This window comes from Eulemur rufifrons, chromosome 1, assembly GCF_041146395.1.
Source record: "Eulemur rufifrons isolate Redbay chromosome 1, OSU_ERuf_1, whole genome shotgun sequence".
In the NCBI taxonomy this organism is placed as follows: domain Eukaryota; kingdom Metazoa; phylum Chordata; class Mammalia; order Primates; family Lemuridae; genus Eulemur; species Eulemur rufifrons.
The window spans coordinates 6,238,751-6,380,004 of record NC_090983.1 but is presented as its reverse complement, the minus strand read 5'-3'; the positions used below and the strand labels follow the sequence as shown (position 1 = coordinate 6,380,004).

Below are 141,254 nucleotides of genomic sequence, written 5' to 3'. Positions count from 1 at the left end.
TCCACTCTTCCATCCCCTCCCCCCAGCCACAGTCAGGCTGCCTAACTGGCTGGCCCCTTGCCAAGCCATTCTCCACTCTGCTGCCCACAAGATCTGAGCCTCAGTGTTCCCCTCTATAAAGTGGGGTTAATTCCTGTCTCATAGAGTGGAGGATTAAGTGAAATAATGTGGCCCGAGCACTCAGCTTGGTGCCTGATACGTGATAAGCTCTCTAAACGCTATTTAATTCTTCCAAAGCTTTTTCTCTATTTAACTCAGCTCTTTCATTCTGCTTAAGATGCTTCAATGTCTTCCTAGAGATTCTCTAGGGTCAGGGACTATAAGACCCTTTCTGGTATCAGCCTGTGTCCCCATTCGCTGGCTGTTCACCTGAGATGGAAGCCTTGGCAGCTCTAGAAGCATTCTCTCGGCTCTGGGCTTCACATACGTTGATCTTTTTTGCCCAGAGAGCAGCCCTCCCCTTCCCCTGTCGCCTGGCTATGCTGTCTGTCCTTCAGGTCTCCACTTAGGTAGAGCCTCTCTGAAAGGAGGAGGCTTCTTTCTCTCCGTCCCTCCCCACGCCCCTCCCTGCCTTCCTTTGCCCTGGCATTTGCCCCAGGGCTGCACTTGCCAGTTCACCTGGGGGGCTCCCAGCCAAAGAGCAGGGCCCTCAGGGCCAGTGGGGCGTCCTGTTTGGTTTTTATCTCCAATGCCCCACAGAGCTGCCAGGGCCTCCATAACTGTGAATGAAAGACGCATTTGCCTTATTTATGGAGCTCAAAGTCTAGCAGAGGGGACAGGCTCCTACAGAAGCAGCCACAACACAGTGTGGCCCACGCAGGGTAGGGTCGCAGGCCATGTGCTCCCGGGGCACCCAAGGCCAGGCTTTGTCGGGCAGAGGAGGGCTGGGGGCCCTGTGGTGTCCCCTGAAGTGTGGACAGGATTTCTCCAGGTAGAGATGCAGCAGACGGCCTTCCCTATACAGAAACACTCGGGACAAGGCACACATCTGTGGTGTGTGGGGAACGAGGACAGAGCCCAGGGGAGGAGCAGGGCTCTCAGGGTGGCTTGGCACCAGGAGGTAAATGGCCCTGTTGGCCACGTGCAAGGGACTGGATTTTATTCCACAGGGAGCGAGTGAGCAGCCGCTGAGCAGCAGAGTAGCAATGCAAGCGTTAGGGTTCCTGCAAAACACCCTCCAAATAGGTGGTTGATGAGAGTTTTTAAAAGAAGCTATTTACTCAGGTATGACAGGCATGGAAGAGCTCACAAGAAAGAGCTCAACACGCCACAGCAGGGCCAGTAGCAGCTGGGCGCTGATACCTCCCTGGGCCTAAGGCATGAGGACTCGAGCAGGTACCGGAACCCAGAGGCTGGCAGGGCCACTTGCCAGGAACAGTGACCCCAGGTAGACAGCTGTGCCAGCCCCAAGCCAGTGGGGGACAAACACCCGCTTACCTTTTTCCCTCCCACCAACATCTGGCCCACCTTGCCCAGAAGCCAGAGACGAGGGCATCCACGAGGGTGACTCACCTGCGTCAGCACCCAGGGTGCAGTGTGGATCTGCAGGGCAAAGCCAAGACTCCCAGGGTGTTTAGGAGGCTGGTGCCCACTGCAAGCAAGGGGCACGTAGGACTGTGTCTGGTCAGCCCCTTCTCTCAGATGCCTCCTCCCACACTCGCCCAGGCCACCGAGGCCTCCATCAAGCACTTGGCGCTGGGTTTATGAGGTTTCCCATGGAATCTCTCTGCGAACCAGGGTTCTGGTGGCATTGCCTGAAATCATTTCAACATCAATCATGTGAATAACCTAGAAGGCACAGGGACCCACTTTGGGACACCCGATTTGGGGTGGAAGGGTAAAGTATAGGGGATGATTTAACGCCAACAGAAATGATTTGGGCTGTTCATGGAATTACAAATGTGCGTTAGAAGCAGGGGTGGCCAGGGTGTGTGCCCTTGTTCACCGGCGCACTCAGCAGTCACTGAGTGAACTCCTTTGTGCGCAGACACGGGAGTGGATACTGTGCTGGCTTAAAGATGCTTGGAAGACTCTGACTTCTTACCATTTACCGTGGGTTAACGTGATGAGCTGTGGGACCCAACGTGTGCTCTCCCACAAAGCGGGTGAGGAGACCTTTGCTGCCCAGGACTCGGATGCAGAATGAGGGCCCAGACCATGGTCATCCCCTCCCCAGCCAGCTCCCCCCACCTTCCTCAGAGTGGGGGTTCAGGGGTACCTGTGCAGAAACTCACCTGGTAAGATTTCAAGGACTTCTCCAGAACTCCCACCTCTTTGCTCAGTCCAGAAATTCTTTTAACAAGGAGAGGAAACCTTTTATTCCACAGCGAGAAACAAAAGATTTAACATGAAAGTGAATGATAGTAGCCTCATTTGCATAGTTATAACTTTCAACTAAAGTGTTATCAGTTAATTTAACAAGTTTCCTGGTTGATATCAGACCTAGGCTCGATGGGGAAAGGTGGAGAGAGCAGGGAGCCCCTGACCATCCAAAGAGGTGGGAAGAATTCCGCAGAGCAGATATGTGAGGACTGAGGATAGAACACACCTTGCCTGAAATCCCTCGTCTCTGCCCGCAGCCCAGCCGGGAGAGAAGGGGGCGACGGACACGCTGCAGAGCCTCCTCTTTTCAAGACTAATGACAAAGTTTGTTTTTTGCTAGTTTTTAACACGGACACCTCAGCTTAGTGTTCTCTGACCATTTAGAACCCACACCTTTTCTTCCCACAGGTGACCATCTACCTGGGGAAGAGAGACTATGTAGACCACGTCAGCCAAGTAGAGCCTGTGGGTAAGTTGTTTGGAGTAAAATTTTAATGCTGGTTTTCCTTTAAGTCATCAGACAACTGCTAGTTTTGTGTTTTTAAAAATCGGTCTTGCTAACCATCTAATTAAAGAAACATAAATTAAAACATCAGTGAGGTGCCACTGGCTGATTGGAAACAGTTTTAGAGTGTGAAGAGACAAAGGACTCTTCTAGAATATATGATGAATGCTCAAAACTTAACAGTAAAAAAAAAGTAAAATCCAATGAGCAAATGGGCAAAAGACACGAAAGACATTTCACCTAAGAAGATACAGGGGTGACAAATAAGCACATGACAAAATGTTCACATCATTAGCCACGAGGGCAATGCAGATTAAAGCCACAATGAGATATCATAATTTACGATCAAAATGGCTAAAATAAAAGTGACAATAGCAAATGCTGATGAGGATGCAGAGAAACTGGACCATTCACACATTGCTGGTGGGATGTAACATGGTGCAGCTACTCTGAAAACCAGTGCAGCAGCTTCTTACAAAACGAACCATACACTCCCCATATGACCCAATGATTGCATTCCTGGGCATCATCTCAGAGAAATGCAAACTTATGTCCTCACAAAGACCTAGACGCGATTGTTCATAGCAGCTTTATTTGTATGATAATAGCTCCACACTGGAAAGAACCAAAGTGTCCTTCAAAACGCGCCATGTCAGCTTCCTAGTTTTGATATTGTCCTATAATTAAGTCAGATGTAACCACTGGAAGAAAGTAGATGAAGGATACTGTACTATCTTTGCAACTTCTTCTGCATCTATAATTATTTCAAAACAAAAACTTTTTTTTAAAAAGTAGAAAAACTGGCAGTTTCAGGCAGCGAAGATGAAAATGTTTTTTGGCAAAACCCTTTTTTGGAAGGGTATTTGGCAGCATGTTATCAAAAAGCCAAATCCAATTCTATAGTTTGCTTTTTCAAAGTCATGGAGAGACATAAAGTTTATGGCTAAGGTTGCTCATCACAGTGTCATTATGATGGGAAAACTGGAAACAACCCCTAACAGCAGCAGGTCGGTTAAGTACTGGATGGCGCATCCATTCGGTGGACTGATATGTAGCTAGCAAAGTGATTAGCATGTATTCTATATACGTGCATGTGTACATATGTGTGTGAACATGACCAGATGATTGCAATGTACAGTTGTTTGAGGAAAGCAGTTAACTGAACAGTATGTATGATAGGATCTTTTTTTTATAGTAAAAATACTCATATAATTAAATGCGTAATTGTGGAAAAAAATTCTGCACCAGTATCTTGACAATGGATATTTTTGGGTAGTGGAAATCTGAATGACTTTGTTCTGTCTTAGCCTAACTTCTCTTTCTAATTTTCCTGTAATGAACATGGATTATAGGTGCAATTAAAAAACATACATAGTTTTTAAAGTGGCATCTGGTTTCTTTGATCTCCTCTACCCTCACTGTTCTCTCCCTCTTTTGCTTTAGATGGTGTCATACTGGTTGATCCCGAGCTCCTGAAGGGAAAGAAAGGTGAGCCGGTGCTCCTTTCCTCCATGGAGGGCTGGGCGGGTCTCCGGGCTGGCGCTGGGAAGGGGCGTTCTGTGGAGGGATGGGTGGGAGGGCAGCCCTTGGCACATGCAGTCGGCGCCAGGCCTGCTTATCCCTGCTCCCCTGCCTGATGCCCGGGACAAGGGTCCTGGTCATGCCAGAGCTGGCAGGACTCAGCGAAGCCATTGTCCAGGGCAGCAGATAAATGGATGGTGGACGGAGCCCAGGTCTGTCGCTGCATGTGCTTGCCCCTGCAATCTGCGCTAGGGGCAGACTCAGGGCTCCTTGGTGGCTTTATCCAAAAAGCAGGAAATCACGCCTGCTGGGAGGCAGGGGGAGTAAAACCCAGAATTTATTTCTATGCCTCCTTCCGTGGTTCTGAACCGCAGTGTCACGGTGCCCTTGAAGATCTCTGGCAATTGTGATGTGTGTGGCAAGTAACTTGTTACTAATCACAGTTGCGTAAACTAAATTAGAACAGATTCAAGCTATCCTTATGATAATGTCACTGACTCAGTTCCATTCTAAATATGCCTTTTTGAGTGGTTGCTACTGGCAACCACAGGGACTTGTTCCAAGCCCTAGATGTGCCCACTGGAATATGTCAGCTGTGGGGCTCTCAGCATCGAGGGGGCATGGCCAAAATGGGGTCCCAAGATGTCCCCTGTGTCATCTCCACCTTCCTCCTGGGTGCCCTGCTTCTGTCTGGCACCAGGAGGAGCGGTTGGAGTCCTAAAAGCCCATGCCCTCGGCCGGAGAAGGCTGCCTGCTTTCAGGGCAGGCCACTCCTGGTGAGGCAGGTGTGAGGCTGGCCGTCTCTGGGCACCTGGAATGAGGGGTGGGCGAGTGGTCAGTGGTTCTTCTGAGTTGGTGGCAAGGGGCAGTTACCCTTGGGGCTGACACAGACAAAATCCTCAACCAACAGCTAGCAAGCACTCAGGGGTGCCACTTCTGATGTGCTTTATATTCGAGAAATATGTGCTTTGTATCTTTTTCAAAAACTGTGCAGTGAGCTTTTTACAGTTCTTTGGTCCACTGGGGGCACACTTGCAGTCTGTTTAATGAAACGAACCTTCAGAAGTGGCGGTTTGGAGAGTGCTCCGTGAGCGTGGGAGCAACGTGAACACAAGGCGGAACTAGTCTGCGCCCAGCAGTTTCCTCTGCCTCTCGCCCCTGCCCTCCATCCCGACAGCCTGTCCCCCGGGACCGGCAGCCGTGCTGTCTCAGAGCCTCCTGAGGTCACTGAGCTGGTGGATGAAGGGACGGAGGGCAGGATGGGGACAAGGGAGTCAGGTGGACGGGGATTCACGTTCTCTGCTGCAGATTTCCACCATTTTGGCAAAATGATGCGGTTGGGACAAAGATGCTTTCAAACCCTCTCACATACCCGGTAGAGTAATTAACAGTCACCCTCGGGCAGGTGCCAATTCTGTAAAAATGCATGGACCAGCTGCATAGTATGGCTCCCTCAAGCCCCATTGCGTCCAGATGCTAACAGCTGGAACCCCGCTGCCCACGCCGCCTGCTGGTGGACACCAGGCCAAGGGCACATCTGACACCGTCTTTGTCTTCTTCCCAGTGTATGTCTCTCTGACCTGCGCCTTCCGCTATGGCCAGGAGGACATCGACGTGATGGGCCTGAGCTTCCGCAGGGACCTCTACTTCTCTCGGGTCCAGGTGTACCCTCCCGCGGGGGCCGCGAGCACCACCACGAAACTGCAGGAGAGCCTGCGGAAGAAGCTGGGGGGCAACACGTACCCCTTTCTGCTCACGGTGGGTGACTCCTGGCCCTATGTCCTGCACCCACTGCACCCTACAGTGTGAATAGGGGCACAGGGAAGGGGCCAGAGGAAGGAGCTCACTTCTGTGGGCCTGTAAATTGCACCCTTGAAAGAAATTCTAGATTGCACGGTCTGTGATTGTCTTTTTTTAAGTCCTTCAAAATAGCCTCTCGGCCTTTGAAGGCACTGTTTCAACCCACCGTTTGGATATGTCCCTTCGTCCGACCACCTAATTACATGAGCACGTGTTCTCCTTCGCTTGCTCTGCCATAAAAAGAAAGGGCACAGAAGTGCCCCTTGGTTGGCCCTGGGAAGTTCTAAGCAGGAAAGTGTTCCCTACAGGACAGGAGATCTTCATGAAAAGACGTCATCTTTAGCCTTGCCCACGGTTTGGGGAGGTCTCAGGACCTCTCTGGAGGGCCGTGTCTCGCCCAGTGAAACCTGGTGACCGTGGTGCCGGTGCACAGGCTCTCTGAAGTTTTGGGGTGAGCTGGATGTGGGGAAGCTACTGCCACCCTCTTTACCGGCATATTTATTTGCCTTAAGAGCATATACTCCTCCAAAGCTCTATGGTTCAGCTTTAAAAAGGAAGAAAATTCTGACACGTGCTACAACATGGATGAAGCTTGAGCACATTATGCTCAGCAAAGGAGCCAGTCACGAAAGGACAAATACAGTGCGATTCCACTCACGGGGGTGCCTGGAGTGGTCAGTTCACACAGACAGCAGAACAGAGGTTCCCAGGGGCTGGGCAGGGGCACTGGGGAGTTGGGGTTCAACCGGTACGGAGCGTCAGTTTGGGATGATGCAAAAGTTCTGGAGATGGATGGGGGTGATTACTGCAGAACACTGTGAATGTCTAGCACAGGACGCCAATGAACTGTATATTTGAAATAGTTTAAATGGTAAATTAAGTGGTAAATGGCATTCTATTTGACTACATTTTTTTTTTCAAAATTGCATTTTATGATTTAAAAAGTGATATGGTCCTGGGTGCTCCCATGCACCTGTGCTGGGAGTTTGAAGCACCATAACCTTTTGGGGACAGCATGTCAACATGTATTGAAAACCTTAAAAAGTGTGATTTCTCTTCCTCCCATATAGCTTATGGAATTAATTGGCTGAAACAGTGCTGAGGTATAGAAAGAAGGATATTTATTGCGATATTGTCTATGAGGGCAAAACGTAAAGACTGTTTGAGTAGCCAGTAAAGGGGATTGGCCACGTAGGGTGTGTGTTTCGGGAGCCCTGACAGTGATGGTGCAGAACTGTATTTCACGACGTGGAAAAACGCTCTCGGTGCTTTCTGCGTAGGGTCAGGGTTAAGGAAGCGAGTAAACCAGACTAAGGGTGTGTTCATCACTCGGTTCTATTTCTGTAGAACATATACACACATGTGTACATCCTTATTTGTGCGTCTGTGCACACGGAGAACACTGTGGGAAGGTCATGTTAGCAACGCTACTCTGGGTGTCGGCAGCTTGGGTGAATATGTTTTTTCTTTTTTCTTGCTTAACATCTTCATTTTCCAATTTCTGTGTGAGGATCCTATATTACCTGTGGAATAACCCCTCTGAGAGAATGATTTTTTTGTTTCTTTCCACAGTTTCCTGACTACTTGCCCTGTTCAGTGATGCTGCAGCCAGCTCCGCAAGACATGGGGAAGGTTAGTTCAAGAAGAAATGCCATGGATTTGTTCATTGCTTCGATAGACTTTTAAAAACAGACGTTGCAGGGACTTGGGGTTTTGCCTGTGTGAAGTGGGAGCCGTCGGTGGGCTCTGAACGACAGGTCCTGACTTAGGGTTCCAGAGGGCCACTGCGACTGCTGTGCTGAGGATGGGGTTGGGGCTGGAGCTGGCCAGGCTCGTGCTATGGAGGGGCTGGTGTGTGAGGGAGGGGTGGCGGGACGGACCAGGGACCCCAGGCATGGAAGGCGGGTTGTGAGGACGGGAGCAGAGTGAGAGGCGCTGGAACCCAAGGACTTCAGGCCTTGAGGCCCAAGTCACCTGCATCTGGGATTCACAAGGGAGGGGGATAAAAGGATAAGATGTGAGGCAGAGAGTGGGTTGCGGGGACTGGGGGTGGGGGTGGGTAGCAACGGATGACAAGGGTTATAGCAGTGCTTTTCAGTGTGGGGGTCCTGACCCTTCAGTGGTCTGTGAAATCAATGCAGTGGATCAGAAATGGCATTTTAAAAATGGGATGGAATGGACCAGAATAGAGTAGGATGAAATGGAATGGAATGGGAGACCTCAGAGTGCTTCACACATAGCAAAGCTAAATATGGTGTCACGAGAGTTGTTTCACGCTCGCGTGTCTGTTCCGTGGGCCACATCGGAAATCTTACTTCTGAAACATTTGAAAGCCGCTGGCCCAGGAAAACGGGGTGTGGGCAGCCGAGATGGGGGAAGCTGAGGCCCCTGAGGAAGAGGGGAAAATGCAGTCAGCTTTGGCAGGACTTACAGTGCTCTTAAAGAGAGGCCTGAAATTCAGATTTTTTAGCACATTTTCTTGATTTTTACAACACTATACAGGCCAAACAAAGCACCACCTGTTTCCTCTGTTCTAGGAGAGGAGAGGGTAGGAAAGGGGTACGCCGTGGGCCCGGGGGCCCTGGGAGCAGCGTCCCAGTGCTTGGGGACCTGGTGCTCTGCGGCCGAGGAGCGCCTTGAGCTGGGGCTTGAAGGATACACAGGACTTTGCCAGATTAATACTCAATGTAGAGAGAGAGAGAGAGAGAGAGAGAGAGAGAGAAGCGTCTCAGGAAGGAGGAACACCATGCCAGGGCCGATTCATCAGCTAGTGTGGCCCATGAAGGGGCAGCAGTAAGGCTGGGGACAGTGGGTGAACGGAGCAGAGCTGGCGTGGGGAACCGTGCATATTTATTCTCAACCCAGAGCTTAGGATTGCTGTGATTCCACAGTTGCAGAACCAATAAATCTGTGGCTTAGATGCCCCTGTGGACACAGCTGGGTTTATGTACTTGGCTGCCAACTCCACTTCCCCTCCAGGCATTTGGTGCGGGGCAGGTGGGCCCCCCACTCACGTGAATGTGCAGAGATGAGCGAGGCTCTGGAGGGCTTATGTGGCAGGCCCAGGGAGTCACATGCTGGGGCTGAGAGCGGGAGGTCACTGACAGATGTGTTTGTTTGGCTCCTGCAATGCTTCAAAGTTTTTTTATTTAATTTAAAAATCAGGTGACTTCACCCCAAATATCATGTCTAGTTTCTTTTTGAAATTCTAAGAACTGCCAGCATCAGGTGCTGTTGCTGCCTGTCCACACTCGGCTGCAGCTGAACAGCCAGTGACCACTGAGGTCAGGTGCAGACATCCCTGCAGGGCCCTGTGCTGGCCCTGGAAACACCTGTGCCTCTGGCCCCTGCTGTCGGCAGCAGGAAGCCAGGACCATACATGTGGAGTCATGCTGGAGGACAACGGAGTCTGGGAGGTGGGGACCAGCCAGGATGCAGGTCACCCTCCATGGCTCCTGGCACACTAGGAGGCTGACTCCCCTTGCTTGGGGGGCTCTGGGTCCATGGCACACTCCTGATGCCAATGTCATTATTTTGTTATTAGTATACTTCTTTTTTTTTCTTTTTGAGACAGAGTCTTGCTCTGTCCCCCAGCTAGAGTGCCATGGCGTCAGCATCACTCACAGCAACCTCAAACTCCTGGGCTCAAGGGATCCTCCTGTCTCAGCCACCCAGGTAGCTGGGCCCATAGGTGCGCACCACCACGCCTGGCTAATTTTTCTATTTTAAGTAGAGCTGGGGTCTCACTCTTGCTGAGTCTGGTCTCAAGCTCTTGAGCTCAAGCAATCCTTCCGCCTCGGCCTCCCAGAGTGCTAGGATTGCAGGCGGGAGCCACCGCGCCCGGCCTAGTACTCTTCTAAATGTAGGCTTCGTGGTGCAGCCTTGAATAGGATATGGCTAAGACAAGGAGAGGTTGTGCCCTGCATGAGCTGTGACCCTCTGTCCCCGTGCCCAGGAAGCGGGGTGCCGACTGCTTGTCTGCTCTCTGTCTCCAACAGTGCTGTGGGGTGGACTTTGAGGTCAAAGCGTTCGCCACAGACTGCGCCGATGGCGAAGAGGACAAAATCTCAAAGAGGTGAGAGAGTGTTGTCGTGGGAGTGGGCGAGGCTGCAGGGCGTGGGGGGAGGTGAGAAGGTGCCCCACTCTGTCACTGTGTGGCGGGACTCTTCCCACAGAGCCAGCGTGGCCGGTGAGGGTGCCACTCCAGGTCAGGGCAGTTAGGGAGTGCCGGCCCACCGACAGGGATAGGGAGTTCGCAACCTCAAGGACTCATGCAAGTCCCTAAAAGCTTCCAGCCTTCCCTTTCTTTAGTTTTCTTCTTTTAAAATATTTTTATTGTGGTAAAATATATAAAACATGAAGTTGATAATTTTATCCACTCTCAAGGTACGATTCAGTGGCGTGAACACATTGACTGCCGTGTGAGTTGTATTTAACTCACGCTAGTTCTGAGCACCCGCAGCGGCCAGGTGCTCATCCGGGTTATCCGGGACTTTCTCTGCAGGAGCTCCGTGCGGTTACTGATCCGGAAAGTGCAACACGCTCCGCCGGAAATGGGCCCCCAGCCCCGAGCTGAGGCGTCCTGGCAGTTCTTCATGTCTGACAAGCCCCTGCACCTCACAGTCTCCCTCAGCAAGGAGGTAACACACCCCCCGTTGCCACGCCCCGGGGGGGAGCAGGCCCGGTGCCCCCTCTTCACCAGCCCCAGCCCCTAACTGTGTGGGGGCGTCGCAAGTAACCTTGTTTCTAGGATAACTGAAAAAACAACGTTTTTCATAATTCGGAGCTAGTCACCGTGACCCTTGGAATAGGGTCAGATCGTCTTGCGTTCCACCCCGGAGCCGTCCTGACGGACGGGGACAGGACAGGCGTGTTTTCCACATAACCGCCACCGCTGCCCCTGCCCTCCCTCCGCCCCGTGGGCCTCGCTGGCTAGTGCAGCATCGCTGGGTGTGGCGTCCCAGGAAACTTAAGTTTCACAGAAGCCACAAGGGCCATGTCATCTATTAGAGGTGTCACGGTGGGAGGCTGTCTCTGGTCCCTCTGGTCACCAGCAGTCAGTCGTGTATACACTGTGTGTGCATCTGTGTGTGGGTGGGTGTGCCCATGCGCAAGGGTGTGCCCACCTGGGGCTAGACTGCACACGTCATGCTGGAGGATTGCTTTCCTTTCACTCGCCCTGTCCCTCATGACCCCGTGACTCCACGGAAGAGCCCCCGGCTTCCCCCAGTGCGACGCTCGGAACTCTGTTGTCCTCCCCTGCCTCCCACAGACTGGGCGGAACGTGCTCTGGACCCTTCCCTGGAGGGCTGGCCGTCACTCCCTCTTCCTTAGGAGTATAGGAATTCAGACACCTTTACTCTAGCTAAGGGGGTGGAGATGGCTCGAGAAAGCCCTGAGAGTAAAGGTGCCACCACACTCTGTCCTCCTTTTCTGACTTGTCTGCCGGCTTTTCCAGATCTATTTCCATGGGGAGCCCATCCCTGTGACCGTGACTGTGACCAATAACACGGAGAAGACAGTGAAGAGGATTAAAGCACTAGGTTGGTAGGACCTTCTTCTCAAAACTAGAGTGCAGAGTCTTCTAGCATTTCTCAGCTCCACCGTACTTCCTAAGGGGCACTTCTCTGGCCCAATAAGGCCCTTCTGGGTCCCTGGAACCGCCTGTGTGTCTCTGTTGTGATAGGCAGCAGGGCGGCAGAGGCAGGAAAACCTGAAAGGGCATCTCATTCAACTCGATGCCCGCTTAGGGCTGGCCTTTCTTTGTCTTGGGACAATATCCCCGACAGGTGACCTTCTTGCCCTTCATGGTCATGCCCTCCCGGAGGGCCCCTCTGTGCCAGATGGTTTCTTAGAGAGCAGAAGGGAAGATGCTCATTAAATAAGACAGAAGCTGTTGGAAGGGGCTGGGTTTGGGGAAAGGGAGCAGAGGGTGAGTTCTGGGACGCTGGCAGATAGTGTGGCTGTGAAGGACACCAGGGGTATAGCATGGGCTCCGAGGAGAGGAGGCGTCTCCCGGAAGCTGCGGTCTCAAGAGACTGAGTCACGGGTGGGAGATGACACAGAGCCAGTTACGGGTGACCAGAAATGGGCTGAGGACAGAACTTGGAAACTGCAGCCTTGAAGCCGTGGGCCAAGGGCCAAACCTGGGAAGTAGACTAAAACGGTCATCGGAGAGGCGAGGGCGGCGTACCTCTGGAAGGCCAGCAGGGACCAGGGACGTGCGTCGAGGGACCTGGGGCTGATCACCCGACTCCTGTCTTCCCTTTGCAGTGGAACAAGTGGCCAATGTGGTTCTCTACTCAAGCGACTATTACGTCAAGCCGGTGGCCACGGAGGAAACACAGTGAGTAGCTGGTTGGGCTTCTACTTCCTGGGCCGCCCGGCCTTCTTTGTCAAGTTCCTCTTTTGTTCATGGCTGAAGAGGGAACTAGAATGCTCGGCGAGCCCGCCAGCCTTCCACTTCCTTCCCCATTCTCCCTTCAAGGGCTGCAAAGTGAGTTAGCATCTTACCCTGTGTTCGCCTTACACCTCTGTTACCCATCTCACGGGCGGGGGGGGGGAGGGGTGGGGGTGGTTCTGAGGCTCAGGCCAAGCTAAAGAATGACAGAGAGGAGGAAGTACCGTCGGAAATGTCACCATGGGAACAGCAAGGCCTTTCTATTTGTCCTGGGAATGAGTAGTTAGGAGTGGGTACTGTTTCTGTCCCCCGCCAGAGAGTCAAATGAACTATCCACCCGGGCTAGGATTCCCCATCATTTGACCTTCTTAATTTGAAAATCTTGTACCAGTAACAGCTAGATTAGAATGATGTATCTATTCTTTCTTAGCCCGTTGCTGGGAATGACTTTTCTCCCTTTATTAGAATCAAAACCAAATAAGAATCCTGCAATGGCTCCTCCATGCTGGCATGAGAGGCCTGCCCACCTTTGCTCTGTGCCAGGCAGTCAGATAGATTTATTTGCTACGCGGGCTTGGCGGTGGGTAGGAGAGGCACCCTGAGAAGAGAGCTCTCACAGGTCTTTCTGCTTTGCCTAGCTGGCATGTTCTAAGCACCGTTGTATGTAACAAATATTACCAGGGTTAGAGGAAGGTTGGGGTTGGTGGTGAGGAAAGACAAACTGATTCACTAAGATACTATTACATAATATTAAAAATGCAACTTTAAGAAAAACTGTTACTATTTACTCAAAACAGATTCAGCTTTAAGTTGCAATACAGGTCCGCAGGGGAGGAAAGCAGGAAAGAACTGCCACTCATTAACCGCCTCCTTTTCTGCCAGGCCTGGGCTCTGTCCTACCTTTTAGGGTCATCCCTGTGCACCCTGGTGCCCTGGAGGTCTTGGCCCTGGCTCGCCTTTCGGCATATGCTCAACAGCAACAGGGGTAAATGATCCTGGCTGAATTTTCCTGTAATATATAGCCCACTATCTGGGCCTGTTTTAAACTCTTGGGTGCATTTTGGGCCAAATGATTCCCAGGAAACTGGAAATCTTTCCAGGGTCCCCCTCAAGGGGAGGGTAGGCTGGAAGCTGGGCCAGATCATGCTAGCAGGTCTCAGGCTAGCGGCCACCCAGAAGGCTGCAGAGCATGAGCCATCGTCCCGGAACCCTGTGGCTCCTGGGGCTCTGGTGGGCAGGCCTCCTTGGAAACAGGTCAGACCTGACTCCCAAGCCACTTCCCACCACCCAGTCCCAGATCCTGAGCGCTCTGGGAAGTGGCCCCAGGGCCTTGGCACAGTCCTCTGGCAAGCTCTGCGGTAGGAACGGCTCTCGTCAGAACCCAGCCCAGGGCCCCCTTCCTATTCCGGTCACCTTTGTGATGCAATTTCTGCCTTTGTCAATGCTACTGCCCAATTAAGCTTATAAAGAGAGGTTCCACCCTGACCCAGATGGGAGGACGTGGGCCACCCTGGGCTCAAGCAAAATTCTGTAAAGAGCTGCCCGTATACACTAGAGGCAGGTTAAGCAGCAGCTGCTGTAGACTCCCCAGGGAAATCAAATAGGGCAGTCCTTCCAGAAGGAGGCAGTTCAGACTTTCAACTCTCTTGGAACAGGCGCAGGAAACAGTCCTGATGCCAGCTGCTGGGCAGGGTTTTCAGGCCACACCCTGCCTTCTTCTGGTGGCTATAGGGTAGAGGGCATGTTGCTGGCACACAAGGGCTCTGCCGTGAGAGAGTGTGCAGCAATGTGACCATGGGCACACTTCCCGTCTGCAAAACAGGGATCTTGAGAGCACCTCCTTGGTATGGGGCTGAGAGAAGATAAGGTGAGAGGCTGCGGGGACAGGCCTGAGACCAGGCCTGGCACAGGGTGTGCACGCAAGTGGCAGAGCCAACCTCCCAGCCTCAGAGGCTGCACCGTGACCCCAGTGATGCCACCAGGCCCTGGAGAAATGCTCGCTGCTGTGTCCCCAGCTCAATCTCAGACCCACCCTTTGGCATGGGGTCCCTGCCATCTGTCAGCTGTTGGGAAACCCACCGCCCGACTGATAATCAAGAAGATCCGGTAGAGAAGGGCACGTGCTGTTTTGAACCCAGGCCGGTCCTGTGTGGGGTTCACAGATGGAGGGCCCGCGTCGCCCTTCTCCTCCACCCACCGCGCAGTCACGCTCGGTCCCCCAGTAGCGACAGTGTTCGGCAGCAAGAGCCTCTCCAGCCTGGCGTGTTGCGGACAGCAGCCACAGTGCTCCGCAGCCCGCTGCGTTGTTCACAGAGTCTCAGGAGGAGATTGACTCTTGTGCCAGTTGGTCTCATTTACCGCCATAGAACGTTCTAGAAATTCAGCAATTCAGAGCAGGCCAAGATGCTTGAGGAAACGCCCTACTGTTGCTGCCAGCCCACTCTGGGATTTCAGTAACACTGTTCTGCTCCTCATGAGGCAAGTTCACAGGCACCTGAACTGATCCTAGTGAGTCAATAGAAACTTTGATCCTGGAAGATGCTAAATGGCAAATAGGGTCTGGTGGGGTTGACGGTAGCTTTTATGGTTATAAATCTCTTCTCTGTTTTTCTTCCTCCAGAGAGAAAGTGCCACCAAACAGCACTTTGACCAAGACGCTGACGCTGGTGCCCTTGCTGTCCAACAATCGAGAAAGGAGAGGCATCGCCCTGGACGGGAAGATCAAGCACGAGGACACGAACCTTGCCTCCAGCACCATGTGAGTTCTCGAGGCTCAGGACAAGAGCCGAGACCTATGGGTGCTCCCCTTCTCCTTGTGCCCCCGGGGCTCACAGGCGTGCACATGCAGCGTGATGGCCTGCTGTTTGTGGTGCGGAGCGCAGACTTAGGGTTCCAAACAGGGATCCCACTCCCACCCTGGTACGAGGTGGGATTTACACCTGTGGGCTCTGGAGACGGCCCTGTGCTAACCCCAGCTCCGCTGTCTGCCCTCTGTGTGACCCTGGCTCAATGACTTGAGCTCTCTGAGAACCTCAGTTCTCTCGTCTGTGAAGTGGGGGTGATAAGAGTCCAATCTCATAGAGTGGCTATTAGGATGAAGAGACAGTCCATGTAAAATGTGCTGCTTGTCACACAGTCTGTGCTCCAGAAATGTCAGCTACTACTTTCCTAAGCATCAGAGCCAGTGTAGTACAAACTGGGCAATGCAATTGGCCAAATTCATCCCTTTATTCATTTCCATCAGGAGAGGTGGAGAATGAGAGGTCCTGATGGCTGCAGCTGTTGATTGAATATAATGCAAATGAGCACTGAGCTGCCGAGGGTGACTCAAAGAAGCGCTGGCCAATTCAGGCAGCAGATCTAGCGAGGACTGTGCAGGGAGGCTCCAAAGGCAGATCCGCTGCTGCTCCGGGCTGCCTTTCAGGCCTCTGCTCTGGGGAGCATGTCTGGTGGTGAACCCTGAGTGTCTGGGTAGGAGACCCAAGCTCAAGGCCCATTCACTGCCACCTCCCCGAGTGATGTGCTGGGGGCTCCCTCTGTGGCCCCAGGAGACCACCTCTGAGGTGATGCCAGTGGGCAAGTGGCTGGCCTGTTTGGCCCCACGCCCCCGACACTCACATTCTCTGAGACCAGCAGGGTGGACAGCAAACATTTGGCATAAAGCAGATAGGAGTCAAAGAATAAACGTATTTTGTCCTCTTTAACACATTAACTGCCATGTGAGTTGTATTTGACTCACGCTAGTTTTGAGTCCGGGGCCTTGTGAAGCATGTGTAACTCACGTCTCTCCACCTTGGGAGCCACGTGAACTATTTTTCAAGTTGCGTATCACTCACGCACAGAAAACAAAATACAAAATAACAAGTTTTTCATTAAATTAGAAAGGATTGTTTTGTTTTTGAACTTTTTATTCTATTTTCCTAATGAAACACTGTGGCCCCAAGGAAAAATTTTTTTCTAGCAGGACAGTCAATGTGTTAAAGGTGCTCTAGGGCCCAGTGAGCCGAGGGAGTTCTTTGTGGAGCACGTGTCCAAGGTGCCTCCTGTCAGAGGCACAGCACCTGCCTGGCCTCAGCTCCCTTCCCAGAGCTGTCAGCACAGCCTGCAGCCTGCAGGGTTCTCCAGCATGTCTCCATCATCACTCACGGCGTCTTAGCGACGTGTTCACGATATTCTCTCCATACCTTAGTTCCTGCTATTAGCACCCTGCAATACTCCTGCCTTCCGTGTTGGATCCCATGCGATAATAGCCTGTGATGAAATGCCCCGCACGGTGCCTGTTGGCCAGTAGCAATTCAGTCCATATTAGTGGAGTCTGAAATCAAGTTTTTGTCGAGGAAGGTCACCTTACACCGTCCTTGTGGCACACCTGAGGGTCTCATGCACCCTGTTCATTCACTTACACATTGACCGAGCTCTCCCTGGGTGCCAGGCCTGACGCTGGGTGCTGGGGACAGAGAGCTGTCAGGTATGGCCAAGAACAATCAGGATTCCCTGTGCTGAGGGCTGTAACAGAGGGTCCACATGCACAGAGCAGGGAGACCCAGTGCTGCCTGCAGGTGTCCAGGAAGGCTTTGCAAAGGGGGGAGTACTTTAACTTGAGGTCCTGGGGGGCAGGAACAAAGGAGGGCGTTCTGGGGCAGGTTTGTGTTTGGCAAGGCTGGTGCACGGGGGGGGCGGGGGGCACTGGGGCACCGCCAAGGACAAGGGGCAGAGGCTCCCTACTAAGAAGGCATGAACCTGGAAGATGTCTCAGGAGGAGGAGCCTGGCGTGTGGGAGATAAGTTGCTGAGATAACCCAGGTGGGCAGAGCCTGCAGGAGGACAGGTGCCTTCCAGGGATGGCAGTTTGTGTGGGTGGGGGAGAGAGGAGCCAAGAAGGATGAAGTTTCTAGTATCAGTGGAGGCTGAGCACGAGGGAGGGGAAGCATGCTCTGTCCTCTGTGAACTTCTTGGGGGAAGACACCGGAGTTCCTCCAATGCCCCAGACAGGTAAAGTTCTAGGACTTTGGCAGCTTGGTTGAGTTCACCAATTCACCAATTCCTGGAGAAGACGCCGCCATGCCTGTGTGCCGGGATGGGAGGTTAAAGGCTTACTTTGCTGCTCTCCTGCATCCTTCTCCTTTTCCCTTCTCTCTGGGCAGCATTAAGGAGGGCATAGACCGGACCGTCTTGGGGATCCTGGTGTCTTACCAGATCAAGGTGAAGCTCACGGTGTCAGGGTGAGTGTCCCAGAGCTGAAGCTCGGTCTGCTCTGTCTTGGTCGTTCCTTTCCTGAGTGATTGGGAGGCAGAAAGCAAGGGAAAGCCGCAGCTTCTACTGATTACCAAGTAGAGTTTGGGAGAGATTTTATTTGTCTAGTTTCACAGTTTTGTTCAATATAATGTCACATGGAAAAAGGTAGAAAAGCAGACTATGAAACATGTGCGCTACTAGTACCACTCTGCAAAAACAGGTGTGCGTATGCCCAGGTGGTAGAAGTTGACAGGCAAGAATGAAGATGAGTTGAATGTTATATTGTGCTTCAGAAAAAAACCGCTGTAAAATGAACTCTCAGTAAATCTTCATTTATTTGCATCTTAGGAGGCAAACATCCATAAAGGGAAGACCTTCCCTTCCCTTCCCAAACGTGTAATCACAGGATTTGGGAGTCTCCTTTTCAAACAAGAGCGCAAATATCTGAGTTCTAAGGAAACAGATTTCCATTTTCCTGTGAAGCCAATTTCTTTCATTTCTTTAACCTCATAAAAAGAGAAAAACTTTAATCCCAGCACTTTGGGAAGCTAAAATGGAAGGATCGCTTGAGGCCAGGAGTTTGAGACAAGACTGGGCAACATTGCAAGACCCCATCTCTAAAAAAAAAAAAAACACACACAAGATTAGCTAGGTATAGTGGCATGTGCCTATAGTCCTAGCTATATAGGAGGCTGAGGCAGGATTGCTTGAACCCGGGAGTTTGAGGTTCCTAGTGAGCTATGATCTCATCACTCCACGCTAGCCTGGGTGATAGAGCAAGACCCTGTCTCTGAAAAAAAAAAAAAAAAACAAAAAACCACAAACAAAAAAGGAAAAACTTGAATTCTCATTTTCCTTTCAAATACCATTGCCAAAGGCTCTGGCCTTTTACCTTAATGAGCCTTGGGTAGTTCAGCCATCAAAGGAGAGTCTATTCATATGTTCCATATTTCCAAGTAGATAAATAATTCCCCAAATTTTGGTTGGGGGCAACAAAGTAGAACACAGGTCTATTCTGCGTATTTTTTAGCACAGTGTTTGTATTTGTTATATTTTTCAAAGTGGATAGTGCTTTTTTTTTTCTTTTCTCTAAGAGGATCTAAAAACAGGGTAGAGTTTATTTTAGCAGTCAAGAAAAGTGACTAGCAGGTGTCTCACAATGCCCTCTGTGGCTTATTCTTGAATGTTATGGCTTGAACCTAAGTAAGTCCTCATTTTAACTAATCCTGAGAAAGAGATGAACTCACAGGTGAGAGGAGGAGTGAAGTTGAGCGTTAAAGGATGCAAAGATCCTGGAAGCTGTGAGTTAGGGAGCAGGGGCCGTGAGAACTGGGCTGTGTCCTGCCTCTGAATAACGGGAAATGAAGTCACGTTCCCACTGTGGACAGTCACCATAGCCATTTGTTTTGTGTTTTCTAGCTTTCTGGGCGAGCTCACCTCCAGGTAAGCCTCTTCACCTCCCTTCTCTGCTTGCTTCTCGGAGTATCAAAGACAACAAACCTGGGGATCCCAAATAGTAACCTGCGAAAGCTGGTTTCTTGCAGTCCTGCTCAGAGGTGTTAGAAAATGATGCCCACTGCCTTTAGAAGCATCCCCAAAACCCTGGCTAATGGGCGTGAGGCTCAGATGTTTCTTTGAGACCACAGCTAGGCCTACACCTGGGCAAGGACACACACATACACACACACCCAGAAAACGGGCACACTGCATATGGCCATTGTGTGCGTGTGTGTGTGTGGGGGGGTAAAATACACATAATATAAATTTTGCCATTTTAACCATTTTAAAGTGAGCGATTCAGTGGCATTAAGTATGTTTACAATGTTATGCAACCATCAACGCTACCTAGTTCCAGAACTTGGATAGTTCCTATCACCTGAAAAGGAAACCTTGTACCCATTAAGTAGTCACTTCCGTTTCCCTTCCCCCCAGCCCCCCGCAACCACCAATCTGCCCTCTGTCTCTATACATTTGCCTATTCTGGATATTGCACATGCGAGGAATCATGCAACATAAAATGTGGCCTTTTGTGATTCCTTTTTATCACTTAGCGTAAGGTTCATCCATGTTGTAGCATGTACTGGTACTACATTCCTTTTTATGGCTGAGTAATATTCCATTGCATGGAATATACCACATTTTGTTTGTCCATTCATCTGTTGGAGGACATTTGGGTTGTTTCCACCTTTTGGTTATTGTGACTAGTGATGGCTACCTTTTAAATCATACACAAAGAAGCAACAAGTTAAGAAAGGTTTGAGACAGGCATTGACCCTGCGTGATCCTTCACCCCAGCTCTCCTCACTTCCTTCCCTCCCCTGGAGCCCCGGTTTCACCTTCTCTCCCAGACCCTGAGGAGGGTGGCTTCACTGTAAACAGAGGTGGTGGGGCCCGAGGTAAGCCCTGGGGAGAAGGCCCCGGGCCTGGGCGAAGTGAGGAGCAACCCTGGCTTTTTCACTTTCCCTTCCCACCTTCCCACTTGTCCCTTCTCTGCCTTTCTCTCCCACTTTCCTTCCTTGACTTCTTTCCCTCCTTCTTTTTGTGTAGATCTAAGTCACCCCAAAGCCCTTTGGCTTTTGGGATTCGGTGGTTCCTGCTCATCTCTGTTCTGTTCTGTAGCAAGGGGGTGTGCCCAGCCCACAATGCACCAGCTTCACAGAGACTTCAACATATTAAAAATGGGGTACCTTGTGCCAAAGAATATTTTTAGAAACTATCCTTTCTCCAGGATTTCACCTCTTCTTCACCCACAATATCACGTCACTGCAACCAATAACCACGAGTAAGAGGAACCTAAACATACTAGCTGCCTCAGCCATGCGTACCTGAGGTTTCTAGACCACATTCCAGGGAAGACATATAAAATTCCTACTTGATCGCTTCCTGATTTCTGTTTTGTTTTGTTTTGATTTATTTATTTTTTTCCCCTTGGTCAATTTGCATTGTTTTGTTTTCAATCCCATTGAATTAATCGTCTTTCAGCTTGGGCTTGGGGATCTTTCAAGAATCTCGGTAGCCACAGCTCTTTGCTGTGTGATTTACAACTGTGTGCGCGCATGTGTGTTCTCACTCATCAGCGTCCTTCTCTTCCTCCAGTGAAGTGGCCACTGAGGTTCCCTTCCGCCTCATGCACCCCCAGCCTGAGGACGCAGGTCAGTCGTGCCCTTCCTTGGCCTTCTCCAGCTCTGCGCTACTTGCAGATTTATGGATTTTAGTCTTTCTTGACCCCGCCTCTGAGCATGGGCGTGGTCAGGTGCGATTCCTCACCTGCTCCGTCCTGAGCTCGCCCTGCTCTAGGTGGGGTGTGGAGGATGGAGGTTCCTTGCCTTGGAGGGGGACAATCTGGTGAGGTTTTACCAGGAATGATTTAAAAGTAGATGCTCTGCTGTCAATTTAGATTTAAAGTTGATTTAGGTAAAAAATAAATTTGAGAGCCTGAGTTTTTTGTACAACGAAAGCCCTTTTGTTTCATTTGGGAGCATTAACAGGCATTTAGAAGATGATAAATATTTTGACAGAGGCGGTTGTGATGAGAATACAGAAAATACGAGAAAAGAGGGTCAGGCTTGGTTCCTGACACCTCAGCTCATTGGAACTGTAAATCCACTGGCTCTTGTGTGGATGTTAAGGCACTAGTACAGCTCTGTGCACAAACTGAAACCACGGGACTGTACACTGTGAAGAGGGGAACTGTGTGGTATGTGAGTTTGATCTCCATAAAGCTCTTTCTGAAAAGGTAAATGAAGCAGCAAAAATAATATAGTTGCAATCTCAGAAACTCTGAGAAAAAATTCTCCACTGTGTGTTAAGGTAGTCGAGTTAACAGGAAAGAAAAATGGACCTGTCTGAATGAGAACTCTCCATAGCTATAGTAGCAAGGAATATTTTAAGTAAAAGTGGTATAAACAAGCAGGGTTTATTTTTCTCATACTTTATAAATGGCTTTTCTATGTTGGTAATGAAATGCCATTTAAACATTAGAGTGAGCCCTCGTATTCATTTTAGGTTTCCTCTCAAAAATATTTTGCCTGAAAGTGTCCTTTCCAAATATTTTGGATTTAAACCCTCAGTGCACTTTGCCAAAACCTTCCCTTGGAGAAAACTACAGTCTAGCCATACAGTTTTCATTCATTTATGCTTATATCATTAGAAGACTATTTTTTAACTGTGTGAGATTAAGATGCCTTGTGGTTCCTTTCAAGGACACTAAAAAAGTGGTCACCTGAGGAGATGCCATAGTTTTTGTTGGGTTGTTTTCTGGAGCTTTGAACAGACTTTGTGACTTAATTTGGGAGAAATGGAGTTATTCTTCCTCCATGGACATTTTCATATTCCAATCATTATGGCCCTGACATTGAACTTATCACAATGTCAGGACAAAACAATGATCTTTTGTACAATGAGTCAAAAACCACATTTTCTTTGTCCATTCATCTGTTGGTGGACATTTGGGTCCCTTTACAGGGAGCAAGGATTAAGCCAAATCACCCCATGGTCACAAAACTCTGATTTCTAGAGATCCATGAGTCACCAAATCTCACATCTTATATCTTCTCTGCCTAGTTCCTAGATTCTAAACAGAGAAACCCTGAGCTGTAGTTAAGTCCTCCCGAGCCTGAGGCCAAGTAATTTGTAGTTAATAAGTGCTGTGGAAAGGCTAGCAAGTTTTTGTCTTCCCCTGTCAGGAGCATCTGTACCAAGTCCTGTCAGTTTGATTCTTCCCGTCCTCTACCTCAAGGCAATGGACCCAGTTGGTGTAATCTGATCCCTTAGCACTGTGGGCTGCAGGTTGTTTCTTGCCCAGGGGGTGTTTGGATGAGCCAGCCTCTCTAGGTCCCCTGAGCCTAGTGACCCTCCTAGACACTTCCCTCACAGTGCTGGGGATGAGACACAAAAGCCCTGGCTCACCATCCAGCCAGGATGTGCTCCCCAAAGCGGCCACGGTTCTTTACACCAGTGCTTTACTAGGGTGGCAGAAAGCTACGAGGGAACAAAAACCACTCAAACCAATAGCAGTTAATCTGGGGACACAAAACATATGCAAACAACCCAACAAAAAGAGATCAAGTGTTAACAGAAGTTGAAAACAGAGAGTAGGGGGTGGCCCTCAACCTTCAGCACACATTTCAACCCTGGGGTGCTGGTGAACTGTCAAGTCCCAGGTCTACCCCTCCGGAGCCCAGCAGGGGGTAGGTGCCTGGACCGGGCACCCTAAGGGCACCGGGCGTCTGAAGGACACTAGGAGAAGCAACATTGGGGGGAGTGAGGATGATCAGGCAAATAAATGTCCTAGGGGTGAGATTGCGGGGGTTTCCTTTGAGGCGAGGAGGTTTGTGGACATCGAAAGGGAAGCAGCGGTTAAAGATGCAGGGAGAAAGGGAGGGGGATCGGCAAGAAGCAGGAAGCACATGCGGGTATCATGAATTACATGTGCTAGGCTGGATTATCCCGCAAACTATAAAGTCACCTATGTAAGGTAGGAATTTTCCAGATACAAGTATGAGACAGAATTTATGCTAACAGATCTCTCTCTCTCTCTCCCCCCCTGCCCCCGACCCCTCCTTGCTGTGGGCTTCCAGCTAAGGAAAGGTAAGCCACTGGAACGCTGCCCTGGCTTTCCCTGTGGCCTGGGACCTCCCTCTCTGGCCGGAATCCCCCTTTGAGTCTTTGTGCCCGTGCTGTGGCTCAGGGCAGCCCAGGCGGCACAGCCCGTGCCTCCCTCTCTCCCGTAAGGCCCACACAGCGCGCTGGGTCTGCCCGCTGGCTCTGTGTCCCTCACGTGCTCTCGTTTGTGCTTGTTAATGGGATCTTAGGCGAAAGCCACGAGGAAACGGCATGCTCTCGTGTTCCATCATAGGCAAAACCTCGATCTGTTCCTTTGCTGCAACAAGATCAAGGATCTTGTTTCAGCTTCAGCTTCAAAGAGCGCGCAGTGATCAAAATGTTGTCTGTTTTATTTTAGTTTCCAGGACGAAAATTTAGTTTTTGAGGAGTTTGCTCGCCAAAATCTGAAAGATGCAGGAGACCCCGAGGAAGGGAAGAAAGACAAGGATGATGCCAATGATGAGTGAAGATGTTGGCTCAGGACGCGTGAAAGTGGCCTGTAGTTACCAGTGCCACAAGCAAAGCCCCGCAGTGGGCCCTGCAGAGTTATGCTAAATACGAAATAACCGTCTTCTTCCCAGAAATAAAGCTTGTCCCTTCTCCCCTGTCACGAGTCAGGCTGACTTGTTGGGGAGGCCAAGCTGATGCCACTGACACAGAAGCTGCCACTTTCAGGGTCTCTGGAGTTGGGGGTGGCGGGCAACATCTACAGGGGACACCAGCCTTCCACGGAAGGGCTCAGCGCTTGCCCATCAGGGTGAGAAGGTGACCAGAAATCAATGTGCTGACCCGGCGGGGCCTCGGGGCACCCAGGTGCTTTCCCAGGGGTCCTGGTCTGAGCTGTTTCTCTGGAAACACATAGGGGCGCATGTGTTTCTAATTACCTGACCAGTCCTAGCTCCAGGGACCCTAAAGAGCCTCCTGAGATAAACAGGGCAGAGAATGAGTGGGCAAAAATACTCTTTGTTCCCGATTCAACTTTTGGTTCCAAGTCCCTGTATCTTGGAAGCAACAAAATCAGATTTGGTTCACTAAGTGGGGAAAAAGGAAGGAAGTGGAAGAACCCTGGAGCAGTGAGAGAACTGAAGGAAGACCTGGAGCTGCCACACCTGGGGTGGGCAGAGAAGCTCCAGGGATCTCAGCCTGGGAGCTCAGGGACCTGCTCTCTGGGGCCACCATGCACAGGGCTCAGCGCCAAGCCCTCCCCACGCCTGCATCTCCAGGTCCCCGTCTGCAGCTCCTGGGAAGGAGAATCCGACAGGCCCAGCTTCAGCCAGGTGAATCACTACCCCATGGCCAGTAATGGTGGAACCCAGCCTGGGAAAAGGGGTTCACCATGGGCCAAACGGGCTTCTTGGTTGGAGCGTGCCTCACTTGAGACTGGGCAGGGATGAAGTTGGGGGGAGGATGCTTGGTGTCAGGGAGGCAGGTGGAGCTGCAGGTGGAGGAGGGATAATGGAGGTGATACCAGTGCCCTGTCCTTGATGAGGTCCCTTCCTGGCCTGCGGTACCCACCAGCCTGGGGCCTGCTGCTGCTGGCACGGAGACTGAACAGTGCTTGCGGTGGCCGTGGAGGGGCTTGGGATGCGTAGGCTCTGGTCCACGCTTTTGCGGGCAGCGGAAAATGGCTTTGGTGATTTCTCCACCATTCGACCCACCCACAGAAGGCAGCGGGTTGATTGGGCAGGGGTTTTGTTTGGGGTGTACTCTTGGATCAGGTTTCTGGGACTGAACACAGGAGCAGAGGGCTGGCCAGGGCATGGGTTCCTTGCACATGAAGGCTCCCAACATCTAGGGTTTTTCAGCAGGATTCCAGGCTGGTTTGGAGCCTGGGGACTGTGATTTAGATGAGGAGGTTCCACTTGGGAACCTTGGATGGGATCCCACATAGACAAAGCAAGGTGTGGACCTGTGTGTTGACTCTGAGGCATCCTGGTATTGGCAGGGATGAGGATTCGTTGCCATCACCACCATCATCATCCAGGTAGAAGATTCGTCCTTTAGCCTGTGGGTTAACAGGGTCAGACAAAGTCTGTCATTCTTTTTTCTCCTGTGCTAAGGGAACAGCCTGTTACCCTTCCAGCCTACACCCTTCTCTCACAGGGCACCCGGGCAAAGGGACGGCCAAGGTGGCATGTTCCACTGGGGATTTCCCGTCATGCTGAGCCCTTTTTCTGCCCTCTGCCACGGCACACCGCCTGCTGTGGCTAGCTCCTGCTGCAGCTCTTGGGCGAGCCAGAGCCTGGGATTCCACCCTGTAGTGCCTGGTGAGAGGACTGGCCTGTTGGTTCCGCATTGCTTGACCCTTTGGAACTGCATGGGTGGGAGAGCCACAGGGAAGGGCTGGAGGACCAATCCCTGGAGACCGGAGGTCAGAACGGCCCTTGCCCTCCAGGTTATTTCGGCATCCAAACATCCTGATACAGACCTCTAGGTGCCAGCTAGTTTGTGGCCCGCAGCTGGCCACTGTGGGGAGGCAGGGGGGGCAGGAAGCGAGCAGCCCACTGTCCCGAGTGGGATGTGGAACCTCAGCTCAGCTCTGCCTGCACATTTGTAGCATTGTCTCTCCTGGCGTGCAGACCCTCGGTGTCAGGAGACAGGAGACAGGAAGTCTGTGTGCAGGTTGAATGTGTGGCCCAGAGTTTGAGGGGGAGGTGCAGGGCAAGAAATAGGGTACAAAGGAGTTGAAGGTGCTGCACAGAGAAAGTGGTGGCTGAAAACTTGGGGCAACATTCTCCAACCAGCAACCAGAGGACTGGAGAAGTAGGAATCCCTGCCATTTATTGAGCACATATGACATCTAATCATTCCACCAACACCTGGGAGTCAGTCCTGTTATTCCCATTTGTTAGATGAGGAAATTGCAGTTCAGAAAGCTTATGTCCTTTATTCAAGGTCACACAGCTAGTGACAGTCAAGACTTGAATGCTGGTTTCCCTGAGTCTATAAACAGACCGTTGCCCACTGTATGGTGCTGAATGGGAGTAGGAGAATTTGGAGGGTCCGAGGGGAGAGGTCAGCATTTATAATTCAACTATGTCTGCCCTTAAGTTCTTTTTATTTAGTTGAAATTTTTGAGATAACTGCACATTCACATGCATTTGTAAGGAATAATACAAAGAGATCTCCTGTGCCCTTTACCCAATTTCCCCCAACGGTAACATCTTGTAAAACGATAGTACAATATCACAACCAGGGTATTGACCTTGGGTACAGTCCACCCATCTGATTCAGATCTCCCCAATTTTACTTATACTCGTGTGCATATTTAGTTCTGTAAAATTTTATCACGTGTAGTCAACTGCTTTTTAGGGTGTCTACTCTTTTAACATTTTCCTACTCCTTTAACATTTTTTTTATTGCTTTACTCCCAGTTTAATTTCACAGGCATGAACAGTTCAATTAATTGATCCTTGGGGAGTGGGCAAGGTGGGGGTGGGAGTTGGCATGTTTGGAAATGTGTGGGGCAGTTTTTGGTTGTCACGATGCCCAGGCACCGGGGACGCTATATGTCCCATGCAGTGAAGAAATGTCCCGCTCCAAATGCCAGTCATAACCCTAGTTCAGGGTAAAACAGGATTATTCCCATGTTTTCCAGTCCCACTTATATATTCCCACGTGAAGCAGTTCTTCTTGACAGGAGTTGCGCCCCTTCACTGACATGTCAGTGAAGGATTAGCTTGGATGTGAAGTGTGCTATTACTGCCACCTTGATACGCCCTCAAGGTGGGGTGAACTCAGGGAGCAGCATTGTCATTAGAGATGATTCACAGCGTGACTCATTCAATAAAGAGGCGCCGGAGGGAATGTGCTCTTCCAGGCCAGCCGCTCTGGGGGAGTTGCTCTCCCGAGTGACAGCATTGTGCATTCATGGGGGAACAAAAAGGCTTCTTCACTCCTCAAAGAAAATTTATGCCAGAGTTATGTTTCTCTGCTTTAACAATATAATATAACTCTTAGCAACCCTGATACTCTTTTTTGAAGTGTACTTTTTATTTCGAATAGTTTTAGATTTACAGAAAAGTTGCCAAGATAGTACAGAGAGGCCCCCAACACCCAGATTCCTCTGTTATTCACGGCGCACATTCGCTTCGTGAATCAATACTGACACATTATTACTGAACCAAAGCCCATACATACTTTATTCAGATTTCCTCAGTTTCTACCTAACGTCTGTTTTCTGTTCCGGGATCCCATGTAGGGTCCCACGTGACGTTTAGTCATCACATCTCCTGGGCTCCTCCTGGCTCTGATGATCTCTGATACTTTCTTGGGATTGCAGATGTCCTCCTCTCTAGCCATGGCTTCTGCCTCCCACCTATCACTTGTACTCACGTTCTTGTCCTTGCCTTTTTGCCTCTAAAATGATGAACCCAGATGTCCCCTGAGCTTCTAGCAGGTGTAGGCAACAGTACACCAGGCACCTCAAACTCAGTTTATTGAAAAGCAGACTCCTCTTCTTCATTTCTAGCTCTGCTCTTGCTTGGGGACGCCATCATCCTCCAGAAAGCCCGATATCTGGGAGGCACCCCGACTTCCCCCACTCCCTGATCTCTTGACGAGGAGCCGCTGGTCCCTTTTCTTCCCTCTCCTGCTGTGTCTCCCACCTGTCACCTCTGTCTCCATGACCACCACCTTGGTTCTGGCCCAAATCAGCACTGCCTGGCTTGGTACTATCATTTTTAATGGCCTCCCTGTTTCTAGTCTTTTCTCCTCTGGATCCTACTCTGTCCAGATCCGTGAGCTGGTGAGTGTGGCGCAGAGGCTGCTCTGGGTCCCGCTGCCACTGCTCATTCCCCGCCTCCCAAGCCCACCCTGCCATCGGCTCACCAAATCCCTTTTCACCCCCTCAGCTCACCTAGTAGCTCCTCCTTTTTGTATTTTCCTGGAAAACTCCCTTCTTTTCATTCCAACCCCAAATCCTGCTCAGATTACCCTGCTTCCTTCTCTCTTCCCATGCATACCCCCTTCCCCCCTCGCCCCTTGTAGACCCCTAGCTTCTTACATTTATGAATCACACTATATTGTAATTAATTGATACAAAAGACCAAACTCTGAGGGGAGGCAGGACACCCTTTGCACCTGTATTAGTTTCTTAGAGCTAACAAAGTCCTACGGACAGTGGCTTAAACAGACATTCATTGCCTCACAGTTCTGCAGGCTGGCAGTCTGAGCCCATGGTGTCGGCAGGGCAGGGATGGTTCCTACTGAGGCCTCTTCTTGGCTATAGATGGCTGTGTCCTCACGTGGGCTTCCCTCTGTGTGTGTCTCTGTCCCAATCTCTTCTACTTATAAGGACACCAGTCCTATTGGATTAGGTACCAGCCCCCCATGACTTCACTTTAACTTAATTACCTTTTTGAAGACCCTAACTCCAAACACAGCCCCATTCTGAGGTACTGGGGGTTAGGACTTGAGCATATGAGTTATGGGAGGACACATCAGCCCATGGCAGTGCCCTTCTCTCCTCTTTCCTACTATGAGCTCCTCCTGGGCGGGCTAGCCCCGCAGCATGGACTGGGGAATCTATGGTCTGAGTTCAAATCCTGCCTCACTGCCATACCTCGGGAGAGGTGTCAGAACCTCAAGTTTCAGGGCCCTCATCTCTAGGATGAGGCCATCATGCTGGCTCAGTGGGACTTGTATGAGGAGTAGTATCGCAGCCCAAGTGTCTGGCATGTGCCCAGTGCTTGGTACTCGGAGCTGTCACTCTCCTTGTGTGTTGCAGACCTTTCTGCGTGATGGTAGTGTTCTATATTTGTGCTGTTAAGTGTGGTAGCTGCTAAGCCACATGCAGCTACTGAGCACTTGAAATGTGGCTCATGTAACTGAGGAACTGAAAACTTAATGAATTGAAATCTAAATTTAAATCGCCACATGTGGCTAGTGGCCACAGCAGGGCCCATGCACCCTGGTCAAGCTAGGGGCCTTTGGCTTGTCCCAGACTGCTCCTGCATTAGGCCCAGGCCTCCTCTGTCCTGGCTGTGGGGCTATTCCCCTGGCCACATCCCCATGCCATATGCTACTCTGTGGCCCTGGGGGGTGCTCGGTTTGTCTTGCCTCTGGGAAGCATTGCCCAGTGCAGCGGGGGCCAGAGCAAACTCACTGGCAGGCTGCCTCTAGTGCCAGCCCTCAGAAGGGCTTGGGCAGCCCTCTCCTGCTTTGTCCCTTATGGCAGGGCAGAGAGGTGGACAGCATTTCCTCCTTCTTTACCTGGATGTCTCCACAGGTGCCCAAAACTCAACTGATCTCATCTCCAAGTGCACCTCCCCCTCTTCTACCCAGCGGAGGGCTGGACCCCCATCCACTATGGAGCAGGCCCCATGGAAGACACGGGGCTCATCCAGGTCACCTCCGCCTCCCTCCAGCCTCCGGTCATTCCTCTCTGGCGTCTCAGTCCACATCCTCCATGTCTCTGTCTCTCAGCCCTTCCCAGGGATCCAGGCGCCCACCTGCCCAATTACTTCGGAGCCTGGATCACAGGCCCCAGCTTTGTGACCCAGTCCTGCCCAGGTTTACACCCCTCAAGGGCTTCCTGCCGCTCTCAGGCCGGCCTAAAGCATAAAGGCCAGCCCCTTACCTGGTTCACAAAGCCCTGTTTGACCTGCCCACCCCCCAGGCTCCAATCTTACTGCCACTTTCCTCCCTGTAATCGCCAGCTTCCCTTTCTTCTTTCCGGACACTTGTTCTCTCTCGCCTCCTGGCCTCTGCACAAATCGGGTCCTACCTAGAACATGGTCCTCTCTCTGGGGATAGCTGCTGCGCTCCTTTTCCATCTCTCGTCCTATACCTTTTTCTCCAGGAAGCCCTCCTAGATGGAATCCTGCATCCCTGTCTGGCCTCCAGAGGCCGTCCAGGCACTTTCTTCTTTCTTTCCCTCACTCCCGCACGCGCCCACCCACTCCCCATACTGGAGATGCTGGCGACACCACGCTGGGCTAGGCGGACTCTGTCCTGGGCCTCCTGGAGGTCACTTAATTCTGATGGGGAAGATTAAAGATTAAAAACAACATAGAAACAAAAAATCACAAGTTATGTCCCAAGAAGAAAACAAACCGAACCCCAGTCCGGGTAGGGGTGGGGATGCCCCCCCCCCCTCACGGATACCTCAAGTGGGGCGGGGAGGGGCTCCGGGAGGCGCCGTCTGCGGCTGCGCGCACGGCCGACAGGGGGCGCGGCGGGGGACAAGCAGGAGGCCGCTCCGCCCCGCCCCCGGCCCCGCCCCCGGCCTCGCCTCGCCCGGCCCGCCCCCGCCCCGCCCCCGGCCTCGCCCCGCCCCGCCCCGCCCCCGCCCGCGGTGCGCGCGCTGGCCCGGCAGCATGGCGGCGGCGGCGGGCGCTCCTCCGCCGGGTCCGCCGCAGCCGCCTCCGCCGCCGCCGCCCGAAGAGTCGTCCGACAGTGAGCCCGAGGCGGAGCCCGGCTCCCCGCAGAAACTCATCCGCAAGGTGTCCACGTCGGGCCAGATCCGTCAGAAGGTGAGCCCGCGGCGCGGCGGCCCGGTCGCGCGCCCCTCACGCCGCGGCAGCCCCGGCCAAGGCCCGTGGCCCTGCCCGAGTGGCCGCCCAGGCCCGGGGTCCCGCAGGCGCCGCTGCCGGCCGAGCGCACTCCGCCGCGGTAACGGGCCGGCGCCCCGGGCCGAGCGCGACGCCCCCGGGCGGACGGCAGGCGGGCGGCTGGGCCGGGCGGGGGGCGCGCAGGTGGGCGCCGCTGGGGCCGCTCCACGGGGGCCGCGCGCTGGGGCGAGGGGCGCGCGCCGCGGTGGGCCTCGAGGAAGCCCCGCGCGGTGCTGCAGGGACCGGGAAGAAGGGGAGGCCTAGAGGCGGGAGGCTGCGCTGGTCCCACCGAGCGGATCAGAGTTGGGGCTCCCGGCTGCGTCCCGCAGGCTGCGCGCGCTCCCCGAGCCCCCGGTTCTGCACATTTCTGAGGGGGACTCGTCAGGTTATTTGCCGCCGGGTGCTCTGAAGACTTACCTGTGCGGCCCTCAGAAGTCAGTTCGGACCCAGGCTTCATCCTTCTCCCCCTTCGTCCCCAAAGGGAAGGGATGCGCATTCAGTGACCGTCTCTCCCCCTCTCCTGGGCCAGAGGGGACTGCGCACCCGCTTGGCACCCAGCTCTCCATGGAGAACTCCAGACGCTAAATATTAGATGCAGAAAGACGCATGTCCTTTTTGCAGGATGACAGTTGCACCTTTTTTCCCCCATTGTGGTTACTGTTGAAAAGTGCTTATGGGTTTTGCTACAGGTGAGCCCTCCCCGTTAGAACACGGCTTCCTTAGGCAGGTGGCCGGCCAGGTGGCTGAGAGCAGATTGTGTCCGTGGGGCAGCCCCACCAGCTGGCACGGATGTTCTCCTCCTGCTGCAGTGCGCTTTTCCTCCAGGGCTGGTCAGTTTCAGTTGGTCCCTTCGCCATGAAGGCCCTTTCTTGCTTTCTCTTCTGTCAGCTTTTGATACCAGTGATGGGAAACCTTAGGTCCTAATATGTTCAAACAGGTTTGTTGTAATGTGCTGCAGTTACTCAGCCAATAGGTGTTGAACACCTCCTTTGTTCCAGGTATAACAGTAATAATGATAGCTATAACAGGTAACGTTCCTTCAATACTTACTATGAGTCAGGCACTTCTCTTGGGTTGCCCTACTGCCCTTGGCATGGGTTAGCTCATTCAGTACTGGTGATAACCCAGGGAGTTGGGTGTTAGATCTATCATCGCTGTCTCATGGAATTGGAAATTGAAATAGGTTATATGACTTGCCCAGGCTGTCACAGGTAGTAGTAAATGTGGGTCTAGATTGGAACCATGGGGTCAGGATTCTAAGGTGGAAGACAATTTCTCCTCTTAGGGTTTCTCAGTCTAGTGGGAAGATGGAACCTGTGCGGGTGACATTACAACATAGTAAGTGCTGTGGAAGCTCAGTGGACAGAGAACTGCCCTGGGGGAGGCAAGGATGAAGAAGTTCCCTTTAAGGTGGGATTTTGAGGGATAGAGAGTCTGCCAGGCTAAGTGGGGGAAGGAATGGCATTCCACCTGTTTGAATGTTGAGTTTAAAGCTTTAGGCAGACCTGGGAATGGTCAGAAGTTGAGCCAGAAAGTGAATCAGGTTGAGTGGAATTAGAGGCTGGAAAGGTAGGTCGGGGCTGGATTTTGAAGGGATAGCCCGTTTGAAGTGTTGGCTTTTGGGTCTAGGGCAAGAGGGAACCACAGAGGATTGATAAAGCATGGGAGTGATGGATCTGATGTGCTTTTGGGAAGGTCTCCAAGGAGCTCTAAATGGTGCTGATAGGAGTTGCTCTCTCCTGTTGCTCAAGCAAGGTACTGCCCAGTGTTGGGTAGATCATGTGATTTCCAAGTGTGATTAAGATCAAAATTGTGTTGAGAGAGATTTGATTCCTCTGAGATTCCAGTGTAGTCCACATTTTGTTCTTTAGAAGGTGTTTTGCTTTCTTTTCTTCTTTTTTCTCCTAAAACGATAGCTGCTGTACCAGCTGTTCTGGTTGAGGAGGAGTGATGGGTAGAGTGTTAAAAATACACCCCGAGGACTTGAGTTTCTGAATACAGTCACATCTGCTGTACAGATAGCTTAGGCTGATTTTCTTTTGGGTTGCTAGAGATTGTCAGAATGTGGGAAATGTGAGGTTTAAAGTGTATGCAGTAGATTCCCCCCCCCCTTTTTTTTTTTTTTTAGCAGATAAGCCATTCACAAAATTTTTCTGGTATATGTGGTACATGATAGAAATATCCAAAATGATAAGGGATATCATTCTGGGTCCAAAAAGAAAACAGAACCCATTTTAAATATTTAAAACGGAGGGAAATGTAACATAGGGCAGTGATTGCACAGGAGATGGGAGAACTGAAAATGCAAGCTGTAGGCAGTGAGGCAAGATGGAGATGCAATAACAGGCAGGAAACCACTGCCACCCCTAAGCTGGAGGGACAGAAGTAGGAGAGGGCATTTCAAACTCCAGGGACAGCCATCACCCACCAAAAAGTGGAACCACAGTCTAGTGGGGCTGGCGTCTAGAGAGGGCATAGCTGCTGTAGCAGACATACTGTTCCCCTCCTGCCAGGGAACCCTGGCCTGCAGGGGTCACCCCCTTCACAATTTGGAATAGAGCAGAAGAAGAAAGAATGGATCTGAGTACAAGCTGGCCCAGGACCAGAGCTATATGTATGTCAAATATTAAAAATATTATTCTTTTGCAAGCTACGGCTGTCTTAATGAAGGAAAAAAAGGGGTGGAGTATTTTATGACAGTGCTTCTCAAACTTTAATGTGCAGACACATCCCCTGGGGACCCATTAAAAGGCTGATTGTGGTTGAGTAGGTCTGAGATAGGGCCTTAGGATGTGCATTTTCTTACATGCCCCCAGGAGATTCTGCTGCTTCTCCATGAACCACACTTTGAGAAACAAGACCTTATGACATACATGTAAAGAAAAAGAAAAGCCTTACCAAACTCCAAATAAATCTTTTGGTTGTAAGGCTTTTAAAGAACTTTCCCCCAAGTCTTTCGCATGCTGAAAATTTGATGTGTGTAGATTGGGGATGGCCATTTATTAGTTTAGCATTTCATGCATGTCTGATATTTTCATATGTTTGAATTCATTAGAGTTGAAACTATCTCCAGCAAACACATTACTTCATTTGTATTTCTTTGTCATAGTGCACAATAATGACTCTACAGGACTACGTAACTATAATGGAAAAAAAGAAAATGGAGCTTACTACACTGACCAGTAAATTCACTAGCACATTATAAGGTATTTTGAAATTTGAGTAAAGGACAGTGTATTTTTGTGAAGCTATTCGTTAAGATAAAGTTTAATTTATTTAAAAGTTTCTAAAAAGTTAACATTTTGGGGGATATGTGCATGAAAATGTTTGTATTCCTGATTTTGAATTAAAACAAAGTATTTTTTTCATTGTGAAATGAAGACTAGTAGAAATTAGTAAGAGGTTTTTTTTTTTTTTCTTTTTTTCTGTTTTTGGAGACAGAGTCTCACTGTGTTTCCCTGGCTAGAGTGCCATGGTGTCAGCCTCGCTCACAGCAACCTCAAACTCCTGGGCTCAAGAGATCCTCCAGCCTCAGCCTCCCAAGTAGCCACATCCAGCTAATTTTTTCTATTTTTAGTAGAGATGGGGTCTCACTGTTGCTGAGGCTGGTCTTGAATTCCTGAGCTCAAGTGATCCTCCCTCCATTTCCTCCCAGAGTGCTAGGATTACAGGCGTGAACCACCACGCCTGGCCTAGGTAAAAGGTTCAAGTTGTAAAAAGCTTAAATGTGGTAGCTTTATGAGATATAATTCACATACCATACAATTCACTTAGTTAAAGTGTATAGTTCAGTGGTTTTATTATATTCACAATTGTGCAACATCACCACAGTTATAGAACATTTTCATCACCCCATTTGCTCCCAACTCTTTCAACCCTATTTAACCACTAGTCTACTTTCCACATCTATGTATTTGCTGATTCAGGTCATTTTATATAAATGGGATCATACAGTATGTGGTCTTTTGTATCTGGCTTCTTTCACTTAGCCTAGGATTTTCAAGGTTCATCCATGTTGTAGTATGTATTGGTACTTCCTTTTTATTGCTAGATGATATTCCACTGTATTGATATGCTGCATTTTATTTATCTGTGTATCAGTTGATGAACATTTGGATTATTTCTACTTTTTGGCTATTCTGGATAATGCTGCTATAAACATTCATGTACATGTTTTTGTGTGGACATGTGTTTCATTTATCTTGGATTTATACCTAGGAGTGGAATTGCTGGGCCGTGTGGTAACACTGTGTTTATCTCTTTAAGGAACTGTTGGACTGTTTGCCAGAGCTGCACCATTTTACATTCTCTGCAGTAGTGTATGAAGAGGGTTCCAATTTCTCCACATCCTTGCCAGTGTTTGTTATTGTCTTTTAATCAAATATATAATCAACAGCCATCCTAGTAGATGTGAAATAATGTAAAGGGTTTTTAATGCTAGTATATTATAGATTTTGGAGCCTAGACTTTGGTCTTAGATGAAGTTGTTTCAGACCCTGTTCTCCTACTTATGAAGCACGTAATCATGGATAGGTTTTTAAACCTCTTCTGAGACTTGGTTTCCTCATCTGTAAACAGGGAAAATATTAGTTCATGGGTCAGTTGTAGTGACAATAAATGTTAGCTGTGTGTTCCTGAGCCTCAGTTTCCATATCTGCAAAATAGAAATGATAATAATAGTTCTCATATCCGTAAAATAGTAATGATGGTGATAATTCATAGAGTTAAATAGGATCTATGTAGAACACCCAACATAGTATATAGGAAGCAGTCACTAGATGGTTACTTTTAATCATTTTTGTCTTCTAATTGTTTACTTTTTGTATCCGAAATAGTATTCATTACCCTGACCCCATCTTCCTCCAGCTGAAACCAGTCTGGGTGAGTCTCCATCTCTGGCATTCAGAGGAGCAAATAAAAACAAATCTGGCTGAAAATTAGCAACAAACACCTTTTAAAGAAATTGTTAATTTATTGAATACTAGTGGGAATACCATGGGCTAGGTATTATTTTTCATATTTCCCTAATTCAGTTTAACTCAGTAAGTATTTGAGATCTTAACATTGTTCAGTGTTGTGCTAGGGGTACCTTATTGAACAACAACAACAACAACAACAACAGAAGAGACTCCCAGAGATAGTAGTATAGAAGACAAGACATTAATAAAATAATCACCCAGTTATTGTAGAGTTGTGATGGGGATGGGTGCTAATCAGGAGAGGGCCAGAGTGCTTTGAGAGGACATCATAGGTCCTGATGTCAGGGAGGTGTGGGAAGGGCTTCTTGAGGAAGTGACTATTGGCCAAGGTCTGAAAGATGAGTAGGAAAGAGTGACTTCTGCTTCTGAGTAATTCTGGGAGCCATTCTGCCAAGCACGATCTGCTAAGGTGATGTTGAATTATGGGACTAGGATATGGGTAGGATGAAGGTCTGTGGAAATCAGTGTGGCATTTGGGGCTGCTTTTGACTGTGGAATCAGTAGTGGGGTCTGTAGTGGGTTTTGTGTTCCTCCAAAATCCAGTCTACCTGGAACTTTGTAATATGTGTGACCTAATTAAGAAATAGGGCTTTTGCAGATATATTTAAAGACCTTGAGATGAAGTCATCCTGAATTTAGGATGAATTCTAAATCTAATGTCTGGTGTCTTTATAAGAGAAACAGGAGGGAGATTTGGACAGAGAGAGACACATAGAGAAAAAGGTCATGTGAAAACAGAGCCAGAGCTTGGAGTTATGGGGAAGAAATGCCTGGGGCCACAAGAAGCTGGAAGAAGTAGTGAATGGAATCTCCCCTAGAGCCTTCAGAGGGAGCATGGCCCTGCTGACCCCTTGATTTCAGACTTCTAGCCTCCAGAACTGAGACAATAAATTTTTGTTGTTTTAAGCCATGAAGTTCATGGTACTTGGTTGGGGCAGCTCTAGGAAACTAGTACAGGGCCATCTACTGGAAGCTGAGAGGCTGAGAGCTCTGTGAGAGTTAGAGAATGCTTTGGGTGGGCTGAGGTATCAAGTTCTGCCAAATGACAGCAATCCTGGGTAACGCCTTGTCTCTCCCCGCCACCCAATTTGGGTTGAGATCCCAAAAAGTCACTTCCAAGGAATGGGGATGAGCTAGAAGTAAGACTTTGGAAGGACTTCAACCCTGTTTCAGATCATCTCAGTTCTCCGAAATTAGATTAAAATAATCCCAGAGTACTATCATCTTCAGGTTCCCAATGGAAGCAAACTTTAATCCTCTCTAGAGGGAGATAGTATCATCTGAGGCCTCCAATTACTTTCACAAGCCAGTTTTTAAATTCAGGGTTACACATACAAGTAAAAAATAGACACACACGGAGGCATGTAAGTTAAAACCAAAAGAAACAACAGACTGTAAAGACAGATCATCAGCAGGTCCTCTAAATATCAGACACAGACTTGAAAACAACTGTGTTTACTGTGTTCAAGGAGATAAAAGACCAGATTGAGAATTTTGGCAGAGAGCTAGAAACTATAAAAAAAACCAAATGAAAATTCTTTTTTGAAACCGAATCTTGCTCAGTTGCCCAGGTTAGAGTGCAGTAGCCTCATCATAGCTCACTACAACCTCAAACTCCTGGGCTCAAGTGATTCTTCTGCCTCAGGCTCTTGAGCGGCTGGGACTACAGGTGCACGCCATGACACCTGGCTAATTATTCTATTTTTTGTAGAGACAGGGTCTCATCTTCCTCAGGATGGTCTTGAACTCCTGAACTCAAGCAATCCTCCTGCCTTGGCCTCCCAGAGTGCTAGGATTACAGGCGTGAGCCTCTATGCCTGGCCCCAAATGAAAATGCTGAAACTGAAAAATGTAATAATCAAAATTAAGTAACCAGAGGAAGGGTAGATTAGAGACACGTTGAAAAAAATTTAGTGACCCAGAGGATAGCTCAAAAGAAAATGCACATAAGGAAGTCTAGAGACATAAAAAAGTGGAAAAATTTGGAGGGGGTAGGAGACAGATACAGTAAGATACTTGTGTTTAATTGTCACAGGAGAGAAGAGGGACAATTGAGTAGACAAAATATTTAAAAAAAATAATACCTGAGAATTTCCCACAACTAAAAAAAGGTATACCACCCACAGATTCGATAGCCCCGTGAACACAAACACTTCATAATACAGTCATATACTGAGTAACTACATTTCGGTCAGTGGCCCACCACCTGTATGATGGAGGTCCCATAAGATTATAAGGAAGCTGAAAAATTCCTATCGCCTAGTGATGTCATAGCTGCCTTAGTGCAACACATTACTCACAGCTTTGTGGTGATGCTGATGTAAACAAACCTACTGCACTGCTAGTTGTGAAAAGTCTAGCACTTACGGTTTTGTACAGTATATAATACTTGATAATGATAATATTAACAAACTGTGTTACTGATTTATGTATTTACTATACTTCATATTGTTATTTTAGAGTATATTCCATCTACTTACAAAAAAAAAAAAGAGTTAATGGTAAAACAGCCTCAGGCAGGTCCTTCAGGAAGTATTCCAGAAGAAGGCGTTGTTACCACAGGTGATGATAGATCTATGATTGTTATTGCCCCTGAAGATCTTCTAGTGGGACAATATGTGGAGGTGGAAGACAGTGATATTGATGATCCTCTGTAGGCCTAGGCTAATGTGTGTGTTTGTGTCTTAGTTTTTAACAGAAAAGTTTAAAAGTAAAAAAAAAAAAAAATTTTTTTTCTAAGTAGAAAAAAGCTTATAGAGTAAGAATATAAAGAAAAAATACTTTTGTACTGCTGTACAATGTGTTTGTGTTTTAAGCTAAGTGTTATTGTAAAACAGTCAAAAAGCCAGAATAAATAAAATAGTTTGTAAAGCAAAAAGGTTATAGTAAGCTAAGGTTAATTTATTATTATTATTTTCTGTACTTTAATGGATGCAAAGTTTAATTTATTATTGAAGAAAGAAAAAGTATTTTTAAAAAATAAATTTTATAAATTTAGAGTAGCCTAAGTGTACAGTGTTTATATAGTCTACAGTAGCATATGGTAATGTCCTAGGCCTTCGCATTCACTAGCCACTCACTCCCTGACTCACCCAGGGCAACTTCCAGTCCTGCAAGCTCCAGTTATGGTAAGTGCTCTATATAGGTATATCATTTTTAATCTTTTATACTGTATTTTTATTGTAGTTTTTTATGTTTGGTTATGTCTAGATACACAGATACTTACCATTGAGTTACAATTGCTTACAGTATTCAGTATAGTGATATGCTGTATAATGTGTAGCGTAGGAGCGTATACCATATAGCCTAGATGTATAGAGGCCATACCACATAGATTTGTGTAAGTACACTCTATGTTGTTCACACAATGACGAAATCACCTAATGACATATTTATCAGAACATATCCCTTCTCATTAAGCAACCCATGACTGTAAAACTGTTGAAAATCATAAATGAAGAGAGTCCTAAAAATAGCCAGATACAGATTATTACCCTCAAAGGAGCAATCATTAGATTGACTACTGTGTTCTTAACAGAAAGAATAAAAACCAGAGATCAATTGAAATTTAATTGCTCAAAGAAACTGAGTGCTAACGGAGAATTCTTTGTGCAGCAAAAAGATCCTTCAGAAATAAAGTTTAGGCCGGGCGCGGTGGCTCACCCCAGTAATCCTAGCACTCTGGGAGGCCGAGGCGAGTGGATCGCTCAAGGTCAGGAGTTCGAGACCAGCCTGAGCAAGAGCGAGACCCCCGTCTCTACTAAAAATAGAAAGAAATTATCTGGCCAACTAAAATATATATAGAAAAAATTAGTCGGGCATGGTGGCACATGCTTGTAGTTCCAGCTACTCGGGAGGCTGAGGCGGTAGGATCGCTTAAGCCCAGGAGTTTGAGGTTGCTGTGAGCTAGGCTGACGCCACAGCACTCACTCTAGCCTGGGCAACAGAGCGAGACTCTGTCTCAATTTTAAAAAATATCACACACACACACACACAAAAAAAAAGAAATAAAGTTTAAATAAAAGACACTTTCAAACAGATGAAAACTATGTTTTTTTTTTTTGTTGTTTTTTTTTTTTGCCAGCAGACCCACACTAAAGGGAACATAAGGGTTTTTTGTGTGTGTATTTGTTTTGGCTAAAGTAAAATGATCTCAGGTGAAAGGCTGGAGTTGCAGGAAGGAATGAAGAGCAACAGAAAGAGTATCTGTGTTGAGGAGACCAAACGATTATTGACTGTAAAAGTTAATTATGTCTTTGGGTTTAAAATATATAGAATTAGAACATATGACAACAATGTTATGTAAGTCAGAAAGGAGGCAAATGGAATACTATAGTCCATTTAAGTCACGGATATGTTTTGTAGTCTGTGTGGTGGCCACTAAAATTGTGATAGACTACATGTTATTTAAATTAAAAGAAGAGAAAAATAGAAATTCTAAATCTGAAAGAAAGCAAGAGAGGAGAGAAAACATTGAACAAGTGGGGACAAATAGAAAGCAAACAGTAAGTCAGTAGACTTTAAATGCCAGTACATCATTTTTTTTTCTCTTTGAGGCAGAGTCTCACTCTGTCGCCCTGGGTAGAGTACATTGGTGTCATCGTAGCTCACTGCAATATTGAACTCCTGGGCTCAGGTGATCCTCCTTCTTCAGCCTCCCAAGTAGCTGGGACTACAGGTGCATGCCACCATGCCTGGCTAATTTTTCTATTTTTGGTAGGGACAAGGTCTCGCTCTTGCTTAGACTGGTCTGGAATTCCTGAGCTCGAGCGATCCTCCCGCCTCGGCCTCCCAGAGTGCCAGGATTACAGGCCTGAGCCACTGTGCCCGGCTCTAATACATCATTTATCACATTAAATGTAAGTGGACTTAAATGCTTCAATTAAAAGACAAAGATTGTGAGGTGGGATCCAAAAGCAAAACCTGACTAGGCTATTTGAAGGGACACATTAAAAACATAAGGGTATAAAAAGATTGAAAGTGAAAGAATGGGAAAAAATACTGTGCAAACACTAACCAAAAGGAAGTTGGCTTATCTATTTTAATATCAGGTAAAGTAGGCTGTGAGGCCAAAATTATTATTAGAGATAAAGATATACTAATAAATAATAAAAGGTTCATTTCAGATGCAATAATTTAAAATTTGTGAGTACCTAATAACATAACTTCAAAATATATAAAAGAAAAATAAATACAACTGTAATGGAAATAAATCCATAATCATAGTGTAATATTTTAACATACCTATCTCACATGCTGTTATAACAAGTGGACAAAAACATTTGCAAAAATGTAGGCGACTTGAACAATATGACTAGTAAACTTTCTGTAATAGACATGTGTAGAACATTGTACCTAACAATTGCAGAATCTAAGTTCTGTTCAAATGCACAGGCACATTTGTCACAGTTCACTATTTGCTGGCCACAAGGCAAATCTCAACAACTTTCAGAGAATTGAAATTATACAGAGTATGTTCTTTAACAACAATGGAATGGAGCCAGAGATCAATAAAAAGGGAATACCAATGTATTTGGAAATTTAGAAGTCTATTTCTAAATAACTTACTAGGCAAAGAAAGCTTGAAAATATTTTGAGTTGAATGATAGCCAATGGGATACAGCTGAAGTCATATTTAGAGAGAAATTTGTAGTTTTAAATGCATATATTAGAAAAGAAGACAAGCTAAAAATTGATGAAAATTAGGTAGAAGAATAGCAACACATTAAACTCAGAGAAAATAGAGGAAGTATTTTTTTAAAGGATTGATAACAGAAAGGAGGAGGAGGTCCCTGATCGAAGAGGTTTGCAAAGGCCTTGTGGCAAGAGGAAGTCCATGGTTAGAGCTGACAAGAGCCAGGAGCCCTCCGTTGTGACCTGAGGCTGGAGAGCTGGGTTGGAGGCTGTGTTAGGAAGCTATGTCTCCCCGCCCCAGTGTAGTGGGGTACTGTTGCTTTAAGATTTTAGGAAGGAGCATGGCATAATTGGATCTGGGTTGAAAGAGGCTCTGGCTGTGTTGCGGTTGCCTGAGTGGATGCTGGCTGACCCAGTGCGGTGAGAGATGATGGTAGCCTGGGCCAGGGCTATGGCGGTGATGATGGAGAGAATTAGTGGGATTTGAGAGATACTTGGGGGGGGGGGTTGACACTGTGAGAACTTGGGGATGGTTTGGTGTGGGTGTTGGGCAGGAGGAAGTTTGTGGTTCTTACGAAGAGCTGGATGGTGGAGCGCTTCTCTGAGATAAGGAGCCGTGGGACCCAGCAGCTTTGGGCATTTTGCTCTTTCTTAGCTCTGCCATGTGCTCTCCTGGATCCTGTTATTTCCAACTACCCCAGTTTCACTGAAGAGCGAAACAGACTCAGCAGTTAGGTGACTTGCCAGTGTGTCGTGAGGCCACCTAAGTCTCACTGATTCAGATCCTGCCTCTCCCCCTAACCCGACCCAGCTGCCAAACCGTGCTGTGGCAGCAGTGGGGGTGGTTCATCTGAGCCTGAGAGAGAGGGTAGTCTGCAGTGGATTGGGGCCTCCATTAGCTTTTAGGAAGTGGGCAGTGCCAGAGGACCAGTCAGAGAAGGAAGGACTGGCAAGGGAGGAGAGGGATAGAGGAGGGGCTGTAGAGGAGTCCCAGGAAGAAGATGAGTCACTGTGATTTCGGCACCCAGAGGTAGACCGGTGTGACGGTTTACCCCTAAATATCTCAGCATGCATATCCTAAAAGTAAGGATATTTTCCTATATAACATATAACCATACCAATATTACACCTAAAAAATAAATTATAATTTCTTAACATCTAATATCCAGACCATTTTTATTAATAGATTTCTCCAATTGAACCAAAAATGTTTTTTATGGCTCCTTTGGGAACAAGGAGCAGATCAGATTTTATGCGTGGTGTTTGGTAGTTGTATTTCTTTCTTTTTTTTGGAGACAGAGTCTTGCTCTGTTGCCCAGGTTAGAGTGCCCTGGCATCAGCCTAGCTCACAGCAACCTCAAATTCCTGGGCTAAAGCAACTCTTCAGCCTCAGCCTCCCGAGTAGCTGGGATTACAGGCATGCGCCACCATGCCTGGCTATTTTTTTTCCATATATATTTTTAGTTGTCCAGCTAATTTCTTTTACTTTTAGTAGAGACGGGGTCTGGCTCTTGCCCAGGCTGGTCCCGAACTCCTGACCTTGAGCGATCCTCCCACCTCGGCCTCCCAGAGTGCTAGGATTACAGGCATGAGCCACCGCGCCTGGCCCTGGTAGTTGTATTTCTTTAGCTTCTTAACAGAACAGCTCCCTCCACTGACCTCTCTTCTTGCTGTCCGTTCCCCATACCCCTCTGAGGTCAACTTTTTGAAGAAACAAGAGCAGTTGTCTTGTAAAATGTCTCTTTTTGGATTTGTCTTATTGTTTCCTCAGGTTTCTTTTACATTGTTCTTTTATCCTCTGTATTTCCTATGAACTGGAAGTGAGAGGTCTCAAAGACTTGATTAGGTCTAGGCTGATGTTTGGGGCACAGGTTGACGTTTGGGGCACATCTCCTAGATATGGGATGCTCTGTGCCGCATCCCATGGGGTGTGTCCTGTTGGGTTGTCCCCCTCTGCTGTGTCATTGTGTGGTTTCATTGGAGATGTGGATTCCGTCTTTGCGATCAGGAAGTAATTTGTGAGGTGATTCCTGGGCACTGTGCAAATATCCTTTTCAGCAACAACCTTTTACCAAGTGGTTTCCAGCATTCATACCTAATACAGTACTTGCCTGAATCAATTTTATTATGACAGTTTGCAAAATGGAGACCCCCCCCCCCAATTCTGTCCTTTATTCCACATTTATTTGTTGCTATTCTGTAAAGATATTTCCCCACTTCAACTGAGGAAGGACCACAATTCCTCTTAAAAAGGCAGGGTACTTGCTGGATTCTTTTCATTCAGTTACCAATTTCAAAGTAAGGATTTGGTATAATAGTCATCCCCAATGGAGGCGAATGTTTCTTATACTCTCTCTCTCTCAGTATCACTATGGATTAATGGCTATTTTTATTCCGTGTTTTACAGTCAGTTACAATCATTCTTTTCGATGCTCAGATTATACACATTTTCCCAAGAGAGCCTCTTCATCCTGGTGCTTTGGTCTTTGAGGGCTTGCTTGCTGTGTTGTGATCTGTCTTTTCATCTTCTGGACAGAGCCCCAGAACCCCAGAGGGGACAGTGTGCTTCCTGTGGCTAAGTTGACTGTCCCCTGGCATGCAGTGCTGCCCATCTCCGCTCTGTGCCCAGGAGAGGAGTGCCCAGTGGGTTCAAGACATCAGGCTGGCAGGTCTTTGCTTTCCTTTTTTGGACTGGATTAGGTTTGGGGTTGTATCAGCCTCTCAGAATGAGTTGGGTAGCTTTCTGTTAGGAAAGCTTTTGTCTCTGCTGCCTCTCATGTTGTATCTCCCTCTATTTTGTTTTTCTTTTGGGTGGTTCTTAATATTTGTAGGTTCAATAATCTGTCCCCTCACCACTGTGTCCATGAGCTTTTCTCTCAGTGTTTTCTCCTCTCCACTTTATCCTGCAGCATGCTGTTAGCCTCTCGGTTTTGTCTTCTGCCACCAGTGGCGTTTTCGGCAGTGTGTATTTTTCCCTTTCGCCCCTTCCAGTTGGATTTTAATTCTGCCATGGTGTGATTATTTCTGCTTCCTCCTTGAATCTTGGACTGTATTTTAGCTGGTTGTCTTAATTTCATCCTTTTCTCATTTTGGTGCTCCCTGTCTTTAACAAGTTTTTTAATTTTAATTTTTTAATAGAGGCCATGTCTTTCTGCATCTTGCTAACACAAATCACATATTTTCTAAAGTGGCCTTCCATTTTCTGTAATAATGCATTTCAGATTTATGCATGTACTTTATGGCATTTTTTTCCTTCAGCCTCCCAAACCCCCTTTTTGCTTTGATTTATTGTTCCCTGAATGGTGCTTGCCAGTCTGTGGGTTTGAATTGCCATTAGCTCTGTGCCTGGCTGCTGGAAGAAATGCCGAGTGCCATCTGGGGCTGGCTGCAGGGGAGTCGGCCACAGGCCAAGGCTGTGTCTCCTCTGTGCTGGGCAGGCTCTCCCCTCCCTCTGTCTGATTCCTGTGAAGTAGGTGGGCAGTGGCCCCGTTTTCTGGGTCCTTCTGTGCAGACTGTGTGTTCCTGAGTAGTAGGTGCTTCGAGATCACCTGCCGTCCACTTCTGCTGGCTCTGCTCGTCCGTGTCGGAGGGTGAAGGTGTCTGGGTTGTGGCAGTGATGGGGAGGTGTTCCCCGCCTCCAGGATGGGCTTGACTCTCATCTTCTGATGAAGGTGCTTTGTCCTCGTGGAGAGATGGAAGAGGGCCACTCTCTCTCCTTTTCTTTTAAACGTACCATATTAAATATTTTGAAGTGTACAGTTCAGTAGCATTAAGTACATTAACAGTGGTGTGCCAGTATCACCACTGTCTAGTTTCAGAATGTTTTTATTCCCCGTGTCAAAATCCCTTTCCCATTATGCTGTCACTCCTCATTTCCCCTTCCTCCCAGCCCCTGGCAGCCACTGACCTGCTTTCCATCTCTATGGATTTGCCTATTTTGGATATTTCATATAAATGGAGCCATACTATAGGTGGCCTTTTGTGTCTGGCATCTCTCACTGAGCATGTTTTCAAGGCTTATCCATATTGTACCTGTTTCAGGACTTCACTCTTTTTTATGGCTGAATAATATTCCATTGTATGGATATACCACATTTTGTCCATTTATCTGTTCATGGACATGTGGGTTGCTGCTGCGAACATTCATGTACAAATTACTATTTGAATACTGTTTTCAATTCTTTTGGGTATATACCTCTGAGTGGAGTTGCTGGGAAATTCTTTGTTTACCTTATTGAGGAACTGCTAAACTTTTCCACAGTGGCTGTGCCATTTCATTTTTCATTCCGACCAGCAATGTATGAGGGTACCAGTTTTTCCACACTTGCCAACACTTGTTACTTTCCATTTTTTTTTTTTATTATGGCCATCCTAGAGGGTATGAAGTGATATCTCATTGTGGCATTGATTTGCATTTCCTCAGTGACTAACGGTGTTGAGCATCTTTTTATATGCTTGTTGGTCATTTGTATATATTTTGTGGAGAAATGTCTATTCAAATCCTTTGTCCATTTTTAAATCGGGTAGTCTTTTTGTTGTCGAATTATAAAGAGTTCTTTATGTATTCTGGAATACTTGATCCTTATCAGATACATGATTTGTAAATATTTTCTCCCACTCTGTGAGTTGTCTTTTTACTCTCTTGATAGTGTCCTTTGAGGCACAAAAGTTTTTAATTTTGATGAAATCCAGTTTATCTTTTTTTTCTTTTGTTGCTTGTGCTTTTTGTATTATATTTAAGAAACCATTGACATATTCAATATCAAGATTTATGCCTATGTTCTTCCAAGAGTTTTATAGTTTTAGCTCTTATATTTGGCCTTTGATCCATTTTGAGTTACTTTTTGTCTGTAGTGTGAGGTAGAGTTCCAACTTTATTTTTTCCTGTGTGGTTAATGCAGTTGTCTCAGCACCATTTGTTGCAGAGGGCAGCTGGAATCTGCCTCTTAAGCTAAATAGATTGCCGTGTAGTTTAAAAACCAGCTAACGAACTTTTCAGGAGTGGTTGGTAATCCTCGACCATTTTGGATTGGTCTCAGTGGAGTTCATAAAATCCTGTGGATGGTTATGAGACATATTATACATGTAAAAGATTTAAAAGGAAATATCTGCATTTCAGAATTTTTGCTGCTACAGGACTCTTTTACATTTCACATTTGAGGGTATGGACTTTATTTCAGTTCTTTCTAGTTTGGTAAAGTTTGAAATAACAGTAATATCAGAAATCTAGTCCCCTTTCACAGTCTCTGTATTTGAACTCTTTGATAAAAATAGACTAGTACTCAGAAGCTGCACAAAATGGAAGTCTGGAGTTCTCTATCTTTTTTCTGTCTGTGTGGTGGCTGAAAGTTTTCAGGTACTTTTAAGAGGCATGTAAAACCCAGGTTTGCCAAGACTGTGAGGTAAGAGTCTCATTAAGTGTATTTTTGTCATTAGTCGAAATTGTCTAAGTGTATTTTTATATCTAGCATTTTGTGTAAGCTGGAATTTTGCTGCTTATAGAAACCCCTTGGTAGTTAATGCAGTTTCCCAGCCCTCTGGCAGCACAAATGGGTATAACCATTTGGGAAAGTGATTTGCTGAGTCTGAATAACCCCAAGAAATTGCACAGTCTTGATCCAGAATTCCACCATGGGACCCTATCCTGAGGAAATAATCTCAAATATGAAAGAAAGCATCATAGGCAACCTGTTCACTGCACCATTAAGTATAAAAGTTGCAAACAACCTCAGTGTCCAAGTCTAGGTTAGAAAAAAAAACCTGCCCAAACACTCCAGTGTAATGACTCAGTAGTTAATGATAATAGCTGGTAATAACAGGTGTTGAGTGCTGGTCCTGTGCTGTCCTCTGTGCATGTATCGTCTCACTTCACCTTCACAGCTGCGTTGAGGCTGCACCCGGGGACACAGCTGGAAAGTGGCGGAGCGTGGAAAGTGGCGGAGCATGCTGCCTGCGCAGTGTGCTGCCCTCAATGCCTGAAGCAGCCAGCCAGCCAAGTAATTGAGGAAGGCAGTAACAGGGACATCACTTTGTGATGCTGGAGAAATAAAGAGGCAAAACTGTGTTTACAGAGTGCATGTCAACTGTGTGTCAAACACCGTGCATAGGAAATAAGGTGGAGGACATTTGCCAAATGGTGTTAGGGATTGTGTTGGGTGGTGAAATTTATATTATTTTTATTTTTACATCTACTTTCCTGTAATTTCTAAAATGAGCGTATGTTATTTTATATGAAAGAAAACAAAAACAAAAGCATAACGTGTTCTCCTTCAATGGAAGATTCCTGATGGTAAGAGCGGTGTGTCTTGACATCAGATGATTCTGGATGATTAAATGCTCCAGTAGTAGGAAATGGAGAAATGCGTCCTCAGCTTCTTCTCTGGAATGTTCTGAAATACGGCTGAAACAGAACTGTTAGATCAAAACAGATTGAATATAAGAGTCAAGTATGCAAAATGGTGTGACTTAGAAAAACATAGGATTTAATTTCATAATCTCCTAATAAATGTGTAAATTATATGGAACAATTTAGTTATGTTCCCCTTTGTTTAAACTTTTAACTCTTACGTTGAAAATAAATCAAAACTAAGCGGAGAGTTCAAGGTCTTGATATAAATAGGATATGTTTTAGCCTGACATTCAAACTATTTGATGCATGCAGCATTGTCAGTTTCTTAGCTGTGCTCATAATGATGTCTGCATCCTTAAGCATTTGAATACATGAAATAGAAATCACGTCGAGAGAAATAACATACACAGTAAAAGCGCATCTAGGCACAGTATATTGTTTGGAAAAGCAGGTTGTTAAATAATTTGTGCATTCTATAACCCCACTTTTCTGTTTTATTTACACACTTGAAAACAGACTGGAAGGATTTTATCTCAGAAAATGAATAGTAGGTGTTAACAGTGGCTGAGCTCTGGGTGTTCTTAAGGAAATAAAAAGTAACCTCTGACAAACAAATCAGCCGAAAGCTGGGCTGTTTCACACAGGACTTTATTTCCACCTAATGTCAGAAAGCCTGGGAGGGAGCGGCTGGGTTGAACGTGTGCCCTGGGGAAGAGGGATTTGAGTAACGGTGGTGGTACTGCTGCACTTGTGCGCCACGGTGTCGCAGGTGTTTTCCGCTCCCTCTGGGGGCTTCTGGGGTGGGATGGACAGGCCAGGAAACTGGCAGACGGCTTCCAGCCCAGGCAGCGCCAGCTTCAGGCCTCTAGTGTGTTTCACTGACTTAAGGAGTTTCCAGAGCGCCCTATCCACGCCCCCTCCCATGACACTTTAACACAATTTAGGGAAATTTCCAAACAGACGCAGAAGTAGAGAGAGGAGTTGAATTAATCACATCAGCGTTGTGTCTTACTTGTTTCATCTGTCTCCACTCCCCCACCCCCCTGCCGGCCTTTTATTGGAGCATTTAAAGCAAATTCTTACGGTACTTTTTACCATGCAAAGTATCCCTCTACTGGAGCGCAGTTTCCTTAAGGGTCAAGGGTTGCACCCCTTTCATCACCGTGTTCCCGACAGTGCTTGGCGTGTAAGCGTTCAGTAAATATTTGTTGAAACATAGAGTAGAGTGATTTCATTCCACAGCTTGACAGGGAGATGCATTTTATTCCATAGGATTCATAGAAGTCGAGTTAGTCTTTCCTACCTTAATTGACCTACAAATAGTGTGTGTATATGCGGGATGTCGCTCTTGCTGCTCTTGGTTAAGATTAGTGGACTTGGTGTGTAGCGGAGGTGGGTCTGTGCCTAAACTCACCCCCAGAAAAAGTAGTATGATTAGTTATGGCCATAGTTTCGTCTGAACTTGTAAAAACAAAAATAATGAAAAGTAAATCTTCCCCCAATTTTTATGTTTGTTATTGAAGCATGGAGAGAGTTGAAATCAGACAGCCCTGGGTTTGAATCTCCCATCTGTCCCTTCTCTGTCGATGTCCATGTCCTCTTTGGACCTCAGTTTCTTCATAAATAAAACAAAGTAGTAACTAGTCACAGGCGGTTTTTAAATATGATTTTAAATAAGTTCCTGGCACATAGTAGGCATTTCACAAGTACTGATTCTGTCCATCTTCTCCTGGCCCCTGTTTCTATGAAATGGGAGTGTTTACTGTCCCTTCCTTAGGAGGGTGGTTGTGTGGGTTGAATGGGATGATCTGTGAAGAGTGCTCACACGTGGGCCTGGAGCAAGGTCAGAGCTCAGGGAGAGCTCCGAGGGCTCCTAAGTGCTGATGCTGCGGAGGCTGCCCCTACCGTGGGAGCCCTTTTATAAATCCTGTGTGTTTCCAGGGGCCTGGCTTCCTTTCCTGTCTCATTTGCCCTGTTCCCTTGCTTTCCCTAGAGGTGACTGTTTAATCATTTTATGATTATTTTATCCTTATCCTTTCATCATTTCTTTTTGAAAATTTAAAATGACGTATATTTTTAAATTTGTTCTCTCTCCACACACACACACATACATACACACTAATGTCCTCCTTTTTACACAAAGGTAGCATGCTCTATGCATGTTCTGTACCTTTCTTTTTTTACTTACTGTAACCTGGAGACCATTCCTTATTTATAAAGATATCTTCCTCATTCTTTGTATGGTTGCTTAGTATTCCAATTTTGGAATGTATCCTAGTTTATTCAACCACTTGCCTGTTGGTGGACATTTGGGTTACTTTCATTCTTTTGCTATAATAATTGTAGCAAATAGCCTTGTACAAACTTTGTATTTTGCCAGGGTATCTTTTGGGATACCTTCCTAGGAGTGGGCTTGCTGGATCAAAGGGCAAGCGCAAGAATAATCTCGCAGGATTTTGCCAACTGCTGAGCTCAGGCCGTCCCATTTTGCTGCCAGCGTGGTTGAGAGTGCCTGTCTCCCACAGCCTTGCCAACACAGTGTGTTGCCTCTTTGTTTTTTTTTTTTTCTGTCAGTCTGATGGTGAGAATAGTGTTTAGTTTTGTTTTTCCTCTTATTTTTAGCTAGGTTGAGCATCTTTTCATGTGTTTGAAGGTCATTTGTATTTCTTTTTCTGTGAAATGTTTGTTCATATTTTCACCCCTTTTTCTACCATGGTGTTAGTCTGTTCTCAATTTTTAGAAGTCCTGTATAGATTAGGGATATGCCTCCTTTATGGTATTTTGTAAAACTTCCCAAGGTATTGGGTAATTAAGATAAATGCTACCATCTGAATACTACCACGAAGCCTCGGCGTTCTTGGTCTGGTGAGGGAGACAGCCTTGTAATGGAGGGTCATGCACTTACAAAGCGGACGTCAGCTAGTTCCGCCTGGGGAGCGTGGACTTTCCAGAGGTGATGGGTGGCATTTGACTTTGGACTTGACGGGTAGAAGAGGAGCAGAGGCTTTCCGGGCAGAAGAAAGAGTGTATTCAAAGTATGGTGATGTAAAGGAGTCAGTTGTGTTTGGGTCAAGTGGCTGTGGGCTGAGGTGGAAGGGCCCTGGGAGGGGTGGGAAGAGTCCTGTGGGCCATGTGGAGCCTTTCTGAAAGACAGGGAGAGCAAGGAGAGGTTTGTGGGGGCCCCAGGCTCTCAGGCCTGATGCTTCTTCCAGTCCCCTGGGGAGCTTTAAACACTGGGGCTCCCTGGGCCCTCCCCACCAATCCTGGTTTCACTGGTGGGATGGGGTCCACGATCGGTGTTTCTCAAAGCTTGCCAGGTAATTCTAGTGGCAGTCGAAGTTGAGAGAGAGAACCGTGGCAGCAGGCTGCAGCAAGGATGGTTGAGGACACCCTTGGTGTGCTTAGGAACCACCTGGGCTCTTGGCAGAAATTCACATTCTTAGGCTTCAGGAGATTGGGAGTGGAACAGTAACTTGCTTTTTATTTATTCATCTATCTTAACTTTTATTTCTTCAGTAATCTGCATTTTTAACAAGCATTCCAGGGGTTCTGATGTAGGTGGTCTGGGTCACACTTTGAGAGACACTGAGGCACAGAGAGACAAGAGACAGAATAACATAAGCCTGAGGTGGGGATGTGAACTAAGGGGCTCACAGAGGGGCAGAATCTGGAGATATTTTGACAATGATCAATGATACTGGGTAGCCAATTAGCAATGGGAAGTGGTGGAGGGGTGTTGAGTGCACCTGATGGTTCTTTCAGCTTTTTGGTGATGCTGTTAAGATTAACTAAAGAGGAAATACAGGGTGATCGGAGCGAGTCAGAGTAAGGGGTAAATGAAGAGAGTGATTTGAGGTGAGGTGCATTTCCAGTGTGGAGACTTGGACCTCAGGGACAGCAGCATTCAGTACTATTAGAGTAGATGATGACACCAAAAGAGCAGCCACCCTGTCATTTGGCATTTGGCTGCTGATGTCATCTGGACCTGCATTTGCTACTTCATGGCCTCAATATGGCTGCTGCAGCACTAGATGTTGCATCTGTGTTCAAAGCAAAAAAGGAGAAAAGGAGAAGTTGAGGCCACATGTGTTCCCATATACCAGCACAGCAACTCACCCATATCCCTGCCAACAGGACCATCTCTTTAGGTCTCTTTGACCAGGACTGAGGAAGTGGAGATCAGCACTGTGATGAAAGGCCACCCTGGGCACCACCACCCTATTCAGAATCTAGGTCCTGTTCGCATCAAGGGGAGGAAATCAGTGTGTGTGAGGTGTTAACAGTGTCTGCCATGCTGCAGTAAGAGAACAGTGCCCCTGAATGGCGGGAAAGTGAGTATGAACTCCAAATGAACTCCAAATGAAGGGAAGATCTAGGAGCAGCTGTGTTAGGGATTTGAGCATTTCACTTTGGGGTCACTTTTTGGCTTCTTTTCTGGTTTGCTCCTTCACGTTAGTGGGGACAAGAGTGAGGCCTGTCTCCTCCTTTCAGTGGAACCTTTCATGACATGGGGCTTTGGGACGTGGTCACTTTTAATCTTGGTGGCAGTGCATTGGAGGAGGAAAATCAGGGTGGTGGCAAAGGAGGTATGGGATTCTCTAGATTGGTAAAAGGATGACTGTCCTATTCCCATGAGTTGGTGTTTCGGGGCCTTTAGGAAATCTCTGTTGGGTTGCTTTCTGCCAGCACCAGATGTGGGGCTTAGTTCTGCAGCGCGGAGAGGGACACCCCAGCAGGGCAGCAGGTGCCTCGCTTGCCTTCCTGCTGGTTGTTGGTGCCGTTGGTATGTTGATATGGAGAAAGCTCCTTTGTGGCCCCAGATGTATACACTTGGCACATTCTGACAGGATTGTTAAGATTAGGTGACAGGTAGGTGGGTTGTGGTAAGCTGAAGGTAGTTCTGAATCAGGATGAATTGGTAGGTCATGCTTTGAATAGGTGAGGGAGTGTACCTTTGCCTAATTGGTTTAAATCAGTTATCAGCAGACGTTTATGCTAAAGTTTCATTTTGCCAGCAAGTGTTATTGGCCTGGCTCTCTAGGTCTTAGGTTTGAATCCTTGGTCTGCCATTTACAAGCTGGGTGGCCTTCAGTAAGTTATTTAATTCCTCTGCTTCTCGGTTTCCTAATCTATAACATGAGAATATTACTACCTCCTTCCAAAGTTGGTGCGAGGATTAAAAGGTAAAAATGGCTCGTATGTGGTTAGCAGATATGGTATGTATATTAGGTAAGCATTTAAATAACCTGTATGGCTTTGAATATATTATATGCCCCTTATGTTTTGTGAACAGATTATTTTCTGTTTGTTTTCTGTTTATGAATTATAAGTATTCATCAACTGTAAACTGTAGAAGCAGCTTTCAGATGGGAATAGGGAGGCCAGAGATTCCTTTGTGATCTGTCATTATCTATTTAACCTTGGAAAAATGACTCAGTCTCTCTGTTGACCAGTTTTCTTATTTGTTAATTGGAATATTAGTATCTGTCTCATAGACCACAAGTGTTCTATTAAGAAGGCAAATAAATATTGAAATGCTCACAAAAATTTAAAGGGATATACATATTGATAGTAATAAGTTTTACTAGCTTCTTCCCACTGAAGCATTTTAATAATCCTTTTGTGTATTAATTTCTTAGGCTAATATTCCCACTGGTTTTTGGACTTTGTGAATTTGGATGGTGTTGCCTGACATAGGTTTAGGTAAATTTGTTGAAGGAGTAAAAAGATTTAAGGACATACAGATGGCTGAAGTGAACATTTGGCTAATTTTCACTCCTTTCTCCTTTTATTTTATTTTTATCACCCCTACCCTCAACCAATTTCCCAGCTATGTGTCCACAGCCCCTGTCCTGGTCCCCTTGGGCAGGGTGGTGGCTCGCTGAGAGCAGCCTCTGGAGATGCATTTCTGGAGTGGCTTCCTTGATTCTCTTCGTTAGTTGGCTACCTGGCGGCTCTTACTCACTTGCTGCTTTTACCAAGGTAAATGTGGAAATTCTCACACTTAAATGCACAAGACACTAGTAGCCTGAGAGTCTACTTCTATCTTTTATTGATTAACTTTACTTGTCCCTTTACCATTTTACATACAAAATAATGCATGCAGTATTCACATAAGTTGTGAAGCACAGGCATGAACTGTGTATGTGTGGCTGCGTCCACGCATCGGGGTGCCAGGCTGTTGCCCGTGGGCTCTCTCCTGCCACATCCCCCAAGGTTAAGCATCCTTTCAAGTTTAGTCACCATTCTACTTAACTCTCCTGGCAAATGCTGGTTCATACTTTCTGCTGACTTTCTTTTTGATGGCTTTCTTTTTTTTTTCCTTTTTTATCATTGTGCAGGAGTTTTTGTATCTTCTGGTTAGTGACTCTCTGGCTGTCAGCAGTAGTGCTCGTAGTTCTCCCAGACCGAGGCTTTTTTTTTGTTTTTTGTTTTTTTCTATTTGAGGTATCTCTGATGAGCAGAAGTTCTCAATTGTAATGTAGTTGAGTTTAGCAGTCATATCTTATGTTTAGTATTTGTTTCTAATCATATTTAAGAAACCCTTCCCAATTCTGAAGTCATAAAGAAGTTCTCTACATTGTCTGTGGGAAACTTTACAGTTTTGTCTCTCTCTGCATTATATCCGAATCCACCTAGAGTCCCTGCGTGAGGGAGGGAGCCAGTTGCATTTTCCCTCTTGGGTCCCCAGTTGTGTTGGCCCCATCTTCTCCCTGGTCTGGTCCCCCCAGTGCCACCTCTGTTACACGTCAAACTTCCAAATCTCCAAGATCTGTTTCCGGCCTATCTTTGATCTCCAGATTCCACTTCTAGAGGTTTGCTCTAAGGAATAATTGAGGACACAGGCAGATGTCTAGTTACAGGAATATTTGTTGAGGTGTTGTTGATAGTACTGAGTGGGAATCATTCTAAATGTCCCAGCAGTGGGAAGCAGTTGAATGATGCAGGGCACATTGGTACAGTGAAATACTCTGTAGCTGTCAAAAACCATGTTTACTAATATGGACATATGTTGACAATATATCATGACAAAAAATAGCAAGTTAAAGTCCGATATGTACAGTATGATTCCATGTTTATAAAAAGTTAAAAAACATGCAAGTTAAAAAAACCCTATAATCGTTGCTTCCTCCTGTCCATGTCACAGTGTGATTTGATCTGGCTTTGGCTTCTGTCAGGCCACCAAATCTGCTGTGGCAGGGCCTTCGGGGACCTCCTGTGGCCAACTCCTCTGGTCTCTTACCAGGTCTCATTTGTGACATTGCCGCTGTGTCCCACATCGCTGCTGTGGGCTTCTCAAGGTCTTCTTGTCTCATCTGGGATTCTGCCACTCTTCTCGTTCTCCTTTCTGGCCTCCCCTCCTCCTTTCTGCCCCTGAGGTGGGTGTCCCTGGGTCCTGCTTCTCTGGGCCTCCTTGCACCCCCCCGCACCCCGCCTTCTCCAGTGGCCCTCAGCTAGGCGTCTCCTGTGTTACACCTTGTCACACTGCAGACTCACAGGGCTGGTTGTCACACTGAACACCCCTGACGCGGTCAAGGCCCGCAGGTTCTACATGTCCCAAATGAACCCCCCTTCCCCCACCCCCAGGGTTTCTGTCCTGTCTCCTCTTCTTCACCCCCATCAATCACCACATCTTTTTCCTGAACATCTCTCAAACCTGTGTCCATATCTCTTTTCCCCCAGACTCTTGTGTTACTTGCTCCCCCCTTACAAAAGTTTCTAGAGTGTTCCACCTGCCTCCAATTTGCACCCCCTTCCCCTTTCCTCTACACTGTGGCCACAGTCATCTTTCTAAAGTATTTCTGAGCCACCACTCCTGATTTGGGCCCCCTGTGACCTACATGATAATGGCCAGGCAGTGATCTGGGGTGTTCCCCCATCTTCCTGCCTTGACCGGGCTCTGTCTTTGGCCCTGAGGGGCAGCTTATGGGCCTCTGAGGGCACCCCTCCTCTCCTGCCTGTTCAGTCTCCTGAGACTGCGGTCCCCAACTCCTAGACCACGGACCAGTACGACTCCGTGGCTTGTTAGGAGCTGTGCTGTACAGGCTCTGTCCCCCTCGCCCCGCCATCTGTGGAAAAATTGTCTTCCATGAAATCGGTCCCTGGTACCAAAAAGGTTGGGGACTGCTGTCCTAAGAGCTGCCATGTGCAGCCTCCCTCTCGGGGCATGGTGACTCCCCTGTCCCCTGTGTCCCAGAGCATGCCTTGGGTGCTTGTCCATCCTCCTCTGATCTGAGCTCCTTTCTGTGTAGCCCTCAGAGGTCAGCATAGTGTCTGGCACCTGGTGACATGGCTGCATGTTTGAGGAAGGAAAGGGGTCCCCACTGACTTACCAGAGGGCAGCCTCACCCTGTGACTGGCCCCTTTCAGGCAGGGAATGCCTGGTGGGTGGGTGTTTGACCGGGCAGGGCTCAAGGAGCCTGTTTTGGACTTTCTCCACCCCCTGGTTTGAAGCCACTTTTCAGGGGCATTTCCAGAGCTGTCTTACTCTTAAGCAGAGACCACTGGGGACTTGTCCTTCCCCATAGCAGGTGCATGTAGTGGTCTCCAGCCTGTGGGCTGGGCTTGTGTTTGTCCTGTCGGTGGGTGGCATGGCATTCAGGGCCATGGGTAGGCTCAGGCTTACTGCTTTTTGCTGGGCTTCCTTGCTGAGTCCAGCATCAGGATTTGTTTCCTGCCTGTGTTTGTTTGTTGGCAGGCGAGCATTCACTTTTCCACTTGCTGCTCTTTGACTGGCTGCTGAACGTTTTCTCAGTGCCTGGGTGTGTTGCAAATTTGTTTCTGATCTTAATAAGAGTCCCCTAGATGGCTTGAATGACTGTTAGCCCTTTTGTTTGTGCACGGAACCCGACAGAGTGACTCAAAGCCCTGCATGCCCCGAGCAAGCTGTGCTGGGTCTGGATCTCCGACTCCTGGTTCTGCTCTGTGGGGTAAGGAGGGGCCTTGCCAGCCGAGCAGCGTTTCCTGTGGGTGCCTTTCACAGGCTGCCAAATGCAAAACACACAGATTATTTAGGGGTGTCATTTTCTTGACCACTTTTAGTTCATTGCTTTTGACAGAGTGTTTAAAAATATTCTGAAGCATATCTATAGTATCTACGGGCAGCGAATCAGGAGAAAAATGCAGTTTCTGAGAAAGCTTCAAAGAAATAATGGTCTTTATCTTTTCCCCAGCCTTTTCCGCTGAAACCCACCAGAGTCTTTTTCTGAGCACTCTTGTTCTATAAATAGAGCAGCAGCTCTCCTTGGGCAGCCCAAGATCGCAGCCTCTCATCCGCCTTCTGAAAGATGTGTGTGTGTGTGGTGTGTGTGTGGTGTAGTGGGCTGTGTTTTAATTTTGCTTTTTCTTTTATGTATGAGATGGGCAGCAGGAGATGCAAGAAAAAATACTCTAGCATCTGTCCTTTAAAGATAACTTATAACTTTTCTGGATTTTGGCTGCTTGGTTTTGTTGTCTTTTTTAAAATTTGCATTTAGGAAAGACGTGGAAGTGATGACCTCCCCTGCAGAGGTAAGGAAGATGAGTGGGGGGCGAGGAGAGGTGTCTTCACAGAGTGAGTCCTTTGAGGTCAGCATAGAAGGGGTCTCATGGTGTTTGTTTCAGGCTTTTGTGACTGGCAGTGTTCTGTACAGATGTATTTGAAATGAGTGTCATCCATGTGTACTGGGGTCTGAAAAGGATGTTTGGAAACAAACCCGTCACCAGTCCGTCCACGCTGCAGACTGGTTTATATTCTAGCTACCAGGCTTAGAGGGTGGGTCTTTCTCTCTATCCGGTATCATCCTTGTTCTGTTCACAGAGGACCCAGCTGCCAATGACTATACAGCTTGGGGATCTCTACTGTGAGTGAAGATGCTCCTGGGGTGGGGGTGCGGAGGCCACTTCTGGCAAGCAAGCCTCACTGGAATACTTGATCATTGGATAATATGTTCCTCTCTTCTTTCTTCCTACTACTCTTTAATTACTCGGGAGAGAGGGAAGGTGCCTTCCTCAGAAGTTCAAGGTGAAGGTATAAGCCGCAGAATGAATAAGTAGATTTTTTTAGCAGTTTTTCCCTGGGTTGATCCTGTAGAGTTGAAAAATGCTGCTGTTTATACCATGGCTGTTTGTGCCATAAGGCCAGCACTGAAAGCACAGAGTCCATCCTGATTGGCACGTGGTGGTGGCATGTGCAGCCAGCCCACTTTGCCCAGGAGTGGCACCATGAGGATGCCCTGTGGTGGCATAAGGGGGGGAGACTCTGGGGTGCTGTGTGCTGGCCTGCACTGTGCTGCCCAGGTGTGGTTCCTGGTGCCCGTCCACGTGTGTGTTTGTGGTATGTGGAGCTGGGGCCTTTCTGCAGCCTTTGTCTCTGTTCTCCTCCCTCCGCTGTCATGAACAGGCTGATGGAGGGTCCTGACAGCGCAGTCAGTGTTCTGTTCTTGCATTCTGACACGTTAGGGTGCCATGAGGTTTCTGTGTCTTGTTCTTGGCTGGTTTTATCTTGGGTAGTTTCAAGTGGCCACAGTTGTACTTCATGCTTATACTGTTTTAAAAAAATTAGTAAGCCTGCAAAGCTATATGAGATTAGGTAATTAAACAAAAGTTTCTCTGAACCAATATGTGTGTCCTTGAACAGAATGTTTATAAATTCTCCCTCCATTTGCATGCTGAGACTCCTTGTGGAATGGCCCTTTTTGTTAGGTCGGGTATAAGCAAGTGTGCAAATGCTGAGAGCCAGCTTCTTGTTTTCATGTGTGCTATTTGTTCATTTTGACCATGTTAGTGGCTCTGAGCAGTTCAGAACATCTCATGCCCAAGTAGATCCTTGAGCATTTGACTTCTGCGTGGTGGGGGGCTCACCATCCCATTAGGAGTCTGGCCCATGGGGACCAAGGGGAGGGGACAGCTCCCGGAGAAGCCACGTCTCCTCTGCTCTTGGCTTTGATTGAGCCAAGGCACTATGTCCACTTCTGGATTTTCTGAAGAGGACACCTCCTGTTGTGGGGTAGACCCATCAGATCTCGGGATGAGAGGAGTTTCAGTGCCGGTGGTCGAGGCGCTTCCTTCTCCCAGTGCACACAGATGCACCTGCCTGGCCTGTGAGTGGCGGAGCAGGCTGCGGAGGGCATAGGACTGAAACCATGCTGAACCCCAGAACCCCAGAGCAACTGACGTGGACAGTTTTGGCAGCAGGATCCTGAGAAATGGCAGGAAGCCAGAGAACATGGAGACGGGGCCAAGAATAGCTGAAAAATACCAAATGCTAAAGTTGGAGAATGTGCCGGCATCTCAGTCCTCCTCCCGGCTGTCGATTACTGCTGTGATCCTGCCAGCCTCAATGTCCCCGTCTGCTCATGTGCTGGGTATGTCCAGGGCACACCCTGGGCCTCTGACACTCCTGCCCCACACAGGCACCACCCTCCCTAAAGAACTGGTGCACCCCTCCCCCGGTAGCACGCTCAGCCTGTGCATAGGTCAAGGTCTGGCCAGAGTGTGAGAAATGTTTCTCTGTGGAGACGTGAGTGTGCATCAGCTGCAACAGGGTGCATTTCAGCTGCAGGAGCAGAAGGGCACCTTGCAAATGCAAGTTCATGACTATGTTTCTGTACTTTCAGACCATCATCAAAGAGGGGATGCTGACCAAACAGAACAATTCATTCCAACGATCAAAAAGGAGATACTTTAAGCTTCGAGGACGGACGCTGTACTATGCCAAAACTGCAAAGGTGAGGCCCTGTGCAGGGAAGCACACAAGAAAGTGTCCCTGGAGCTGCAGGGGGTTGCTTGAGAAGAACTTTGATTCTCAGATTTGTGATTTTTAGCTAGATTTATAATGCTCTAGGCAGTCAGGTTTTATTTGTCTCAAAGCATATTTTATTTCTTATAAAAATTAATTTTTATTCATTTTCCTTTAAAGTCATCACCAATGGGGAAACGAAAAAAGGGTCACAGAAATAACCACAGTTGGATCTCTTTCTTTCAGAAATATGGGGGATCATGGGCAATGTATATAGCCTGATCTTTTGTACCCCCATAATGAGCTGAAAAACAAACAAAAAAAAGAAAAGAAATATGGGGGGCCGGGCGCGGTGGCTCACGCCTGTAATCCTAGCACTCTGGGAGGCCGAGGTGGGCGGATCGTTTGAGCTCAGGAGTTCGAGACCAGCCTGAGCAAGAGCGAGACCCCATCTCTACCAAAAATAGAAAGAAATTATATGGACAGCTAAAAATATATATAGAAAAAATTAGCCGGGCATGGTGGCGCATGCCTGTAGTCCCAGCTACTCGGGAGGCTGAGACAGGAGGATCGCTTGAGCTCAGGAGTTTGAGGTTGCTGTGAGCTAGGCTGACGCCACGGCACTCACTCTAGCCTGGGCAACAGAGTGAGACTCTGTCTCAAAAAAAAAAAAAAAAAAAGAAATATGGGGGATCACAGGCTTATAAATCTCTTATTATGGACTAAAAATTTTTTTGAAGTATATTGGGCTTCTTGGTATGTGAACATAAATGTGAAATTCTTTACTTCTAGGCTTTCTAGCAATTAGCCTTCTTTCTGTGTACTCTGGTGTAGGTAAGATTTAAAGCTAGAATCACCAGGCAGATGCTATTGGAGGAGGAGCCAGTGAAAGTTATAAGTTACTGCCTGTATAAATGAATATGGTGTTAGACATTTGAAACACTAGTGTGTTGGCTGGTGTTCTGAATACCTATATTTTTGTATCAGCATTGGTGCCATTACTGATATTTTGATATTAAAACTATGGAATCTGAATCATGTACATTTTGAGATATATGCCTAGAAAGTTATTCCATTAAAATTTGAAATCCAACAAAGCAGCTTGTTTAGAAAGGGTTCTGACCACATCTCGCACTTAAAGAAAACCCCTTACTATTATTTTAGTTCTGTTGGGAGGGGATGAGGAGGTTACTTAAAAGTTTGAGTCTCTTTTCTTAGTATTTCCTTCAGGGCTTCAGCATAGAGTCATCTTAGAATAGAGGGATTGGCATGGTAAACAGGACGTGTGGGATTGGGAAGAGAGGCGGGCAGTGGGAGGAGGTCCCCAGGCCTAGTTCCCAGCTGAGCTTTGGGGCCTGTCTGTCTCTGCAAGACTAAGACTAGATTCCTTCTGCTCTGCTCTCTTGTTTACTTTCATGGCCAGATCCCTTCTATTTGGGCCTGTCTTCTCCCAGTATAATTTATTTCAGCCAGGACTTTTCCCCCTAAATGTGCTAGCTGGAGGAACTAAAGCTGGAAGGACAGAGAATCCTCAGTCCAGACTCTCTCAGGTGGAACACTCTGTGAGGACATATTTCACATTTAAAAGTGAGTGCTGGTATTAATGGTAGTGTTTTGGTGTTACAAAAATATAAATACAGAAATACCAGCATTAGATTTTCTTTCCCCCTCCACTAATGCTATCTCTAATGAACTCCCTAGATTAAAAAAAAATCCTGGCACTATACCTGTGAACCTGATGCTCTTGGTTAGAAAGAAGAAGGTGGGTGGATTAATTTGGTTTGGCTTATTGATAAGATGCTAGAGTTTCAAGGTGTTAAGTGCCTGTGGGTGCTTGGTGGGGGCCAGGGGAGTGGCGGGTGGCGCTGGCCGATGCTTAGGGACGTGCCTGTCCTGGCGTGCCTTACTCCCTGTGTTTATCTCTCTCCAGTCAATCATATTTGATGAGGTGGATCTGACAGATGCCAGTGTGGCTGAATCCAGCACCAAAAACGTCAACAATAGTTTTACGGTAAGATTCTTAAGTCACACCTTTCTTGATTCTTTACCATGCTTGGCTTTCTTTTTTGATTTGAACGAATACGAGCAAACAGTTCAAGCTTTTTATCCTTTTCTTTCTGATTGGAATGATTCCTGATATATTTTGAATTTAACGCAGAAAATAATACTGTACTTGGAGAATAACTGAGAATTTGGTACATGTAAGCACAAAAGAACAAGAGGGCCAAATGAATTTTTTAATGTGTTATGGTTTACATCTTAACAGTTCTGTACAGAACTTTGTTTTTTTGTGATTATTCTAGAAAATTTGGAAAATGTAGAAAAGTATGTTAAAGAAATTAGCAACCATAAGTCAACCACCTGAAAACATAGAATATTAATATTTTGGTTCATTTCTTTTATTTTTTTTCTTTTATATATATTTATATATATATATTTTTTGAGACAGAGTCTCGCTTTGTTGCCCAGGCTAGAGTGCGTGCCATGGCATCAGCCTAGCTCATAGCAACCTCAAACTCCTGGGCTCAAGCAATCCTTCTGCCTCAGCCTCCAGAGTAGCTGGAATTATAGGCATGTGCCACCACGCCCAGCTAATTTTTTTTTCCTATATATTTTTAGTTGTTCAGCTAATTTCTTTCTATTTTTAGTAGAGATGGGGGTCTCACTCTTGCTCAGGTTGGTCTCAAACTCCTGAGCTCAAATGATCCACCCACCTCGGCCTCACAGAGTGCTATGATCATAGGCGTGAGCCACCGCGCCTGGCCCATAACTTTTTAAAAAAATAATTTACTGATGGGCTTATTCTTATTTTCATTTTTTTATATATACACAGAATATATATAGATAAATGAAAACATGAGGGACTCTGAATTTAGCTCTGAGTGCCTTTCTGTTCACATTCCAAAAGTTGTTTTTTCTCCAATAGGAAAAATGTATTATAGACAAATTACTTTTCTGATTATCCATGTTATTGAAGAAAATTTTAAAGTATATAAATATAAGTAAGGAATTTTAAACCATCCATATTTCTGTTACCCAGAGATACCCAGTAATATACAGACTGAGTATCCCTTATTCAAAATGCTTGGGACCAGACATGTTTTGGATTCCAGATATTTTTGGATTTTGAAATATTTATATTATACTTACCAGTTGAGCATCTCTAATCTAAAAATACAAAATCTGAAATACTGCATTTCCTTTGAACATCATGTCAGCACTCAGAAAGTTTTAGATTTTGGAGCATTTCAGATTTTGGATTTTTGAATTAGGGATGCTCAACCTGTATTTTGGTTAATATTCTCATCAAATATTTTTAATAAAAATTTTTAATCTTCACTTAATGGGCTATTCCTAATAATATCCTTCAAAATTTTGTTTATTAATGTTGCATAATTTTCTGTCATAGGAATGTATATATTTAATTAGTCTTTATTATTGAACATTCCATTTTTTCCTCTCATAATATTTTGATGCACACTTATACACAGATTCTTTTGTGCCTTTCTGATTATTTCCACAGTATAAAGTCTGAGAATGGAAGTCCATTTGAGGCAACAAGTATGAACTTTTAAAAGGCTTTTGAAAAATAAGTGACGTACTGACACATGCTACAACATGGATGAGCCTTGAAAACATTATGCTAAATGAAAGAAGCCAGACACAAAAGGCCACATATTCTTTGATTTCACGTATATGAAATGTTCAGAATAGGCAAATCTATAGATTCAGAAAGTAGATTAATAGTTGCAGTGGGCTCTGGGGAAAGGAGGAGCGATGGCTAATTGGCATGGGATTTCTTTTTGGGGTAACAAAATGTTCTAAAATCAGAGAGTGGTAATCTTTGCACAGCTCTGTAAATATGCTAAAAAATGACTGAATTATACACTTTAAAAGGTGAATTATTTGTGAATTATATTTCAATACAAAAATATGGAAAAAATAGTATGGCACTATGGTTCTGGTACTATGTGAATTACTACATGAGCTTTGTCAGCCTGGTCTGAAAATGAACCTGGATCTATATATTATCTCTATGGGGAAATGTGTGCAGAGTGCCAAATAATTAACTTCCAGATGTAGAACCTGCCCTGCACTGGGGGAACCTCTGGAATACCTCTCCGACTGGGACTCGTTCGTGTGGTGTAGGCTTGGATGATTCCCAGCCCGCAGGCAGAGGCACTGATTCCTCCAGATTTATTTTAAATTTTCTTATTGCTCTAAAAGCCGGCTTTTTATCTGAAGACGTGCTGAAAGGACAAGGGCAAGATTAAAACTGAGGTTCCCCAGAAACATTCTAGGACAGAAAGCCTCATCCCATGAACAGTCAGTGATGATGTATGAAGCGTGGTGTAACGGCAGCATTTGAGTCAGCTGACAGGTGCCCCGTCCCCCGCAGTTATGCCCCGATAAAGAGTCAGTAAACTCTGGGTACTGGGGCTGCAGTTGATGCCGGAATTTTCTTTGTTTAAAATTCGTTCTTTACGATCTTTCGCATTTCTACCTTCTGTGCTGCTCACTGTCTGAACGCAGAACCTATCACTTACCAATATGGTGGGCTGCAGGAATCTGTGCACAGATCTCTCTTCAATTGGCTGTGTCCTCCTGGAAGGCAGGGCCCAGCCTTGGACTTTGCTTCCTCATTCCCAGAGCCTAGCTCAGATGTGCTCAGGGAGTAAGTGCAGAGTGAATGAGTGTTTTTGCCCTGGAGTATCTCACTTGGCTTTCTAGCTATTCCAGTAGTAATTTCTAGATTCCACAGCTTCTACTAAAATTGCATGCCTGATGCAGACAACCAGTTGGTGAAAACTGCTGTATGATCATGAATCAACCAACAGATGAGAGCCTTTTGTAGCTGGGCTGACATGAATAAATTAGCTCCACATTAGAAAAGACAACTAACTCCCACCCCCAAATAGACCAAGAACTGTCCCATAAAGAGGCGAAGATCATACTTCCAAGGGAGATGGGAGGAGATATTTAGGGGAGAGGGTTTTTAGACAGGTATGCTGGAAGAAATGGTACAAGTGAGATTTAAAAGACTGGAGAGGGGTCTATCTGCTGGTGTTCCTATTTGTTAAGAACAAAGTGAAGCTGCAATAAAACTAAAGACACAGATACGGGTTTTGGATTCTCAATGGGTGCAGCCCTGCAGTGGGAACTTTGGGAGAGGGGAGTAGAGGAAACAGTGTCCTCTGCATTCTTGCCTTCATGTGGGGCCACCCCCTCACAAGGCCAGACACAACAGCATGGAGAGAAAAAATGGCATTTGCCAGCTTCTTGTCCCAGCCTCTGCAGTAACACATGATGTTGTATGCTTTTGGTGATGAAATGTGTCAATAACAATATTAACCTATGAAAACAAAAAGTCTTTGGTATTTTATTGCCAAATTGCTGTTAGAACTTACAGTAGTTTATGTTCCCAACAAGACTTTCTGAAAATATATTTCTCTATCCCCTTAGAAACACCATGTGTTAAAATTTTAGAACATCTTTGCTATTTTGATAAAGTGGTAATTTGTTTAAATTTCTTTGTTTATCAAAGTGAGGTTGAACACTTTTCACAGTTCATTGGCCATTTGTATTTCTCTCTTTGTATATATACCAAATATATAAATAAAATAATGTGGCTTTGCATGTGCTTTCAGATCATCAACTTTGTGTTTTTAGGGCTTAAAATTATCTATCTAAATATGCCCTTATTGGCCACCATAGTTTTAGTGGTTTTTTTTTTTTTTTTAACTAGATTTCATACACTGAAGTGGGCTAAAGTTATCAGCTAAAAATGCTTCTCATTTTTCATTCATATATCTTTTCTTTCTACTATTTACCATATTTTAAAATTATTTTTAGCCTTATGACAAAATTTACAAATTTGTCGTGATGGTATATTTTTACTACCATAACTTATCAAAGGACTTCGTCAGAGAAACATTTCTACTTTACTGAAACTTTATATATTTTAAATAAACTTTTTATTGAACTATAACTTTCATATCAAAAAATACACAAATACAAGTGCAGGGCTTCGTGTATAACCACCACCTGGATCAAGTGGTGGAACATCCAGGCCCACCTTTGACCTCTCCCAGCTGCCTCTCTCCAGATGTAGCCACTCTCCTGACTTCTGATACTGCAGATTAGTTCTGACTCTTTTAGGTCTTAAGTAAATGGACACATATATTCTTTTGTGTTTGCTTCTGATCTGTGCATTTCCTAAGTTCCCAGCATTTGGGGATTTTTTTTCTAGTTATATTGCTGTTATTAATTTCTAGCTTAATTCCACTTTGTTCAGAGAACAATGATTATAATACAGCCATTGAATATTTTCAGTATATTTATTTTAAAGTCTTTGAAAACTCAAAAATTTGATTCTTCTATGTATCTTTTTCTATTGTCTGTTTTTTCTATTGTCTGTTTTTCTCTTGGCTTTTGTTCCTTTGGTCTTTCTTCTTGTTATGCTTGGTAGTTTTGGTTGACAGACATTGTCTATTAAAAGTTGTCAAGATAATTTTATGCTCAGGATGATGATGCATTCCTTCAGGGAAGATTTACTTTTGCTACTGGTAGGCAGACAGGGTAACAGGAAGTCCTCTAACATCCAGTCTGAGATAGAGCTAATTTGAAGGTAGCTTTTACTTTTTCTCGTTGGTTGGTCTGTTTTCACTATCTCTCCTTTTATGGTATGTTCCTTTGGGGTCTCAGCTGTAAATTTGAGGAATTTACTCTCTTTTGGGCTCTGAATTTCAATTTTTGTCCACTAGTTCTATGATACTACCACAAGCTGTGTTCAGCTTTTTAGCCTCTTTGGTTTCCACTTTTGAATCAGTAATTGTCACTAGATTAAATTTTTTTGTGTCTTGTTTTCAAGCATCTGACATTTAAGATTGCTCATTATAAAATGTGTGCAACATGTTAGATACCATTTACTTGAAAGATAATGTATTTACCATAGGGAATACCAGTAAATTTTTTTATCTGTTGTAACTTATGAAATTTATTGCTCAGGCCTTCTTATTGTCTTATTTTTTACCTACTTGGTCTTACAGAGGCTGATAATGAAGAATTAATCTCTTTCAGGCCAATTATATTTGACACTTTATTCATGTATTTCTAAAAATTTTCACCTCTTCCATTCTGAAGCCCTGTTAAGTATGTGTTTAGAAAAATAATTTCATCGTTTTTGAGTAATCATTTATTAATAAAGTAACATCTTTTTCACACTGAATAGTTTTTGTGATTAACTCTGATATTAATATTGCCAAATCTTCTTCACTTTGTTCGTTAATTGATTTACTTACTGCTTCACTTTGTTCCAAACTAACTTTTACACTTAGTTTTACTTGTTATTTTAGGTTTATTTCTCACGAACAGTATCTTGTTAGAATCTGTTTTATTTCAGTTGGAAGCACTTTGCCTTGATTTTGGACTTCAGCCATTTTCTGCTGTTAGGATTTTTGTGCATCTGATTCCTGTGTTTTGTGGCTGTATTGTGTTTTGTTGGTGCCTCTCTTCTGTGTTGCCTCTTTATGGGCAGTGTATGCACTCTTTACTTTTATATTTTAGAATGATTTGAAATGAAAACTTTTTTTTAATGTTTACAGTTCACAGATTTTCCTATGCTAGATCTGCTTGTAGACAACCCAGATGGTGATGTCCTTTTTTTGGTGAAGCTTTGTGCCTTACAAAGTATTTAGTCACAGAGAGCATGCAACTCAGTGCTTTTGTTTCATGAACTATTCAGTTGTTTGTATCAAACTAATGAAAATGAGAAAGGAGTGAAGAACATGGAAGAAAATGTAAAATGTTCTGTTTTTCATGAAGGAATCAAGATATGGTATTTTTGTTAGATACCTTTAAGAACATCTTGTTTTCCAGTGTTGGTGTTACAGGAAGGCAACCTCAATGTTGTTGCCATCTAGGAAGGCGTTCGTGATTGAAATCTTGTAAGAGCCCCTTTTTCTCTTCTGTGATATTGGTTTTTTGCTTACTAGTTTGGTGTATAGTGAATCTGCCTTCTTCCAGACTCTGGTTTGGGTTTTCCAACCTTGAAAGAACTCTTTTTTCTTTTCTTTTCTCTCTTTTTTTTTTTTTTTTTGAGACAGAGTCTCACTCTGTTGCCCGGGCTAGAGTGCCGTGGTATCAGCCTAGCTCACAACAACCTCAAGCTCCTGGGCTCAAGCAATCCTCCTACCTCAGCCTCCCGAGTAGCTGGGACTACAGGCATGTGCTACCATGCCCGGCTAATTTTTTCTATATATATTTTTAGTTGTCCATATAATTTCTTTCTACTTTTAGTAGAGACAGGGTCTCGCTCTTGCTCAGGCTGGTCTCGAACTCCTGAGCTCAAATGATCCACCCACCTTAGCCTCCCAGAGTGCTAGGATTACAGGCGTGAGCCACCGCGCCCGGCCTCTTTTCTCTTATACTTAAAAAAACTATGGTTCACGTGTGTTGTCTTGTTCATTGGGAACTTTGCTTGTTTATTCATTCATTGGTTTGGCAAGCATTTTTTGAGGGTCTGTCCCGAGCCATGCACCGTGGTTTAAGTGCTCTATTTTAATGGTGAGCAGAAATGGAGAGGACCTCCTCTGCATCATTATCTAGTGGGGGATCAGATAAGCATGCACATGGAGGCTTAATATGCAGTAACAAACAAAACCTTCCATGCGCAGAAACCTTGGCACCAGTGGCATAGATGAAGGTGTCAAGGTTTCGTCTCAGGCTGAGACAAGTGCCAGGGAAAAACCACTCCATGGTGCCCACAATGAGGAAGACTCCACCTGGTCTTGGGGAGGGGCTGGGGCAGTCTTCCCTGAGGAAGTGAGGTTTCAGCTGAGAGTGAAGAGTGATTAGCGGTAAATCTCTGAAGGGAGCCTGCGCCTGGGTGTGTGCGCGCATGTCTGTGAGTGTCTCTGTTTTGTGTGTCTTTTGCAAGTAGGCACTTTGAAATGGGGGCAGGTGGTGAGACTAGGTGTGCAAAGGCCTTATGACGGGGACACAGCACAGAGTGTGTGAAGATGTGAAGGAAGGGTCAGTGTGGCTAAAGGAGGCCAGAGGGAGAGTGACCCCGAGGGGCCTAGGGCAAAGGCTTGGGACTTAGTCCTTAGAACCTGGGATGCCACTGAGTGGTTTTATTTGGTGAAATTCTCAGATTTGCAGATGTTGGAAAGTTTTACTCTGGCTGCAGTGTGGATTGTTGGGACTTGGGGTTTGCCTTAGAGGCGTAGAGGGTGTTGTGGTGTCTGGGGGGCAGTGGGCAGGGCCAGGGGCTCAGGTCAGCTGGGTGGCATAGATGAAGGTGTCAAGGTTTCTGCGTGTGGAGCAGCAGCTGGTTAAGTGAGCTGAGGGGTCCAGAAGAGGCCCCGGGACGTGGGGTCAGGGTGGGGGGGTGTCTTCATCTTCCATGTCTGTTGTGTTCTTTGCCTATTTTAGTTGGTTGAATTTCTTCCTCTTGTTCTAATTTATCAAAGTTTTGATTTTGTTTGTTATTGCATTAACCCTTCCTCCTTTCTGGCATACTTTGTTCAGTTTATTCTTATTTGGTAGGTAAAATACTTTTAAAAATGTTTTCTGTTTCACAAAGTCATTCTTCCCCAGGGAAAGATTTTCCTTTGAGCACCTCCATTTTCTCATGGGTTTTCACGTGTTTTCATTGACTTAGGATTTCCCCCCTGACTTACTAACTTCTGAGTGCTTTAGTGATTTCAGTTGTTTTCTTTAAGTCCTATGCTGTCTTTTTATAATCTTCCCTTAGCAGCTGAGGGCTGTGGAGCAGGCCAGGAGTTGTAAGGTCATTAGGTTTAGTGCTTTTATTTACTTATTTCTCCAAGTCGGTGTTTTTCGTCATTTTTAACTTAAGTCCTATTTTGATAGAGATTCAATGACTTTTCATCACCTCCTTTAATGTTATTTGAAGTTTAAGGGCCGGGCGCGGTGGCTCACGCCTGTAATCCTAGCACTCTGGGAGGCCGAGGCGGGTGGATTGCTCAAGGTCAAGAGTTCGAGACCAGCCTGAGCGAGACCCCGTCTCTACTAAAAATAGAAAGACATTATATGGACAACTAAAAATCCATATAGAAAAAATTAGCCGGGCATAGTGGCACATGCCTGTAGTCCCAGCTACTCGGGAGGCTGAGGCAGTAGGATCGCTTAAGCCGAGGAGTCTGAGGTTGCTGTGAGCTAAGCTGACGGCACGGCACTCACTCTAGCCTGGGCAACAAAGTGAGACTCTGTCTCAACAAAAAAAAAAAAAAAAAAAAAAGAAGTTTAAAAATGCAGTGAAAAGGAATAAAAGCAATGGGCCATAGCACGGCTTTATTTTCACACTCCCTCATCCCTCCCTTAGAGCCACCCCTGCCGAGTCCATTTGGTCTTGTTTATTTGATTATAATGTTACAGTATATGTAGTGAGAGCAAGGATTTTTGTCTGTTTTGTGCACTGCTTTATGTCAAGCCCAGCACACAGTAGGTGCCCATACTTTATTGAAAAGAAGAGTGGTTTGGTCACCACCAGCTCCAGAATGATTTGGGTCCTGCTCCTCTGTGATTCTGCTGAGCAGAACCTGAGACCAGACACTGGACGCAGCTACAAGATCTCATCTTGCTTCATGCAGCCTATAGTTCCGGGGCAGCAGACGTGAGCCGTGTAGCAGCAAGGGCAGGGCTGGGAAGGACCTAACACGGGTGCCATGTGGGCGGGTCTGTGTGTGGGGGGGTGAGATTCCATGGCCTGAGGCAAGGAGGAGTGTGGCCAGGTGGCTATGGGGTGGGAGGGGTGCTTCCTGCTGGAGGGACGGGGCACAGGAGGTGGGTAGAGCGGGCAGCCTTAGAGGTGAAGTGTTTTCCAGGCCAGGGGAATTTGGTCTTTTTTGTTGAATGTTTGGGAAGCCATCAGGATTTTTAAAGCTGGGTGGTAGAATTGGATTTTTTTGTTGTAAGAGTTTGGCTGATGCCGGAGATGAGATCTGCAGGAAGGAGGCGGCCCGGTGGATGTGAGGAGATGGGATGGGGCCTTTGCTATGCCTAGATGGGCTTGTGGAGGTGAGAGAAAGGGCCAGACAGGAGCGGCACTGACCTCAGGCAGGGTCCACGTGCCTCTTTGTTATTGGTACCTGGCTTTGTTTTAGGTAACTCCGGGAATTAAATAACAGTATTGAGGAAAAATGGGATATTGCTGTGATACTTCCTAGAAAGCAGCTCTGTAAACAGCAGCACCGTCATAGCGCCCAGCCAGGACTTGGCGGCTCCATCCCTTTTCCTTCACTAGGAGTGTCTTGGTATGGCAACCCTTCTGGCTTTAGAAATGTCCCCTCAGAGACTGACTTCATGGTGGCCAGTGTCAGAGTCTCTGTCCCTTTTGAAGGGGACAGAATCAATACTGAATTCAAGTTAGTGAAGATCTCTTAGACTAAGCAGGTCAAAAGGACTCGTCACTTGAGGTGGACATGGGTGCTCCTGATGGACAGATGTCCTTCACAGGACAGTGGACAGCGGGCGAGAGCTGAGCCTTGGCCCCTGTCCCTTGGAGGGCAGGGAGCCCAGAGCACGCTGCCATTTCTGGGAGAGCATGGGAATGCCTGGTGGAAGGCCCTCTCCGTGGGGACCCAGCACCTGCCTCCTGGCCCTTGACACCTGACCCTTGACACCTGGTGCTGCCCTGCCCCTGTGCTTCCCTGGCCACCTGGTGTCATGCCCTCTCCTATTTCAGGGGGTGCCACTTACCAGCTGCCTCTCCTCTTATGGCTCTCTGTCCCTGAGAGGCCCTCCCTGCTCCTCCGCTTCGGGCGGCATGCACGTCGAGTCTGTGCTCAGGCCCTGGCTTTGCCAAGCACACACGTGAGTCCCTTGGCAGGCAGTGGGCTGGGTGCTCCAGCTCCCTCGGTGGGTGTGGCTCTAGCCCCTCCTTGCAGGCAGTCACCTGCATAGCCGGAGGGCAAGGCCTGAAGCCGCTCTTCCCTCAGAGCCAGAACTCAGAAAAGCCCAGATGGGCCAAGAGACCCGAGGAAAGGATGGTATTTCTAAATTGTTCCGGTTGTTATGTTTGGGGCCTTGTGATGCAACATATTCAATTGCGTTTTACTTCATTCATAGAGAAACTTATGTGCTATGTGGTATTTCCAAATAGTAGGCTTCCCAGAGGGGTCAGGGCCTCTGTCTTTGAATGTCCAGGGTCTGTATTTTCTCCACCAGATGTAAGACCCTAGACTGCAGGACTAGGCTCTATTTCTTTTTTTTAATCTCTGAAAGTACAGGGCCTTGTGGGGTAACATAAATCTTAAAGGCAAGGACTTAGAAGCCAGGGTGTGAATCTCAGCTCAGACTCTTGCTAGCTGATGACCTTGGGCAAGTCACAGAATGACTCTGAGCCTCAGTTTCCTCATCTGAGAAATGGAGCTAATAATAGTACCTGCCTTGTGGGGTTGTGAGCATTAAATGAATTAATACAATGTAGGCATGATATAAGTGTTTGCTATTATTAACATTGTGATTATAGGCACTCACTGATTATTCAACAAATGAATTGAAAGCAATAAATTTATTATGTCAGTTGGTACTTGGAAATTTTTCTCTAGTTTGATATACTTAATGTTTCACACTTTATCTGTTCACCGAATAATAACTTCTAATGGAACAAAATCACTGCGAATCACTCCAGAGTTCCCCAGACCTGCAGCAGTCTGGCTGTATTATTGTTATCCCTGGAGTCATGGCAGTAACTGCAGTGGAGTTGAACCTTAAAGAGGAAAGACAAGTTTTACTGGAATATACCTGAAATATAAAGCCATTAAAAAGAGTCATATTCTGCCCATTTTTATTTTTTATTTATTTATTTATTTATTTATTTTTTTGAGACAGAGTCTCACTTTGTTGCCCAGGCTAGAGTGAGTGCCGTGGCGTCAGCCTAGCTCACAGCAACCTCAAACTCCTGAGCTCAAGGGATCCTCCTGTCTCAGCCTCCCGAGTAGTTGGGACTACAGGCATGCACCACCATGCCCGGCTAATTTTTTTTTTTTTTGTTATATATATTTTTAGCTGTCCATATGATTTCTTTCTATTTTTAGTAGAGATGGGGTCTCGCTCTTGCTCAGGCTGGTCTCGAACTCCTGAGCTCAAACGATCCGCCCACCTCGGCCTCCCAGAGTGCTAGGATTACAGGCGTGAGCCACCGCGCCCGGCCTTCTGCCCATTTTTAAAAGCACTGTCAACCATTGAGGGCCCTTCCTTACCTAATAAGGTGTAGGGGTCTGGTCCCCACGTGCCCTCCTAGCCTGGCCTCACCCTGAACAGACCTGCTCCAGCCAGGCCTGCTCGTCCTTAGTGAGTGCCCTGTGCACAGGCACCTGCTGGCCCTGGTCTCTGGAGGCCCCTCTTCCCAGATTCCCCCCGTAGACCCTGTTCATTCCTCACATGAGTAGGAAAACCACCTCCTAAGTGAAATCTTCCTGTTCACACTGTGGTCAGGAAGCTGCCGTCCGCTCCTTCAGGGCAGTGGGTCCCAAACTTGACTGAACCTGAGCACCCTTTGGAACCTAAAAAAAAAAATTCCTGGCACAATACCCAGAGATTCTGATGCTGATTTACAAGTGGGTGATTTCTCAAAGCTTTCCAAGATTTGGGGTACAACCATATATTGGACCTACTTTCAAGGATACATTGTACCATTCATGTGATACTAAATTAGCATAGGCTCTTTAGTAATGTGTGCACTCGGCCACACCTTGAGCTCCAGGCCTGGGATTCTCTATGCAGCTTAGGATCCCCAGTGCCCTGCCCTTCCAGGTGACTGTGTGTGTACAAACTGGAAGAAGTAGGTTCTGTTGCTCCTTTTTTGTTCAACACAGTGGAGAGGATGTTGAATTGTCTCTTCCTTGGAAGTCCTGCTGAAGAGACACTCGCTGTTGTGGACTTGGCCATGGGCCAGGGCTCCCTTTGTGTTTCTGTTACCTACCTCACATTTGTGGGCAGCCTTGGGATGGGGCCAGCCCTTTTGCTCTGCATGTGTGCTTTTAGCAAGTTTGACAGCTTGAAAATGTCTTGTTTACCCTGGAGAATACAGGAATCGTTTGACAATAAATTGTGAGGCATTACTCTGGCAACCTGATTTCTGAAATTAAACTGAAATCAATTGGAAAGGCTGGGTGCTATAGGAAAGCTTGTTTTTCCTTCTTTCAACAATCCTGTATTGTGGCAAACTCTATACTGGGTGCTTGAGGGTGTACGGGGTGGGTAAGTGTGTTCCCAGCTCTGGGAGGCTTCTCATGACGTATAAACAAGTAATTATAGTGCTCTGTGCTGTGCAAAATACATCCAGAGTGGTGAGAAAGAAGCATCTCAGTCAGCCGTGGGAGTAGAAGCTTCTGTGAGGAGGGGCTTGAGGGGCGGGTCCCTCCTGCAGAGAGAAGGTTGGGCAAGAGTCAGGGACTTGGATACGTCCATGGGGCAGGTGCTCAGGAGCATCTGCTCACACGGCAGACCAGCGGTACCTGCCTCCCACGTACCAGGCTCGGTGTGGGGGTCAGTTTATTCACTTATTCCTTAAAGTGTTTAAATTATAAGAATGATTTTAAAGGAAATTTAAAATGGGGGGAAAATGCTCACACAGTAGCTCAGCAGCTGTTTTCTTTTTTCATGTTTCCCTTCAGACTTTTTCATACGCAAACATTAAATTTGATATGTGTTATGCACGCCTATTAGTATATGTATAATTTTGTATTTTGGCTTTATTTACTATTTTATTATAAGTTTTCCCATAATCGTGAGTCTCTATAATGATCATTTTTACAGTGGCGGATATTTCATTGTGTGTGTCATAGTTGATCTGTTAAACTTTATTTACTCCTGCAGTATAGGAACTGAGAATGTTTCATTTTTTTCCTGTTGAAGCTATTGCTAGAATAAACATCTTAGATCACAGGAGGGATGTTGGGCGAAATGAGTTTGGTCTCCCTTGCAGAGAAGCATCCATGCTGAGTCCGATTTGTTCAGGAGAATGTGCAGTTTGCCCTTAGCGAGCTGCCTTTGCTTGGTCTTGGGTCCTTTTCTGTTATCTGCCCTGAAGGTTTGTAAGATAAAACTTCCTTCCAATTTAGGTGATTCTGGTTTGGTTCTGGTTTACAGCTTCAGTTTTGGGCATAAGTACTTCTGTGTTTCAGCTTCTGTCTACTTTACATCATTTCAGATGAATCATAATTGGAACTTCAAGGTTTCCCAACCCCCAGAATCTCTGATTAGCATGTCATGTACCTTTGAAAAGGAATAGAAGACAACAGGCTGGGTTTGATGAAGGGAAGTGGACAGAGGAGGGTGCTGACTTCTGTGACTATGACTGAGCTCTTGGGGACATCTGCTGTCCTGGCAGCACGGCCGAGATGAGGCTTGGTAGAGGGCAGCCTCAGGGGTGGAGGGTGGCAGAAGAGGCATTGAGAACACACTTGGGTGAGGGATGAGGGGCTGGTTGGAGGGAATGGAAAGAGCTTAAAAAGAGGACAGAAAGTGAGAAGAGTACTTGTTGGTGTCACGTAAGAACAGAATGAAGAAAAGGACAGGCCCTTGGTTTATTTTTAAATTTCAGGAAAATGGACTGGCTGACTGGCCAAATAATGGGTACTGAAAAGAGTGCTTTCATAAAAATTTAAAAGAACAGAAAAAAATTAAAATTTAAAAGTCAACTTAAAAAATGTTTTCAATGTAAGTTGAATGAAAATTATATTTAGGACATACATGTTATTATAGTCTGAATGGGTCCCCCAAAGTTCACGTGTTGGGAACTTAATCCCCAGTGTAACAGTGTTGACATTTGAGAGGTGGAACCTTTAAGAGATGCTGAGGTCATGGGGGCTCTGCCCTAGTGACTGGATTCATGCTGTTATCTTGGGAGTGGGTTCCTGATAAAGGGATGAGTTTGCCTTCCCCCCACCCACCCTTGTTCTCGCTCTCATTCTCACCCTCTGTTGTCCTTCTGCCATGGGATGCTCCAGCATGAAGGTCCTCACCAGATGCAGCACCATGCTCTTGGACTCCCCAGCCTCGAGAACTGTGAGCCAACTAAATTTCTGTTCTTTATAAATTACCTAGTCTGTGCTATTCTGTTATAGTAGCACAAAACAGACTATGATGCATGTGTAGAGAGCTGTTTCTGCATAATACCACATATAATACTGCATGTATAAAAAGGCAGTTTATATTTAATTCATAGTATTTTTTGTTGGCAGAAAATCGTAAAGGTGGTATATATTAGAATTAAGTTTGGCTGTGTGTTAGATTCCTGTGGCTTCCTTAAAAATTATCACATAGCTTGAAACAACAGAAGGATATTCTCTCACACTTCTGGAGGCCAGAAATCTGAAATCAAGGAAGGTGTTGGCAGGACTGTGCTACCTCCTGAGGTTTTAGGAGCGATTCTGTGATTTGCTTCTTTCAGTTTCTGGTGGCTCTAGGTGTTCTTTGGCTTGTGGCCACATCACTCCCTTATCTGTCTCTGTCTTCACACTGCATTTTCCTCATCCTGTGTCTTGTCTTCTCTTTTATGTAAGGACACTTGTCATTGGGTTTAGGGCCCACTCAGATAATCTAGGACGATCTCTTCTCAAGATCCTTAACTTAATTACATCTGCAAGAACTATTTTTCCAAATAAGTTCATAGTCACAGGTTCTGGGATTAGAACATGAACATAGCTTTTTGGAGGCCATCACTCAGTGCCCTACAGCTGCTTATAAGAAAAAACACCAAAATAAGAATGGAGTGAACATGTAAGGTTTTATTCATCCACACAAAGGAAAGTGGTCCTTGGTCAGTATGGTCACCTGAGCCCTTCTTGAATGTGATTCACCTGGTCCAAGAGGGCTGCCAAAGTGCTAGTCACCACTGTGTCTCCTTTTGGGAGAGGGGCGGACAGAGGAGAGAATAACGTGAGTCTCCTGACAGGAGTTCATGATCTGTATTCTTGTCCCCCTCAAATGAGTCTGTGGGTATGACTATATTTTATTAGAATTGGTTTCCATTGCAGTCGTGTTTTATTTTTGGTACTTTATAGACATTCTGAGAAGGAGTTTGTAGGCCTCACCAGACTACCAAAAGGGGTCCACGGCACAGAACAGATGAGGAACTCTCGGGTGGCTTCCCCAGAGTATGACGTGGCTCTTCTCATATCCCATAGGCCAACACCTAATCCTGTGGTCACGCCTCATAGCCATTGGGATCGAGATCTCCAGGCTTTGCTATTTGTGTCAGCCTAATGATTGCGTTAAAATAACTGTGTCAGAACAACCATGCTATGCAAAGGGAGGAGTGATTTTTCCTGTGTGTATTTATAATTTCCTTTTCCCCAAGAAATATTGTTGAAATAGTTTATGGTATCCAGAAGTTTTACAAGGTATGCTGTAAAGAAGATCTTCCTTGTTAGCTGCGTGACTAGGGCAAGCTACTTCATCTTTCTAAGACTTTCTTTTTCTTACCTATGAAATGGGAATACTACTAGAGTCCATCTCATAGGCCACTGGGTTGGCACAGAAGTACACTCTGATGTTTCCTAGTTTCTGTCTCCATCACTACTCATCACTACTAGTAGGAAAGTAATAGGGTTTAACTTGCTAATACATAGCAGTTGTTCTGATTTGTAGGAATTTCAAAGGATTTCAAGTGAGGCCACCTTTATAGATATATTAAAAATAGCATCTGTAGCTGAAGAGTAGCTACATATCAGGAAAGAGTTATTATCCTTAAGAGTTATCTGGCAATTCAATAAAAACAGGAAAAATAAAATTTGAAGGAAAACCAAGTATAGTTAAACATATAAGATACCTTTGTTTAATAGCTAGCTAAATAAAAAGGAAATTATGTGATGGGTCCAAGTAACATCTTTAGGTGTTTTAAATATTATCTATTTGGCATTCGTATCTGTTGAATGAACGAACGTTCCCTAGTAGGCCTGCCTAAGGTGAAACTGTGCTTGAGTTTCTCAGCCATTTCCAGCAGACGTCAGCCTGGGGGGTGGTTAGGGCTGTTCCTTGGGTGAGAAACCATGACCTTTATCCAAATTTCAACATGAGTTTTCCTTCTCAGTTTGTTCAAATCTCAGACATTTCCTTGGCAAAACCCCTAAGTCAGTCATTTTGGCTCAGAGAGAGGAAAAACTATATAATTGGCGAATTTACCTGCACAAAAGACTCTTCCCAATTCCTGTGACTGCTGGCCAAGGTCTGGGATGGGCAGAGTTATATTTGTGGGTCCCCTAAGTTCTCTTGAGTGCCAGGTGTCTTCGCCTGTTGGGAAGCCCCGTCTTGGTCAGCAGTTCCTGCTTCCTGGGCTCACTGCTGCGGCAAGCCTGTCTCCTTCCTGCTCCAGGGCAGGGTTCCAGGAGAAGCTGACCGCGTGTCCCGGCTCTGCCGACTCTTGGCGGTGGGATCTCGGGTACCTTCTTAACCACCTGTTGCTTCATCCTCCCATCCTAAAACTAGGGCAGCACTACCCAGCGTGGCGGTGGTGGGAGTATTTAGGCACCTGGCACAGAGTAGGTGCTCAGTGAATGATACACTGTGATTGTTAAAATGTGCCTTGGACAGCAAATCAGGCCTGGGGAAGCAGGTGCAGAGGAGAGTCAGTCCAGTGAATTCCATACTTTATAATCTACGTTGTGTTCTCAAGTCAAGAAGCAGGAGGAAGCAGGCATTGAGCCACATTGGTGGCTGTTTACCAAGTGAAGGTAGCACCTGCTTCTGTGACACAGCTGGTCTGAAAGGCCAGGTTACCCCACGTGAGGGCTTAGGGTTCGATTTTTACAGTCCCTCCAGGCAGACATACGGAGAGAAGACACTGTCCTCTTTGGGCAGCCTGGCTGTTGAGCGATGGAACCAATTGTGATGTCTGTTCAGTATGTTTAAAATCTGCTGCTGACTCGGGAAGGGGGGGGTGGGGAAGGGAGGGATATATACCTACATGATGAGTGCAATGCGCACGACCTGGGGAACAGACACGCCTGGAGCTCTGACTTAGGGGGAAAGGCGGTATAGGAGCAACGTATGTAACCTGCAATTCTGTATCCCCCATAACAAGATGAAATAAAAAAAAAAAATAAATAAAATCTGGGGTGGGAGAAACATCATTACTTGTCTGGGCTGTGTGTTTAAATTATCAGTAGGGGTTGCATCTGTGAAATCTAAGCCATCTTCACAATATTATTATGTGTGTATGTGTGAAAATATGTGTGTATGTTTGCATGTTAATTGTTAACACTTATACCTGTTAATTGTTATTAACAAGTGCAGTGTACTTGCTAATTGTCTTTATTTACAAATTACAGAAAAAACAAAAAATGGACAATTGAGAGACTGTCATTGGACTGTAGTACTTTTTTAAGGGAAAAAGACGTGGTAGGAAGGTACATGGATTTGATTGAATTTTTTCTTAGGATGCCTAGGAAATTAATAATTTTAGCTGTCCTTTACCCAGTATTCTTTGGTAAATGTGCCAGGAGTGGGATCAAGGCAAGTCCTATCTGTTTGGTGTTTTCCCTTGAAAGTTATGAAAATGGTATCATTCTCTAGGAAATTATGTTAAAAAAAAAATCTCATGTTCCTGTCCCAGAATAACCTGGTATTTCAGAGTACATAGAGTGGTTGGAGCTCTATTTCCTTGAAACAACTTGTTATCAAATTAAGATAATTCCCTGCTCTGTGGTTGGGAGCCTGCTGTTTATTGATTCAATCATTCCTGTTCCTCTGCAACTGAATAACCTGGTTTGAAACGTTAAACTCAAAAGTGAAACATGTGACCCCTCTCCCCCACCACATTTTTAAGACAGGAGGGGGGCTGTAGGAGCGGTTGTCACTAGACCTGTGCAGGAGGGGTGGCCCTCCAGACTTGGCCTGCTGTAGACTGTGCCCTGTGTGGCGCCGCCCAGGGCTGTGGCCAGGTGCACTTCCATCCCTGTTGGACTTTGTATGAGAGAAGTTTTCTCTGTAACCTGATTGTTCACTGGACGCAAACTCTCTAGAGGCTGGATCAGGATAGTTAGACGTTTGGAATAGTTAGGAGTAGGAGTGGCCGTACCCCATCCTTTTTCTTCTTCTTTAACAAAAGAGGGGGTGAATGTACATTGACCATGGAGGCGGGAACATTGGGGTTTGTCCTGTGCCTGACATTGACCAGGCGCTGGCACTACTTCCTCATCTGTAAATCAAGGGCGCGGGTGCAGCTCATTCACCAGGGCTGTTGCCAGCACCACTCTGCCTTCCAAAAGACGTATCTAATCGCACCAAGGAATAGATTGGGTATTTGTTGTTCTTAAAGCCCTAAGTGCTGGTTTTTCCAGTGCCAATTCATGCAGCCTGTTAATTATTTTTAGCACCCACTTTGACTTGGATATGTTTCCTGGCTTGGATGACAGGCTCTCTGGGCACCCCAGTCATTCAGGGAAAAGTTCATACTGTTCTTTAATGAATATTCTGGTGCACTAAAATATGTTGATATGAAAATTGTTTTTACAGCTTAATTGAGGCATAATTGATGTACAATAAACTGCGATATTTAAGGTACACAGTTTGATGGGTTTTCTCTCGCTCTCTTTTCTCTCTCTCTCACACACATATGTACCTTGAAACTGTCACCACAGTCAGGATAACATTTCCGTCACCCAGAAAATTCCCTATAATCCATCTCTCTATGCCCCTTCCCAGGCAAGCATGGATCTGTTTTCTGTCATTGTAGATCAGTTTGCGTTTTTTAAAGAATACTATAGAAATTGAATAATGCAGTATGTACTTTCCTTTTATGTCTGACATCTTTGACTCAGCATAAGGGTTTTGGAATTTATCATGTTGGGTGTGTCAGTAATTTATTCCTTTTTATTACTGAGTACTATTCCATTGTATGGATAATCCACAGTTTATTCTGTTGTGTTGGCATTTGGGTAATTTTTAGTTTAGCTGTGAACATTTGCATATAAGTCTTTATGTGGACACGTGTTTTCATTTCTCTTGGGTAAATACCTAGTAGCAGAATTGCTGGGTTGTATAGTAAGTGTCTTTGACTTTTTAAGAGACTTCTAAACTGTTTTCCAAAGTGGTGGTACCATTTTACATTTCCATCAGCAGTGTATGAGAGTTTCAGTTGCTCCACACCCTCACCAACACTTGGCATGTCAGTCTTTTAAATTTTAGATGATCTAATAGATATATATAGAGGTATATCATTATGGATTTAATTTCCATTTCCCCAGTGACGAATAATACCAGCATCTTTTCATGTGCTTATTGGCCATTTGATATCTTCTTTTGTGAAGTGTATGCTAGAATCATTTGTCCACTTTTGTATTGGTGTTTTTTTATCTTATTGAGTTGTAAGTTTCTGTATATATTCTGCATATAGTCCTTTGTCTGATATATGTGTTGTGATTTTTTTCCATCTGTGGTTTGCCTTTTCCTTAATGACATCTTTAGAATAAGAGAAGTCTCTCTTTTTGGTGAAATTGAATTTATCAATTTTTAAAAATGGTTTATTCTTCCTGCATTCTATCCAAAAAAAAATTCTTGTCTACCTCAGCTTGCAAAGATTTTCTTCTGGAAATTTTGTAGTTTTAGATGTTATAGTTAGAATTATGATTGATGTTCATTTTTTCCCATAGGTTGTTCAGGTTTTCCAGGAGCATTTATTGAAGATACATTCCTTTCCCCATTTAATTACCTTTTGTCACTTTTGTCAAAAGTCAATTGACCTTTTTTTTTTTTTTTTTTAAATATTTTTTATTCTTTTTTTTTTTTTGGAGACAGAGTCTCGCTCTGTTGCCTGGAGTAGAGTGCCGTGGCATCAGCCTCACTCACAGCAACCTGATACTCCTGGCCTCAAGCAATCCTACTGCCTCAGCCTCCCGAGTAGCTGGGACTACAGGCATGTGCCACCATGCCCGGCTAATTTTTTCTATATATATTTTTAGTTGTCCATATAATTTCTTTCTATATTTTAGTAGAGATGGGGTCTCACTCTTGCTTAGGCTGGTCTTGAACTCCTGACTTCAAGCGATCCTCCGACCTCAGCCTCTCAGAGTGCTAGGATTACAGGCGTGAGCTACCATGCCTGGCCTCAATTGACCTTTTATTTGTGAGTTTCTTTTCAGACTTTCTTTCTATTTTGTTTCATTGGACTGTATGTCTACCCTTACCCTAATACTATACTTTCTTGATTATTGTCATTTTAAAGTGAGTGTTGAAATCAGATAGGGTAAGTCACCTAACTTTTTTCCCCTGCCCTTGGTGAACAAAAGATCATCTAACTTTGTTCATTATTATTAATAACATTGCTGTGGTTATTCTAAGCTCTTAGCATTTTCATAGAAATTTTAAAATTAATTTGTCAATTTCTATAAGTAAGACCTACTGGAATCTTGATTGAGATTACATTGAATCTATAAATCAATTTGGAGAGAATTGATATCTTCTTAACATTTGAGTCTTCCAGTACATGAACATGATGTCTCTATTTAGGTCTTTTAAAATTTCTCTCAGCAATGTTTTGTAGTTTTCAGTGTAGATGTCTTTAATGTCTTTTATTAGATTCATTTCTACATAGTTTATGTTTTTGTTTTTATTAGCTAAATGGAATTAAAAAAATTTCCAATTGTTTGCTGCTAATATATAAGAATACAGTGGATTTTGTGACTTTGTATAACAATACATAGTTCTAATAGTTGTTTTGTAGATTCCCTAGAAAATTCTGTATAAACAGTCACATATCATCTGCAAGTTAGGAACAGCTTTCTTTCTTCCGTTTTGACTCAAACGGCTTTTATTTCTTTTTCTTGCCTTATTGCAAAGGCTAGGACTGCCAGAATGATGTTGACTAAAAGTAGTGAAATCAGGAATCCTTTTACTTTTTCCAGTCTTACCAGGAAACAGTTGAGGTTTTCATCAAGTATGATGTTAGCTGTAGACATTTTGCAGATATCCTGTATCAGTTTGAGGATGTTATTGTTTGTTGAGAGTTTTTTTTAATCATGAATGGGTGTTGAATTTTGTCAAACACCTTTCTGCATCTGTTGAAGTGGTCATATGGTTTTTCTTCTTTATTTTGTTAGAAGGGCAAATTAAGTTGGTTGATTTTCATATTGATTGATTGAGACAGAATCTTGCTCTGTTGCCCAGGATAGAGTGCCATGGTGTCAGCCTAGCTCACAGCAACCTCAAACTCCCAGGCTCAAGCCATCCTCCTGCCTCAGCCTCCTAAGTAACTGGAACTACAGCATGCACCACCATGCCCAGCTAATTTTTTTTCTATTTTTAGTTGCTTGGCTAATTTCTTTCTATTTTTAGTAGAGACGGAGTCTCTTGCTCAGGCTGGTCTCAAACTCCTGACCTCAAGTGATCCTCCCACCTTGGCCTCCCAGGGTGCTAGGATTACAGGCATGAGTCACCAAGCCCGGCCTGATTTTCAGATTTAAACCAACCTTGCATTTCTGGGATAAAGCCAATTTATTCATGATGTTATCCTTTTATTTATTGTCGGATTCAATTTGCTTTTATTTTGTTAAGGATTTTATATCTATATGCCTGAGGGATATTGATCTGTCATTTATTGCCCTTCCTCCCTCCTTCATTCTTTCAAACTTCCTCTTTGACTTTCTTTTCATCTTTGTCAGGTTTTGGTAGTTGGGTTAAGCTGGCTTCATAAAACACACAAACTAACATCATAAAAAAGGGTCAGTATTCCCCCTCTGTTTTCTGATTAAGTTTGGTTTTCTTTTTTTTCCCCCTTTTCTTTTTCTTTCATTTTCTTTTTTTCTGTCTTTTTTCTTCTAGAATTTACCAGTGAAACTATGTATGTATGGAGTCATTTTGGGTGCAGTAGGAAGGTTTTTGATAACGCCTTTTGATATGTTTGATAATGAATTCAGCTTTTTAATTGGATATAGTCTGTTCAGATTTTTTGTTTCTTGTGTCTACATTGACATTTTATGCGTCCTCTTTCATTTCCCTCGGACTTGTGTCTGTTGGAGGGAGAAGTGGAAACTTTGTGAGAGAAGAGACGTCCTGGGACTTGTTGAACTTTTTCCAGCCCAGCGCCCCAGAGCCATGCCTGGCACTGAGTAGCCATTCAGTAAATACTTGTTGGGTTAATTGCTTTATTTTTGCTGTATCTCTGTTCCTCGGCATCTCTGGGAAGCTGTTCTGTCTCCTCCATCCACATGAAACTGTGTCATAGCCATGCCATGACAAAGAGAGATGGCTCCTGAGTCAGACCAGCTGGCCTTGGCCGCCCCGCATGCCATGCCCTCCCATGGTGGCCGTTCAAATTCCTGGTGAGACACAGACCATCTGAGTCAGGGCTTGCCAATGAAAAAGATATTTTTCACCTTTTTCTGTTTTGGTCTTTTAAAATGTTGGCATTACTTCTTTTCATTTTTGCAATATACTTGAAATACAAGAGGAATAAGGGAAGCCTTTGTGAGCTTGGTCAGAGGAAAGGGATAAACCATTTCTGAACATCCAACTAAAATTAGGAAGGGGGTGGTTGTAGATGAGGGAGGATAATTCCAGCAGGCACTTGGTCTTGTACATGATTACCTGCCTGACTGGGAATGTGGTCTGAGATGCCCTTTCCTCTGAGGTGGATAGATTACAAATGACAGCCCCTGGACCAAATACATGAATCAGTGAGGGAGTTAAAGCAAACAGGGTAAATTGGACTAGACATTTCTCTTTGAGGATATGACTGCTGTAACTACAGACTGTATTTAGGTTCGTACTGTCTAGAAGGGTCTGTGCCCACTTATCCTTTTTATCTTAAGGGGGCTGGGTCTTTGGGCACCTGTAACACTACAGAGGTTGGCTTGAGAATCAGGGGCTCCCTCGTCAGAGCTGGGAACTTAGAACAACAGCTCTGCCTCTCATGGTCCTGTCCCCTTCCTGGACACAGTGTCATGTTAATCAGAGTACCAGGTTCACTTACAGAACACACAGCTCCTTTAGACCATGAGAGTCACCAGGCAGGCACTCTGTCCCCCACGGACCTTGATGTGCCCTGGATGAGATGACTTGGCCAACTGTCTCCTGGCCCCAGCTCTCTCTTGTATGAGCAGTATGGCCTTGATGGTCCTCTCTGGGCATCCATTTCCCAGTGTGTGAAGTGAGGTTATGGCAGATGGACATGGCATGTGCCACGAGTCTGTGAACTCACCTTCAGATGTGTCCTGAGCAGGACCATGTGACACCTGTGACACTTTGAAATGTCTCACATATCATGGTCCTTGCCTTGTCTCTGCAGTTCTGTAGCTTTGCTTTACTGTGATAAAATTTGGAACCTTCATGTTGTGGTATATTTTTTTCAAGAAATGCAGTAGTAATGTGTTTGGAGACATTTTCCTTAGAACTAGGTTTTGGGGAGAAGAGATGACTGTGCCTTCCATCTTGCTTGATGGATTGGCTTGGGGGGATAAGGCCATCTCACTAGAGTGAGCAGCTGACCATTTTTTTGTACACTGACCTGGAACTGATTCGTCACCCGGGTTCCCTGCCTGAGGGAGTTGGTAAGGGCTGAAAGGACCCACACTTTGGATTCTGCCCCTGGTGGCCTAGTTCTTTGCCAGGGGCAAGACTTGGCAAAGTCTTGGGAGCACCCTCACACAGGTAGCAGCTTGACCTCAGTGGGAGACATGGTTGCTTTCCCAGACAGCTGAGCTCTCAGACTAAAGCACAGTAAAATTGGAGAACATGGGAATCCTCAGCTCACAGAATAAACTCTGTTTTAGTTTCCCGTGCAAAATAGGGATAAGGGTATGCTAGAGAAGTTATGTTGAAATATGTATTATTGTAGTATTTTTTAATTTTGTAAGGTTTTTCATTCTAGAGTACTTAGTGTGAGCATACACACAGTTTTGAGATGTGACACTTTGGGTAACAACAGGAAGTGTTCAATTCTGTATTTATTGAGCATGTGCTAACCACATGCCACATTCCCAGGGATTTATCTGGGAACAGAACAGAGACCCTTTAGTTGTAGATCCAGAAGCAGAGAAAAAGAGACAAGGCCCACATTCCTTCTTTAATGCAGTAAGTTGTATTTAACTTCCCCAAATCAAATTCTCTCTTTACTCTTCCCAAGACATACATGCCTAATAACTTACATAAGAGGTTAGCAGCAGACTTTTTCTACAAAGGGCTAGATGTTTTAGGCTTTGCAGGTTATGGGATCCCTGTGGAAACTGCCTAACTCCGTTGTTGTAGCCTGGCCATTTGTAGCAGCTGTGGACAGCATGTAAATGAGCAAGTGTGACTGTGTTCCAATAAAACTTTATTTAAAAAACAGGTGGCAGGCCATAGTTTGCTCACCTTGGATTTGATTTGCAGTGTTGTTATTTCAGCTCTATTAAATCAGACCCCCTTGGTGCTGCTGCCTATTTGAGTTTAGAGTTTTCAATGCTTATCTCATGAATTAAATCCATTTATTTATTCTTGGCACCTGGAGGATAAAGAAGACTCCATTTCTGTGCCTTGGTTTTCTTCTCTGTGTGACAATGAGGATGGTGTCTCAACTTAGATTAGGTTTGGGATGGTTAAAAGAAAGCCCAAGTAACAGGGGCTTAAATAAGGTAGAGATTTATTTTTCTCTCATAGAAAAGACCAGAGGCCAACAGTCTCAGGCTGGTGTGGCAGCCCCTGCTGGGCAGAGACCCAGGCACCTGCTGTCTTTCTGCTCAGCTGTCGTTAGAAAGAGGTTCCTCTTTGAAGGTCACCTTGCGGATACAGGCACCAGCGGCATGGCTTCTGGCTGAGTCATCCCCCTTACAGAGCTTCCTGGAAGCCCCTCCCTGGTGATGCTGGCTCCTTGGCTCCTTGCCTCCTTTGCTGTCCGAAGCTGCAGGGCTGGTGGGTGACAGCCTTTTAGCTAGGCCTGGCTGGAGGCCGTTGGGATGGCAGGGTCAGTTGGTGAAAGGTCATTTGGCATGTAGGCAATGGGGGGCAATTATCTTAGGTGTTGATTTTTGCAGGGAAAAAAAGCAGCATAGATAAATTTACAAATACCTTTTACTGTAGACAATTTGGAAAATACAGAAAATCAGAAGGAAAAGAAAAGAAAATTCCTCAGTCCCACCACCTGAGATGTGGACGTCCAGTGTTCCAGGCTATGTGTGTCCTGCCTTTTAAGTCTTTTTTTTTAAACACAATAATATAAATACACCCCATTTTCCCCTTAATTTTTTTTTTGTGGTGGAATACACATAACATTAATACCGTCTTAACCATTTTTAAGAATACGGTCTAACTATGCCGTTTTATAAGTTCTTTGTAAGCCTTGTTTTCACCTCCTTGTGTGGCTTTTTGTTTATTTTCTGCTTGGTAGCTATTCCATGGTTTACTTAACCACTGGAAGTGTTGAACATGAAAACAGCCTTGAATCAGTTCATAAAGGTGTGGACGAGACTTTGTCCTGAGGGCCGACACCTGGCCCGAATCAGCAGATGCAGTGTTCTTACCTTGGCCTCTTTGCTCTGGGAGATTTTATTGCTGTGTCAGGTTGACCTTTAGTGATCAGAAAAGTGGACGATGAGCTTTCAGGCTGCAGGGATTGCTTGTGAGCCTTTTTTTCTTCTCTGATACTTGCTGACTGTAACATTATTGTATGTGTATTATATTTGGGTATGTGCAGATTTACCATCAAATAATCCCAGAGAAAAATGGATAAATTATAATAGTGTGGTGGCTGTCATTATTAAGATGCCACAGCATTCCGATTACTCACCCTCTATCCATCCTTTTAAGACCCACTCCCAAGGAACTTTGGTTTAGATTTCGTTACCACTGAGACTCCTAGGTGTTTGAGCTAATCACTCCAAGCTCCTTTTCCCCTCTGTGCAATAGCCGAGGCATGCAGGTACACTCCTTTCTGTTGTGTTGTGTTTCTCTAATGAGAAGTATACTGGCCCAGAGGCCGAAAGTTGAGGTCACCAGCTGCGGGACACAGCCAGCCCAGGAGGAGCACAGCCCTGGACACAAGGCCTTTGGCCTCACTTCTCCCTCCTCCCTGATGCTGTGTGCATTGTGGCCACAAGCTCTGCCTTGGAATTCCTTATTGCATCTTAGCTCTTTGTGCATTTTGCCTCTTATTTCCATAATTCACCTGCAGCAACTCCCATCCATCAACTCCTTCACTTTTTTAAAAGATGAAATTCTGGCCGAGTGCAGTGTCTCACACCTGTAATCCTAGCACTCTGGGAGGCCGAAGTGGGAGGACTGCTTGAGCTCAGGAGTTCGAGACCAGCCTGAGCAAGAGTGAGACCCCATCTCTACTAAAGATAGAAAAATTAGCTGGGAGTCCTGTCTCATGCTTGTAGTCCCAGCTACTTGGGAGGCTGAGGCAGGAGGATTGCTTGAGCCCAGGAGCGTGAGGTTGCAGTCAGCTATGATGACGCCACTGCACTCTTCTTACCTGGGGTGACAGAGTGAGACTGTCTCAAAAAAAAAAAAAAAAGTTCTATATTTACTGCATTATTTCCTTATATAGTTCTTTAAATTGCCCTAATTTTTTTTTAAAATTAGGATTGCTGTTTCATTGCTGCTTGGTTACACATGTGCATAGGTTGTGAGTGTCCTGATTCAGCTTCCTTTTCCCATGAGACTTATCTTTATTGTGCACTTTTGCTGAATGTGAGGGTTTTGGGAACTCAAAAGTTATGTTATAGCAAGAACACCTGTAATGTTTTACTGTTCTAAGATTTTTTAATTCCCTTTTTAATACAAATAACATGCTCATTATAGATAATTAAGTATGGATGACCCAAACGAAAACCACTCAAAAGTCTTATCACTGAGATTCTAGATATAAACATTATTATATAGACCTGTGATTCTCAAACATGGGGAGGGATAAGAGGGTGGGGGGAGTGAGATTCAACTAAATAGAACATTTGGGGACACAGTGTGTTGTCACAATTGCGGGGGTGTGGGTGGCGTGCACGCTACTGGCATCTGGTGCATAGAGTCCAGGGATGCTGCTCAGTTCCTTAAATGCCACCTGTAGTGTGTGCGGACAGCCTCCACAAAAAAGAATTACCTAGCCTCAAATGTCAATGGCACTGAGGTTGAGAAACCCTCATATAGACAAACAATTTTCAGCCTTTTGCTTTGAATATCAGTGAATGTACTTCAGTTTTACAGTTGGCTCAATTATACGTACAGGTTTATGACCTGCTTTTTCTGTTACCTCCTGAACATCTTTCTGTGTTCATAAACGTGCATTCTCATCACTCTTTTTTTTTTTTTTTTAATTTAGTCACACAGGAAATGCCCTAGACTCATCATCACTCTTTTAAAAATTGCCACATGGCATTCTTCCATACAAGCATGCCATAACTTACTTTGCCAGTCCCCTCTGTTTGGAGGCCTAGGTTATTTCTGGTGTTTTGCTGTTAGAAGCGTGTTGTTTTTGCGTTGCCTTCTGCATGCTGGTTTACAATTACCAGCCCACTGTTGGGAAAATGCACACTTGGGTACCACCTCTAAACTTGAGGTGCCTTTCATGGGTAACAATATTCCCTTCTTCCCAGAGGCTCTCACACCCCACCAGCCCACCCCCAGCTCAAGGCAGTCACAAATCTCTCAAGTTTACCTGCAGTTGAACACATCGCAAAGCTTAATGAAACACTATCGAAATATTGAATAGATAAGTAACACTGAATATTGCTGTCATGTTTCATTTTTAGGTATAACTTTCCATTTTTTGCTTCATTTTACTTTTTTTTGTTCCTTTAAAAAAAAAATCTGTCTTATAGATTACGTGTGATTTTAGCTGTCGCCAGCTTGGCTTTGCTCTATGCCAGGGCTTCCTGAGTCCCTGGGGAGGCGGGCGCTTTGCTGTGACTGTGCTGTGGGCGGCACCTGTCAGCTGTGAAGGTGGGGACCCCATCCTTGCCCCCAGAACTGCCCTGAGACTGGGGTTGAAGAGCCACCCAGGAGAGGAGGAGGTGCATGGCAGCCGTCGGGTACAGGGCACAGGTAGCGCAGCGTGCAGTCGTTGGGCGTCGGGGTGTTGGCACAGTGCGTGCAGAGGTCTGGACCTGGACACTGGGTTCTTTCCGCACAGGGCTCCAGGAGCTTGTTTGTGTGGTGGGGTCTATTTTTGTGTTTCGTGTGGTGCTCCGTGAGGAAGTCCGCTGTCTACGCACATCCCAGCTGCTTTGAATGTCTCAGGGGGCTTCCAGGTAGGGAGTTGTGCATGGGGAATCCAGGGTTCGGGGATGTGGAACAGCAGGATGTGAGTAACAGGAAGTGACAGCAATTACTGAGGGCGCCAGATGCTTATTCTCGGCCACCTTTCCAAGCGCCACAGAGCAGGAGCTATATTTAGCAGAGTGTTTCCGACCTCCTAATCCTGCCCCGACACTGTCCCTTTGCTTCTCTTTCGGTCGGTGGCTGAATTGTGTGGTGCTGATTTGTTACTCTGGCGTCTCTGATCTCCTTCGTGACCCACAGGTTCCCGTCAACCGATTTTAAAACTCATTTTTTGTTTCTGCTGGGTCACTTCAATTCTGATACATGTGGAGCACTTGGAGAATGTTCTGAGACAGGGGAGGGAAGCAGGTAAGAGATCCAGGTGATGGTGTGCGATCAGACCACGGGAGGCTATCTGGGTAATGAGTTAAAGTTAAGGGTTTAAAATGAAGTAAATGGAAGGACTTGTGTGTTGTTGGGAAACGCTCCGTAGGGTTGATTCTTGGACTGTGTGTCTCAGAAGTGAAAGGCTGGGGGTTTTAAAGCTATAGGCCCACATGCTAGACACATTCTCTGGTCCTCACCTGGCCAGACAGAAACACTGCAGGTGGGAGAAGCTTCTCTGTGGTACAAGCACTACAGAGCCTGCAAGTCGGGTCTACTCAGATTTGTGCTGCTTTGGGTGTGGGTGATAGTGTCTGTCCACCCCACTTGGATGGTGCAGGACACGTGTCTCTATGCTTTCAGGAAGTTTCTAGAGTGTGATGTCAGTTTGCGGTAGCAGCTGTCCTACCGATTCATGGAGGGGGGTGTGTTGGGAGAGAGAAGGTGTTTTTGTTGGTCTCCTCCAAAAGCCTCCTTGTGTGAGGTCCTGCCAGTACCTCCCGCTTCGTCCCTCGTAAAGTGCCAACCTTGTGTTCATGCACTCAACCGGCTATTTAGGATTCAGGAATCCATTCTAGGATGAGAAATTTGAGAGGCAAATTGAGAACCGTTGTGTCTGCCATGCAGTGTACGGCGTCAGCAGTGGCCTGGCCGGGGGTGTAAAAGCTCTGGGAGCACCAAGTTAGAGATGGTGAATGAATGAATTCCAAGCTCAGGCTCACGGAGACCTCCCCCCACCCCAGTTTTATCAGCAGAATCCATCTACCAGTGTGATTTCCGGCTAATCCATTGCCTTCTGTATGGCTAAACTGTAAATACAAGGCACAGTCATATTGTGTGTCTTTAGTTCTGGCTTGAGTATTTTAGCATATTTTTGTGCCAAAACATTAAAACATTCTAAAGGCAACACAATGAACAACTAGGTACACTTTCCAGCCTGGAGAAATAAACATTACAGATATAATGGAGGCCTTTTGAATTTTCTTTCCTATCCTAGTCCCCTCCAGCCCTCCCTCCCTGGGGGTTGCCACCATTCTGGGTTTGCGTGTTTTTATACTTTCTCTACACATATATGTAGGCATAAACCATACTGGTATTGTTTAACCAATTTTAAAATGTTGAACAAGTAGTGTACTGTACATCTCTTGGAGCATTGTGTTTCTGAGACTTACTCATGTGGATACATCTGTCTTTAGTTAAATGGTTCAAGGTTTAAAATGACTGGTTCCTGATTCCTGGAGTTAAATCAGAGTTGCTGGAGACTGGGATATGAACCTCAGAGCTGCTTACAAGTATAGGCTGAGCTGAGGTCCACGGTGCTGGTTTTCATGGCTTATTCAGTGCTCCAGTGTGTGCGGTGTCCCACTGTTGACTTAAGTTTTCCCAGATCTCACCATTGTAAACAACCCACACAGACATTCTTACCCTTGTCTTCCCGAGCACACGGGTAAGAGTTTCTCCTAGGATGTGTTTCTAAGGGTAGATTGCCAGGTGTGTGGGTCTTTAGCTTGAACAGATAGCATCAAATTGCTTCCAAAACTGTGTATTTTTAAACTACCACCAGCAGTGGTAATTTATGAGTAATCTCACTGTTTTAGTGTCTTTACCTTTTTTTAAATATACCAAACTGATAGGAAGATGAAGACCTCGTGGATGAGATAAGACATTGGACGCGGCTAAGATCTAATAGACACGTCATCCTTAGCATGGCCAGAGGAGAACTAACAGTCCCCACCTGCAAAGCCCGCTTCACCTCAGCAACTGCTGGAGGGTCACTGTTGACTCCTCTCTGTCTCAGCCCATCCTGCCTACACACCCAGAGCCCAGCCACTCTCCTTGACTTCATCTCTTGATAGGTTACTGAGGAGCTCCCCAAAGGCTTCCTGACTTCCAGCTTGCCCCTACTGTCAGTTTATACCAACGCAACCGGAGCGATGCTTTTTAGACTCAAGTTGGCCGTCAGCCTTTTACACAAAGGCTGCCCCAGTTCCCCATTTCACATGGAGTAAAAGCCAAAGTTCTTAAGGACACCTGTGTGATCTCGGTGTCCCCATTCGTGACACCAGCCCCAGCCTTGCACCTGCTTCAGCTCTGCCCTTCTACCTCCTCCCTCACCTCTTCCCTGTCTCTGCCTCCTTCCTCGCCTTACCGCCCTCACTCTACCTTCTCCCTGTCTCTGCCTCCTTCCTCGCCTTACCGCCTTCACTCTACCTTCTCCCTGTCTCTGCCTCCTTCCTCACTGCCCTGTCCTATTGCAGAGCCCCTGACCCCCACACCTTCCTTTTCTGGTCTCCTTTTCCCCCTGGCCCTCAGCACCAGCCACCACTGTCCATACATGTCATTCACTTTCACCTCTTTATATTAAAGTGTTTGTTTATTGCCCGCATTCAAATGTAACCTCTATGGGAGTAGGGATCTTATCTGTTTGTTCAAATGAAAGACTACCCGAGTTTATTTCTAAGGAAGAAAGGAAGAATTTGGAGCTCGAAGATGAGGGATGAGTGTAGAGTGGAGGTGATGTTGGGTGCGTGGGGTTTCTGACTTGGGAAATTGGGTGAATGGTGGCTCTGGGGGCATTCGGTGGCAGAAGGGCCCTGAATTTCCCTGGGTGTGTGTAGTGGGACCCCCAAGGGGCTTGTCTGGCAGGGCCATGGGGTTGCTAGGGCTAGGGAGGCAGCACCTTTCTGGGCTCTGGTCTTGGTGGTGTCTCTGGGTTTATCCATCTGGAGCACACTCTGGGGTCAACGTAGTGGCCCACCCCTCCCAGGAAGTGCGTTTCTGTTTGAGGCAGGAGCGTGGGGTTCCGACATCCTCGGTTCATGGCTGAGCTCTGCCGGTTACATAGCTTCAGCTGTTCCTCAAGCACTGTTGTGTTTAGAAACCAATCCTGCCACTTCCTGGGCTCTGTCTTATACCCCAGCCACATGTTGCAACCTGATAGCAAAATGAGCAGCTCAGCCAGAGAGCACAGTTCATGGCACTACCGTGTGTGTTTTGACTCAGATACCCACTGACATAGGCAGGGCAGCCCCAGTTTCTACCCAGCCGCTGGGATGTAGAGCACTGGATTGGTTTTTTCTTGAGAATGTGTGCTGAAGGTGTATCTGCATAATATTTTCCTGGTGGCGAGTCAGATGTTTTCACGCCTTGTACTACCTACAAATATAGGACTTTAACAAGATAAGATTACACTTTTACCTCATGCTGACCACATACGCCCTTGTCCTTAAGAAACACAGTATTGTTCTGGAGTTAGTCCTTGGTTTTCCCAGTTTAAACTTAAATATTGTTGATCTTGGTTACTTACGTTTAATTAAACTTTTTATCTTGAGATCCTTTGTAACGTTTATCCCATTTCCTGCCATAGTAACCTCTTGCACAAATCTGGTACAATATCACACCCAGGATATTGACATTGTTACAGTCCAGAACACTCCATCTCCACAGGGACCCCTCCTGGTGCCCTTTTATAGCTACACACACTTCCCTCCATAACCTCTGGCAGCCACTAGTCTGTTCTCCATTTCTATAATTTTGTCATTTCAAGAATGGTATATAAATTGAATCATACAGTATGTAACCTTTGGGATTGGTGTCATTCCCTGAGATTCATCCAGGTGGCGTGTGTCAGTAGTTGTTCCTTTTCATCACTGTAGTACTCCATGGTATGGGTGTACCACAGTGTGTCTGACCATTTATCCATTGAAGGGCATCTGAGTTGTTTCCAGTTTTTGGTGATTAAGAATAAAGGTGCTATAAACATTCATGGAGAAGTTTTGTGTGAACATAAATCTTCATTTCTCTGGGATAAATGCTGAAGAGTGCTGGTCTGTGGTAGTTGCATGTTTTTTTTAGAAACTGACAAGCTGTTTTGCAGAGTGGTAGTGCCGTTTTAGATTCTAACCAGCAGTGTGATCCAGTTTCTCTACATCCTCTCCGGCATTTGGTGTTATCACTAATTTTTATTTTAGCCATCCTAATAGGCATGTAGTTCTCTCTTATCATGGTTTCAATGTATGTTTCTCTAGTGACTAATGATGGTGAATTTCTTTCCATGTGCTTATCTGCCACCTATATATCCTTTGACACTCTGGGGGCTGGGGACTCATTACTGCTGGCAGGGAGAAAAGTCCCAGCTCTCTTCTTGGCCTTCTCTGGACACCCTCTGGCAGGCGGGTACTGGGGTGCCTTGCTGCAACCTGTCGAGGTGGGGTTGGGTCACAGCTGCTTCTGTGGTGTTAGCTGGTTATTGACTACTATTGTTGATTTCTGTTTTGTCTGGCTGTCCCCTTTCCTGGTCCCTTGGCTGGAAAGGGAAGGCTTTCGTTGGGGCTTTTTTTCTCCCCTTAAATCCATTGGTGTTTCCAGCTGCCATCTTCTTTAGCTCCAGGTCTAGACTATACAAGGCAAAAAGAAAACCCAGAGAACTCGCCACCGTGTCATCCCTAGTTAAGACCCTAGTCAGTCTGCTGCCTTCTCTCACCTTTCGGAGTCTTCTCATGTTTGTTTTCTGATGTCCAGGGAGTTTTGTTGGACTCAGTAGAGGAGTAATCCATGTAATCTGAATTTGAGTCCATGAAATCTGAAGAGTGAGGACCTCTCCCTCCAGGCTGAATGTTTTGCTCTTGCCCATCCTGTGTTTGCTTGTGGCCTTTAGACCATCTTGGGCTCGGGGCCTTACATTTACTACTTTCAGGGCTATTTGGTTTGTCCTGTGGTTCCTGTGTGACACAGTTTGCAGGATCTTGATGTTTTTGTCATTTAAAGTGTCATTTACAAATGAGATGCACAAGCAAATCCGTGGTTAGAAATGGTTGGACGAGATGTGGCTGTTGGACGAGGCATGGCAGTGACTCAGCCTGATGGTGAACCAGATGACAAACTGCCTTTGTCGTCATCTTTCAGATCTTATTTCTCCACCTTCTATTTTGAACTTTTGGGGAACCTGGTTGGAAGCGGGGTGGCCGCCTGTAAGATGACTAAATGAGGTGTTGATTTTGTCCTTGTTATGATCCTCCATGCCAATCACCCTACTGAAAAGGACATGAAATGCGCCAGATGCACTGCTTGTTCTGAATGCACCCAGGAGAGCTCCTGGTGAGTGCCAATTCCTCCCGCCTCTGCCCGCTGTCCCTGGCCAGGGGAGCTGTGCAGTCCAGCCCACAGTCCAGGTGAGAAGCAGCTGCTGGGCAGAGGTCTGGGTCCCGGCCCGGAGTCAGCCTGCCTGCTGTCCTGGCCACACTTCCCCATTTGCTGTGGGACCTCGAGCACGCACCTGGCCAGTTCTGTTTCCTCTCCTGATACCTCTTCATCAGGTTGTGGAGAAGCAGAATTGAGCGGATACCTTTCAGACATCAGGCAGGTTGCCCCAATGTTCTGAGTGCCCTCTCTGTGTTAGCCGAAGCTGTCCTTGTTGTATCAGCTACTGTGTGTGTAAATCAGAGTCCACCTTCTTCTCCATCTAAGAAATCACCTCTTTATGTCTCCACCACGTCATCTTTTTCACTGTGATTTCTTGAAGATCATTGCCCATAATTTATTGACCCCCTTGGCTAATTCTTCCCAAGACATTGGAAGACATTATGTCTCTGGCTTGGGTGTCTTGAACTCATTTGGAAGAGCTAGACATTTTCTTATCTCTCTTGGAAGATTGTGTACTTGTGTGAAAAGATGGAAGCAAATGTTTTTATTTCAAATGGAAATTTTCACTTTTTTTGTCCTTAGCATTTATTATAAACTTAAGACTTTATACTTTTTAAACAGATAATTTTTGAATAGGTAATACATTCACGTGGTATCAAGATCATAAGAAAAAAGGTATAGGCCGGGCGCAGTGGCTCACGCCTGTAATCCTAGCACTCTGGGAGGCCGAGGCAGGTGGATTGTTTGAGCTCAGTTCGAGACCAGCCTGAGCAAGAGCGAGACCTCATCTCTACTAAAAATAGAAAGAAATTATCTGGCCAACTAAAATATATATATAGAAAAAAAAAAATTAGCTGGGCATGGTGGCACTTAGACCCAGCTACTATAGTCCTGTAGTCCTGTAGCTACTGTAGTCCCAGCTACTCGGGAGGCTGAGGCAGTAGGATCGTTTAAGCCCAGGAGTTTGAGGTTGCTGTGAGCTAGGCTGACGCCACGGAACTCACTCTAGCCCGGGCAACAAAGCGAGACTCTGTCTCAAAAAAAAGTATAAAGTGTTTCCCAGCCACTCAGAGGTCCCCTTAGTAGAGGTAACTGATATTACTTTTTCCTCTACACTACACTCTTGCCGCAGTTGTCTAAGACATACTATAACAGTATGTCTTAGAGGTTGTTCCTTTTAAGTACATGAAGAGTAGCTTCAGTCTTTTTAATGGCTGTGTGGTATTTCATTATATGAATGTACCATAATTACTGTACTGGTCTCCTGCTAGCCTTATATTGATCAGTGTTTGGGTGGTTTCCAGTCTTTTGTCTTTACAGTGAATGCTGCCATAGATTACCTTGTATATACAGTATGTGATTTCTCATGAGGATATAAGAGAGGATACATTTATAGAAGCACTATTGTCATAAGGACAGGTGTATGTTTTAAAGTTTGATGGATTTTACCAAATATTCCCTATAGAGGTTGTTTTAATTTATGCTCCAATGTATGGGAGTCAGTAGACCATGTTATTAAACTTTTGATCTTTGTGAATCTGGTAGGTAAAAAAAAGGCATCTCATGATCTTAACTGGCATTTATCTTGTTAGTAAGACTGAGCATTTTTTCATTTATTTAAGATCCATTTCTAACACTATTTTAACACAGCTCTGCTAGTCTTCCATTTTCATTCATATACTTCCATCTTCCTTTGTCTATCTCTTGTACATTTAGTTTTCCACCAGATTTTTTCAGAGTCTGGGTGGCTGTGCAGTTTTCTTTTGAGTTATATGGTTAGTTTTATATTTCTGAGAAATTCCAAGTTTTGTATCCTTTTTACTGAGGTACAGCATACGGATGAGAAGTACGCTTGTTACAAGCATACGGCTCGATGAATGTTCCAGATCAAGGGGAGAACAGTAGCAGTCCCCAGAAGCCTTCCTGTGTGCTCTTCCCCTCAAAGCAGCTGCTAGGAGTAGCTAGCTTCTGACACCATAGATTAGTTTTGCTTGTTTTTTTTCTAAACTTTATATAAAGGAAATAAGGAAATTATGTAGTATATGTTCTTTTGTGTTAGGCTTCTTTCTTTCAGTATTGTAAGATCTATTGCACGATTGCATGTAGCAGTAGCTGGTTCCTTTTCATTGCTCTGTGTTTTTCCATTATGTTAATATACTATGTTGTATTTATTTCCTCTGCCAATGCTGGGTATTTGAGTTGTGTCCAGTGTGGGCCTATTTACAGCAGTGATGCTGTGAGCATTCTTGTGTGTGTCCTGAAGAGGAAGAGGTGTGTTCGCCTTTCTGTTGGGCTCATGGGTGAGATTGCTGAGCTACAGGGTATGTATAAGTTGAGCTGTTTTCCAGAGTGGTTGCATCAAGTTGCACCCTTACCAGCACTCGATAGCGTCTGTTTTGGTTCAGCCTTTATGAAAGACTTATCACACGGCGGTTTTAATTTCCACTTCCCTGGTGACTGATGAAGTCAAGCACCTGGTCATGTGTTTTGTTGGCCATTTGTGAAATAGCTGTTCAAGTCTTTTGTCCGTTTTTCTGTTAGTTGATGTGCTTTTTTTCTTACTAATTTTTAAGTTCTTTTATCTTCAGGAGAATTCCAGCAAGCATCTAAGAATTCAAATCCATCTATAGCTGTTTTGTCCTGCCTCAGGATTCTGTGAGAAACACATCCACCATTCATTTTCTCTACCTTTCCTCTATGATATCCTTTCTGTTTCTCTCTCTAGTCTTTCTAACTAAAAGGTCTAGGGTGTACTTTCTCTCTCTGGTTTGTGGGTTTCCATGCAGCCACCTGTCTTCTTGCTCTCTGATGTAACTCTTCTCCTTCCCTTGGTACCACATCATGAATCCTCGCCTGCGGAATATTTTCGATGTCATTGGTTTGTCCTAGTGAGCTCACTTTATTGCTCTGCTTTTAATTTGCATTTATCTTTTAAGTTGATTTAGTTATGTGAGCCATTTTTCCCTTATAAATTTGCTTGAAAAATGTGAGCATCTTCTGGTATCCAGTCTTTTCTGTGTGAAGGCTGGATTTTGTAGATGGCCCCAGCTTTTTGTACCATTCCTCAGTTGCCAGTAGTTGTGATATTGGCCACAGTCCAAATACAGGGACACTCCTGTATTCCTTAGAGTGTGTCCCTTGCATCCTCCTCCTTCCTGCCCTGGGGGACAGGGTGAGCAGCCAGGAAGACGTAGCCTGCTTCCGCACCAGGGTCCTTCCTGCCCACACCGTCTCCCACATCCAGGGATTGAACAGGCAGTGCTATCCAGAATCAGCCTCCTGAAGAGGCCCACCCTCACCCCTGCCAGGTGTCGGGCTGGGCTGGTGCCAGGGGAACAGGAGGAAAAGGCAGGGCTCCTGCCTGAAAGGAGCCCGTTGGCTTGTGCTGGGGGCTGTGAAGGCTGTCTGGGAGCTTGCCAGGAGGGGCGTTCCAAGGAGATGGAGACCCAGCACCAGCGTGAGGCATGACCAGTCACATGTATGCAGGTTGGGCCAGCACAGAGAGGCCGGGTCTGGCCACGACTGCTCTGTGGGCAGCCGAGAAACATGGATTCTGACGCAGAGGTGGCAGGGCCTGACTGGAGAGAAGCAGGGATTGATTTTTGTTTGGTGGGACTCTTCTGTGATGATGCTCGTGATTTGGAAGGGTGGACCGTTGACTCCAGCATGGTCTCAAGGAGGGCGATGTCCACATGGGAATCTCATCTCTTGACTATATCAAATGATGGTACCTGAAGCTGAGGGCTTTGAGCCTGAGGTAGCACTGAGCATGGCTTGTGTGTGACATGCTGTCCCAGGACTTTATGAGGTTGTGATGACCTAACCTCACAACGCCAGGATGTGGCGTTGCCATTAACAGCCCGTTTTCAGATGGGGTAATGGAGGCACAGGGTAGGCTCTCCAAGTCACATAGCTAGCAAGGGCTTCAAACCCAGGGGCCTGACCACTGTGCCAGGTCCTGTGCACATTTGATTCCTTTCAGTCCCACCCCAGCCCTGCCAGGTGTCTTTTGCCATCCCCTTTCCAGAACAGAAAGAGTCTGTCCACATTTCCCAACCAAGCGACGGCTGGGTGGGACTCAGATCTGTGTCTGTCTCAGGCGTCTTCATAACAGAACAGGCACAAGTAAGAATTAAAAAACAAAAAACAAAAACAGCTCAGGTTCTTAGACATTTATCTGTTGCTCAGTGTTTATTCCCTGTAAGCAATCACATAGATTAAGGAAATGATGCCATTTATCATTTGTTTCGTTGACTTTAAGCCTAACGGTTTTGCCTGCAATTGGCTGCCCAGTCGTGCCTGGCACCCACTCTGCTTATCCAGTAAACCTCTCCTTTCCGTGCATGGAAGGTGTGGCCCAAATGGCAGCTGAGTTCTAGAATGACCCGGGCACCCCGTCATGTTCAGGCCATCATAGGAGTAGTTGACATAAAACCTAAAGTGGAATCAGACATAAAAAGTCTTGTTGTTTTCTGTAAATATCCTAATTGCATGACTCCTTATATAATCCCTGAATTATGCAAAGTAATACCTTCCTTTTGCTGTGTTTATTCTGACAAAAATGTGCAAGTACTAAAACTCACCCCCGAGTGAACAGTCAGGGGGTGCTGCTCTGCTGCTCAGACTTGATAGACAGACGATGGTGACACACGTGACGGATGCACCTGCTTGGCCAACCGCTCCTGGCTCTCCGTGGCCTCCCCAGGCCCCGTCCTGAGCACTGCCAGCTCTGCCCACAGGCCCTGCCCTTGTTGTCTTCTCAGCCGGGTCAGCATTGCAGGTGGTTGACTGGCTGGCTGTTTCTTCCCAGTGTAAGTTATGTGAGAGCGAGCACCTGGTCCGCCATGGTCTGGAAGAGACACTCAGCAGGTTTGCCGAGCCCACGGGCATTGCTTGGTGGGAGAGGGCAGTTCATGTGGTCGAAGCAAGAAAGAGAGCAGAGTGGTCCCTCCAGTCCCTGCTGTGCTCCCTGCCCCGCCCCCCAACCCAGTTCTATTTATACCCCTGTGTGATGAAACTTAATCACGGGGGAAAGAATCTCTCTGTGAAATACTTTCTCTGTTTTCTGAGCCAGAAACATGATCATCTAATAATTTAAATTGGGTGTTCCTTAATTGGGTCTTCTGAATGTAAATTAAAGCTATAAGATGGGCAGAAACCCAAAAGTTAAATAGCATGCTTTACTGATGAATCCACAAGGAAGGAGGCATTTTCCTAACACTGCTGGTGAGAATGCAAAATGGTACAGCCCCTGTGGAAGAGAATTTGGCAATAGCAAAACTACACATGCATTTACTGTTTGTCAGGGCATAAGAATTGATCCCAAAGATACATTGGTAAAAATAGGAAAAGCTCTATGTGAAGACAGTTCACTGTGCACCATGTGGAATAGCAAAGGATTTTAAACAGCACAGAATTCCCATGAATAAGGCACTGGTTGACTAGACTATGGTACTTGTATCAGAGGGAGTAGGACAGAGTAAGTAGCTTTGTATCTCTGTGTTGCTAGGGAGTGATGCCCAGGGTGTATAATGAAATGAAAACTCAAAGGTGGAGAGAGAACAGTGTCTGTGCCAGTTTAAAAAGGGGAGAATATGAATATATACATGTTTTCATATATCTTAGAATGGAAGGATAAGCCATTACTTTTTTTTCCTAGAGCTACCTATGGGAGCCAGGATGGAGGGGAGAGATGTCAGAGCTAGACTTCTGACTCTACTTTGTTTTGTAGATTTGACTTTGGAAAAGTGTAGATCTTTTACCTCATTATAAAACAAAATGAAGTGAAAGTTTATGACTTGTAAACATTTTAATAATTGTCAGATTTTTCTTTAAAAATTTTGTACCCTGTTCACCTCCTGTCAGTACTTTAGGAGAAAACTTTTCTCCCACGACTTTGCCAACATTGGATTATCTTTTAAAACTTTGCCAGTCTCATGGGTGAAAAGTACATTGCCATTTTTATTTGCGTTCTCTGATGACTGATTAAGCAGCTTTTTGTTTATTAGCCATTTTGTATTTCTTTGGTGAAATGCAAGTTCATAGCCTTTTTTATATCAGGAAGATTTTTTTCTACTGATTTATAAACTCTATATATTGTGGCTATCATTTTCATTTGTTGATTATTAACAGGTTCATGGCCCCATCTCCAGTTAAGTTGTTCAGGCCCTGACTATGGTAGCTGGTTGTTTTTTTTTTCTGTTGTCTTATATTGATGTTTTCTACAAGAACATTTATGTGCGACACATGCTTATGTTATTCTAGAATTAACTGTGGACCAGACCTCACTGAAGTGTGCAGGTGCATGTGGGCTCTCTGAAGCAACACAGCTGTTTTCCTCTGTTTGCTTCCCCGCTTCTCCTTTTTGTTTTAAATTTCCTAGGGCTTAGTACCATGTCTAAGTAGTGAGTAGTTATAAATGTCCACTTAAGTTGATTGCCAATAAACAAATCTCATTGTCATTTTGGTTTGAGATTGTTCTTGATTTTTATTGATCGAGAGCAACTGTTTTTCTGTTCTGTCCAATGTGAATACTTGAATGAAACAGTAGTTTTTCATTACATGCACACACATACACGCATATATTTTGGAGGTGGATTTTTAACAAGTGTTTATAGCTGTTAGCATTTGCCCTTTGTTCACGGATATATTGAACATGTTTCTTTCTGTAGGTCATCACTCCATGTAGGAAGCTCATTTTGTGTGCTGATAACAGAAAAGAAATGGAAGATTGGATTGCAGCTCTAAAGACTGTCCAGAACAGGGAGCATTTTGAGGTTAAAGAAGAAAAACATCCTTCTGCAAATGCTTGTTGCCCCTGTGGCCCCTACCCTAATGTCCTACCTTCTGATACCTCCCATGTGCAGACCAGCAGTCCTGGAACTCACGTTCTCAGCATGTTTCAAGTATAAAATCAAGGCTGCTGCTCGTCCTTTCTGCAGACCTTCCCACCATGACCCTGTCCTTTGTAAACCTTCCTCCTCCCCTGTCTTGGGTACTTTGTTTAATCCTGTCTAAATTGCCACACTTAAGAATTTCAAAGGGACATCTTATCTTTGCCATCTTTATTCCTTTCTTCCAGCCCACCCAGTACAGCATGGACCACTTCTCAGGGACACACAATTGGTATGCCTGTTCCCACGCGAGGCCAACCTACTGCAATGTGTGCCGGGAGGCTCTGTCTGGGGTCACGTCCCATGGGCTGTCCTGTGAAGGTGCGGATGATGTGTTTGTCATTCTGTTGGGAAAGGTGGCCTGAGGTTTTACTTGATAAAGCTTTGGAAATCCAAACACAGTCAGCATAAATAAGCCGTGGCCTCCCGGTCAGTCGAGGATAAAGTGATTTCTGAGACTCCATTGTTTATTTTACCTACTGAGGAGTCTTTGTTAAATCATTTTTTTTTTTTTGCTAGTTCTAATTTATACACCAGTCAAGATCAATAATCAAATTTGGCAGATAATTTCCAAATCCTCCCTTCACTTACTGCCAGGTGGTCAAGTCAATAGTGAAAGATGAAAAGTCCAACCAAGTCACTGAGTCATCCGGGCCATATAATCTTCTACTCTAAGCCTTATGAGCTTTAGTGCATAATTTTCAAATTCATATTGCAGATATACATGAAGATTTCTAAGTGTTTTCAACCTGTCTCTTTTTTTTCCTTTTTTAAATTTTTTATTTTTTTGATACATAATAATTGTACATGTTAATGGAGTATGTCATATTTTGATACAAGCATATAACATACAATGATCAAGTCAGGGTAATTGGGACAAGATTCACCTGAAACATTTATCATTGCTTTATGTTGGGAGCATTTGAAAACTTCTAGCACCACAGCCCTTCTTTTTACTTTGAGCACTATGAAAAATGACTATAGTGCTCAGAGTAAAACGAAGGGCTGTGGAGGTAAGGAGAAACAAAGAGGAAGTGTAGCAAATACAGAAGGAAAGACGTTTTTAAAGTACTGGTTGGCCCAAAGTAGTGATATTCCCCTATCTGGGTAAACTGGGTCGTGGTTATATGGATGAAAAGTGTCTTACAGACATAGAGGTCAGGGCCACATGTTTGAGCGAGGGAGTCTGATGTGGGGCAAGGCCAGTGGTCTAGAGCAGGGATTCCAAGCTATGGTTTTTGGCCAAACTCTGCCTTCTGCCTGTTTTTATACAGCTCTCAAGCTTAAGACTGGCTTTTACATTTTAAAATGGTTGGAAAAAAAAGAATAATATTTTGTGACATGTGGAAATTCCATGATATTAAAATCTCACTGTCCATGAAAAAGTGCTGCCTTTGGCTGCTTTCATGCTACACGGACAGCAGAGTTAAGTAGTTGTGACGGAGGCTGCACGTGGCTTGCAAAACCCAAAATATTCGCTCCCTGGCTCATTTCAGAAGTTTGCTGACTCTTGGCCATCCCTGATGTCTGGTCTCAGTTCTGCCTCTCGTGCCACTGCCATTAGCCTCCAAGCAGGTCACAGTAGTTCAGTTACAAAATGGGGAGTGGTGTTGTTTGCTTTCCTGACTTTTCTAGGCCTGGACAGTTCTTGTGGCCCTGTCTGCTCAGCATGGGAAGCTCTTGTCACAGATGAAGCTTGCAGGCTCTTATGTTCCTTCTCTTTCAGTGTGCAAATTTAAGGCTCACAAGCGATGTGCTGTGCGTGCCACCAACAACTGCAAGTGGACCACGCTGGCCTCTATCGGGAAGGACATCATCGAGGACACAGATGGGGTATGTCAGAGAGCCCCGCCCTCCCCTGCCATTTCATTCAGGATGGTCACCCTGGGATCAGGTGTCACATGGACAGTATGTGGGGGCCCTGTGTAGTTGGTGTGCCTCTGGCAGGCGTGTGGTGGGATGGCACTTCATAGGCCCTGCCCTGTTCTCCCCTCACTGGCCGGCAAGAAAGGAGCTTGTTGGGAAGAATGCCTAGTCTGAGTTCACAAAGGGCATTTCTGCCCCTGGGCTCCCAGCTGGCCTTGGGACCAGAGCTCTGGGAACGTCCCCAACGTGTCTCTGCTTGGTTGCAGATTGCCATGCCCCACCAGTGGCTGGAAGGAAACCTGCCTGTGAGCGCCAAGTGCACGGTGTGTGACAAGACCTGTGGCAGCGTGCTGCGGCTGCAGGACTGGCGCTGCCTCTGGTGCAAGGCCATGGTGCGTGCGGGCCCTGTGCCCAGGCTGGGGGTGATGGGTCTGCTCCCCACAGGCCCTCAGGGCCTTGCACCCCCGTGTCTTGTGCTGGGGCTTCACCTTCTTCTGAATCCTGGTACATTCACCCCGGAGGCCCCTCCAGCTCTGAGAGTCTAGGTGTTGGACTGTCTGGTGACTTGACCTTCTCTTTTCTGTCTGGTCATTCTCATTATTGACTGGTTGTTATGCGTGTGTGTTCCTTTCTTTTGAGTTTAGTACTGTGTTGTAGACACATGCAAATGTCTGTTTTCATGACACATCACATCTTTGTCATATGGCACCATATCCAGGCGGTGCAGGGGTCATTTGGGACAGGTTAGCTGACGATCTCTGTGGTATGGGAGCAGGAAAGCAGGAGAGGCTTTTCTGAGAGGTTCACTCTTGGGTGACGTTTACAGCAGCTACAGCAACGTGTGAGAGGGAGGAAAAGCAATGGTGTCGCCTGTGAGGCTCCTCTGAGGTTCTGGGTGTGGTCACTACCCTGTTGGGTGAGACGTGCTGCAAGGGAGAGGCGTGGGAAGTCTCCGTGCGCTCACTACTGGGTCTGGCATTGGCAAGCGCTGCTGCAGCTACCTGATTAGAATGCCTGGCCTCTAGGAGGAAGCCTGGCACGTAAAGCCATCTTGCCCCAAGGGCCCTTAATCCCATCCTGAAAGTTAACGTTAGCCGTGCCTGAAGGGGCCAGGGGTCAGGCCAGGACTGTAGCTCACATAGTGTGAGCCACGACTGGCTCCCACCCGGTGTTTCTGTGTCATGCCTTCTCAAGCGCAAAGCCAGGACGTGGGTGTCCTGCTGGGAGCAGGTCAGCCCCACTGAGGCTGGCTTATCAGCTGCAGCGCAGGGGGATTTCTGGTGTGTGTGAAGGTGACCCTGGTGGCACGTGGATTCTTGTTTCAGGTGCACACGTCGTGTAAGGAATCCTTGCTGACCAAGTGCCCGCTGGGCCTGTGCAAAGTGTCGGTCATCCCACCCACAGCGCTCAACAGCATCGACTCTGATGGTGGGTACCAAGCGCCGTCCTTCTCACCTGCACCCGCGCACCTCCTCAGTGCGTTCTCTCCTCTCCAGCTCCAGAGTTGGTTAGCTTGGTGAGGTGTGGTCAGCACGAGGTCAGGCACTGCTGTGGGGTGGGTAGCTGCGCAGAGGTGGTAAACGCTGCCCTGACTTTAGGGCACTGACATTAGATGCACTTGAGACCTGAAGCTGGTCCTTTGCTTGGAGGTGAAGACCCTGGGCTGTCTGTTGGCTGTTGGGTGGACAGAGTCTAAGGCTTCTCTGTCTTCCATGAGACAGAGCAGCTGGGCCCGTCTCTATCTGGCAGATGCTGCATGCTGGCTTGTAGCCACTCTCACCACCACTGGGACACATGTCACATGTTGACAAGAACCAGTGGAGGAGTAGGAGTGCTGGGGTCTGTGGCTGAGGAGAATCGGCTCTACCAGACTAGGGGCCAGAGGAGACAGCAGCAAGGTGGAACTTGGACTCCTTGTGGAGATGGCTCACTTCCTCGCATGTGGGGAATGGCCCTGTGGACCTGTGTTCACTTATCTCTCACTGACTTGTGGGGTGGGCACGTGTCAGGTGTGTGTCCCTTGGGGCATCTGTGGTTGCTTATTCTATCAGCAGTGCCCCCAGCATCTTCTGTGGCTTATAGATTTTCCTCTGTCCTGTTCATTCTTGCATCCAGGGTTCTGGAAGGCCAGCTGTCCTCCATCTTGCACAAGCCCACTGTTGGTCTTTGTCAATTCAAAGAGTGGGGACAACCAGGGTGTGAAGTTCCTCAGAAGATTCAAACAGCTGCTGAACCCGGCCCAGGTCTTTGACCTCATGAATGGAGGACCACACCTCGGGTAGGAAGCTTATAAAATATATCTTTCTTGGAGTTTTAAAAATTTTATAGATCATGTGCACTTATTTAAAAATTTGTGTCTTTGCTGTTTTTTTCATAAGAAATAAGGCCAGGTACAGTGGTTCATGCCTGTATAATCCCTGCACTTTGAGAGGCCAAGGCAGGAGGATCACTTGAGGCCAGGAGTTCGAGACCAGTCTGAGCAACAGAGACCTTATCTCTACAAAAAACAGAAAAATTAGCCGAGCGTGTTGGCTCATGCCTGTAGTCTCAGCAACTTGGGAGGCTGAGGCAGGAGGATAGCTTCAGCCCAGGAGTTTGAGGTTGCCGTGAGCTATGATGATGCCACTGCATTCTAGCCTAGGCCATAGAGTGAGACTCTGTCTCTAAATAAATAAAAGGAAGGAAGGCAGGTATGTTGGTTGAGCCACCTCCTCCCCAATTTGCACTCACAGAGGTACCCACTCTTAGTTAATAGAAGTGCATGTCCGTCAACTTTCTACACACACACACACACACACACACACGCATGCACCTTTTAAACCAAGCAGGATCCTACTTTACCTGCTGTTAGGCAGGTGCTTTCCACATGTATCAGCACACAACATTGTGGGTGTGTTTTCATGTCAGTATCTGCAGATCTGCCTCATTCTTTTTAATGGCTGGTCAGTACTGAGGAAGAAGCTTTTTCTTCCAGCGAGGCCAAAGGGGGGAGTGTGTTTACATCAGGACGTGAGAGGCCACTTGGGTGCCTGTGCCGCGAGGCAGGAGACGTACACGGGCCTAGGCGCTCAGGGCAGAGGGATTATGCTGTTCACGTGCTCTCTGGAGAGCTGGCATGGGTTCTGTCTAGCTTCGTGCTTCTCTAGGTTTGTAGAAAACATTTGCTTCTGTGAATTTTGCCATTTGAATGAATTCCTTCTTCCTTTGGAAGCACCAGTTCCAAGCAGGAGCTCTAAGAGACTCACTGGCACTTCAGGGAGATTGCCCAGGTTGTGGGGACAGTGCTCGAAGAACCTGTTGCTGAGTGTGTGTGTTCCTGGGAGGAATCTAGGGAGGGGTTGCGTGTGGAGCCAGGTGCCGTCGTGATGTGACCCTGGGCCAGCTCTCTGCCTGTCCTCAGCTGACATGCCTGGGGCTGCGGGAGGAACACGCTGCTCCTCGCTGGTCCTCTGGTGTCTTCTAAGTTGATTTCCCCCTCACAGCAAAGCGCTATTGGAGAACAAATGGTAGCACTTGAGCCTGTTTCCTCAAAGGCAGCATGCCCAAACTTTCTGCAGATGGACTTCTGACCTGCATGACACAGCGCCACATTCACCAGTAGGTTGATAAATAATTTTAGTTAGAAAGTGGGGAAGTGGAGTTGCCATACATCCCTTGTCACGACACACCGAGCAGGGTCAGCTTGTTATGAAACATGGTACCAGGGGTGTTGGATAAATGCCTTGAAATGGCTTTGGGCAGGGCAGACTACATAGCAGAACTTGAGAATAATGCTAATTTGGGTATGTGTGCATACCTCTACGATTCGTGGTTGGAATTAAACATGAGATGAGACAACTTAGGGAGCCCTCAGAGACATAAGGGTGTTGATCTATTATAGTCACTTCCTGTATCTGGGGAGTAGCTTGTCCCACACGGTTCATCACAGGGCCTAGAGCTGCCGCTTTGTCATTGAGATTGCCAGCCTTGACCTTTCACCTCTCCTCTCAAGAGCAGGGACGCACCAAGGCTGGGTTCTGTGCAGACCTGACCTGGCGCTGCGTCCCATGCCTGCCTGTCTGCTGAGCGCTTGCTCTGGTCAGGTGCTGAGCTCGAGGCAGGTGTACAGGCCGGTCAGGTCGGGGCATGGACACATGTGGGCTGTCAGGAGTGTGTGGCAGGGTGGTCTGTCATCCAGTGGGTGATGTAGAACTTCTGTGGGAACCCAGAGAGGGGTCTTATAAATCAAACTGGGGGTCTGTTAGTCTCCCCGTGGAGCTAGCATTTGAGGAGCGCCGGTGTCCCGATGGCTGCAAGGGAGGTCGGGAGCCTTCCAGGCAGAGGGTGCTGCCCGTGCAGATGCACAGCAGGAGACAGCGCCGTGGGCCGCTGGGCCAGGGAGTGGCGGGCACTGGGCAGAAAGAGGCAGCTGTGGGTCAGGGAGGGCTGCAGGCGCTGGCCGAGAGGTTTGACCCTTTCCTGACGTGAAGGGCAACCTCATAAAGTGAGAAAGATCTCACTGGGAGCACAGGTGGGAGGTGTCTAGGAATAGTGACAGGTGGATTGGGAGGCTCCTGTGACTCCACGAAAGCGTGGTGGGGGCCCGAGCCAGCTGTGGTGTGTGGGAGTAGAGGAGAGGGTGCTAGGAGGGGCCAGACTGAGAGGAGGCAGGTCAGGCCTACAGACTGTGTTGGTGGTGGCACTGCCATTCTTAGAGGAGGGACATGCCCTATTGGAGGCGCTGTAGGACTCCACAGTGGTGTGTTCTGGTGGACAGGTGTAAGTGTCAGCCTTCAGGAGCAGCCTGGGGGTCAATTTAGGATCATTAGCACCTTTGTGGTTCTTGAAGCCAAAACATGGATGGGGCCATGCAGGAAGAGGGTGAGGAGTGAGTGGCCACAGCAGTGGGGCTCGAGTGGGGCTGCTGTGGAGGAGGGGAAGGGTGGCAGGAGACCTGAGGAGCCAGGAGGGGAGCAGGCATGGGTCGCCCAGGCTGTACGTGCTGCAGAGGGGACAAGGCATCTGTCAGCCTGGGGCTCCAGAGTAACCAGAGCAAGTTCCCGGTAGGACCTGACTACAGGCCTGGGGACAAGTGGGTGCTGGGGCTGCGGGCGCAGGGCGGTCCGGAGGGCATGGTGGGAAGGTTGGCAGAAGCTGTATGTGAATGGGGCAGGTGAGGGACAGTGACGTAGGCTGGGCTTGTGTGTCTGTGGCTGGGGCTGCAGAAGCTGTGCCCCCGAACCCGGCAGGAGCTGGCATCTGAGCAGGGTGAAGCGTTGGCGCACCCTTGAGTCTGCGGTGTCTGCTCAGGATCCAGTGGCTCGTCTTTCACCATCATCTCGGGCTCGTATGGGCTGGGGCCCTGGTTGGAGGGGCTCTGTGGGCCCCAGAGCCTCTGTTGTCCACCTCAACAAAGCAGGCCTGAGCCCAGGGGCGGTGTAGGACGGTGTCACATGTCAGAGCCTTGGTACACCTGCCTTCCACCTCTGGCGCAGGCCAGCCGTGAGGAGCACACATACAGCTGGCCCAGACCGACAAGCCCGTCGTGTGTCCTGTAGCATGCATGTCGTTCCACCGACTTTCTCTTTTCTCTGCAGCTTACGGTTATTCCAGAAATTTGACACATTCCGGATTCTGGTTTGTGGCGGTGATGGCAGTGTTGGCTGGGTCCTTTCTGAAATTGACAGCCTCAACCTTCATAAACAGGTACCTGGACGTGAGGAAGCCCAGCCCAGGGGAGAGGGTGCCAAGGTGGAGAGGACATGCAGTCTCAGCTCCTTTTCATCTCGGGGCACCTGTTCCCAGACAGGGGCCAGCACAGGTTGTGTGGATTGTGGCCAGGGAAGAGGGGAGCGTGGAGGCCCAGGGGCTCTGGCCGTGATGCGTGAATGGGAAGTGCACAGGCAGAAGTAGGGGAGCTACAGAAAGAGGAGCCCTCGAGGAACCTAGGTGGGGAGCAGGTCTGAGGGCGCTGTTGCCCCTCCTGTCCCGCTGTTGGCTCTTTATTGGGTGCTGACTTAGGGCTTGATGCATCTTGCTTGTGAGGAGGGGTCAGAAATATACTTTTCTCAAGTCAGAGTTATGGGTCACTAAACTTAGTTTTTTGTATTAAAATAAAAATAGACTTTCCTGATTTTGTATAAAAAGGTGGTCCTACGTTCATTGAATTTTCACTCCCAGCCACTGCTCTCCCCACATGATTAGCCACAGCTGACATTTCGCTGACTCTCAGATGTCTGTTACGATACATGCGTGTGATGCGTAGTGCAGCTGAATTTACATGGGCCATGTTGCCCACGCTCTGCTGTTGCTGCATTTTAAAAATCACTAGTATGTGGACACCTCGTGCTCTGCATCTGCAGGTAGGGATGTGGGTGGTCGTTCTCCACTGACGGCGCTGGGCGCCCTGGGCTGGCGCCCCTCCCCCAGGGTGGGCGCTTGGACGGCTTCGCAGAGACAACTGTGGCAAAACCAGGCTTACGCTTCCCAGTTACTTCCTCTTCTGAAGCGCACCCAGATTTACCTGTTGAGGTGCGTCGCCGCACTGCCCCCCGCCCTGGTCAGGGCTGCGCCAGTTTACGTTCCTGGTGCCCTGTGGCCTGTCCTTTCCCACACACTGCCCATGTGTCACGTCTTCAGTTTTTGCCCAGCTAAGTAGACAATAAAATAAATGTCTTATTTTGATTTCTTCCATTACTAGTGAAGTCGAACATCTCAGTTGATAATGATGTTTTAAATGAATTGCCTATTGATTTTTTTTTTTTTTTTTTTGCCTCATTCTCTCTTGGGAATACACTTTTCTTTTTTATTTATTTATTTATTTATTTTTTATTTCATCTTATTATTATGGGGGATACAGAATTTCAGGTTACATACATTGTCCATGTACCGCCTGTCCCCCCAAGTCAAAGCTCCAGGCGTGTCCGTTCCCCAGCACTTCACTTTTTTAAAAAGGTGATGTCTAAGGATTATTGTTACTTGAACTCCTTATCTGTCATTGCAGATATTTTTTTTCCTGGTTTGTCATTTGTCTTCAATTTCCCTGGTTTTTTGTTTTTTTTTTTTTGTCTTCAAGATTTTTGTCATATTGAGAGACCCATTCACCAACATTATGAAGATTTTTGTATTTTTTTAATACTGTTTATTATGGTCCATTAAAAAAAAAATTCCAATCTTCTGTGTGACTTGAATGTATTTTCCAGTGGTTTTGCATTCTCTCCCCAGCCCTGCCCACTTTTTGGTGTTTACCGGGGTGGTGGTGGCCGTGGGCGGCTGCTCAGGAAAGAGAAATAGCGCCGCCTGGTGGTGGGTTGGAGCAGTCCACGCGGGTCCAGTTTCAAGTTTTGTTGAATTCGTGGATCATTCACAAGTTCACTATGGCTAGTTAGGAAAACAGTGAAACCTTGTGGTTCATTTTCACCCGTGAACGTCATCTCTTTTGATTTTTCTGTGGCACTTGATGCTCCAGCCACTCCCTCTGTGGGACCCCAGCCCCCTTGGTGTTTCTTCTCTTCCTGGCTGTCCCTTCTCTGTAGGGGCTTCTCCCGCCTCGCCTTCCCTTTAAAGGCTGTGTCCTCAGAGCCTTGCCGGGCCTCTCCTCCTTCACGTTCCTCCTCAGGGGACAGCTCAGCAACTCACAGGGTTTTTGCTGCCATCTGTGTCCTGGGGGCCCCAGTTTACAGCTGAGCCCTGGGCTCTCTGGCTGTCTCAGGGTGCAGTGAGCTTCCAATACCAGCTGTCACTCAGCCTCAGCCTCATCCTTTGCTTGGAGTCTGGGGACATTGCCATGCAGATGTCCGAGCCAGAAATCCGACAGTGGTTCTTGATTTCATCTTCTTCCCCCATCATTTCTCGCTAATTGCTGGGCTCAGTCCTGTCATCCCACAGTCCCCTGCCCACTGCCATGTCCCCAGTCTGAGCCACCTGCATGGTGAGGAGCGTCTGTGCTGGGCCCCTGGCCTCTGTCCCCCCACCACGCAGCCGGTGACCTTCCTGGGGCAGTTGTGCTCGCACATCCCCCTGCCTTTCTGCAGTGGCTTCCCTGGCTGTGGGAAAGGTTACCACAGCCCCAGATTCGGCTCCTCCTTCTCTGCGTCTGTCTTCCTCTTTCCTCGGTGCCCTCCCTGCAGAGCTCCAACTTGCCCCTTCACAGGTGTGTCACCTTGCTACCTAGAACACCACCTGTACCTGCACACGCCCCTCCTTTTCCTTTAAGCCTCTAGGAAACCTCACTGAGGCCCCAGCCCTTCTGGGCACCCGTCAGTGCTGGGCCCTCTCCATCTGCGTGTCGGGCTCTGCTGTCCTTGCTCGCTCCTGCCTGCTGCCCTCCCAGACTGAGCTCTTGATGCAGTGGTACGTTGCATTGTGCTTGCCGTCCCCGCACAGTGGCAGGGCCCCATGCCTGGTCACTTGCAGCTAGTGAACAGAGGGCTGTGCAGTGCTGCAGGGGGGACTGCAGGCCTGATGACTCTGGCTGGCTGCTGCACTGTCAGAGTTGAAGGCTGGAGAGTTCTGGGGCAGCCAGTGTCTGGGGGCCTCCCAAGCACTCAACTGGCGTGGTTGGGATTCCGCGAGGACTCTGGGATGGGACTTCCATGTGGAGGGTGAGGCCTGAGCAATGCACAAAATCTGTTTGGGGAATGGCAGGTAGGTGGGGGTAGACTGAGCCCTGGGGCATACATGCTCAAGTATGATGTTCAGACTGTGGGTGGTCCTGGCCCCCTTTTTTGATAGGATTTAGAAGCCAGGAAGATGTTTTTAGAGGAGTGAAGTGATACTAGTGATGTTTTTGGAAGAAGAATTTGGCATTATTAAGATATTGTAGTGGATGGAGAGACAGGTGGTGGGGACTTACAGAATGAGCCTCCAGGGTCGTGGTCATTGCAGTGAACATGGGAAGGAAGGGGATTTGGGGAATACGGATCAGAGAGGTCGCAAGGGGTTGACTGTCAAGCTGTGGCCACAGCTGAGAGACATGGGAGAGGGAGGGGTCGATGACCCTGGCATTTTCTGTCAGATGACAAAGACCATCTGTCCCCTCTGGTGGGCTCTGCCTGTAACCACGGTTTTAGATGAGATCTCTCACACCTCATTTAGGTGTCTTTGTAGGTAACCAGGAGGGCCAGTGGGCTGGGAGGTGGGTCTTATTCCCAGGTGCTTGACTGCCTCCTCCCCGCTGTTTCTCTTAGTGTCAGCTGGGAGTGCTGCCACTCGGGACAGGGAACGACCTGGCGCGTGTGCTGGGCTGGGGCTCGGCCTGTGACGATGACACCCAGCTGCCCCAGATCTTGGAGAAGCTGGAAAGAGCCAGCACCAAGATGTTGGACAGGTGAGTGTGGGGACATGTTCTAGTGCCATGAGTGGAAGGTCTTCTGACAGACAGGCCACCTTGACCAGTGTTCTTAACCTGGGATCTATGGTGAAGTTATTTGTAAAAATTTGACCTTGAGCATATATTATTTTTTCTGATAGTCTTTGATTTTTGGTCAGATTATGAAAAGGATATAAACAAACAAAACAGGTTAAGAATCATGCCCTAGAATGGTCAGGTCTTCTCATGAGGCCAGACCTAAATCCGTCAGATGCCTTAGTCCAGCATCTAATACCCATCGGCTAAGTACTCCTTGTCGCGTGTTTGAGCAATTCCATTTTCTTATATCCTATTCTCAGAAGTAGTTTTGGGGAATTGTCCTCTAGTGCCTAAAGATACCCCTTGGCCCCCTCCCTGAGTGAGATACTTGTAGCTCTGAACTAGATGCGTGACACTCTGCAGGAATCCGTCAGACACAAACCCAGCGCCCCCCAGGACCCTGGAGCTCTGATTACAGGGGGGCTTGCAACGCCCCCACCTCTTCAGGGCCTCCCCCATGTGCCTCTGGGACCCAAGAAGAGCTGGTATGGACCAGCTCTCTGAAGGAGTGTAAACCGTGTCTCCCAGAAGCAGCATCTCAAAGGCAGCCATTTATAGGGTATATTTCTCCCTCTCAACAGAGCGGTAGCGCCCTGTTGCTTGTGGAGGGGAGACCTTTGTTCTCAGCCAGGTGAAGAGCTGGGTTACAGGTGCAGAACCAAGACAGAGGGCTTAAAAATGAAGTTTCAAGGCCCCAGGCCACAGAAGGGAGGGTGCAGAGTGTGCCCTCAGGGGCTGCCTGTCCCGCCCCTGCTCATGGTGAGTGGCATTGACCTTGTGTGTGTGCAGGTGGAGCGTCATGGCGTACGAGACCAAACTACCCAGGCAGGCCTCCTCCTCCACCGTCACCGAAGACTTCAGCGAGGACTCCGAGGTATGCCAGGCTGCTGTCCACAGCCTGCTCAGTGATCTCACCGCCCTACCTAGCCGTTCCCACTGCCTCCCCGCCCTGCAGAGGTTCGACGTGAACCCCAGGCTGAGTTGGCAGCCTAGTGGATTCTCACTCCCCTTGGCAGAGGATTTTTTGTGCTTTGTGACATCTAGGAGTCTCCTGAGGTTACCACCAGGCCTGGGGGGTCTTTCCACAGGCCTTTCCCGTGACTTCCCGCTCTCAGTGCATCCCATCAGCTCCGCAGCGCCCCCTGCGTGGCCTGCGCTTGTTCCTTCCCCTGCCGTTCCTGTGTGCCTGGAATGCCCAGTCGTTCCTCAGTCCCCAGGTGCTCGCCTGTCCCACTCCCCTGTGACATCCCAGCTCCTCCGGTCAGCCTACTCTAGGTCAACTTTCAGTTCTTCTTTTTGTTGGGTGGTTGTTACTGTTTTGGTTTAACTCTCTTACAAGTCCCCTCGGGGCACAGACTGACTTTGCCTTCTCTTTTCATAGCCTGCTCTGGCAGTGGCGGGGCAGTCCTGGCCGTGCCCATGCCCACTGGGCGAGCCGGCTGCGTGTGAGCCGGACTCTGCCCAGGGCAGTCCCTGTTCGATGGGGTTCGGGCAGCGGGAAGGGGGAGTTTTTGTCAGGGCCGAGGGCCTGCCCAGGCCACTTCCACACGGCCTTATGAGCCGGGAAGGGGGTGGGTGGTTTTGAGTTTTTTTGGTTTTTTTTTGAGAGGACAAATAACTGTGCGTGGAAAGACCAAAATATTTACTATCTGGCCATTAGTTATGCTGATCCCTGGGCTAGGGATCCCTGGTCCTAAAGAGAGCAGTTATCAACCCACACAGGATAGAGCTCAGCAGGTAGAGGCAGGTACGTGCGCGTACAATAGTGTTCGCAGCCAGATGGAAGGTGAGGCCCCTGCTGTGAGCAGAACCTAAACCAAGGAGCCTGCCTACCAGCGGCTCACCTACCATAGGATGAAAGGGGAGTAAAGGCTGACGTTCCTAGCACAGGCTGGCGTGGCGATCTCAGACTAAACACTTGTGAGCCGTTCGTACATTTTTACGTCTTTTTCTTCGTTGAGATCCACCCTTTCCGTTTGTCCACAGCTTGATGAAGCTTTTGAAATCTCTTACAAAGCACTGGTGAATCTCAGGTTAGGATTTGGAGTTGCAGCTTTGCTGGGCAGGGCAGTTTCTGTGAGGGGAGAGTCAGGGTTGTTTGCCGCCCGGGAAGCTGGTGAGACATTCACTGGGGCTCAGGAGCTTTGGGTCACAGAGGCTAACAGGCCCCCACCCTGTTTTGGGGAGATTGCAGGTGCAGCAAATTCTCTTCTATGAAGACTCGGTTGCAGCCCATCTTTCTAAAATCCTGACCTCGGACCAGCATTCGGTGGTGATCTCCTCGGCCAAGTGAGTGCCTGGCGGCAGTGGGCGCCCGGGTCCCAGCTTGGAGCCTCCTCTCTAGACGTGTCCTTTTGTGTCCCCTCCTAGAGTGCTCTGCGAGACGGTGAAGGACTTCGTGGCCCGGGTGGGGAAGGCCTATGAGAAGACGACCGAGAGCTCGGAGGAGTCGGAGGTCATGGCCAAGAAGGTCCGTGCACGGGCGGGGTGGGGCTGGGGGGCCGTCACGGTGTGGAGAAGAGCGCTCTGCATGCCGCTGCGTTCCTGTCTAGTGCTCTGTCCTGAAGGAGAAGCTGGACTCACTCCTCAAGACCTTGGACGATGAGTCCCAGGCCTCATCCTCGCTGCCCAACCCACCCCCAACCATCGCTGAGGAGGCTGAAGACGGTGACGGGCCAGGCAGTGTCTGTGGCTCCACCGGGGACCGCTCAGTGGCAATGGCCTGCCCGGCCCGGCCGCAGATATTCCGGCCCCGGGAACAGCTCATGCTAAGGGCCAATAGCCTGAAGAAAGCGATTCGCCAGATCATCGAACACACAGAAAAAGGTAACTGGTCTCTTGCTGAGAGGTGGCTTTCTTCAGGCAAGCGCTGGCATTCTCAGTGTGCCCTTGAATGTGGTGACAGAAAGGTCCGCACTGGGACACCACCCTGGCCTGTGGGCTTCAGACCCCAGGTCCCTCTCCTGGCCCTCGCTGTCTTCACTGTGAGACACAGACTGCTCCTCCCCTTGGTGGGGCCCTCAGGTCACGGCGTGCCTGCCCGCCTCTCCCAGCGCGGCCCGGGATACTCGGCGCCCCCCTCCGGCACTTGCCTTCCGTCCCCATCATCTTCAGCCCCTCAGCCTCCTCCTCCCAGCCTGTGAGCACCGATGCCCAGGGGCTTCGTTCTGCCCTGTGCAGGGCCAGGAAGAAGGTGGGTGGGGTGGGGACTTACAGTCTAGGCCTTCAGCCAGAGGACATTCGATGGAAATGGGGAGGGGAACTCCCCAACTGATGTTGTCTGTACCGTGACACCCACGTGCTCAGTTGCAAACGCTCTTTCCTTGCCCAGCTGTCGATGAGCAAAACGCCCAGACCCAAGAGCAGGAGGGGTTCGTGCTGGGTCTCTCTGAGTCGGAGGAGAGGACGGACAACAGGGTGTGTCCGCCGCTGTCCCAGAGTGAGAGCTGTGGAGCCACGAAGGGGAGGAGCCAGCGCAAAGGTACCAGCCTCGTCCCTCTGCCCTCAGTGCTGCCATCAGGGCATGGGCTGTGGTGAGACCCAGCGCGCCTGCAGTGGAAGTTTTAGGGTGCTTTCTTGTGACTGCTTTGGCCACGTGGCCAAGTAGACTCAGCCCATGGCCTGTTTCCATGCATCACCTGCGCGTGCACCAAGGTTTATCTAGTGGCCGCCAGGAGAACCAGTGGGACCTCCTGTCCGCAGGGAGATGACCCTCCTTGCTGAGGAGTGCTCAGTATCTTGCCCTCGCCTGCTGTCCTCAGAGTCTCGCTGTGCCTGAAGAACTGCTCAGAAGGGGCTGTGTCTGACAGGGCTGGACCCTTGCCCCTGCTGGAATCTGTTTGTGTGGAGGGCACTGTCAGGCCACTGGCAGGAATCTGCTCAGAGCTGACACCGTGGCCATTAGAGTGCTACCCCTCAGAGCTCTGCCATGCATGGACTCCATCTTCCATGGCCCAGACTGAGATTAGGGGTCACCCCCTCCCTCCTGTGCCACCATCGAGGCCCGTGTCACTGTTCAGATGAGCCCAAGCCCTTAGCGTGTCACACGAGCCCCATGCTCCCCTCTGCCCCCTCACTTGGGGCCTTCTTTATCTCACACGCTTCCCACGGGCTGACCGGGGGTCTGTCACCTGCCTCCCCACTCCCTCGCCCCCCCGTGCATTTTGCCCCAGGGTTTCAGTAGTGTGCTATGTTGAATGGTCGTCAGGTTTTCTGTTCTGTTGTCACAGTGTCTAAAGCCCCCTGTGAAAAGCTGATCAGCAAAGGAAGTTTGTTGCTGGGCAGTTCTGCTTCTCTTCCTCCCCAGTCAGGAAGCCGGGACGGCCTGCCCGCGCTGAACACCAAGATCCTGTACCCAAGTGAGTGTCCCCTCCCAGCCGGGCCAGCGGGAGGGCCAGCCAGGGGACCCTTAAGCAGCGGCTGGACACTGGGAAAGAATGAGTAAGCGAGAGTCACTGCCTGTGGGGAGTCGCTAGGTCCGTGGGAAAGACTGTTCAAAGGTGTGCGTGACCGTGTGAGAAGTGCCTCCCCCCCTCTTTTTTTTCTCACTTTGTTGCCCAGGCTAGAGTGAGTGCCGTGGCGTCAGCCTAGCTCACAGCAACCTCAGACTCCTCGGCTTAAGCGATCCTCCTGCCTCAGCCTCCCGAGTAGCTGAGACTACAGGCATGCGCCACTATGCCCGGCTAATTTTTTCTATATAGATTTTTAGTTGGCCAGATAATTTCTTTCTATTTTTAGTAGAGACGGGGTCTCGCTCTTGCTCAGACTGGTCTCGAACTCCTGACCTCGAGCAATCCACCCACTTTGGCCTCCCAGAGTGCTAGGATTACAGGCGTGAGCCACCGCGCCCGGCCCGAAGTGCCCTTTTTAACAAAGGGGGTGCACCGCCCAGATAGCGACTGAGGGAAGCCCAGACAGCCTCACTGGGAAGGCAGCGGTTGAGTCAGTGAGCCGCCTGCCTGGAGGGTGGGTGGGCCGTCGGGATGCGGGAGCCGCAGCCTTGCTCCCTCGGTTCCACGAGCAGCGGACGCAGGAGAGCGAGGGTCTGGTCACTGCAGTGTCCCTTGACATTTCTGTCTCATGAATTTAGCACCATTTTTAGTTGTCTCATAGGTGTTGGTTTCTACTGCCAAGTACGTTTTTGTTCCACAGATATGGGTTGATGTTGGCAATTTTTGACCCGAGACTATTAATTGTCAAAATTTGGACATGCTTATACATAATTTTGCACATGTCTGATTGTACTGATGTTCTGCAGACTACGAGTCTCTTGGCCTCAAAGACGCGAGTCTGTCAGGTGTGTGGATCTGACCAGCATCCCCTCCTTCTTGTGTCTCTTGCAGGTGTTCGGGCCGGGATGTCCGGGTCCTTGCCTGGGGGCTCAGTCATCAGTCGCTTATTAATTAACGCTGATCCCTTTAACTCCGAACCAGAAAACCTGTGAGTATGAGGGTAAACGAAGCAGGCACAGGGTTTTGAGAATGCTGAAGCATGGAAAAGGGCTCTCAGAACTAACTAGTGACATTAGCAACCAGCTGACCGGCCGACCCTGCTCCAGGTGCTGTTGGCTGAGAAGGAGAATCTAGAAGCGGGGCGGGCTCAGCTCAAGAGCATGACTGGAAGCCACAGCTGCGAGTCAGCTGCAGAAGGCGAGGGCAGAGCCTCCTCCCAGGGCTCCTTGGCTGGCACACAGCATGTTGTCTGAATCTGAGTCTCCTTCTGCCACCTTCCTAGGCTGTCGGCGGGCTCCGATGTGCCCACTGGAAGCCACCTTTGCACTAGCTGTCCGTGCTGTCCTGACCTCGGCTGCCCCATGATGATGGCTTTCCCCACAGTCACCTCTCCCTCGTATTCTCCCTTCTTTCCTTGTCGTGACGCAGAATGACAGAGTCTGGGCTGAAAAGCCCACTGTGTGCTCTCTGGTGCCTCACGGCCCCCCTGGGAGGCGCTGTCCTGCGTTTAGACTCCGAGGAAGAATTCGGGGCTGCCAGCCTGCTCCTCTGGCCCTTTGGGGATGCGGCCTTCTCCCTGTGCCCAGTTTCTCAGGCACGGAGGACATTCACACAGCAGTTTAATGGAGTCTTCTTGTGCATGAGAGACCATTGTGGAGACAAGTGGTATTTTGAGAACCCATTCTTCTAGACTTTTCTTTGTCCTGGCTGATTGCATGTTCTGGGCAGCTGGTGGCTGGTGACAGTTGAACGTTGCCAGCCATTTGTCTGGCTTGGTCAGGGACAGTGCCAGTGAGCAGTGTGTGGTTCACAGAGGCTCTGCGGCGTGGGGAAGTGGAGCTCTAGATTCCAGGCTGGCCTGCCCTGGGCTGGTCTGCTGTGCGCCCCCCGCCCGAGCCTCCAGGCCTCAGCCTCCCCGATGCCGCTTTCCTCAATAAGGCCGGGCCGCAGTCCTCCTGATCCAGATACGTTTTTGGCTCCTTCATCTGCGATTGCTGAGCTTCCACACCCGGCTGAGCCCTTTGGTCTCTTTTCACCTCTCTCCTCTTCACGTGGGGAGACAACGCCGTCCTCCCTCACTTTCACCCCTGGTGGTGTGCTGGGGCCATGCCGTGTGGGCCCCAGGACTGTGGCCAGGGCAGCTGGGCCTGAGGCACCTTGACCCTGTCTCCCCCTGCCCGGCAGCTGCCACCCTTTTCCCCTGGCCCCTGAGCCCAGTGTCTCCACCTCCTCCCCTTGTTCCTGTGCCCTATTTCTCCGGCTTGGATCTCTCTTTTCCCAGGACCTATAAATACTGGTCAGTCACATGGTCTTCAGCTTAGTAAACAGTTTTGCTCTCAGCCAGCTGTTAGGCACTTGAATTAGATACATCACAAAAACACTTACAAGTGCTGATTGGTTCTCAGATCAGGCTGCCAAAGCTTAGTAAGCTAAAATGTGTCAGAATATGGGTCCAGGCAGCATTCTGGAGCCCCACCACCCTGCTGAGCCTCCATGGGAGCTTCCGGCACGTGGCTCTTGGTTGCCTCTCCTCCCTTTCCCCGCCAGCCCTGGGCCCTGTGGCTGTGGACGAGGCTCGGCCCTGGCGCTGGGCAGGGCGAAGGCGGCGGGGCCTGCAGCTGGGTGTGGGTGAGAAGCCAGGATGAAACAGTCCCGTCAGCAGAGCATCCGGGCAAGGGGAAGCTTTGTTGCCATGGGCCTGGGATGGACATTTTCAGTTCATTTCCCTTTTTAATTTGGTGACTACTTTGATTGGGTCTAGGGAAGTTTGAGAAATGTTTTGTGATCTGGAGTTCAGACATGTGTGTTTATGTGCCATAAAGATATCGTCACTTTGGCACTGCTGGTGGAAATGTAAAATGGTTTGAGCTGCCCAAAGGTTAAACCTGGAGCTTCCATGTGACCCAGAAGTTCTGCTACGGGGTGTATATACCCCAGAGGATTGACGATGTCTGTGCTGGAACTTGAATACAAATGTTCATAAATAATAACCAAAAGTGAGACAACCCGCATGTCTATCAGCTGATGAATAATAAAATGGGATAGTACTTGACAGTGAAAATGAGGTACTGACACGTGCTACAGCACGGATGAACTTTGAACACATCCTGCTGAGTAAGGGAAAGCAGCCAGACACAGAGAACACACGTTTTATAATTCCATCGTGTGACACGTCTGCACTGGGCACAGCTGTAGAGACAGAAGTACATTAGTGGTTCCCAGAGGCTGGGGAGTCGGGAGCCAAAGGTTAAAGGGCACAGGCTTGCTTTTTGGGGTGAAGAAATGTTCTAAAATTGATTGTATAGTGATGGTTAAATGACTCTGTGAATATACTAAAAAACCATTGCATTGTATATTTTAAATTGGTAAATGATACGATATGTGAATTGTATTTCAGTAAATCTCTTACAAGAAAAAAAAAAGAAAAAGGTATCAGTGTTGCCTTAAAGAAGAGAAATGCTGAGAGGTTGGGAGTCTGTGAGGTAAAACTGCCAGCAGGGCTACTGCGCGGCTGTTGTGACTGATGTAAGATTCGCCTTTGCAGAGAGTGTTACACAGAGAAATGTGTCATGAACAACTATTTTGGCATTGGCCTGGATGCAAAGATATCCTTGGACTTCAACAACAAGCGTGACGAGCATCCGGAGAAATGCAGGTAGGGGACAGACTTCGCATCTGCGTGGCTTCTCCTTCTAGGTGGTAGGGAATTGCTGGAGTCAGCAGGTTAAAGACGTGCGGAACGCCAGGGCGGAAGGTGGAAATGGCCCGCATCGGCTGTTGTCAGGAGAGGAGCAGGAAGCAGTCTAGGAAGCCAGCCTGGAAGAAGCTTCCACCCCCAGGCTTGGCCAGGTTGGGGCAAATTCCACACAAGAAAACCAGTGATGGTGGTCATCGGAGTGGGCCGTGTCTCTTACTCAGGGTCCCATCTGTGATGCTACCATGAAGGGGCAGGTGACATAAAGTGTGCTAGGAAGTTATAGCACCTGCTGCATGGTTGTGGAGCAGTCTGTGTGTGCATCAGCAAACCGGGGGGCCCTGCCCCGTCACGGGCGGAGCCGGGTGGCTTGGTGCCACCCACAGGCAGGGCCAGAGCCTGCCCGGGAGGCCCATGAGACGTCACCTCTACCAGAGGCGGCCCTGCTGGAGTGCGCGGTCTCTTCCCTAACATGCCCCTATGTTCTCCCCCTGGCCTGGGCAGGGGATGGAAAAAAATGGGAAGGGTCCTTCCTAGGCCGAGGTGGAAATTCCCTCTTCTCCACAGAAACACAAGAAGTGGGGGATAAACGTCTCCCACACCACCCAGAGTAATGACCGGGAAGAGACTGTTCAGCGTTGACGTTCTTAGGAGGGGCAGGGAGAGGGGCACTGGTGGGGGGTTGGAGCCGTCGGTGCGGACAGCGTCACTGGCACAGTGCCGGGACGCCCTTGCTGGAGTCCCCATCTGCTGGGTCAGGAGCGGCCTGAGCAGACCGAGTCACATGACCCCCCCCCCCCCCCCGCCTCTGTCCTCCACAGTGTCACTGCCACCTTGAGGGAGGGCACACTCACACCTGAGGGGTTGCCATTAACTATTGCTCAAGTTATATATAGCTGGAAATTTCTAGGGAAACAAAGGCATAAGGCCTCAAAAGACCTTTGAACTCTGGGCTCTTCAGTGGAGGAAAGTGGCTCGAGGGGTCCTCAGGGACACATCCCTGTTACACAGCCATAATGGTGGGGTCAGATCACTTAAAAATCCTTGTTAATCCAAAAATAATTGGAAAAGTATTAAAATAATATTAAAACATAATTTAGAGTAAAATAAATAGTTGAACAGAGGCATGTGTGATACATTCTTCGAGCCCTGGAACTCTGGTTTGACCTTTCTTGAGTTTGTATTGAGAGCTTTGAAAAGGTCTCTAGAAAAATTCCATTTCTATGAATCTGTCCTAGGAGGTAGTTGAGAATGTTGGTGAAGAGGCGGGTACAGGGAAGGGCTCGCTGCCTTGGAATTTACAGAGCGCAGGGTGGGCGCCCCGGGGGTCCCGTCGGCACGGACTGAGTAGGAGACTGCAGAGGCAGGCCCAGCGGGGGGCAGTCCTGTCTGTGAGGAGTGCACGGGGCCCAGCGTGGAGTGAACCGTGTGAACGAGGGAGTCCAGCGGGGAATCAGCACCTACAGCAGACGGGGGGGGGCGGATACACCAGAGCAGTTGTCACTGGGACAGGTGGAGGGAGGTGTTGCGATTATGAAGATTAGTTTCTCCTTTATGCTTTTCTGTATTTTCCAAATTTCCCATGGTAGGCATAATTTTATAGCCAGAAAAAAAAATCATGATGTATAAAATTTTTGTGCTTTTCAAGGTACAGTTACTCTCTTGGCAAAATTTACTATGTAGCAAAATTTCCTGTTGGTAAATATATCTCTTTATGCGTATCTGGGAAAACGAGAATGTGTCCTTCTTACATTCAGGTGTCACTGCTGTGGTAGCTGCTGGGTTAGCCCGTGCGCTCAGCCGCCGCCCAGCGTTAGGGCAGTGCCCCGGCTGACGGCAAGGTTGTGTTTGTTTCCAGGAGTCGAACCAAAAACATGATGTGGTACGGAGTCCTCGGGACCAAAGAGTTGCTACACAGAACCTACAGGAACCTGGAGCAAAAGGTCTTGCTGGAGGTGAGCAGGAGGGGTCCCTGACCACTGGGCCCATCTGTTCTCCTGGTGGCTCTTTCCCCACTGCACGGGGACTCCCTCAGGGGAGCCCCGGTGCGGACGCTGGAAAGACGGACCGGCTGATACTGTGCATTTCTCTTTTCTTTTCTTCTGTGTTTCTGCTGCTCAGTGTGATGGGCGACCGATCCCACTGCCCAGTCTTCAGGGAATTGCCGTCCTCAACATTCCTAGCTATGCTGGAGGGACCAACTTCTGGGGGGGCACCAAGGAAGATGATGTACGTATGGGCGTACGGGCCCAAGCTCAGGGAGGGAAGGAACAGTGGGGTGGTCTTTTGTGACTTGGACGACTCAAACACCTCCCTGGGTTGGCACCAGGGTGCCATGGAGAGCCAGACAGACAGGCCAGGGCCCCTCGCCCAGGGGCTCATTGTCTGGAGGGCCAGACAGAGCGGCATTGGCAGAGAGGGACGGGATGTGATGGGGATTGGAGGGTGCGGTGGGTCAGGGAAGGCTTCTGGGAGGCTGAGACCTGAAGGATGACTTGAGTTGGCCAAATCAGGTGGGCAGAGGGGAGAGGGAGGCTGCCTAGCGCATGTGAAGGCTCGGAGGCAGGATAGGGCAGGGCGCATGGAGGACATGGAGGAAGGTCCCCTGACTGCAGTATGCAGCAGGTGAGTGGTCTGCAGGGGCCTGGATCATGTTTGGCTGTGAGCTGGGGAAGAAGTTTGGAATTTGTGATAAGAACTATGAGAAGGTGTTGGTAGGTTTTAACCAGGAGGATGGCTCCCTTTGTACACAGTGGCTAATGGCGTCAGCACTGCACATGTGATATGTGCTGGTCCCTGTCCTAAGCACTCTGCAGGCATTAACTCGTTCAGTCTTCATGATGAATCCTAATATTACCCCCCTTCTACAGAGGAGGAAACTGAAGAAGAGAGAAATTAAGTAACTTGCTGAGGTCAGGGCTGGGATTTGGCCCCAGGTAGCCCCTCAGCAGTGCTGTGCCTGGTGGCTTCGGTGCCAGCCTTGTTAGCTGCGTGGCAGCGGAGTGAGGGGCCAGCCCCAACGAGAGTGAGTGGAGGGGCCTGCGCGGGGAGGTGCGGCGCGGCGGTCGGCTCTAACGCCGGCCCTTTCAGACTTTCGCAGCTCCGTCGTTCGATGACAAGATTTTGGAGGTGGTGGCCGTGTTTGGCAGCATGCAGATGGCTGTCTCTCGAGTCATCAAGCTGCAGCATCACCGAATCGCCCAGGTAATGGCCGTGTCCTAGAGAGGTCTGGCTGGCACCCTGGCTGAGAACCGGCTGCCTTCACTGCTAGCGCGTGGAGCCCACCAGAGCGGCTGCTTTCCCAGGACCACGCAGCAGCCTCTGTCAGGCTCTGGACGGCCCTCGGGCCTGCCAGCCCGGCCAGAGCCCTTTCCCTGGGTTGTGTTTGACAGTTAAACTCCCAAAATAACTTTTTCAAAACTTGTATCCCACCTGAGCCCTCGGCACCTTGCCTTCTTCCTGCTGAGGCGACAGGAGGGGGCGCAGACCCAGGCTGGACTCTGCCGGTGCCGGCAGCTGTCAGAAGCAGGAGCCAGAGTGTGGGCAGAGCCCACGTCCCTGGCAGGTGGGGAGTGATTTCCATCCCGGGGGCCCCACATGGTGCTCTGAGGCCCAGCTGGGGAGGGGAGTTAGGACGGGGCAGCCCGTGACTCATTTCTGACAGCGGTGACGGGCTGGGCAGGGTCTGTCTGTGGGGTTGTGGGGGCGGGGAGGCCTTGTTCGTAAGCACAGAGACTTGGGAGCGGCGGGTGCTGCTAACCCCAGCCCGGGACTGTGTGGTCTCTTCCTGCGCTCTGTCCACCCTCGCGTCCATCCCCAGCAGTAGGCTGCCTGAAGTTCACGTTTTTAACTCTTCGGCAGCATTTCTCGTTGAAAAGAGGAACAGGGTTTCATCACCCTTTGTACACTTGCTCTGTTCTGAGAGTGTTTGCATGTGGCAGGGCCCGGTGGCTGGTGGTAGCCTGACCCCCTTCCCCACCTCCCCTTGCCCTGATTTCTGACACCATATCCCAGTGCCAGGGTCTCCTGCACTGACTGCCCCCAGATGCTGGTCAGTGTTTGGTGGGGGACAGTGGGGACAGGACAGGGCGGGAGGGCTGAGGAGAGCAGACCCTCGGGCTCCGTGAATGGCTGCACTGGTGATGCCCTGACAGCAGACGGTCGGCTGTGGGCCACGCGTCACCCCAGAGAGGGCTGGTTGGGGTCCCTCGAGGTGGGGCTGGGGTGTGTAGAGCAGGGAGATCACAGCGGTGCTGACAGCACGTTAAAACCCCTGGAGGCTTGGGCTCTGCACACGAGTAATCATTGTGCTGTTTAATCAGTGTCGCACGGTGAAGATTTCCATCCTGGGGGATGAGGGCGTACCTGTGCAGGTGGATGGAGAGGCTTGGATCCAGCCCCCAGGGTACATCCGCATTGTCCACAAGAACCGGGCGCAGACGCTGACCAGAGACAGGGTAAGAACGGCTGCCTGCGGTGCCCAGGGCTCACCTGTGGGCTCACCTGTGGGCTCACCTGTGCACTTTAAAACAAGAGCCAGAATTTTTCACGTCTTGTTTGTAGGATTTTTTTTTTTTTTTAAGACACCAGATTAAGGTAATAGAGCAATAATTTCTAGGACCATCTCGTACCCCCGGTGTAAAAAAAAAAAAGTCTATGTCTCCCCTTTCCTGGTGATCTCGGTGTCCCGGCACATGCGTCAGGTCAGACGCACGCTTGCCCTCTCGAGGGAGCTGCAGGAAGTACAGCTCTGGGCTCTGGGCTCTGGCATCCTAGGCGTTTGAGAACACCTTGAAGTCCTGGGAAGATAAGCAGAAGTGCGAGCTGCCCCGCCCGACATCCTTCTCTCTGCACCCGGAGATGCTGTCTGAGGAAGAGGCCACCCAGATGGACCAGTTTGGGCAGGCGGCCGGGGTCCTCATTCACAGGTGGGCTCCACCTCGCTGCACCCCCCTGTTAAATCAGGGCCCCTCCTGATTTATCTGCTGCGTCTGCGTCCCCCGTGAGGGCTGAGCCTGTTTTTGCTCACCTGGGTGTTGGCGTTTCCCTGGATCATCTTTCAGAGATTCTTGGTGTTTACGTGGATGGAAACCTAAAAGCCACAGTGATTTTTAGATCCACTCGCAGATTTGAAAACCTGCCTTGGACTGAGAATAGTCCACTGATGGCCGCCTTCACTTTGCCTTCACTTTATCCCAGAGAGCAGGTTTGCACTCTGCTCTTACTGAAAAAAGGCAACTGAAACAGGCGTTTCCTCTTTCCCCGCTTTGAGAAGCGGCTCCTGCAGCCACTGTGTCCCTTGGGGCAGGCGGTCAGCACTCTGTCCACTGTTCTTCCCACCCACCTGTGTGGCCACTGCTGCCTGCTGACCTGGGACCCTCTGCAGCCGTTGCCCGATTCTTCCAGCTATGTTCAACCTTCCTGCCTCCACACTCTCCCTCCCTGGCTCCTGGCCGCCCCTTGCTGGCTTCCCCTGGGCTCTTTCCTCTTTTCCCAGCCGTGGGTGGGACACCCTGGGTTCTGGGCTGGCACTCTGTGTGCCCGTCCCAGGCCGCCCTGCCTGGCCTGGTGTGTGTGTGGAAGGACCACCTGTGTCAGCCTCCAGCTCCTGCCCCTCCCCGGCACCAGGCCCCTGTAGAGCAGGTTGGTGTCTCCCTGGTCGCCCATGGGCGTGTCTGGTTTGGTATGTCTGTACGGGCACCTTCATTCTCTGCCATGGCAGTTGGTGTCACTGCTGCCCCTGCCCTCTGGCTGGGGCTACTGTGCTCCCCACTCTCCTCCCTGACCGAGATCGGTGATGGGGCTGGAGGGCTTCGCTTAAGCATTCAACCAACTCCTTGTTCTGCAGTGGGCCTCTGCTGGCCTCCTGTCTTCATTGGTGTCCTGGCAAAGCCCATGGTGGCCTGCCTGGAAGGTGTGTGTGCCATGACGCAGCCCTGTGGGAAGCCGTTAGCAGTGGCTCATTTCCCCCAGGTCCGGACAGGTGGCTCCTACGGCTTTTGCCTGCACCTCTCCCCATCCCCCCAGCCCACCTGCCAGCCCCCCTGAGACCTGCCCTGGCTTGTGCTCTCGCCAGCTCCCCCGCGCCCAACACCTGGGCTGTGTGTAGGCCTGTCTCAGCCCATCCGTGCATCGGGGTTGCCCCTTCGGGGGAGGGTCCTCTGTCCCCATGTATGGAATGGCCTGGTACAGGTTCCAGGAGGGCTCTGGGCTTGACAGGCTGTGTGCTGCACTGTGGGCCCCTCCGTGTCTGCCCACCTGTTACTGCAGGTCTCTGCGCAGCGGGCCCGGTGCTGCCCTCTGGCCGTCTTACAAGGCGTAAGCCTCGTTTTGTACATTTTCCTCCCTGGAAAACTTGGATTTTGGTGTCAGATTTCCCATTTTAAGCTCTCATTTGTCTGCTGTTGGTCAGGGAATGATCTGCAGGGCTGTCCTGTGCCAGTGACCACCACTGAGTGGTTGTCATGGCCGAGCCACGGTCCCTGTCACCCTGCTGTGCCAGCCCTCCGCCTTGGCCCTGTGGGCGATACTGGGGCAGACAAGGGACGTTTCGGCCTTTTTACCGGGCCTGACGCCTGCCTGTGTTTCTCTTTCTGCCCAGTATCCGGGAGATCGCTCAGTCCCACCGAGATGTGGAGCAGGAGCTCGCGCACGCCGTCAACGCCAGCTCCAAGTCCATGGACCGAGTGTACGGCAAGCCCAGAACCGTGGAGGTACCTGGTCTTTTCAGTGCTGGCTCCTCCCCGGTCGCAGAGCCTTAGGCCTGTCACAGAGATGTATGTTCTGGTTTCTCTCAGGGGCTGAACTGCAGCTTTGTCCTGGAAATGGTGAACAACTTCAGAGCTCTGCGCAGCGAGACGGAGCTGCTGCTGGCCGGGAAGATGGCCCTGGTGAGCCGCCGCCTGGGGAGCAGGCCCTGGCTGTCTCCGGGCACAGAGGGCGGCACGCTTTGGTCGGGTTTTGGGCCTTTAGGGAGGGCCTCCGGGTTGCGTGGTCTGATGGTGGGGCTGGCGCTCAGTCCTGGCAGCGTCCCCGCCAGGCTGTCTGTAGCGTGTCAGAGACCCCTGCAGCAGAACTCCTTTGTTGTAGACAAAAGAACAAAAGATGTGTTTCCACCCCAGAATGCTGCGGGTGCAGAACCCTCCCCTGTGGCTGAGGCTCGCTGAATCCTCACGCCCAGCGTCTTCCTCACTCGGCCCTACAGAACTGGCCACGTCGGCCTGGGGGAGCCGCAGTCACCGGACGGTCCCTGAGTCTTAGAACCTGGAATAGGGAGAGCCTGAGCGATGGCCTGGCCAGCCCTCTGGTTTCAAAAAACGGGGGTGTAGAAGGGCCTTGCTGAAGGTCCCGCAGCTGGAGAACCGCCCCGAGTCTGGCATCTGGACCCTCCACTCACTGCACACATCACGCCGCCTCCTGAGGTCACACTCGCTGCCTCTGCTGCCGCGCGGCATTCCCTCTGCCCGGCGCAGGCCAATGGCCCTGTCCCCCTGCTGCCAGCGAGCCCAGAGGAGGACAGAGCAGGCCAAGTGTCAGTCCTGCTAATTGTGGTTTCATTATTTACATTGTCTCACCTGGTACTATTTAGAAAGGGAGGTTCTGGGTTTGGTGTCTTAGCCGGTGCCCTGTGACTTAGTTTCTAGAAAGTTTTTATAAGAACTTTCTGAGAGGAGCTCAGCCCTAGGGCAGACCGCACGCCTGCCAGGGCCTCACTGGGCCTGGCACCTCGCTGCGATCAACAGCTCTCCCCCTCCCTCCCTGCCCGGAGCAGCAGTTGGACGCCCCCCAGAAGGAGCGGCTGGGGAGCGCTCTCGCCGAGATGGACCGGCAGCTCAGGAAGCTGGCGGACACGCCCTGGCTCTGCCAGCTCACGGAGCCCGGTGACGAGGAGGTATGTGGTGACAGGTTCGGCGCCTGTGTGCGGTGGGGCCTGTGCAGCTCAGGGATTAGGATGGCGTCGGTCTGGCAGCTCGCCGTACACCTTCTGGAAACTTCTCCATTAAAAAGCCCTTCAAGGCAGAGAGAGACTTTGGCAGGTAGGCAGGAGTTGGGGGTTGGATCGAGAGTGCCCCCTGATAACCAGGCGCACATCGCCCTCTGACAGAACCGAGGGCTGGCCGGGAGGGAGGGAGGAGGAAGGTGAGCCCAGGCCTGCAGCCGGCCCCAGCATGGAGACGCCGTTCAGACAAATGGCAGCTTCCTGGGAGCTCGCCGTGGACGGGACAGAGTTGGCGCGCTCAGCTCCCCACCCACACTCCCTCTGCATGTACTAAGCCACCCCAGCGTGCCACAGGTCACAGCTGGGAGGGACAGGGCCCTGGGCGGATTGCACCCCGGGTGGAGTCACATCCTACAACACGGAGAACAGGCAGAAGCACCCAGGAGACGGCAGCGTCTGGACAAGGACAGACCCTAGACGGCCTCTGGGCTTTCCCCTCGGGGACAGTCAGGAAGAGCTGGGAGAAACGTTCACTTTGGGCAACACAGTGACAGAAGATAAGTGACTGTTAGACGCTAACCGTGGGCAGCCCCGCCCAGCTTAGCTTGTGACCCCGCTGGAGCGCTGGGGCAAGGGCACGGAGTTGGGCAGCAGCAGCTCGGCGCGCGGGGCGCGGCGCTCAGGTGTTCGCGGGTATTTGCAGACCCCTCGTGGGAAGCCGACTCGGAGGCCTCCCAGCCCGCTGACGAGACTCGGCAGCTTGAGAATGAGGGCGGTTGGGTATAAAAGGACAGGCAGGGCAGCTCACCAGGATCACTGGTTAAGTAGTTAGTTGTAAATGTGATAAAGATTTCACTTAAAATGACAGCAGTAATAACACATGACCTGTGCAACAGATGCACAGTAACATGGCCCTGGGATTCCAGGTTCCGCAGCGCTGGGGAAGTGGCAGTAAGGCGGGTGGCCGGGAAGAGGACACGGGCGGGGATAAAAGCACGTTACGTTCCTCCGCTTAAGGGGGGAGGAAAGTTAAAAACGTTCTTGACTTAGATAATTAGAGAAACGTAGAGTCAGTAGTTTTAAAAACTTAAAGGTAGTTTCTAAAAGAATTAAAAATATTAATGTCTTTCTAAATCACCACAAAAGAAAAAATAAAATATCTATATTATAAAATAAAGTAAGGGCGTAGCAAGGATATGCTAACAGCGTAGGTATAACAGACAAATAGCATGGCTTCCTCTTAACATCAAGTCATTCTCAGATCACGTTAAGTGAGAAACCTAAGCAGATACTGTTTTCTTTCCCGTGCTCCTGATACAAACTAATGACCCAGAAAAATTAAAAATAAAATAATTACAAGAAAACACAATAAAAGAATCCAAAATAATAATGTTAACATAAAAGTGGAATTGCATACCTATGACAGTAAATGATAAAAAGAAAATCACATTATAATTGATAAAATATAATAATTGTTACTATATATAGTCTTAAACTTAGGATGACTATAATAGTCAAAAAACTGCGTGCCAAGTGATAAAGCACCTAAATGAATTATTTAAAAGTATGTTATTTATTTTCCATTGTATGGGATAACTGATTTCCAACTTAATTCCACTGTGTTCCAGCACAGTGGTCTGTATGTCACCGTCCTTTGAAATTTATTGAGACTGGCTTTATGGTCCCGCAGGTGGTTGGTATCTGTAAATGTGCCTCGTATGCAGTTGTACTGTTTACATCATTAAGTCCCTACAGAAATTCGTTTTTGTCGTCTTGATGTATCACTTGTTAACTCTTTTACCGTGATTGTAGCTGTCTCCGTTTATCCTGTGGTTCTGTGTGTTTTTGCTTTATATATTTTTGAGGCTGTTATTGGGTACACGTAGGTTATCATTGTGTAATGACCCTTTTGTGTTTAGTAATTCTTTTCATCTTCAAGTGTACTTGCTTGGTATATTCTTTTTCATACTTTTACTTTCAAGCTTTATTTGGGGTGTCTCTCTTATATAATTAAACAGCATGTCACAAAGTGACGCATCGTGGCCTGCACTCTTCCTTCGGGGTGCTCTGGTGGCCGCTGAGGACGGCTGCGGAGCAGAGGCTGTGCTCCTGTGTCCCTGCTGCTCACTCTCCCTCTGCTGTTCTGCCCTGGGAGCGTGTCCCTAGGAAAGAACGCAAAGTGCAGGAATAGCTTTATTCCGAAAGCTGCTCATAATACTAACCTAGAAATCCAACACTGGAAGATTGGCTAAATAATTTATTTTAATAGTTTTCATTTAATAGACTATGATACTGATATTTAAATAATATTTACTAAAAGTTTTTTCATCACCTAAGAAATGCAAATGTTATAAAGTAAAAAAAGACCCTATGATCACTTTTTTTTTTTAAAACCACTTTTAAAAGGCATTAAAATCAACAATAAATACAAGAATAAATAAGGGGAAAAAACCTTTAAGAAACAAGTGTCTCTTCCCAGCTCCCTCTTGTCTCGCCCCTTCCCCTTCCCACCCACCGCCTGGCCCTCTCATAGACTGAGGCCTGGATAGGTCGAGGTCTGATTCTCAGTGTTTCTCTCTCCCCAACAGAATGTGATGTTGGACTTTTCCAAACGCAGCCGCAGTGGTAAATTCCGCCTCGTGACCAAGTTTAAAAAGGAGAAAAACAATAAGAACAAAGAAGCTCGCAGCAGCCTGGGCGCCCCGGGTACCTGCCTGTCTCCTGCGTGTGTCTCTGGCCGTCCACGCCCGCTGCCTGGGCCCGGTTCTCCCGGTCTCTGCTTTCTCCTTGGCCTGCGGCTCCTCCCCGTGGTCCCGGCGCTGTAGCCCTGCGCACTCGGCTGCAGAACCACGCCCTTGCCCGCCCCCCGAGTCACCCCCTGCCCTGGACGTGCTCTCCACGGAGACTCTGGGTGGGGGCCTCCGAGCTGTCCTGCCTGCCCTGAATTGGGGGTTCAGGGTGGGGAGGGAGACTGCAGAGGTGACGAGACAAACTTGGAGACTCAAACTCTGGACTCCGGCCTCGCCGGCCGCTGAGCCTGCTTCCTCTGATGGGCTGCTGTCCCCGTGTGATCGGGTCACTGATCAAGGTTCCTATGGGAACCCCAGGCCACCAGTGATTGTGGGTGATGGAATCAACATCATATGGCACTAAGGGACATTTTTCCTTTGGGTTAATAAATTGGGGCTTAAAATCTCTGCCTGAAGTATCAGCCCTGAGCACCAAGGCTGTGTCCGGCACTGTTGGGTGCCGGGTGGGCCTGGATTTTGGGCGTGGCATTTACCACCAGTAGGGCAGCTCCTTTTGATTTTTCTTTGCACGTTTATCCAAAAATTGGGTTTCTATTAATGGTGGTGGCTTGATTGGTGAAATCTAAATCTCTGCGTGTCTCCCTTCCTGCTGTGGCCCCAAAGTGAAACGTAAGCCCTCTAGGAGCCAGAGGAGAAGCTGGCTTTGGCCACACAGTCACAAGGGTGTTTCCCTCGAGTTTGGTGGTGTTTAATCCCTTCTGGGACACGGGGGAATGTCCCCAAGGCTGGTGGCCCACCTGGCAGGAACAGATGCCAGCTCTGTGGCAGCCCATGCCCTCGAGTAGGGGGCTCCCCGCTGCTTCTGCATGGCTGGCGGGCGCTGCCTGTGCCTGGGTGACGGGCGCTGGCTCCCAGGTGTGTCGGTGCCACTGCTGGGATGTCTCGGGCGCTGGGTGCTGGGTGCTGGGATGTCTCGGGCGCTGGCTGCCAGCTGCCACCTACCTCGCGCTGGGCGCTGGGCACTCACTGCACTCATGCTTTTCCGTCTCCGACAGTTCACCTCTGGGGGACAGAGGAGGTTGCTGCCTGGCTGGAGCACCTCAGTCTCTGTGAGTATAAGGACATCTTCACTCGGCACGACATCCGGGGCTCTGAGCTCCTGCACCTGGAGCGGAGGGACCTCAAGGTACTTCCACAGGCATCTCGGAACCTGCACCTGGGCTTCCACGCAGCTCCTTCCGGCTCTGTCCTCTCCCCTGGCCTGGCCGTGTCCCAGCATCACGATTGTTTTTATTCTCCTCAGGCTCAGGCCTTTGTGTGCGCCATGGGTGCGGTGGCCCTTGCCCTTGGCGTGACGGCCCCACCCACCACAGCCAGATGAGGCCAGGAGCAGACGTAATGGGGGGAAACCTTGATTTTCTTGGCTTAGTTAGACAGGGAGCTATTGTGACATTGAAACCGTGCTGGGGAGGCGGCCCCTGCGCTGAGAGCTCGGCCCCTGCCGGCATCCAGCTGGAGCCGGCCCTGCCCCGGTCTCCCCTGGGCTTCTGTGGGGAGTGCAGGGGTCCACGCCACTGTCTCCCCCTCGAGGGGAGCAGGGGGAGGGGAGAAGTCAGGCCCGTGTGTGGCTCGGTCTGCGCCAGGCCTCAGTGCCACGCCTCTCGGGGCCTGGCCGCCTAGCGTTGAGGTGCTGGCCGAGTCCCGAGGGTGAAAGGCCACCGTGGGTGTCTTGGACCGTGGCTGTGGCGAGGTCATCTGGCATCCCTTGCTCTCAGGCCTGTGTTTTGTCTTTGTCTTGGATTTGTCTGTGATGACAGCAGTGACTTTGTAGAAGGCAGGAATGATGCGTCGGGCGTCTGCATGACTGTCACTCTGGTGCCATTTCCCTACCATTTTCATCCTCATTTGTGTTGAGAAAGTTGGGTAGGAAGGGCTGTTGGTCCCCGGCCTGTCTGTGGAGCCCTTGCCCAGGCTTTCTTCCCGGCATCCACGGTGGCTGTCCTCTCTGTTGCAGGACCTCGGCGTGACCAAAGTGGGCCACATGAAGAGGATCCTCTGTGGGATCAAGGAGCTGAGCCGGAGCGGCGCTGCCACCGAGGCCTAGCCTCCGCCTTCTCGGCCTGCGTGCCCCGCTGCGCCCGCCGCTGAGGCCCGGCCGGTGCTGCCGCCACGCAGCCGCCCTCCTATGGTGCTACTCCCTCCGCCAGCCTCGCGCACCCGAACGTAGCGGCTCCGGGGCTCGAACACACCAACACAGCTACCTTCGAAACACCGTCCCCAGCTCGGAGTCCCCCGGGGCAGACGCGTCCCGCCCACCCTGGCCCTCGCTGACCCGCATCGAGGGCCACGGGGGACTCTGGCAGGGTCTGGCCTCCCGGGCACTGGGCACTGCTGCAGAAACCGCCTGGCCACGTGCTTTGAGTCACCCCGGGGCCTCCTCTCCGTGTGTCCTTCCACGGCCGCGTCGCAGGGCTCTGTCTCCTGGCCCCGCGGGCCCAGAGCGTGGTTACGGCCCAGCCGCGGCCGTCCCATCGCAGACCGGCCTGTCCTAGGCCCCTAGCGCCCCGCCAGGCAGCCCTGCCGTCGTCCCTGTTTATCGTTAAGGTGTTCTTGGAAACAAAATCCGTCTCTTTCCTGGTTTGAAAGTGGCATGGATATATTTCCAGTACTATTTTAATTTGACACGAAGAGAAAGAGAAAAATCTTTGCTGTTGAAGCCAAGTCAGTGGGCTCCTGTCCCTGAGCTGCCGAGCCTGCCTCCCCGTTTGCCTCAGGGCCTTGTGGTCACCTCGAGGCCGCCTCTGAGCTGTGGGCTGGGGACACGCTCCCGCGCGATGCCACAGGCTTCTGGAGGCCAGCGTGGGGCTGTGAGTGACACAGGCCTCCAGCCCGCCTCTGTGGAGGGAGGGTGTGCGCGTTGGTTGGGTTTCTGTGTGGAAGCAGCTTCCCGGGCTCCGGGAACCTCTGCCTGTCCTGCGGGTCCCAGGCAGTGTCCCGGGGGGGCAGGAGGCATCTGAGCCCTTCTTTCCGTTGGGTGGCCGGAGGCTGGTGCTGTCTTGAGTCTCTGCCCCTATGGTGGCTTTTTGTTTCCTGCTGCCAGGCCTGCTGTCCTTGGAGGTGTTGGCGGGGACTGTGACCCAGTGCCCTCATTGCTCCTGCTTTGCCTCTGTCCCCAGGTGTGAGCTCCAGCCCACCGGCAGGGCCAGCAGATGGCAGTGCCAGCGGCTGGGGAGCTTCCCCAGGGAGAGGGCTACACCCTGGGCACCGTCCCCAGGCGGAGGGCACCCCTGGGCCTCACAGGCCCTGACCGCCCTTCCCTTTCAGAGGTGGCTGTCCTTCACAGGGGCTCGCAATTCGTCTCAGAAAGTGGTTTCCATGCCCAGCCCTGGTGCGGACGCGCTCTGGCCTGGCTGCCAGGCTGGGGCTCCACGCCCCGAGGAGAGGGGCGGTGTTAGGAGCGTCTGTGGCCGTCCGGCCCTTCCAGTTGTGTCGGCCCATCTGACGGGGGAGGAAGCCACCGGAGCCACCGGGCGTTGCACACAGGCGCCTGCAGAGCCGCTGGGTTCGGGACTGGGGCGGTCCTGGCCCTGGGCGGCGCGTCACCTCCGCTTTCTTCCCGGCCGTCTCTGTTCCCTGTCCTCTGTGTACACCAGGTGGGCCCTGCCTCTGTGGCTTGGGGGCACATCCCAGGCCCACCGGTCCACTGTCGCGGCCACCTGTCCCTGCGTGTGTGGTGTTGGCGTTAGGATTCTTGGGTGAGAGAGTCTCATCCTCTGTCCGTGGACTTTGCTGCCTCATTGGAAGTAACGCTGGGTGGGGGATGGTGTATGTCACTTTCCCCCTGGGATTCTGTGTCCCACAGCCCAGCCATTGGAGGTGGAGGAGGTGGAGGAAGGGAGAAGCTAGCCACAGAGGTCACTTGATTGCCCAGGTGGGAAGGCCGAGGCGGGTGTGGAAGCCTGTCTCGCAGTCCCGGCACAGCCGGCAGCCTGGGGCTCTGCGGCGCCCAGAGCAAGCCCTGGGACAAGCTGGGACTTGGGTGAGGAGGGGACACGAGGAGGAAAGCTGCCAGCGGTGGCTTCTGGGGTACCAGGGCCACCCCAAGTCCTTGGTGTCCTCTTGGGAAAGTGTTGGGTTTGGGTCAAGGGTGGTATTGAAAATTAATATGTTGTCAGTGATTAAAACGGCACTGTTTACATAAAAAACATTTTTCTAATTCTAACAAGTTAGAAGTGAAAAGGAATGAGCATGAATGTTCAGGAAACCGCCTGTCGGGTGCTGGGCTGGCGTCCCCACACTGTGGTGGTGTCCTGCCATGCCCCATGTCCCCTTGCGGAGTTCTGGATGGGACTCAAGGTCCTGTCCACGTAGAGCAGGAAGGATCCCTGGAGAGTCTCGGAGAAAAGGTTTCGTGCCCTCAGGTGGGGCTTAACCCTCGTATTTATAACCTTAATTTATACAGTGAGCGCCGTGGAAGCAAATGCCTCTTGTATTGTTATGTACATAGTCCACGCCCGAATGCTGTACATACGTTGTTCTGTGTGTAAATAAAACAAGCCTGTTTTTGATCTTCCATTGTCAGAGCCTTTGTCATCATTCCTTGTGCTTTGATGTAAAATGTCAGTTGGCAAAATCTTTCCAAACTGGATTCAGAATTATATTTTAGCTCTAAAATAGGTTGAATTGTTGGTGGCTGAAAAGCCAAACAGGATGCCATTGAATTTTGTAGGGTGTGGCTCCGTGATCTGTTGGGTTAAAAATTCAGCAAGGAGGTGTGGGGCACTGGGTGGTGCTGAGGTTCTCAGACTCCAAGGCTGCGTGGTCGCACGGATCTTTTCTATAAAGCTGCACACCTGGAGCTCTCCTGTTTGGTCTCAGTACCTTTGTTCCAAGGGAGCTGCCTCTCTGCGATCAAAGTCACTTTGTTATCCCTGGAGTTCCTGGGGTGAGGGGTGGGCACTGGGTTCATGAAAGACAAAATCAGGCTGGTGGGATAAAGAAGGGTTGCACAGGCTTTGGAAGTGCCGGTCAACTCCTTGCAGCTCTTTGTCCCTGTTTCCCTGCTAACAGAGCCCCATTCCCCGCACCCCCCCCCCCCCCCCCCCCCGTGTGCATTTTCCATGTGGCCCGTTCAGGACCTCAGGCCCCATGGTTGTAAGATGGCTGCTGTAGCTCCAGGCATCACATCCAGATGTGACTATGTCCAATGTAAGGTGTGTGGGGGCAGACGCTGCCTCTTGTACATGTCTCTTTTTAAGATAAAGGAAAACTTTTCAGAAGCTGTGGTTTCAGGCCAGGCACGTGGCTGATGCCTGTAATCCCAGCATTTTGGGAGGCTGGGGCAGGAGCATCACTGAAGCCCAAGAGTTGGAGGCTGCAGTGAGCTATGATTGCGCCACTGCACTCTAGCCTGGGTCTAGAGTGACCCTATCTTAAAAAAAAAAAAAAAAAAGCAGCTGTGCCTTCAGCTGACTCCGCTGTTGTCTCTTGGCTAGATCTGCATCAGACACCCATGACTGAACCAGTCAGTGCGAAGGATACAGGACCGTCACGATGCTGACGGCTGACACATTTATATTTTATGCCAGGCATAAAATACAAATCTTACACATATTAACTCCTCTAATCCCCTGACAGTCCTTCGTGGGGGGCATCTCTCTCTTACAGAAGAGGAAGCAGGCTCAGAGGTGCCACATCTTGCCCCATGACACAGCCAGCACGCAGCCAAGATGGCAGTCCCAGGGCAGTCGGGCACCAGAGATCACACCTTTTCGAGTGCTGTGCTTTCCTGCGTCCCAGGCCTCGAGTCAAGCCCAGCCCACGTGACAGGTGAGGAACGACGGCCATGTCCCAGGCAAACTTTCTGGCACAGAAGCCGGGGCACTAACTTCTTGCTGGTGGCACCGCGATGACTGGGCAGGAGCTGGCCTGGGGGGAGGCTGGCGTGGGCTCCCTGGCCTCTACCCGGTGCCAGCGTGGCCTGTCTCACACTGGGCTTGCTCCGTTGTTGGCAAGTGGTCAGGAAGGGCTTCTCCAAGAGACGGCATCCGGGGGCAGTGGGGAGGCCAGATGGCAATCTGAAGGAGAGGGGACAATTCAAGTGTAGTGTGACTGCAAAGTGGAGAAATGTGTGGTCTGTGGTGTTTTCACACTGAACCTCTGGAGAAGTCCCACCAGTTAGAAAAACAGACCGACAAGTGCCCCATCCCGTTTCAACTTGGTCTGACCCAGGAATGTCAGCTGTGCGCTGGATCTGCTCTCCCTTCTGTTTGCTGGAAGAGTGTTTTATTGTGGCCACCCACCCCTTTGTCACACTTGTCACTTAGCTGTAGGCTACTGAACCAGAAATTCCATCCACTGGACCCGACCAGAGCTCTGACCTGGGCTGGGAGCAGGAGTGGGTCGCACCTCTGGGTGCCTCTCTGTGGGGTGGGGGCAGGTGTGGCTGGGTCGTAGGTAGGACGGCCACGTGAAGGTGGGGCCCTGCCACCTTTGAAGCACACGCAGGGCAGGTGCACGGGCACTTGGAGGTTCTTTTGGCAACCTGCCTTCGCCTCTCCCCCACTGTCGTCTGAAGGGAGCTGAAGACACGTGGGCAAGTTGCCCACTTCAAGCCAGGACTTTCACATGTTCCAGGAAAATGGCACTTGGTAGCTGACAGTGTGTCATGGAGCTGCTGGTGGCATCTCAGCACCTGGGAAGAGCCTGCAGGAGGATGGAACCAACAGAGACTCGGGCCTGGCGCAGGCTCCACTGTCCTCTGGGCCCTGGCCTGACCTTGGCCTGATGCAGGTATGCGTGGTGGGGGGTCTAGTTTCGTGAGCCAGGAGACCCCCTGTTTTTGGTCCAGCCAGGCTGAGCCGGGGCCAGTCAGCTGCAACTGAAGGGTCCTGGCTGCCACACTGTGGCTACTGACACAGGGGCCTGGGACACAGCACTTGCCGTGTGCGAGGGGGCGGAGGGACTTGGAACAGCGGAGGGAGCTGGAGACGTTCTCTCACTTCACTCTGGTAGGGAGAGAGGTTGCTGCTTTGCTTTGTTCCCGGAGTGCGGTGAATCTCGACCGTTGGTGTCCCGTCCGTGTGTGTTGCTGCCCCCGTGTGCCGAGCTCTGGGCTCTGGACGGCTGGTGATCAGGACAGAAGGAACCGTGAACCGTCAGTCCCCTGTCCAGACAGCGCAGAGGGGCTGCGGCTCTTGTAATTTGGTCACTCGCAGTTAAGTCTGTTCCAGAGGGAAACCGACCTCTGTGAAGCCACAGTTGTGGATTTTCAGGGAATTCTTGCCTCCTTTCCTTTTTTTTGGCCAGAAAAACATTACTGCTGAATAAATGTTTTCTGCAACTCAACCACCTCTGCCAACCCCACTTCCCTGGAAGGGAGGGAGAGCCGGAGTACTTCCAGTTTCCTCCAATACGACTTTGCCCAGGAGTCTGTATTTATTTAAAACCAAAACACAATTCTGTTTTTCTAAAGCAGCACTGATACAGTATTTCTAAATATAAAGCATGTTTACTTAGCATCTGAAATATGCTTGGGAAAAAAAATCACAAAAGTTCCTCTCTTAAGCAAGTAAAACATGAAGCAGTCAACAGACACTAAAGACTCCAATGTTAAAAATGGTTTATTTTTTAACAAAATTTTAGAGCATTTTCCTTGTATAGCTCAGTCTACCGTAAAAGTAAAAAACAAAACAAAACAAAAAAGGAAGAAAGGGGAGAAAAGAAATGAAAGGAAGAAAGAAGTAGAAAAGAAAAGAAAGGAAGGAAGGAGAGGAAAGAAAAGAAAAAGGAAGGAAATAAAAAGAGAAAGCAAGCGAGCCGACCAGCAGAGCTCCGGCTGGGCAGCACTTCAAGGCACATCCGCCCCCCCTCGGTACTCGCATTGACAGAGACGCTCGTTCAGAGGCCTCTGGCTTCCACAGGCAAAGCTCTTCAGTTGTCACAGTAATATTGTCTTACCCTAAGACGGGCTGAAGGAACATACTAGGAAATATGTCAGTTAAAGTAAAAGAAACGGAACGGCTTGTACACAGAAGGGCAGCGCTTCCGGCACGGTCAGTCATGGCGCTTAGGGTTTTGGTGTCACAACCCGTCCACGGGCACCTGCAAAGACAGGCGGCAGCCGCGCCGAGTCTCCCGAGGGAACTGGGAGCAGCGAGGCACAGTCCAGCTCCGCGCACCCTAAGTGCCTCCACAGAAGTGGGTGCGAAACTTACGAGGCAGAAATGCTCCATTGTACACAGGAGATGAGGCTTTCTCTCCAGTCACGGTTGTGACGGTGCTGGGAGGAGGACAGGGAAGGACAAGCTTGGCCACCTGCTCAGCGTCAGCTCTATGGAAAAGGTGACGTGGGCAAGAGCTGAGCGTGCGGGCGGAGACGCTGTGCCAGCGTCACTTCTCTGCCATCTCAACAGTTCTGGTCTCCTGTCGGTGACGCGGGGCTGGTGAGAAGCTGAAATCCAGACGACGACATCTCAGGAGCGCTGCTGGCCACTTCGCTGGTGTCTGAGAGAGTCGGCCACCCCACGGTCCCGAAGCAGTTCAGTGACTCAGGTACCGTATTTCTGACAAACCCCAGTTGGATCCTTTAAGCTCAACGGTGATCTATGTTGAATTAAGAGGAAAAAATCTTTATACTTCCTTTTTCTGATCTGTTCTAACTGAGGCTACTCAGGAATATGTCAGCGCAGCTGCCCGGGGCGGCTTCAGGCCCACAGACTGTGCCAGGCGTGTCGGCCCTGCCTGCCCCCCCGGCCCCCGGCCCGCAGAGGCTGAGGCTGAGGCCGAGGCGCTGTGGGCAGCAGCGGCCGCGGCAGTGAGAATGTTCTGGTCACAGACCAGCTGGGTCGGACCGAGCCCTCAGCGCGGGGCATACCTGAGGCTGCCTTTGCTCTAGCAGAGCACGTGCAGCTGTGGAGGGTGTCCCACA

At 48.3% G+C, this 141,254-nt stretch overlaps 2 protein-coding genes across 3 annotated transcripts in view; both read left to right on the top strand.

Moving 5' to 3' along the window:
• The window catches only part of SAG (S-antigen visual arrestin), a 26,241-nt gene extending 2,248 nt beyond the window's left edge, over positions 1-23,993 (top strand). Inside the window, exons 2-15 of the mRNA XM_069465906.1 lie at positions 2,731-2,791; positions 4,271-4,315; positions 5,913-6,106; positions 7,721-7,780; positions 10,147-10,223; positions 10,653-10,788; positions 11,607-11,691; positions 12,422-12,494; positions 15,169-15,306; positions 17,692-17,769; positions 19,202-19,225; positions 20,879-20,934; positions 23,362-23,371; positions 23,745-23,993. Of these exons, the coding sequence (XP_069322007.1) occupies positions 2,731-2,791; positions 4,271-4,315; positions 5,913-6,106; positions 7,721-7,780; positions 10,147-10,223; positions 10,653-10,788; positions 11,607-11,691; positions 12,422-12,494; positions 15,169-15,306; positions 17,692-17,769; positions 19,202-19,225; positions 20,879-20,934; positions 23,362-23,371; positions 23,745-23,853 (1,146 nt within the window). The 3' untranslated portion in view covers positions 23,854-23,993. The remainder of the gene's footprint in view (positions 1-2,730; positions 2,792-4,270; positions 4,316-5,912; positions 6,107-7,720; positions 7,781-10,146; positions 10,224-10,652; positions 10,789-11,606; positions 11,692-12,421; positions 12,495-15,168; positions 15,307-17,691; positions 17,770-19,201; positions 19,226-20,878; positions 20,935-23,361; positions 23,372-23,744) is intronic.
• A 6,712-nt stretch (positions 23,994-30,705) lies between these two features.
• Positions 30,706-134,493, top strand: DGKD (diacylglycerol kinase delta). 2 transcript variants are annotated; one of them, XM_069468744.1, is made up of 30 exons: positions 30,706-30,861; positions 59,499-59,609; positions 61,551-61,631; positions 102,016-102,120; positions 102,426-102,558; positions 103,964-104,070; positions 104,370-104,495; positions 105,429-105,531; positions 106,219-106,381; positions 109,680-109,788; positions 113,271-113,410; positions 114,281-114,365; positions 115,686-115,780; positions 115,862-115,961; positions 116,044-116,317; positions 116,823-116,972; positions 117,721-117,849; positions 118,834-118,930; positions 121,487-121,597; positions 123,495-123,591; positions 123,758-123,865; positions 124,727-124,840; positions 125,959-126,093; positions 126,413-126,564; positions 128,238-128,349; positions 128,434-128,526; positions 129,408-129,527; positions 132,164-132,281; positions 133,381-133,511; positions 134,340-134,488. In XM_069468744.1, the coding sequence occupies exons 1-30, from the start codon at positions 30,706-30,708 to the stop codon at positions 134,427-134,429; spliced, it is 3,645 nt and encodes a 1,214-aa protein (XP_069324845.1). In that variant the 3' UTR covers positions 134,430-134,488. The 2 variants fall into 2 exon arrangements, with proteins under 2 accessions (XP_069324845.1, XP_069324920.1); XM_069468819.1 differs by lacking the exon at positions 133,381-133,511 and having other exon boundaries at positions 30,803-30,861; positions 134,340-134,493.
• The last annotated feature ends 6,761 nt before the right edge of the window (positions 134,494-141,254 follow it).

Coding starts and splice junctions, on each gene's coding strand:
- DGKD (XM_069468744.1), top strand. CDS start 30,706: ATGGCGGCGGCGGCGGGCGCTCCTCCGCCGGGTCCGCCGCAGCCGCCT. Junction 116,318..116,822: donor CATCGAACACACAGAAAAAG/GTAACTGGTCTC, acceptor TTCCTTGCCCAG/CTGTCGATGAGCAAAACGCC. Junction 123,592..123,757: donor AGCAAAAGGTCTTGCTGGAG/GTGAGCAGGAGG, acceptor TCTGCTGCTCAG/TGTGATGGGCGACCGATCCC.